General features: G+C 37.9%; 1 protein-coding gene, 1 long non-coding RNA gene and 1 pseudogene across 2 annotated transcripts; all 3 read right to left on the bottom strand.

Moving 5' to 3' along the window:
• Positions 1-23,100: 23,100 nt before the first annotated feature.
• LOC121318356 (semaphorin-3C-like) lies at positions 23,101-81,830 on the bottom strand. Its single transcript, XM_041254919.1, has 18 exons — positions 81,564-81,830; positions 78,900-79,043; positions 52,483-52,643; positions 52,119-52,181; positions 44,450-44,569; positions 42,250-42,340; positions 41,482-41,601; positions 40,897-41,039; positions 38,217-38,331; positions 37,839-37,908; positions 36,073-36,217; positions 35,533-35,755; positions 31,412-31,500; positions 30,325-30,366; positions 29,557-29,714; positions 26,673-26,740; positions 25,562-25,692; positions 23,101-25,294 (listed from the first exon to the last, which is right to left on the bottom strand). Exons 2-18 carry the CDS (start codon positions 79,003-79,005, stop codon positions 24,899-24,901), a joined length of 2,241 nt encoding a protein of 746 aa, XP_041110853.1. The 5' UTR covers positions 79,006-79,043; positions 81,564-81,830; the 3' UTR covers positions 23,101-24,898.
• Positions 81,831-113,945: 32,115 nt separating this feature from the next.
• LOC121318353 lies at positions 113,946-120,032 on the bottom strand (annotated as a pseudogene).
• Positions 120,033-121,429: 1,397 nt separating this feature from the next.
• Positions 121,430-134,173, bottom strand: LOC121318355. The gene is made up of 4 exons (XR_005950601.1): positions 134,132-134,173; positions 127,225-127,332; positions 122,868-123,042; positions 121,430-121,888 (listed from the first exon to the last, which is right to left on the bottom strand). It is a non-coding gene; the product is annotated as an uncharacterized LOC121318355 (long non-coding RNA).
• Between the last annotated feature and the right edge of the window lie 10,006 nt (positions 134,174-144,179).

The following is a 144,179-nucleotide window of genomic DNA, read 5'->3' as shown; positions in this document are numbered from 1 at the left end:
TACACAGTATGTTTACTGTATGCTGTTCTGTATCCTTTTAGAGAAATGTAAAATTTTAAATAAATACACACAGCACAAAGTATCATGTGACAGCAACTAAGGATGGAGTTGTGATAAACATTCCATTGAGCAAGCATTAATCATTCTTTGTTGAATATGGCAGATTTTGCAGTTTTGCACAGTACAATCGTTCGTATGTTATCAAACACTGGGACATTTCTGTAACCTAGAATATATGGTTATTTAGCCTATAATTTTATTATTATTGACTTCACTACTTGTGAAGACAAAAAGGATGATTTTTTATTTCATTAATATCATCTTTGGAACCAAACCTATTGTTATCTGTGAACATGTTACAAAGAAGAACGGAGAGGTTTGAAATGTTTTTCTTTTATTGGAAGTGTTTACACTCAAGTAAGGGGTGTCAGCATGGGAACTAGAATAGGACCATCATATGCCTGCCTTTTTTGTGGGATGTTGAAAACAGAATTTTACAACACTATAATGGAAACACACCTAAGCTATATCTCAGGTACATTGGCAACATCTTTGGAATTTCAACTAACTTGTGAATAATTATAAAGGTGAATTAAGTCAGTAGCAAATTTCCATTTCCAAATTTCCACCCAACTCTTAAATACACATGAAACATCTTAGAAATGGGTACCTGTATATCATTTTTAGACATTTCCATCACAGTTTTGAATTACACTATTAACACCACTATCTACTACAAACCAACCTATTCTCATTTATATCTGCAGTAATACTCTTTACACCCAAATTCATCACAACTCAATTCTCCATTCCGAACGTTTAAGATTTTAAAGTATTTGCAGTGACTTTTCACCAAAAGTGAGGAAATGTGTGGTTTTGTTTGGAACATTTCCAGACAAGATTATCACTGAAGCTAATATAAACAGAAAAATATGCTTTATATAATAACAGTAAACAACATGCAGGTGACAGAATTCCTCTGGTCCTCATCATCCTGCAAAAGAAAGAAACAGAAAATCATCCAAAGGAACTTCACAATTTTACAGCAAGACACATCTACAGTGCCTATTTTCAATAGTCCCCCACTGTTATCATAGAAGAGACAATAAGAGAATGTAGTTCACAGCGAGATCGTTCACAGCGTCCTTCTGAGGAACTTTTAAAGGGCACATTTCCATGCAGTAGACCACACTGTACTACCTGTAATACATTAACATCCGAACATATCAACTATAGCCTCTGTTTCACATTAACTTCTGTTATTTTGTGCACCTAACCTGAATCAACAGTGAGAAGGTCACTCTTAAAATCGGGACTCAAAGGATGTGTTGCAGTAAGAATACCTCTATTAAGAAAGGGGAAATAAAAGGCTAAAATGTGCACAAAGACTAAAATAAGCACAAGAACATGGAAATAGGACTATGGAACAATGGTCAGAGGTGCTTTAGACCTGGGCCTTCTGCCAGTTCTGTTGTCAATTCAATGCTTGTCTTCTTTCTATTCTTTAAGGATATTATCTTCAAGTATTGCTCATCCTTGTTAGACAGCTTTTTCTCTCTTCCGGTCCTGGGTTTGTCAATTACAAATTATGTTTCTCTGTACTTGTAATGGATACCACACCTTGAAAATCAAGTGATATAAGCTATTTCACTCAATGTTTTTCCTTCTTTATGCAAGTCAAGGTTGGTATAATAGTAGAAAACACTAGTGGAGGCTAGAAAAATGTAACGTCTTTTTGCACAGTAGTGTATATACAGTGCCTATAGAAAGTCTACACACTCTTGAACTTTTTTTACATTTTGTTGTGTCAGTGTCTCATGCCTTTAAATGATGATTTTTTTCCACTTATCTACACACCATACTCCACACTAGTAAAGGGAAAAAAGTTTTTTATTGAGAAAAAAAAAAAAAAAAAAAAAAAATATATATATATATATATATATATTATAAAAATACAAAACTGAAAGTTCATAATTGGATAAGTCTCCACCCCCCTGAGTTAATACTTGGTGGAAGCACCTTTGGCAGCAATTACAGCTGTGAGTATGTTGGGATAGGTCTGTACCAACTTTGCACACCTAGATTTGGCAATATTTGACCATTCTTCTTTACAATACTGTTCTAGCTCTGTCAAGTTCCTTGGGGAGCGTGGCTGCAGGTTTTCCTCAAGGACTTCTCTGTACTTTGCTCCATTTATTTTCCCTTCTATCCTGACAAGTGCTCCAGTCCCTGCTGATGAGAAACATCCCCATGACATGATGCTGCCACCACCATGCTTCACAGTAGGGATGATGTTCTTCGGGTGATGCACTGTGTTGGGTTTGCGCCAAACATAACGCTTTGCATTTAGGCCAAAATGTTCCATTTTAGTTTCGTCAAACCACAAAACTTTTTGCCACATGGCTACAAAATCTCCTGGGTGTTTTTTGCATACTTCAAATGGGGTTCAAGGTTGGCTTTCTTGAGTAATGGCTTCCTTCTTGCCACCCTACCCTACAGGCCAGATTTGCTCTTGCAAAGTTGCCATTGGCTTCTTGGTAGCCTCTCTGAATAAGTCTCCATATTGCTTGGTCATCTACGGCCTGATCTAGGCAGGGTCTTGGTGGTGCCACACACCTTCCACTTCTTAATAATCATCTTGACCATGCTCCAAGGGATATTCAAGGTCTTTGATGTTTTTTTAATTCATCCCCTGATCTGTTCCTTTCAACAACTTTGTCCCAGAGTTCTTTTGAAAGAACCATGATTGAGTCTTTGCTTTGAAATGCATTACCCAGCAGAGGGAACCTACAGGAACTGCTGAATTTATCCTGAAATCATGTGAATACTACAATTTAACACAGGTGGCGGCCACTTGGTGTGTGATTTTGAACGTGACTAGTTGCACCTCAGCTAATTTATGATTGCTATTACAAGGGAGGTGGACACTTAACCAACCAAGCTATTTCAGTTTTTATTTAATTTTCTACAAATTTTTAGAATATTTTTTTTCACTTGGAAGCAGTGGGATAGGATTTGTAGATACAGGAATTAAAAAAAAAAAAACAATTTAATGCATTTTAATTCCAGGCTATAAGTCAACAAAAGGTGAAAATGCTGAAAGGGGGTGTAGACTTTCTATAGGCACTATATATATATATATATATATATATATATATATATATATATATATATATATATATATATATATAATTTCAACTCAATAGATGTTGCCACCAAACCTTGCATATAGTATCTATAGCTGTTCTGCAATATAATACATCTCACCTGAGGAACGTTATAACCATTTTTCCAACACATCCATTTTTTCTGTGTTTACAAGTCTCCACTATTGTCTGCAAGAGAAATCAGTTGAAAGAGGTTTTTTTTTAGAGTAGCCAGAGGTGATATTACAGCACAAGCAGACCCTGCATTCCTCCAGCCTTTTCACATTAGCCATGAAAATAAAAGCCTCCTGAGTGGAGAGCATTTGTTTTCCTTGGGGTTGCAGTCATTTACAGTCAGAGATTAACTGTGATGCTCCCATGTCTTTCACGTTACACTATATGCTGCCCCCTACAGGATTTATAGTTAGGTCTGGAGTAAAAATTAGCAGCAGCATGTTCCTTCACACCGAAAGAGCATTCACAACATGAACATGTAGCATCCTTTACTGGAGCAATAATCTCTTCTTTAAACTGGGTTACTGAGCATCTTCCATCTTAAGTGCAATATAACTGATATGGAGATCGTCAGGTAAGTGCTTATTTGCAGAGGCAAAAAAGGTTGAATGATTTATAAACACTTGTCTGTCTCATTGAAGTACATGCTTATGGCGTGGTGGTTAGCGCTCCTTCCTCACAGTGCCAGGGTCCTAGGTTTGATTCCGGTCTAGGGGTCTGTCTGTGTGGATTTTGCATGGTCTCCCCGTGTCTGCGTGGGTTTTCTCCCACAGTCCAAAGACATGCTGTTCAGGTTGATTGGTCATTCTAAATTGATCTCTGTGTGAGTATTTGTGTGTGTGTGTGGTGCCCTGCGATGGACAGGCATCCCTTACAGGGTGTAGTCTTGCCCGTCTTGCCCGTCTTGCGCCCTGTGTCTGCTGGGTTAGGCTCCGGCTCACCAGGACCTTGTAAAGAATTAAGCAGTTGATGATAATGGATGTATTCAGTCAGGACAACTATTTTTATTGGAGAATAAAAACAGCTGATATTAGCATGTACCATTTTGACTTGGGTGGTTTTTGCACTCAGCTTCTCCTTTAAGGGCACTTGGTGCTGCCTCACAATTTTGACTGTCACATCTTAACCAGTGTTGAGAGTTAGGCAGGGAGGCAGTTCAGCTGAGGTAAACTCAAAGCAAGTCGCACAGAGGAGAGACAGGTTTAAATGTAATACCTGCAAAGAGAGGTAGGTTTAAAAGTACCTGGATTGAATACTATTGATAGCTGCCACTGATTGAACATTGATATGTTGGGAGTTTGGGAGTTAACTCCTTAGTTCAATGTCTTCTTGCATTTGTTGCAAGGATTTTCCTGTCAATCAAATAATCATATTGGCAGGTGTATTTAGAGATTCTTCATCTAGCTTTACATGATAACCCCCACTCTATTTCAATTGGAATTGGTCAGAAAAATAAAATAATATCATCACGTATGGTGGTCCTTGTTCATAAAGCTTTGCTCAGAGCTCATTATGATTACGTTTTGTGTACTATTAGTACTATAGTATAGATTGTCTGCATACTGAAAGGGGAAGAGTGGTCTGACATGGTGAACTTGTTTTTACAATGGTGGCTAGGGTGCGAAGGTAACATTTTATGCAGTTGTTTATACCACTATAATTTGTTTTCTATTCCATTGTTTTACATAGGTTTTCACTTAAAATGGAGAGCATTGGAAGAGAATGCAAAGCAGATGTCATTTTTCAATGTGAACACAAATTCATCACATATCTTTATTAACAATGCTTGGAAAAAAAAGTTTTGCACTGGCCACTGGGTAGGTGAATTTAGAACACTGAACACAGACAGAATCTCTGGTATGATTAGGTTTTGTTGTTTGCTTGATTACGTCATGTATGTATGCATGTAGGAGCATTCTTTTAAATTTGAAACCAAAACCTATATTAAACAAAAAACAAAAATAAACCAAAAAAAAGTTTCCCACCCCATATCTATCTGCCATTAGCTGTTGTTGTGGAACATATGTAAAACAAATGCTAATGTGCTAGAACACCAGTTGTTACTATATTTATGACATAGTTTCCTCCAAGAAGCAATTACATTTAAAGTTACTTATACATGGCTTATGGTGTTACTGAGCAGGCTGTATGGTTAAAAACACCACACATTACTTTCCCTGGCTTTCTGTTTTGTTGTATGTATTCCGGCAATATATATTTTTTCTACATAATCATGGTTGTTTTTATCAACATATTGTAATAATTCTGCAGTAGCTGGATATGGCCTCTTTAAAAGTTTTTATGTGTTTCAGCCCAGATTTTTGAATGACTTTATGCAGTCTGGCAATTAGCACAAGCAGAAAGAGAGAGCACTTCAACCTTTAGGGGAGTAACGGAAGAGATGAGCTCTAGAAGTGTGAACCTTTTTCTGATATGTGAATTAAGTACTGATATAATATTCACATAGTATTCTAACAGGAACCTGATTTACCTTGTAAAAATATAATTATACTTCCCCATGTGTTGCTACAACTGTTTAAATAAAGTTCCTATCATTTTTGTTTTTATTGTTAACATCCTGATTTTACACTTAGTGCTGAGAAAAAGTTTGTGAACCCCTTAGGATTTTCACATATTTCATATATTTCAAACCTAAAATATTATTAGATCTTAATCTAGTCCTAATAACAGATAAAGATAACTTGATTAAACAAATAACATAAAAACATGACACTTTTTCAACATTTATTTATCCACAAATGATTCAGCATTCAATATCCACGTGTGAAAAAGTATGTGAACCTTTAGATTCAGTAACTGGTGGCACCCCCTTGAGCAGCAATGACTTCAGCTAAGCATTTCCTGTAACTGCTGGTCAGTCTCTCACACATAGGTTTTGAGGAATTTTGGCCCATTCCCCCTCACAGAACTGCTTCAACTCTATGACATTTGAGGGCTTCCTTACATGGACAGCTCACATCAGGTCCTGCCATGATGGGGTTTAGGTCTGGACTTTGACTAGGCCATTCCTTCTTCTGCAACCATTCTTTTGTAGATCTGCTTGTATGTTTGGGATCATTGTCTTGCTGCATGACTCACTTTTGGTTCAGCTTCAGCTCATGGATGGATGGCCTGACATTCTCCTCTAGAGTCTTCTGATACAATGCAGAATTCATGGTTGTGTCAATGATGACAAGCTGTCCAGGTCCTGAGGAAGCAAAGCAGCCCCAAACCATCACACTCCCACCACTATTTCTCATTGAGGCCAAAAAGTTCTACCTTTGACTCGTCTGTCCAGAGAACATTGTTCCAGAAGTCTTGTGGATCATCTATGTGCTTTTTAGTGAACTTCAGACAGGCAGCAATGTTCTTTTTAGAGAGCAGTGGTTTCCTCCTGGCTATCCTTCCATGAACACCACTCTTTTTCTGATAGTTGAGTCATGAACACTCACATTAAGCAAGGCGAGAGTGGCTTGCAGATCCTTGGATGTTACTCTGGGGTTCTTTGTGACTTACTTGATGATTTTCTGGTTTGTTCTTGGAGAGATTTTGGTAGGACGGCTGCTCCTGGGTAGAGTGACTGTGGTGTTGAACTTTCTCCATTTGGTGGAGCCCCAAATCCTTAGAAATGGTTTTATAACCCTTTTTAGACTGATGAGCATCAAGAACTGTTTTTCTGAAGTCCTCAGAGATTTCTTTTGATCATGGCATGACGTGTTTCCACACACCTGTATGGTGAAGACCAAACTCACAAAGTTTCTGATCTTTATATAGGGTGGGGCCTCCCAAACTCTTTCCTAAAGATCTGCCTAATTATTTAAACATCTGATTATTGTCTAATTCATACATCATTTTGTTTCAAAAGGCATGGAATTGGTTAATATAAACCGAGATATAAAATATAAAAATTGAGACTCAGGACATAATAACTCAGGCCCTGATTTTCTATGGCATCTTGATTCCTTTGATAAATGGAAACCTTATTGAATCTGCATTAACAGTGCAACTGATGGATATTTTAGATATATTATTTGATTAGAAGCATACACAACTAACAGTGATCCGGCAGAAAAAGCATGTTATTTGATGGAGGCTGTGAAATCAAGAATGGGTTGTCCCAAGCCAGTATGTGGATATTTGGGACTGACAAAACACTGGCAGTGGTTTTGTTTCCCTTTTGAAAAGATAATTATTAATGCATAATTATAAATCTGTTTCATGCTCTGAACGAGCTGGTAGGATTGTGGCAAAGAGGCGGATAGATGAGTGTTGAACTTCAGGAGGAGGAATTGGAAACCAATGGAATATTTATGATTGAACAGGCTGGACTGACGAAACCAATGCTGTGACTTCAGAAGACATTTTGATGAGAAGACCTGTTTAAAACAAAAATAAGTAGACAAAACTGATTTATGACCAGGGATATGTATTAAAAATATTAAAACAATCGTGGTTATGTTGAAAAAGATATTACAGGGATATGTACAAAAAAAAGAGAAAGCTGGGGAAAGCAATGTGTTGTGTTTTAAACCTTACAGCCTATTTAGTAACACTTTAAAAACACATCTCTTTTTTCCTCAAAGTTTCCAATGACTTAATTCAATTTGTTAAAGAAAAATAAAATATTGGGTTGGATCAGCAAGGGCTTTTGATAGAGCCGAAATACAATATGTGTAATCTACGCAATCCTCAAGCTTTCAAGGTTACCACCTTCATTAAATACATACCCAGTTCATGCACATCATTCAGAAAACAATGTTCAGTAATAAACAAATAAAGGGGATTTATAGTACCCCAAATGTATTGTGAAACATCCTAACCTAGTAAAGGTCCAATTGCTTATCTCTGAGTAAACCATCTCAAAGGGACAGCTTTCTCATTTGCACTTTTCATGTCACATTTTGCTTTCATCACATCATGGTTACTTTGTAAAACTCCCTGTGGTCTCAAAAGATCTCTCAGAATCATATCTAATCACCAAGTAAGTCAGTTACACCAGCGTGTAACCTTTAATCGCTCCCCCTGCAACACCCTTCCCCAAGTGACTGTACACATACTGGTATCACATTTGTGCTATGTGGTAATTCTAACTGATTACCTCATTAATTAATTTTTACCTCCACAAGAGTATTTCAAGGGAACAGGCTAATGTTTATACTCTGGTGTACTAGATGTATATAGGTTAACAAGATACTGAGAGCCCAAGCCTTTTGAGTTATAAAATAAGTGAATTTAAAAAGAAGAATACATTAGTTAAGACAGCTCTGATGTTTTCCACTCACCCCAAATAGGTCTTTCATATGAAGTCATTTTAAGAGGCCCAAAATGTGCCTTAGTTCTTTGTAATGTACTGTATTTGCTTTATTGCCATTTTGGTTTATACCATAAAGTAAAATACAAAGGCACTGCTTTAGAACTAATTATCTGTGATAGTCATTTATTATGACATTGATTAAAGAGGAGTACATAAGTTAGATACCTAATAAGTGGATTGATTTACATTGATAGTGACATATTTATTTTAATGGACATTTCTGTTTAATTCAAACCAACAGCCATGGGTTAGAGCTGACAGTTTGCTGCCATAAACAATCATGATTGAGTTGAAACAGGAATTAACATACTGAAGTGACAGTGATGGAAAACACAAATCCATTTGAGTATTTTGGTATGCTCATGTTCTTTTCCTTTTTTCCCTTTGTATTATTATTATTATTATTATTATTATTATTATTATTATTATTATTATTATTATTATAATAATAATAATTTATTATTATTTATTTCTCAGACGTATTTATCTAAGATGACTTACCGGTGTTACAGGGTTACAATGCAAGATTAATATTTAAATACAGTATAGTTTACAGTAAGTGAAATAATACTACTAGTATACAATATGAACTAGGATGCAACAAGTTAGGATGACAAGAAGTTATATTTACAATGACATAGTCGTGCAATTAGCTATTAGCTGAAATGTGGTGCTTAGGTCATGCAAGTCCAGTGCATAGTAGGAGGGGTAGATCATGAGATCTACAAGTGCAGTCTAAACAGGCTGAGGAGGCCGCAGAAGGCAGTTTGAGGCGAAGCAGTTCTGAAGTTCTCAAGTAGCTGGTGAAATCAGCTGGACATCCCGTAAAAAGGCTGTGTGGTCCAGTGGTTAAAGAAAAGGGCTTGTAACCAGGAGGCCACTGTTCAAATCCCTGCACTCACTGTGTGACCTCCTTGTGCTCCGTCTTTCAGGTAAGACGTTGTTGTAAGTGAATCTGCCTCTGATGCATAGTTCACACACCCTAGTCTCTAAGTCACCTTGGATAAAGGTGTCTGCTAAATAAACAAATAATAATACAGTATTCCTTTGAATTTAAGACACATTTTTTTTAAACAATTTTTTGCTTCTCAAAAATAACCTACGTCTTAAATTTGAATACAGTAGCGAATATTAAAAACGGCAACAAAAGACTACCCAAGTGCATAAGCAGCAACTTGACTTACTGCCGAGAAAAGATGAACCATCGAATCATCCATGATGTATAGACAGCCCTTTTCAAAGAAGCTTTATTAGCTTCCTGAGGAATTCAAAGAGGAGCTTTTATCATTTCAGTGATTCTAACAAACAGTACCAGCTTAGACAGATCCCTGCATTTTTCAACATGCCAAGCAATATCACAGTTCACAAATTGGGAGAAAAACAGGTGTGAGTATTCATGACTGAAAATGAGATGCTGCACGTAACTGTAATGTTGTGTGATAACAAACAGCTACAAACTGCCTCCATATGTGTAATTGAGGTTGTATCTTTGTAAGTGCTTATTTATTTGATGTTTTTTTTTTTTTTTTCTCAAATTGAGGATGGGAAATTTGGGCTGCATTTTAAATTCGGTGGAATAATGTAATAATAAATGAGACAAAACAAGCAGCACTGAAACTGGAAAGAATATCAATTTACTCATCTTTTCGTTATCTCACATAATTGCTCTTCCCAGGATATTCCTCAGAAGACAGAGAGCAGAATAAATGACTGTTTTATCTCTGGGGACAATTTCAACTTAAACCTCTTTACAAAATAGATGGTTTGCCTGGAAACCACTGGGAATGAGAACGACAGGTTGAACACGTAGGATAATTTTCTTTATTGAGGCAGGCAGAGACAGTGGCACTTTAAGTCCCCATGGGCTGTAACCATTGAGAGCTGTGTTTAATTGAAAAGCCCAGAGTAGAGCTATGTTGTTCTTGGTGGTAATTGGAAAGGTGTTTGCTGAATAAGTCCTCTACATCTATCTTAACAAATATTTGTACAAAAATAGTTTTTTAAAATAAATCTCCATAGTTAACTAATTAAACAATCCTTAGAGAGCAATTCTGTAAACGTGTCACACTGCAGTAAACATAGACCTGTAACTTTCAAACCTGGTGTTTAGGATAGTACAGATAAAGCATTTGATCAATATTTGAAGCTAAAAAAATTAACACCAATAGCACTTTGTTTTATTGAAAAAGTTCAATTCCATGGGAAAAAATCCACTTGAGGCAAATTGAAGACTTTTACAGAGTGCCTATAAAAACCACTGAAGACTACAAGATTGTGAAGGCATATATCTGTTAGGGTGCTTGTGTAATGTTACTTTCTTGTTCAGATGCATAACTCTAACATTCGCAACATTTTGTTTTGCAACACAAACAAGGTTCAGTGAGCTGCCAACTGGCTCATTTAGTAAAGCCACACATAAATAAATAAAGATCATTTCACAGTTAAAATTATGTGCATATAGAGGGATGAACTATACTTAAGGTTTTTTTCTATTCAGCATGTTTTTCACACTTTCTGGATGTTGTTAAATCACTGGTCTAATTATGTCAGATGTTAGGTGGAGACTGTGTGTGAACAGACATCCACACACACACATCTATCTACTGTACAAAACTGGCTAGTTCTAGTGGCAAACAATGTTAGGTACAGGTTCTAATAAAGTGGCCAGCTATTGTATTTTTACCATAATATATGATTTCACATTGTTAAGGCAAACATATTTTTGTGATCTCAGTCATCTAAGTTATTGCTCTTTGATCTGTAACCCATCGGTACTCTGTGTAGCCCCACTGCTCTGTGTCATAATGATTTCTTAAGACAGTTAAAAAACTCCACACAGTGCCTTCTGAGGCAGGCCTTTTATTTATACTGTAGAGAGTGGCAGGTCAGTTTAATTATTAAAGTCCTGTATCATAGGAATAAAGACGACACAGAAAAGATGAAAGGTGACACATTTAGCCACATATTTCCTTGTAAAGTTTTGCAGTGCCTTCTAAAATCCAAACACTGTTTCAATACTTATTATTGAAAAAAAAATACAGAAAGTTATATAAAACAAAAGCCACATAGTGCTGTTGTTTGCTGACATGTCCCTCTAGAGTAGAGATGTTTGCAGATCTGTGTTGCCTGAACATGGAAAATTGATGTTGTAGATCACAGGAGAAATGAATTAGCAGCCTAGGAGAGGCCTACTGGGGAGTTCATTTTGAGATTGTTAATCCCAACAGCCGCAGCCTCTGTTCACAACCTCACAGCAGAGATGCAAATGAATAAAACCTCAGCATGTGACAGCTCTGCATTCACAAAAGAGTGATGGTATTGAATAATACTTAACCCTTTATAGTACTGCCAGAGATGCAGAGATTGAAACAGCCTCCAATGACAGTCAACATACATATATTTGTGGTTTTTGGGGTGAAAAACAAGCCAATAGCTTTCACCTGCACCTAGTTGTGTAAAAATAGCAGGATATAGCTCAGCTATTCCACATGTCCAGTTGTTTTGCATGTCTGATCTGCAAAACCCAGAACAAATGATTAAATGTAATACAAGGTTAAAAGGTGGAAATCCATTAGGAATTAAAATACAGAACTGCTAACAGATTTTACTTTTTACCTTAGAGATAAAATACCATTTCCCATAGCATGAACATTGCACCACCCAATGCAAAGATGAAATAATATCAGTAAATGACCATGATATAATATTTGATTATCTGCCTTTGTCCTAGCAATCAATCAATCAATCTTTATTTTAAATAGTGCCTTTCATAGTGGACCACCATCACAAAGAAAATCCATAATACTTAAAATACAAAACATAGAGATACATGATATACAGTTATAAAAAATAAAATAAAAAAAAAACCAATACATTATACATTAAACACAGTGGAAAGTGCATAATAAATACATGATAGTAGCATAATACATGAAATAGTACATTAAATACAGTTAACACTAAAGACAAACACAACTCACACAAACAAATGATGGGATATCATTATTATACATTGTTGATTGTTTGTATACAATAAAGCCAGCCTCAATCAGACAAAAGGTTCATGGCTTTTTTTTATTAATAAATCCTGTCAGGATTGCTTTCAGGTCCTACTTTTTAACAAGATTCTCTACTAATCTTCGTGATCTGAAACGCCTCTAAGTGATCTTTACAGTACTGTTAACAAAATAAACAGATATATTCATTAGCATGCTTTTTTTCGTACATATATTCCTTTTGCATTTCGCTTTTACTTCAATGTACAGGTTTTGTACAAAAAAATAATTTAAAATATGATCACTAAAGTTTGTACGAATATGATTCTGTTTTCTTTCTGTGGTGTTCATGCTATTTTCCTGGGGGATCCAAGGCTGTTATATGTTCTGCTGTGAGCCAGTTTCCTCCAGGGAGCCTTACAGAGCAACACACCCTGGGTTCAGAAGAGGCCACAGTCTTTTAGGTTTTCTTTGATAATGATGTCTGTCACAGCGTCAGACACAATGAGTGTCTGTAGCACAGCTGATGTGGGAATAGATTTCTTTCACATCTTTCTTCCTAGTTCCGAGTTCTAGATGTAGTTGCAGCATCTTGAAATGAGTTTGGCCCTAATAGGAGGGAGGAAGATGAAAAGTGTTAAGGACATATACTGTGTCCTGCTCATGATTAAAAATAGAGTAAGCCATGAACAGCCCTGTAAAACATTTCCCAGTACCTGTTCATGTTTTTGTCCCAATGTGTATTAAACCATAAACAAATATAATTTTAAATACATTAGGAGCTACTTATGTTTTCAAGTTATACCATATTTAGCAAAATAAAGAGAAAACAATTTCCCATTTCAGAGCAACAGTATATAATAATGTGTATGTCATTCCATTTCTGTACAACTCCCCTGCAGATATAAAGCATGTATATAAAATGTATATTCTTCCATTCCAAAACAAGCTCATTTCATTGCCCTGCATTGCCCTGCAAACATCAGCAATTTGTTGCTTATTGTTCCTTCAACCTTCTAGAAATGGAAGCAGTTGGGTTGTACTTTATGTCCTTGTATGTTACATATAGAATGAAATGAGCTTCTGTGTATTGGGGGTGGAGACTATGATGGAGCGTGTTTTGCTCCACAACACATAACTGCACCCCTTTTCAAAAAGGAAACACCAACTTGTTTCTTTTCAAATAAAGACATAAATAAATACAAATAACATGATTTTTTAGGTTTTCGTTTTGCACAAAAATATTAATAGAAATAAAAGATGATTGTAAATAGGCTTGGGACTATGTGTTCGGCAGCTGGCAAAGACACATAGCAACAAATAGAGATGAATGCTGGATGGAGAGACCCTGTTATGAAAACCATGTGTGGTTCCCTTTAACGTAGACTATACTAACCATCATATTCTGTAAAGCATATACTCAGATGGACTCTGGTCACTCACTTTATCCTCAAAGAGGTCTTGCGTATAAGGAACAGAACACATACTTCAGTTCAAACAAACAGAAGTGATTAATACATTTTTTTTCTGTATATGCCAGTGAAGAGTCCTGTTTTAGATCAACTGACAGTTAAGGTGTCATGTTTGTCTCAAGTATGCTTTCCATGAGCACTAGGTGGCACTGTTGGGCACTGTACATTCACAGATATGCTTTTGAAAATTGAACAATCTGCTTGACATATGTTGCCCTCTTTACAGCAGTGGTTTTCCCCAGTCTCCACAAAGACGATTGTTACTGTGCATAAGACAGCTAAGCATAAATGGTCAGATTCCTATAACACACTGTGCCCACAATGTCCACAAAGTTATAACACCTGAAAGGTCAGCTTTCAGTACAAAATATGATATATACATTATTCATTAATGAGTGTTTAATGTGAGCAGGACAAAGAAAAGCAGAACTTACTGCATAACTATGCATGGCCACATCACTGACAAAAAGCTTTTACGTTTTTACCCACCACTTCTTCATCTTTGACTAGGAGCATGTCACAGACTCTAAGGGCTGCACAGACGACGATGCAGATCACTCCTTCAAAACAATGGCTCCACTTCCGTTCTGTCCTCCTAAATCAAACATCCTAAATCAGAGGACCATGCAGTAATAGCTGGTTAAGGAGTACCACAATGATTTTCTGCATCACAGCCCCAGGCACATGCTCAAACAGTCATTGCAAAGCCCCCTTGCTAGGGGATCGTCCAAAATGATCATCTAATTCAACAAGTGTACACAGTGTGCTCCTTTTATTTCTCCTCCCATTGTTTTCAGATGTTTTTTTTTTAAATATATTTTATTGTATATTATATTATTGTATAGTATATTTATTTGTAATGCTTTGGGATGCCTTGGCATGAAAGGCACTATACAAAATAAATTTGATTGATTGATTGATTGATTGAGTGGTAATTTTGTATTAGCCACATTATCAAATCTTGGTCAGGCTTACTCAGAGACTGCTCTACTCTTATGGTGCTTTTATTAAACATGCCAAATATCCATGAGTGCTGCAACATTAATACACCATAATTAAGAACACATGTTGTCACGGGATCATAAACCGATACAAATGGTGCAAAAATACCTGAAGCACAAGTCCTTGAAAGAAAATTGAGTTTCTATGATTCCTGTTGTTTTCACTCTCGACTGAAGGATATCTTGTTCATTGGGAACATACCCAGGGGCAGCGAGTCTTATAAAACAGAAATTAAAAAGTGGTATAGTCCAACATTAAACCTGTATTTTTTAAAAATGTTTTTAGCTTATTGCTGCAGGGTGAGTTTCCATTGTCACATTATTAGTTAATGTTTTGTGTAATTTGGCAGGGATACAGCAGGGTTAAAATTCCCTATCTGTACAGGGAAAATGGTCTCTGGTTTCCTCTATTCCAGCCATGCAAAATTACTAATCAATTGAGGATTAATCAATCCACCAGGTGGATATAAGGGTAGACTGCAGAAAGTATTTCAATGCATGTGGTTTTATAAATGCTTTAAGTTTATCCTAATCAACACCTATACATTTTTTTCCATATTGAATTGAGGAAAATAAGGATAATACATTCCAGCCAACACTCACTTACTATGAAGCAAAGTCACAGAGTTGTATGTATATATATATTGGAAGTTGTATATAAGACAGACTAAACAATGCAATAAATTCAAAACAATGTCCACTGCTTAGTCCCTCTGCTATTGAATAAACAAATATTCTGGGGCAAAATATAAGACCTAGAAAATAATAAAACATATATCTTTGGTGGCATAACAATCACAACTTCCATTGTGGTCAAAAGGGATAATACTGTATACAGTTCAGTACGGAAAATCCACAACGTGGATGATTTAAATTGCAGTTGAACAGACAATTTAATGATAATGAATCTGGCCAGAGACCTTGTCTGTGGGTGTTGACAGTTATCCACAATGTTGGCTGGCTAGTGAAAACACGATGACATCATGTAGTCTAGTGCAATGGATAGGAGGTGGCTCACAGGGCCACCTCCCCACAAAAGACAAGGCTGGCAAAACATGACTGGAAAAAAAAAAAGAGTAATGGTTAATTCAACAACTGTAGTGGAGCAATGCTGCCCACCCCCAAAAAGAGAAAAAGGATGAATGGAAAGTAAGCAGCTGAAACACGGACCCGCCCCCTGCACATGAAATACACTGAGGGAGACCTTGGCCTCTCTGGCCTGCAGCGCACCCTGCAGAAACTAATACGAACCGCTTAACAATTACATGTAAATCTTTTGAATAATATCAATACATTAATAGTGTGTATCAAAAATGTATATAAATATTCATGCAAGCTCAAGGTTTAGAACAACTGATTCAGAGACATGTGGCTCGCATTTGATATGTAAAACTCTTCTTAACTTCTTATAGTCTTAGACCTCTCAAAAATGCCACATCAAGGCAGTTATCATATAAAAAGTGTCACTTGTGCCATCTCTTTTCAGTTTGAGTTGAACTTTTCACCTGCTATTGCACTTAACAACAGCTTACTGCTAATGCAGCAGTCTCCACCTGGGATTCTGCCCAGAACAGATTGCTATGATACAAAGTAGACTTATAACTTAGTACTTATATTTATATTTACCATCTGTTTAACTATGGTACATATTCCCGATTCACCAACACCTGCAAACCACAAGAGAGAGGGATATTAAAAGCAAAATGAATAGAAAGAACTGCATACAATCCTCCCCTTAAATCATTATAAACAATTTTTATTTTATTGTCTGAAACTGACTGATACAAACCCCATGAAAGGCCAGAAGAGCATTTGCAGCACAAGATCATGCATTGGGTCTGATTCTTCAGCATCAGTGACACTATCAGTGGCTTTGATCCATTACCATGGTCACAGACTGTTTAGAGATACAATTCAAGCTTAGTTGATCCCCTTATGTCTGTCAAACATGTTTATTTCATAACCTTTCTGTTGTACAATACATGTGTAACCTTATGGATCTCTGTGTACCGTAACTGTCTATCATCTACCGTGTCTATGCGACAATGATCAAAAGCTACTTCAGAATGGTTAAAGAAGAATAAAATATAGCGCTTGTTTCTATACAGCACTAGCAGTTATACAATTTGAAAAATAAAGCCGCAAGCTTGTGGAAGTTTAATCAATATAAATGTATTGGCTTTATTTTCCAAAGTGTGTCCTCATAAGTGCTGTGAGGTGAATACATGTACACTTCAGTTCAGGGGTCAAAGTCAGTTTAGGTCTGTGCTCAAATGTAAACAGGTGGCTCAGATGAATCTTTTAATATGATTGACCCTAAGCCAGCTCAGGTCTGAGTGTAAACTTTGAAAGACCTTACATAATATTACCTGCTTTAATTATTGTGTCAAATACATGCATAGATACATTGGCCCTGCTTGACAGTCCCAAAGTGAGATTGCAGCTCAGGAAACCCAACACATCCAGTAAATGCAAAGACAAAAAGTCCCTGAGTAATCTATTGGTGGTCGATTGCTTTGTAAAGATATATGAGAAGATAAAAGAAGATCCTGCTGAATGCTATGTAGTGAGGGCAGGGTAAGGGGATTGGCTGTTTATATGAGCATATGATGATACACTAGCACACATATAACACTGGTATGAATCTGTTGTGAGTTTCCTTAGCCAATCGCTGGTATCAACATAATATGAATCAGTCATGCACCTCTTTGACTGGTGGTTTCATCATTTGGAAATCTGTTAACTATTTAAAAAAAAAAAAAAACTGATATTGATTGCCAATTCTATATAATTAAAATATTAAGGCTTAATTCCATTATATATAATTAAGTAAAATAATTTTTTATTTAAGCAATAAACAGCAGATGTGGAGAAATTTCAATATTTTCTGAATTTGAGAAATTTTGTTTGTATCACATGGATTGCTGTCTGCTGGTAGCACTTCTAAACAATAAAAAGCTGATACAATAAATATTGATATTTATTCAGAGATGTAAATACATATAGAAGATAAAGGTAAGCAAACATGACAAGTAATTACAGTACCTACATCATTATTTGAGATATCTTGTAATACAGTAGGAACAAGAGCTTAGTCTCGAATCAGTAAATTAACCATATATATATATATATATATATATATATATCTATATATATTATATTATATATATATATATATAACCCCGCCGCGCGGCACTGAGTGTACCCCAGTACAGCAGCTCCAGGAGTATGCAAGATCCAGGACACAGAAATTGAATTTTATAAGCGCTGATGCACTATTTTTAATATTTACACAAAAAACAAACAAAGCAAAACAAAGACCTAGGTCCCATTCGAAACACTAACTAAACACTTCCCTGACTAACACAGGACAGCTAAGCTGTTTCCCCTCTCCACAACAGACAGTTTTACACAATACATGCAAGTACACACACACACCTTCCTGTTTCCTTCTACTGAGCATCCCCGTGAAGACTGGCTGCACACTTTTTCAACCTTGCACCTGGCACTAATTTACAATAATTCCCAGGTGCAGGTGGTAATTAAACAATAAATTAAATAAAATATTTAAAACGTGCATTTACACATGTTTTTAGCAGGGAAGAATCTGACCCTCTCCCTGCTATCATTTATATATACATTTGGGCATATTTACACAAATGTAACTGAGCAAAACAGCGTTAATTTTAAGTTTAAAGAGAAAAACAATTGTTAAAAGTGAGTAAAAATTCACAGTCTGAGTTTGATTCTAGTCCACTTTTTTTGGGATAATTTGGTCCACCCTCTGTAAAGTCCTGCACCCTTCAGAAAACTGATTTTAATAATTCCTGTTTTCATAACAATTATAATTGTATTTATAAAGTAACAATTAAGAAAAAGCAATAAATATCAGGAAAAGCTTTATTAAAATTGTATGAGTTAAAAAAATAAGTTGATCAATGAAAATTCCAGTATTGCTTTTTAGGGTGTTGTCAAACAATAGGGGGCGTATTATTTTTCCACTTGTTTCGCTTAATGAGGTAAGCAGACTCCATATGTTCACAAAAAAACCCCGAAAAAAAACCCCGAAAAAACCCCCATAATAACACGTTTTTTTTTGTCCTCAGATCCAAAGAGTCAATCAAAATGTTTTCCACATTTAAGGAGCTACATTGTAACTCATGATAATATAACTCAACTTGGAAGCTTTTTTTAAAACTACATTTTCTGTTAAATCAACAGACAGTCACTGTTGACGATGCTACTGCAGAGGAACACAAAGGGGCCTTGACTTTTAGCTTGAAGCTTCTAGAAACAATAAAGCTGCTCTTGATCGGCTGTGGATGAGTGATTTGTCTGGCATGCATAATCTCACTTTGTGTACTGAAAAAAAGAAAACAAGTTAAAAAAAACAAAACACACTAATCTTTTTTTTTTTTTACTGTGGGGGAACACCAGTATATAACGAAACTGAAAAGAGACAAGTGTTTTCCTTAAATGAACCTTATTTTATTGAAATAATCTTTTACTCGGATAACATATGTTTCTGTAAGTATGGAAGAAAGCTAACATGGAACAGGATTAGTAGATTTAAAATGAGGATTGCCATATCGTTTCAACCTTAACATCCAAAGATGGTTTGTGATGAGCAACAGAAGTTTAAAAGTGACCAAAATCACTACAACATGTGCACAGGGAGCATTCTCTAATATTTTGGCCTGTTTGTGTACAGCTCCTGCATCTTGGCCAGTAAAGGGACTACCTGTCCAATGAATTATACAGTGTAGTCTTAATATAAAAGCCCTTAGATTGCAACAGATGCAAGTCCTCAATCCAAAAAGCAAGAACTCTCTTTAAGGCACATTATAGCAAATGCTCTATTAGAACTTCATATCAGTAGCAACACATTAAAGCCAATATAACTCATAGTTACTCAATTTCTATAAATATAGCATTGTGCACAATAAAGTACAGTTTACAATGCATGAACCACCTTAATGTAACATCCCCGGGATTACTGACGATTTATTGGCTCAATAATTTATATTTATTTCTTTTGCAGAAAAATATGACCAATCTAAGGAGATGACAGATAAAGGAGCTTCTTGGCAGAACAAATGAAGTATTTTCCTTCAGCAGTTTCTCTCACTCATTATGTTTTCTTTATTAATGTCAGTATTTCCCCATTATTTGTACTGTGGAAGTCCTAGAACGTGTTGAAATAAGGTTCCATTCACCTCTTGAAATGTTGCAATAAAATGAGTATAAATCTGAAATGTAACCAATACAGACTAAAGTCAGATAATTAAAATAAGATTTTCTAAAAATTAACATCAGTTCATTGGTGATTCTATTTTCAGATTTTGGTGCTGAAAAGGTCAAATAATCTTAGTTGGTATTCATTTCCAGCAACTGTATTGGGAGAATAATCCACTCCAAAACTTCTGTTACCCATCTATATTTTTGCAAAATTAGGTACAGTACCAATCAAGGGTTAAATATGTCTACACATGTCTGCAGTTGATTACAATTGCTGTTAATGTGAAGGAAGCCAATACTTTTACACTGCACAGTTTTCATCTAACTCAGCCTTGTAGGCCATCAAACGTTGAGGGTACATTGGTGGAATAGCACTGTGATCCCTGTTACCAGAAAGCCCTGTATAACCTTTTAAATGTCATTCAAATTCCCAATCACGCTTCGAGTTACAGTCAAAGGAAACCCAAAATACCAGTATTACCTTGAAACAAATTTTAGATTTTACAATATTTTTGGTATTCAGTAAAATGAGAATGCATGCTGCCTGTGACCAATAGAATATTAATATTAAGAGTAAACATGTTTTTCATTTTCAGGTAACTAATAATATTATTTTCTTAATAATCGGTTTAAATTCAGTTTTTAATGAGAAAAACATGAATACAAATATAATATAAACGTAATCATAAGAAACTTAAACATGCAACTATGTCACAGAATACCATGTGACATGAACAAAATGGCATTTCCCAAAAGGCTGAGAAAATCACAATGCAGATTTTTTATTTATTCTCTAGACAGAGGCTTATTAACTAGCCAGGATTCTTTTTAGCAAACAAATAAACTTCGAGACAGGGCAGTGAATAAGCAGGATTTATTTCACACAGCAGAATCTCCTATCTTTTTCTACTCTAGCTTTCTATGGAGTGGTGCAGTTGTCCATCTAGGCTTATCTAGTATTTATACAAAGCCTGACCTACCCTTAATGTCAATGACGGACACGTCTCCTACCCAATCCTATCCGTCATTTCACTAAACAACCCAGACGCTCAGCCTAAGTGACAGCACAACAACCCATTAAAAGAAATTTGTACACTAACCAAGCCTTAAAAAAAAACAGTCCCCAGTTGAGAACTAGCCTCAGCTGCACTTTTCATGTGCCTAACTATAAACACCAAAACCATTGGTTTTTATTTTGTTTCTATATATATATATATATATATATATATATATATATATATGCAATTTTATGGTCACTAACTCTGAGTTGTTTTTTTGTGTTCCTTTTTCCTTTCTCACCAAAAAACTGTAATGTTATGTGTGGCAAGAAAACATTGAAAAACATTTCCTAGTGACTAAAAAAAATAGAACTCTAATCTCAGATGATCTGACTCTACTTTCCAAAATACATATTTTTCAGGATTTAGAACAGGATCTTACAGTATGTGGTATTTTGGTCAGCATTTTTGGAGACATGATTTGACCTAATAACAGATACTCTTTCATTGAGAGAAATATATTTTTGCTGAAACCCACACTTCTACTATAATATATCTGTTCATAGTTTCTCTATGATATACACTATATTATGAACTGCATAAACCACAAGGTAAAGGTACTTAGAACATGTACTCTTAATGGCAACTAGATGGTGAGAAAACTTCCATAGTAGAGTGGATGAAGTATATGACAGCAGGAGGCGACATACTCCATATAGTATATCTACAAATGCCATTTTCATAGTATTCTTAACCCATCCCTTCATTTTATGATGTTTGTGTTTCTCTATGGCAATCTAGCTTGCTATCTTGTGCCTTAAGTTCCTGGTTTTTGAGAAATCATTTGATATTTTTCTTTTTACTGGGAGACCAACCTCAGTTTTTTCTTGATTCAGTAAAATTTAAATAGAAATAAGCAACTCATTTATAATAATAATTTAATAAACCAGACTAGTCCAAAATGAGTGATCTGTAATTTTAAGTGGTAATAATGTGTTGTACCTTCTTAACATCCTCAGTTCTGATATTATGTTCAGTATCATTTGCTTGATCTTGATGCATTTCACAGTATAAAAGTCTCAGTTACAGCATGAAGAAACATTGTTGACTGTATGTGGGAGTGTGCCCCACCCATGTGTGTGTTAACGTTAGTGTATAGATATTGGGCACAGGATATAAATGGGTCTGTGTAGCACAAGTGTTTTAAGATGTAGAATTGTAAAGCTTTAAAAGAATAATGAGTTACAATTTCTATTTCATGCTGGAAGGACCAGCACAATACTTGTGTGTTTGTTCTGACTCACCGTGTTTGTTTGTCTGTTCATCCACGGTTTGTTTAGTGTTAGTCCATTTTGTTTGTCTATTTATTTTGGCCTCAAGTGCCATGTGCAGTTTTTGTTTAAGTCTTTTAATTGTTTGTTTAATAAAAACACTGAGTGTAGCCACTGCATCTCAGTTTTAACCTCAGTACGCAATGCTTACAAAAGTACCACGAAATGTTTGAAATGGGAGAGGATTATTAATTGTTTTATTAACAATAATATGAGAGTGCGATGTCCTCACAGGAACATCTGGTGGTAACTGTGTGAGGACAGCCCCCAGTACTGCCTGTCTGTGTTGTTTCCTGATCCTGACGTCACCACCCACACGCAACACTCAAGCCATCTGTGACACTGTATTATATATATATATACTATATATATATATATATATATATATATATATATATATATATATATATATATATATATATACAAATACACGTACAATATTAAACATGCATATATATATATATATATATATATATATATATATATATATATATATATATATATATATACTTATCACTTTTTAAAAAAATGTTGTTTCTTTGGGAAATTGATTAACTATAAATTTGTAAAAATTATTTTGAAAAAAAAAAAACATGCTAGGATGCGTTTAATTGCAAAAGACTACAACAAGTATGAAGATTCACTGTGAAGGCAGTTTCATCAGATTAAAAAAAAAAATCCAAAGTACAATTTGATTTGTTTAAGTACATTTTAACAGGTCTTCAATTGCAAGCACATGTATTTGATAAACTACTAATCATGGGAAACAAACCATACAACCTACACAATAATGAAAAATAAAACAGGCAATTTCTTGACAAATTTCAAAATGGTATTTTGCTGCCTTTTGGCAGTTAAGTCTAGCAACGTATAATAACATGTACTGAAATTATATACAGTATCGTCATTACCTTTAAAACAGGAATACTTTAAATAACCTACAAACAACACGTACAGTACACTAATACAACTGCTTGCACTAAAACAGAATTATTAAAAAATAGCCACTGGAGCAAATTAAATCAATACACTTATTTTAGGCAGTTTTCTCAATACATTCACATGATCAGGTACATTATAAGGCCAAACTGAATTTACATGCATTTACAAAACAGTGATATATTGTAATTTACACCTGTATAAATGATTGTTTATCTGTCAGTACAATAATTTCTGTGTGTATACCAGAAAAGTGACATCTATTTGAATGATCTTCATGCAGTAGACCTAATTACCAATCATCTTTAAAACTGTTTTAATCCTGCTGGGGTATTAAAATCATTGAATACAATAAAATACTGATAGAGAGGAAAGCCAGAGCTTTGTTTAGATCATTGAAGTAGAGGTGTCACCTCAAACAAATGCTTGTCATTGTGTATCTTATAAGTAGAATGGATTATCAGGTTATCCTGCACACATGGAGAGCATATGCCATATGGGTATTTAAAAAAAAAAAAAAACTATATATATATATAATGGTCATTTGTTCTTGGCTAGAAGTTTTTATAAACCATGGAGGCAGATATTGTATGTACAGTACATATGGGTATATACTGATGTTGATCTCCTGTAGTTACATCTATGCTTGTTTCAAAGTAGTAATGTCATGTTCAATTCTCACACTTAAAAGCTGAAAATCAAAATAATAAAAAAAAAAGGATAAAACAAATATATTCTCAAATGAATGCCACTATGTTTAAACAGGACAGCATAATGCCTACTTAAAATGCTGTAAAAACATATTACAGCACATATGTAAACAATTCAAATGCAGCACTATAAATGTTGTTCATTTGCTTCTGAAAGTTTCTAGTTTATTTTATTTTACAAGACAGTTATACATACATACTGTAATACATACTTGTAACTGAAATACAACCGTCACTTCTGACACACAAAGAGGAATCATTCTAGCTACCTCTTATTTCACTAACAGTTTTTTAATTTGAAATCTACGTGCTGCAGCCTCACTTTTGGTTAAATAAACCTGTCTGTTTCTTTTACATAATCTATCCCCCATGTACATGTATTTTTAAAACTAGATTTTGTTGGGGCAGGTAAGGGCCCTGTTCATTCCAACTCTTCCGGTTGAATTCTAGTATAAAAATATTAACCTAAAAGAAACCCATTTCCTGCCATCTACCAGTTACACTGGACAGATGTCTGTAGTAAATGCATTGGATGCAGTTATGGGAGAAAAAAAACTAAAAAAACACTGACTCTTTCAATTGACATGTGTACATTTTTGGGTCTTAATTTACTGTAATCTGGACACTGTATGCCACATAAGACTACTTTAGTTATAAATGCTTACTTCTAGATTTCTTTTTTTCAAAATTGGTCTCCTTATGCCCAAGGCACACAACTATGGCACCCAAAGTTCCCAGACTACTGATTTCTTCTGTTTCTACTTTTCCTGATATCAATGAGAGGCTTGAGTTTCGTGAGGTCATTCCCCAGCTTCTGATTGCTGGGCTGGCCCCGTTGACTGTTCACCTTGCAGTAGTGGTTGATTGCCTGCATTTCGGTATGGCTGAACATTCCCATAAAGTCCTTGGGGTTGAGTTGCAAGCCAGTCACAGAACTGGCCCAGGACCACGGAGACCTTTTGTCAGTCAAGGAGGACACCAGCTCACTGCTTAATACCTTGAAGTTTATTTTGGCTACAGTTTGTTTGAAACTATTCTCAGTAGCCAGGCAATAGTAAAGGCCTTGGTCTGTATCCTGGACTGATCTAAAAAGGAGCCCATGTTCTGTTGATAGGATTCTCTCATTTAACTTCACCTTGGGAGAGAGAAGATATACATAGATTAAAACATGGAAACCACTGTGAAAGCTGATGAAAAAAAAAGACCAAACATGTTATGTGTAAAAACTGTAGGTATGGACAGAAAAATATAAAATGTAATTTGCTCCATGTGTTTTATCAGCTACTGTATAATAGGGGCATGATGCTATTCTCATTACTCAAATTAAACTTAAAATAGGATTGCATTTTAATAAGGGCACTCCTGCTCTTCTTCCTGTTTTTAAAAAGTACCAAAAATTCACCTCTTTTCTCCTGTCATTTTTTCTCTGTATCAGCCACTTAACCATTGCTTGTGGAGACTTTGGTGAGCACTCCAGAAAAGCAGTATTGTTCCTCACTCCATACTGCTCCGTCTCTGCTGCATTTCTGTATGCTAAAACACAGGGCAATATGTTAATGAACTAACCACCCATTACAGTATTGGTCAGTTTATACAGATTGGTAGTAGACACGTACTGTTATCCAATTTTTAGTTCACGTTCCCTCACATGTATGAATTACCATCCTAATAGAGACTATCCTTTATTTGACAGTCAAAGGCAGTCCCATTGGACATTAAAGCAGTGACCTCATGACAGGACTCCATATCTTCCAAAACACACACTAGTACTGAACTATAAACAACAATAAACAAAACCATGTATCTGAAAGACGCCTACATGGCAGGCTATAAGCCTATGGTGAACTTAAAATCAAACAGGAAACTACTGAAGGCTATTCCTCTTTTGACGTATTAACCTTAACATTAAATCGTCCATTATCTGCTCCTATTGTAATTATTTATCGACCACATTAGTCAAACTCACTATTTCTGACCGAATTTGGGGATCTCCTGTCTATATTGACAGTCAAATATGATGGGACTCTTTTATTTGGTGATTTTAACCTTCATGTTGACATTGATTTGGATTCTCCTTGAATTTTTTTAGGCTACTGGATTCCTTAGATTATATCCTGCATGTCAGAGGTCCTACGCATAATTGTGGTCATACTTGATCTTGTAATTTAGCTGTCATAACCCTAGATCTTACTATTTCTGATCATTCTTTTTGAGGTGAATCTGTCAATATCTACAAAGACTGTGGAAAGTACATTTAAATCCCGGGTAATTAATTCTTCAACTGCTGTTAAGCTTTCTGGTGTACTGACCTAATTACCACTCTCCGAGTCCTTATCAGTAGATGAGCTGGTTAATAAGTTCAACACAACCTTGACTGGTATTTTAGTTACTGTAGCACCAATCAAAATTGTACATAGCACTGAGATGGTCTGTATGAATTATTTTTTTAAAAAGTCTTAAGTAAATAACATTACAGAACATTTGAAGTTTCCTCCAACACACAATGTTCTTACCTTTGAGATTAAATCCCCTACATTGAGTCAAGGGGTTGCCATGTCTTATATCCTGTCTTCGGCTTCTCCTAATCAAAAAATATTTGAATTTAATTTTGTACAAGATTCTTTAAATTCTTGAACCAACCCTTACCTTCTCTTTCACTGAGTAATGGTAGCAGAAATATAACATATAACACAATACAATAAGAAACCTTAGTTCATTTTTTAGATGTAAATAATTACTGTATAATGTGTACATTATAAAATTAGTAAATATTTAATTACTTACAGTAGTTTGACTGTTGTTATTTTTTCAGAAATGAAAAGCAGACAGTAAATAAAGAAATGAAATAGCACTTTATCCTGTACAACATGCACTACATTTAAAATATTTTTTTCTGGTGTTATTTCACAGTTAGAAACAATGACGTTAGTAAGCCAAAAACTACAAAATGCTGAAAGAAAAATTTCAAGAAAGCAACATGTGGCACCCCCACATTTTGGTTCAGCTCAGAAAAGTCCAAAGAAAAACTAAATACATTCCTGCAAATGTGTGCATTTGATACACTTCATTAGAAGAACAAGAAGAAATAGGAAAATGAGTGCACCTTAACTATAAGAATATTACATACAGCATTTTACAAAGTTTAGAAGCACTGCAGCATCCTATACACAGGATGCATGTTATATACGAGTGGAGCTCACATGTGTACGATAAATCACAGCTTGAATACTGACCTGTTTTTGTTGAAGCTGTCAGCAAAAGCTGATGTTACTGTCAAATCATTATTGTAACTTTAAGTGTGGTTCAGCGGGCAGGAGCTAGGGCTCCTGCCCCGTTCTCTCCCGCCAAAATATCTGTCAATCTCCCTATTTAAACTCTAAGCCATGGTCATATCTCTGTCTTGTTTTTCGTTTGGTTTTGGCTTTTCATTTGTCTCTGTGTATAGACCAATGCTTTAAACTTTAATACAACTTATGACAATAAATCAAACAAAACCATTGGGCTGTAAGTATTTGCTATTTCTGGTTTATAGACTAAAACATCTCACTATCTAAAACCACATTATTTAAATTACCAAACTAAACTGCATGAAAAATGTATGGATTCCAGCATTCCCCTCTCACACGGATCTGAACTCTCTGATGCTGATATCATCTCTCTAACTAAGCATCCCAGCAAAAGCTTCTGTATAATAATCCACTCAAAACAACCTTCTCTCTCTTACATCTGATGCTGGGCTGAGCCTGCCATCACTGAACTGCTGTTGCAGCCCTTAAGGTCTCAGTCTCTCCAGCTTTTATCCCCTATAATACTGACCAACTATGGCCCACCAACAATCTCGAGAAAGCATTTCCAATCAGGCATTCAAATCATTCCCCTCCCCTTCCAGCACAATGCAGAAACCAGCCACCAGGAGTCCCATCTTCAAAGTACACACGTGCTCCATCCGACATTCCTCCACACAAGCTGTCTGTTGTCTGATTCTACTCACTCTGGCTCTCTTGCAGCTGCCCAGGATATACAGTAAATCCAACACAGAATATGTATCTTTTCTATCGGTGCCTTCATATTATTATTAGTTAAATAAGTCAGCCAATTCTTCCTCTCTTCACCATGGGATGAGAAAGGTTAAATACATCCTGCTGAACCATCATCGCATCCCCTTCCTCCTATTTCTCCTTAAAGACTTACTTCCCACCACCTCCCACCACCCGAGCAGAATCCCTCATCAAGCTCCGCTCCCTCTTCTCCAGTCAGCTTCTCCTTCTCGGTTTCTCCCTTGACATGCTCGGCTTCGGGCCCTCCACCCACACTCCTTCGACAAGCTGGAGTGCATCTGCTCGATCATCTCTTCATTTCAGTTCAGACCCACCATTGCTAAATGCGATTTGCTTCCCTCCTCAGACACTTAAATTTTGTCATCTGAATCCTCCCTTTGGGCTAGAAACATCTACTGTTTCATCACAATTTTTCTGTACAGTATGAATCCTTAACTCTCACTTCAACATGTCCGCCAAAGCCTGCAAGGACAAAGGAATCGGAAGGGCAAGGCATCGGAATGGTCTATTCATGTTCTGTGATGTCTTCTTTTCCGTCTCTCAAGACCTCTCCCTTCATACTGATGCCTCCTCCATCGACTTTAGCAGACTCATACATCTAATTGTTCTCCAGTATCTCTTTGCATGTTTATTTATTTTTCTCTTTTCCAGCATTATACTCTCCCCTGCAAGGGAACTGAAGCTCACTTCTCACCTTGGAATAACGACTTGGAAGTCCGGCCGTGGTAACCTCCCTCAGCATAAGTGACCCTTGCAAGCCGGGGAGATCTCTGGGATTCTCAATCCTATTTTAATTTCTCCTTGAGGGAAATATTGGTTGCTTCCCGCAAGGGCAGCTCTCCGCGAGCCAAGGGGAAACCCTGTCCCCTTTCTATAGTCACAAGCATTTATCTACTGTTTCAATTCCCAAGGTTCTTTCTCCACACAGTTCCTGCTCCTGTCCCTTGAATTTATGTTTAGAACAAGTTGCAATTTATGCTTAATTAATACATTGATAATATATAATCATTATAATATTATTAGGAATATGATCTATTCAACTAGTTATTCTTTGCTTTACCCCACCGCATATTCTTCAAGGGGTGAAAGATCTCCAGGGGGTGGATGCTATACAAGAGATGTTAAATGAAACTGCTCTGTAATGCACACAATGCACAAGGTGCATGCAATACACAAGGTATGCAAAAGGTTTAAAAACTACATAATTCTACTATTTCTTTATTTGTTTACAATTAATACACAAGACATTTTTTTCATAATTCCTGATTTTACTGCTGAAGATACTGGGATGACAACTGGATAGAAATTTTGTGGCCAAGAAATTTTTTAACAACTATACCTTTTTCCAGTGGGGTAAAATCTGGAGCAGGATCTGCCGTCCCATGCACAGTAAGGGTCTCTGGCCAAGCAGCAGTCAGCACAAGCTGAACCGTATATATGACATCGGTGCAAAGATACCTGAGTAATACCTTCTTCTGAGCTTACATAAAGCTGTTGCTGTAAGACAGAATCAACTATTGCTGTCATTTGGCATGACACATGCCACTGATGTACTTCAGAGGCAAATGTGAATTTGAGTTTACAGTGCTTTCCAGGACTAAGAAGAATGCTGTTAATAACAATGCAATAAAAGATTAGCAGGAATACAAGGGGCTTAAAAGTAAACATTTGTATATGCTGGTTGATGCAATGTTATACCTCTGTTACTGAAGTCACCAGGAAATAGACAACAGAAACAATGATATACAAAGCACATTTAAAAGAAGAAGAAGAAAACATTCCTTCAGGTAAATATGTATCTTTTTTTTGTCTTTTACAGCCTCTGTTTTTTCTCTAAAAACCTTTTATTTACTTTAGGGTGTTCAATCTAATCACTGTTTTGCGACGAGTAAAACATACATGTTTTGAACTGAGATCAGGGGAGTGTTTCCCTTTGTTAACCTGACTAACATTAAGAGTGCAGTAACGTGTTTCTCCTGACATTCTTGAATGTCTATTAGAGTTCAAGAGTGGTCAGGGTTAGTGGTGAGATGTTCATGGAGGTCTACAGCACTCCTAAAATCCAGTTACAGTTATTTTAATTAAAAACAGACAGAAAATCCAGTACCTTTTTGGAAGAAATCTTCATTGAGGTTATTGGAGCATGATTCTGAAAAAAAAGCAGAGCAAAAAAAAAAAAAAGGCCATCCATAATTTAAAAACAAAGAAATAAAAACATGTAAATATCATATCTGTCAGCATGTACTTTTGTTGTTTGTATTACATTCTGTATTCATAAAATAGGCGTACCGTAATAAATAAATAAAAACTAATAAAATGTATAGAAAATTAAATTATTTTAAAAAAATCTGTCAGAATAAGATGCTGACTCAGGAGTGGCGAAAACGAACACACGTTGTCCTCCAAAGCTCGTGCCGTCAGCCGACCACTTATTTTCAAACTGTAGACTCACCATGCAGCCACCCAGAGCTGCAGCATGGGAGGACAACGCAGCCCTGGGGAGCTTACAGGCAAGTCCGCAGACGCCTGGCCAGACTACAGGGGTCGCTGGTGCGTGGTGAGCCGAGGACACCCTGGCCAACCTAAGCCCCCCCCCCAGACGGCGCTCGGTCAACTGTGCACCGCCCCCTGGGAGCTCCCGTCTACGGTTGGCAATGGAATAGCCTTGACTCGAATTGGCGATGTCCAGGCTGTAGGGCGCATCCTGCACTCCACGTGGAGCGCCTTTACCGGGTGAGTCACTCGGGAGCCCCATGTTTTTTCATTTTAAGAAGTGCTACTTTTACAAAGCAGTCCCATGTGAAATGAATACTTTTCAATAAAAATGATTGTAGTCTCTATTAAAATATGTTTTCCAGAAGCCCTGGAAACGTTGCCGCAATGGGACTTGATGAGGTCATCACCAGGGGCCTCCAGGGGTTAAGGTCATGGGAAATGGCCTTAACCTCTGGAGACCATACTAATGAGTATCCTTAAAAGGCAATATAGTCATAAACCTGTATTTCACTCAATAATTCTTTCCACATAGCGCAACATGATTTGTCTTGATTTGACTCTTCACTTGGCTGGCATTTACATAACCTGGGCCCAAAGATAGGCTACCTGCATTTATTCCTTGAACCATTGCTAAATTCTGACAAATAAAAGCTTTGATCAGTATAGTAAGATGGTGAATTCAGATGAACAACCCAAACCTTAAACACTTCCAGCTCCTCCAAGATAAGCGCCTCATCTTTTGATCTGTTACTCGGCAGGACAATTACTTTTTGGACAGTTCCTTGATCTGAAATGTAACAGAACTTTGGTTAATAAGCTGTTTGTAAAAAAAAAAAAAAAAAAAAAAAAAAAAAAAATGTATGGGTCTTATAAAGCAAGTGCAAAGGCAAAGGATTTTTTTCAGAGTAGAATACAATTATTTTGAATGGAAAAAGCTACTTAATAATTGAAGTGTTTCATCCTGACAGTACAATTGATTTATTTCCTTCACACAAAAATGCCTACGCACCTCAAAATAGGGCCCTATACAATGTTAATGAATTGTCATATTGAAGGCACTTGAATACAGTGCTACTACTATTACCCAAACAAATAAGCAGAATAAATTACCACTATCCTTAAAAAAGAGAAAGGGAATTAATGTTAAGCATTTAAAAATGTTATAGTAATATACCCTGAAATAAAAATAATGATTCCTCATTTTTTAAAAAGACTAGTAACAGGCCAAATAAATCTATATTTTCAGGGATTCCAGAGCAACTGAGATCCATAACATCAACTGTACAGTCCCTGAAATGAATAGTTGCAAGTCCTATTCTTGGTTTACCTAAAGAAACCGTTGTACATTCAGGTACTATCTCCTGTTGACAGAGGTGGGAAGGACAGGATGCCACCCCTCGAGGAGGTGAAGGAGCACAGCAGCACAGACAAAATGAGTGAGGCATATCCCAGGGTTATCCTATTTATTGTATATATAGGGCAGCCTTCATTTGACATATTAATCAAAATAGAGTTACATGAAGTGATATGCTTCCTTTCTATCAAAGTGGACAAAACTGAGTTCAACGCTCAGTTACTACTATTCCTCAATTCCTATGGTCTTATATTTAAAAAAAAAAAGATCAGTATGTAGTACTGGTATATATTACTGTGAAAACAATAACGATGTGAAACTAATCTAAATTTAAAATTTGAAACTATTCTAATTAAATCTATTCAAATTCCAGAGATATGTTGGTTAAGAGTACCAAGGAAACAAAATCCCAGAAATGCACGTGGCAGCCCACAGACAGACTGTACTGGCATCGAGACAACAATGTAGAACACGCAAGAGCAATAATATTCACCAGATGTGAATTACCACCCCATTTGCTTAACTCTTGTCTAGAGTGTTTAATTCACTTTTCATTTTGTAAGGTCTTGAAATAATTGAACCAGCAGTTACGAGTTACTAATTGAAATGACCCATAACTCATTTTGATCCCAATTAATAGAGTATTGTTTTTGCTATCCATATAACTTTACCAACATATGGAAAAATAACAAGACAAAGGGTTAGCTTGTTATTGACCTGTTCCTGGAACTCGATGGAGGCAGTGGAAAAAGTAAAACATTTTGCACTTTGTAACTGGCAAGCTATAAAAATGCGCATATTGCTGTCTTGGGTTGATGTTACTGACATTCATGTTGGATGAACTCAACAGCAATGTGTCCATATGCATTGTCTGCCAGATGTTCATGTTCACTCCTTTATGGTGTTGCTGAACAGAAAATGTGTGGAATCATGTGGAAAAGAATTATAACTAATGTGTTTAATTTGGCTCATTGGATAAACAATCATTGTGCATCCATCATAGATAGTAGTTACTATACCTCTTAAACTATATATATATATATATATATATATATATATATATATATATATATATATATATATATATAATTTCAGCAAATGCTTTTGCGTTTTCAGAAAATGAGTATTCACTTGAGTGTTTTGCAAAAAAAAAACGACTGCTGATTCAAAAAACTCTTTACAGATATTCGCCGTAAAAGGTAACCCCATACACTTGAAAACTGAACTATGTTGACACTGATGTTGTTCCTACTTCTTCCTACTATTATATTATATTCCCTTATCTTTCTTCTGTCACGACTAAACTGTTGTCTTGAACGCTGCTTCCGGACAGTGCATATAGGAAGTATTCACCCCCCTCTCCGGACATTTTCACAGTTTGTTGTGTTACAACCTGAAATCTTGATGCATTTAAATGGTATTTTTTTTTCCCTTTGATTTACACAACATACTCAACCCTTTCAATGTGTGAAAAAATGTGGGTGGGGGGGGGGGGGGTGAAAAAACAAATCAATTAAAAATAAAAACCTGAAAAGTCTTCATTAGATAAGTATCACCCCCGTTGCTATGACACTCCTAAATAAGCTCAGGTGCAACCAACTGCCTTCAAAATTCTAACAATAACTTAAATGGAGTCCATCTGTGTGCAATACAAGTGGTTCACATGATTTTAGATTAAATACACCTGTCTCTGTAAGGTCCCGCAGTTGGGTAGTGCATTCAAAGCATAGATACTACGAGGAAGACCAAGGGCTTTCAAAACAACTTCAGGATAAAGTTGTGGAAAGGCACAGATCAGGGAAGGGGTATAAAAAGATTTCAAAGGCATTAAATATCCCTTGGAACACAGTCAAGTCGATCATTAAGAAGTGGAAGGTATACGGCACCACCCAGAATCTGCTTAGAGCAGACCGTCCTCCCAAACTGAGCAGTCGGGTAAGAAGGGCATTGGTCAGAGATTTCACCAAGAGGCCAATGACAACTCTGAAATACCTACAGTGTTCCATGGCTGAGGTGGAAGAAACTGTCCATGTGTCAACAATAACTCAGGTACTCAACAAATCTGGCCTGTATGGAAGAGTGGCAAGAAGGAAGCCATTTCTGAAAAAAAAGCCCATGTAAAATGCTGCCTGGAATTTGCAAAAAGACATGTGGCAGAAAAGATGTGGCAAAAGATTCTGCGGTCCGATGAAACAAAAATTGAACTATTTGGCCTAAATGCAAAGCGTTATGTCTGGCTCAAACCCAACACAGCACATCACCCAGGTAACACCATCCCTACGAAGGCAGCATCATGCTATGGGGATGCTTTTCTTCAGCAGGGGCTGGGAAGCTGGTCAGGGTAAGGGGCAAAAATATAGACCTAAATACAGGCATATCCTTGAGGAAAACCTGCTTCAGTCTGCAAAAGACCTAAGACTGGGACAATGACCCAAACACACAGCCAAAGCAACACTGGAGTGGCTTAAAAACAAGAAAGTGAATGTCCTAGTGGCCCAGTTAAAGGCAGAACTTGAATCCGATTGAGAATCTGTGGCAAGACTTGAAGATTGCTGTCCACCAACAATCCCCATCCAACTTGAAAAATGTTGCCAAGGTGAATATTGCATGATTCAGATGTAATTGCTGCCAATGGTGGTTCTACCAAATATTGACTCATGGGTGTGAATACTTATCTAACCAAGACATTTCAGTTTTTTAAAATTTTTCATTAACTGTCATTTAACAATAATAATTATCTTGTCTCTTCAAAGTGTTGAGTAGGTTATGTAAATCAAAGGAAAAAAAAATCCCATTTAAATGCATCAAGATTTCAGTTTGTAACACAACAAATTGTGAAAAAGTCCAATGGGGGGGGGGGGGGGTGAATACTTCCTATAGGCACTATACAGGTGTCATTGTCCATCAAATCAACAGTACAAAGGTCACTCTTGAAATTAGGACTTAAAGGATGTGTTGCAGTAAGAATATCTCTGTTACCATAGAAATTGAACTATGGAACAATGGTCAAAGGTGCTTTGGACTGTGATGAATGGATGAAAATTAGCGCTTTATGTGCACTTTTAATAATACAAAAATAAACAAAAACAAAATAAACACTTTCAGAGCACTTACTAAACGTAAACAGGTCCCTGACTAAATCGCAGGATGGCGAAACCATTTACTTGACATCAAAGCAAAACACTTTCACACAATTTTTAACAAAAACACTATGATTCACACAATACATTTTTCTCTCATACCAGCTCCTGGTGATCTCTCTAATGGAGCTGCAAGCTCTCTTTTTATAGTATGCGGCTGTTCCCAATTGACACCAATTATCTCGTTTGGGAACAGCCACATTCTCATATGTTTTTGGCAGGGAGGATTTTGAACTCCCTCCCTGTTTTGCCACAAATATATATATATATATATATACACACACACACACACACACACACACAAAATATTATACACATTTACTACCTGTCCCAAGAAACAATATATGGTATCTTCCATCTGCAGCATTTACTTGGTCCACAGCTATCTTTGTATATTTGTAATCTGCGTGAGTCCTCAAAACAATTGGTCTTTTGTACATGGGATAGATTGGATTGTACATCATGGGGTGATTCCTAATAAAGGTAACTACATCATCTGGGAAGTCCTTCGTTGTCAATATGTTTGGTGTGAAAGCTCCTCCAGGACACTAAAGTATTAATAGTAAATAAAGACATTGATTATATATGGACTTCATTATTACAGAAATACTCATTTTATATATCTTCATTATTCTACACATTTGGAAAGTTAACAACACTTTAATTTCATGTTACTGTGCTACAAAGAAAGAAATGTGATCAGAGGTAACCACCAAACACTTATAAAAACATTATAAGTCATTGAATCTAAAAACAAATCATAACACAGTTAATAAACACATTTAATCTGTTTATATGGAATGTAAATTATACCATTATACATTCTAATAGGACATCATTCATAAAACAGCATACAGTTACTTACTGTACCAGGTCTTGGGTAAGGGATTCTTTCTTGAAATGGAATCCACTGGTGGTTAGGGCCATCTTTGTGGGCAAACGGTCCATTAAACACAGTCAGAATGTCAGCCATATTGTAAACACACACAGCTGAGCCCTTGAACACTGAACTAGGTACATAGAAAGTAAGAAATATAATAGAAACAGCCCTATTCATATAGTACAGATCTTCAGAACTTAGATCCTTTTCTCTCCATTTTTGTATGAATCTAATCCCTTTCCAATATATGGACTTCTATAGAACTGCACACATGTCGTTTGGTGTTTACTTAGTGTTGTGCTTACATGCAATGATAACTTTGAATGCTAAGCTGGACAGAAGCACAAAGCATTGAGTCAATTCATTTTAAGGTCACTGAATAAGCCAATGGACGCCAGCAGAAGATTCAAACTAGGCCTTTCTGTTTTACCAAACCTCAGCCATTAGGATAAATAAACTGCATATGTTATATTGTTTGTATTTAAATAAATTAATATTAATGATCTGGAAACATAATTATAATGTCACCCTTGTATCAGTAACCAATGTATGTATCATGGCCTAACTACTAAAGACTGTAAGGATTAATTACACTCATAATAAGCCTGCCAACAAATAGCTGAACTCAGTCATTTTTACTTTTGGTTGACCCAAGTTACCCATTGCTGTTGAGTTTACTATTTTAGTATGCCACAGGATTCGAATAGAGAAGTATGTGGTTTGACCAATTGCATATAAGAAAATAACATTTTGTACGTATAAGATTGTGTGGAACTGGGAAGCTCCATGTGTTTAGTTTGGCAGAACCCTGCATATCATATAGAACCAAACCCTAATTGTATTTCATGGATATTATGAATGGAGAGTATTTGCTGGGTCAAGTTGTGCTAGCTCACATTATAAACGGAAAACATCAATTGATTTAGTTCTGCTTTAGGATTGTGCTGACATCAGTATGAGCAGCATTCTGCTCCAAATTTCCTTACATGGGCCGTTTATATGCACAAAGCTTTAGCTTGTGAGATATTCTTTTTTTTTTGTAAATGTTATGATGTCTGCATTTTGTATGCATGTAACTTTTATATACTGTTGTAAAGTAACTTTCAAATGATGTGTGTGACTTTTTTTTAAAATACAGATGCTCATTATTTGTATCCTGCTAGACAATGATGAATGGCAAAATAACACACAATACATTTCAGTGTAGTTCTCGAATGTAATGGACTGATAGTAAAAAAAATAAAATAAAATGGCACAGTACAGCGTTGAAAGGACTGGCTCAGCGAGAATGGAAATACTAAAACGGCAATGAACAGTAATTAAGCAAGATTCGCAAGAATTTGACTTTTGCTGTCTGGTCAGTGGTTCTGACAAGACATTGTAAAAATTCCCTTAAAACCAGATGCCAGGTCCAAAATCAAATAGTTTGCAACCCTACTGAAAAAGCCAATGCTAGAAAAACAAAGCTTTATTGCTGCTCATAATAATATGCATATATGGGCTTCAACAGTAACAGTTCCAGTACCAACATTCAACATGCTAGCTAGATAAGCCACAGTATGTGTGAATAAACCCTAAGCTAAGCAACTTTATGCCAGCACTATATATATAACAATATAATTAAACCTACAAAGTAAAATATTTCTTTGCTATTTTGAAGAGGTGCCAAGGTTGGGTAGAGATTGTGCTGTCTTGGTGAATTCTTTCTGTCAAATTAATTCACCAGCTGCTGTTTTCCAACTAAAGCTTACCTTGAGGATGTGAAAATTCCATAAACCAAGAGGTTTTTAGGTTTTTCTGTTTCCATTAAAAATATATCCTCTGGAAGGCAAAAAAATAAAACTGTGTTACTAATGAAACAAATCAAAACATTTTAATTAAATGTCATTGAGTGAACTTTTACCTTTTACAGACCAACACAACAAATATACATTTCATGTGCACATGTACTGTGTTGTGTTTTCTTACATATCACATGAAATTAGTTATCTGCTGCAGGTGGATTTACATTTCGTCATACCTTTGACCTTTTTTGAAGTATAAAGACATACCATCTAAAATGTGATTTTTAAGTGGGAAAGCAGTACTATAACTTGAACTGTAAGGGCTTCATTTTGCAGTTTACATACCTAGCTCATCAAAGTATGTCTCTGTACCATCATCATCCATGACTGAACACACCAGCCTTGCCTTTAAAAAAGTTGTCCATTTGTTCACTAGGCTACGCTGACCACCAATATCATTCTACAACCAAAAGAGCAAAATATATATATATATTGAGGAACTGAAAAAAAAGTGTGATAAGTATAGTATTTATTAATATATATTTTATAAACATCATCAGTAGGTCTGTTGTTTAAAGCTTTTTTTAAATTTAAAATTAGGTATACAGTACAACCTCAGAGTTACAAACACCTAACTTAAGAACTGACCAGTCTACCGAACACCCCACTTTCAACTGAAAGTATGCAATCACTCAACCATGTGTACAATGCAACACGTAAACACACTTGCATAACCAGTGTGTTGGTCATGAAGAAGGCAACATTACTTTACCAACAAATGTTTCCAGACAAAGGTGAGGCAGATTTAAAAGCAAGTACGGGCCATTTTACTTGCAAATTTTTGTTTTTAAACAAAGCAGGTTTTTTTTTTTTTCAAGCCAAAGTAGGCTGAATGACTTAACAAGCTGCACGAAAGCATTTTGTTTCAAATAAAATACAAGCAAGCACTGGTTTTCCTAGAAGTTTGATCTGTGTTTTTGCCACTTAAATGGATCCTTTTAAAGATTTTAGAACCATAACAATATGAGCATTGCATTACTGAGCTGTATCCTGGCATTATTTGCCAGATTCAGGATGTGGAGATAGCAGATGTACAGTGGCTTGCGAAAGTATTGACCCCCCTTGGCATTTTTCCTATTTTGTTGCATTACAACCTGGAATTAAAATGGATTTTTATTTGGATTTCATGTAATGGACATACAAAAATAGTCCAAATTGGTGAAGTGAAATGAAAAAAATAACTTGTTTAAAAAAATTCTAAAAAATAAATAACGGAAAAGTGGTGCGTGCATATGTATTCACCCGCTTTGCTATTAAGCCTCTAAATAAGATCTGGTGCAACCAATTACCTTCAGAAGTCACATAATTAGTTAAATAAAAACCACCTGTGTGCAATCTAAGTGTCACATGATCTGTCACATGATCTCAGTATATATACACCTGTTCTGAAAGGCCCCAGAGTCTGCAACACCACTAAGCAAGGGGCACCACCAAGCAAGCGGCACCATGAAGACCAAGGAGCTCTCCAAACAGGTCAGGGACAAAGTTGTGGAGAAGTACAGATCAGGGTTGGGTTATAAAAAAAATATCCGAAACTTTGAACATCCCATGGAGCACCATTAAAGCCATTATTAAAAAATGGAAAGAATATGGCACCACAACAAACCTGGCAAGAGAGGGCCGCTCACCAAAACTCACGGATCAGGCAAGGAGGGCATTAATCAGAGAGGCAACAAAGAGAGCAAAGATAACCCTGAAGCAGCTGCAAAGCTCCACAGCGGAGATTGGAGTATCTGTCCATAGGACCACTTTAAGCTGTACACTCCACAGAGCTGGGCTTTACAGAAGAGTGGCCAGAAAAAAAAGCCATTGCTTAAAGAAAAAAATAAGCAAACACGTTTGGTGTTCGCCAAAAGGCATGTGGGAGACTCCCCAAACATATGGAAGAAGGTACTCTGGTCAGATGAGGCTAAAATTTAGCTTTTTGGCCATCAAGAAAAAAGCTATGTCTGGCACAAACCCAACACCTCTCATCACCCCGAGAACACCATCCCCACAGTGAATCATGGTGGTGGCAGCATCATGCTGTGGGGATGTTTTTCATCGGCAGGGACTGGGAAACTGGTCAGAATTGAAGGAATGATGGATGGCGCTAAATACAGGGAAATTCTTGAGGGAAACCTGTTTCAGTCTTCCAGAGATTTGAGACTGGGACGGAGGTTCACCTTCCAGCAGGACAATGACCCTAAGCATACTGCTAAAGCAACACTCGAGTGGTTTAAGGGGAAACATGTAAATGTCTTGGAATGGCCTAGTCAAAGCCCAGACCTCAATCCAATTGAGAATCTGTGGTATGACTTAAAGATTGCTGTACACCAGCGGAACCCATCCAACTTGAAGGAGCTGGAGCAGTTTTGCCTTGAAGAATGGGCAAAAATGCCAGTGGCTAGATGTGCCAAGCTTATAGATACATACCCCAAGAGACTTGCAGCTGTAATTGCTGCAAAAGGTAGCTCTACAAAGTATTGACTTTGGGGGGGTGAATACTTATGCACGCTCAAGTTTTCTGTTTTTTTGTCTTATTTCTTGTTTGTTTCACAATAAAAAATATTTTGCATCTTCAAAGTGGTAGGCATGTTGTGTAAATCAAATGATACAAACCCCCCAAAAAATCTATTTTAATTCCAGGTTGTAAGGCAACAAAATAGGAAAAATGCCAAGGGGGGGTCAATACTTTCGCAAGCCACTGTACATATTTATTAAAATCATTGAAAACTGATTTTCAGAGTTATCGACATTTCAGACTTACGAACAACCTCCATTCCCAATGTGTTCAGAAATCTGAGGTTCTACTGTACATTCTACATTGGTCATTTCATAAAGATGAAAACATGAATACTGGTCATTTTACAATAAATCGTTGGACTTGGTGGCATTACATCCTAGTTTCGTGAGCTTTTTTAAAATATGTATTTTACGTTTATTTAAACAAAGTGTGGACTACTGAACAGTACAGAATCCTTACTGGACATATTCTAGCAACCATGGCATGGATGTGCTTGGTATTTCCATTGTTGTCTGTCAGCCTCTCTCTGAAGAAGAAGTAGAGTTTTGCATCGTTGGGGTCTGATCCATCTGGGATAAGCTGTGCATCAATAAAAACAGGCTCTAGAAAACAATAAGATAAAATAGTTGGGTTGTGGAAATTCAATTATTCTTTAAAAGCAATGGGTTGTGAGCTACAAATGTTCTCAAGTGACTTCTAATTTCCTTCAACAAAATGCATTATTTACAGTTTAATAGAAATCAAATAATACAAATATAGAAAAGGAAGATGGTGTAAAGTATTTCTTACATCTAAGAACTCCCACTTTCTACCTACACAGTAGTCCTGCAATGTTAGCAGTTTGTTAATTTTATAAATGCCTTAATCACGTGATGTAAGCATAAGCTTCTTTATATCATTAGTTGTGAAAAGTTTAACTCGATAAGGAGATTTCATTTAAAGCATATGACTGATTTTAAGTGTTAACTCAGATACCAGCTGTAATGGAAAGCAAAACCTAATACATTTTTATTTTACAGTATTTTTTATATTTTACATTCATACCGCTTAGCCACTTTGAGTTATGTTGGTCTGTCCTCACTGCATTTCTCTTGGTAAGGCTTCTAAAAATGGCAGCATCAGTACCCATGAAGTCTATGAAAATTCCTGAAAACAGTTCTTCATCTAGGCAGAAGCACATCAATGTTAATACAGTAACATGTATTTAATAGCACTATGCTATCTCAGGGCACCTTTGATAGATATTGCAAAGACATCAACAAAGAAAACAAACTTAAATACATTCCTGTATCAACACTTTAAAGCTTCCAGTTTGCTGATCTGCTGAGTTAAAAGAAGTTAATATTGCACATAAAAAACAGGCCAGCCAGATGGATATTTCCTATAACACAGTGCTGCATTACACTTTGCAGCTGAGCCAAATCTTGTTTTATAGCCCTGGTGCTTTTGGTTTGTAAAAGCGTATTTGGTTTATATTGTTTAAAAAATAATTAAACACTCTTATTCATTTATTTTTTTCTTTAACAACATGGAACTTGATTCTAGTCAGCCTAGTAGCAGCTGGAGAAACTGATGGAAGTCTTTTGAAATTTGGCTGGGTTACCTGAAAAATGAACCCTGCGTGTGACACCAAGCACTGAGTGTGTCAACATGAATTTGATACTGCTGAACCCATGACACTTCAAAGCTCAGCGGTGACTGACAGGACATGGGGCAAGACAAATGGTGTTAAGGAAAGACTCTTTGCAAATAATAATATGTCTAGTGTTGGTACAGGAAAAACTGAAACAAGGAAATCAATGCTTCACTTACTGATCATGACTGAAACTGTATTAACTTTAGGGTTGAAAGAACAGCGTCCCTTTCCGGATTCAGTCTTAGAGTCAATAAAAAAAACTTTTTCCTGCAGAGAAACAAATAAGTAAATTGTATCCCACTGTGTGAAAGGTTTTGGTATTTTAGGAATTACATTTTAGGTCCTCCACCCATGTTACGAGCAGGAATTCACATTTTACGATCCCAACAGAATGTGATCCAAAAGGAATGAACGCCTGGACATTTTCCATAGACATTTTTTTTTTTATCTTTAAAAGTAACAAAGTTAAATTATTCAGTTTTATTGTTCTTTCATGGGCCATTAAATCTAGATTTTAAGTATATTGAGAACAGCAGTTCTAGGCTACTGTCTTTATAAAGGTATAAAATACCTACCATACCATTTTTAGGGCCTTCCATACATATGAACTGCAACTGCAACAGTATTTATTTATTGTTATTAAATGTATTAGTCTGAAAATGAATTGCAATATGACTTCCAAATCTACATTTGTTGTACAGAGAACAAAGTTCTACTTCAGATCTGTATGCAAACTATTTCCATGCATATTGCAAATTCACTATGTAAAACTGAATATGTTAACAGTAATGCACGTCCTAATTGCAGTGTCTGGGGGCTTCTATTACGGTACCGATACAGGACAAACTGAACTGCCCTGCCAGTCTTTTGTATCCTTTTTCTCATGGGCAGGAAAACAGTTGAGGGCTTTTACAGTATATGTTTTCAATCACGCTACGCACTCAACAGTCATATACAATTTAAGTCACGTCAAAATGTTTAAATGTCAGAGAAAACAACTTCATTTTTGGTGGGTGAAGCTGTTATTCTCCTGTTGACAGCCCCCTCAAAACAAAAGCTTCTGGAAACATGTTAGGGTAAGTGATTCGTTTTTCCCAATAGCTACTAAGCCCCTAATGCATTTATCTGGTCTACAAATACGGCAATAAAATGTAACTGTTCTCACCGAAGTGTTGAAAGAGTTCAGAATTAAACATAAATACAAGTAGCTGTTGAAACAAAATCAGATGTAATCAGAACAAACTTCTATTCATTTCCTAACATAAAACCAGATTGGCACAAAATCTCAATGGATTTATTTTTCAGCTGAAGAAATTATTTAAATTTGGCAGCATATATTATGGTCAATAAACCACACTCTTTTTTCTGTTACTTTTTTATTCTCAATACTCCCATGTCTATTAATATAGACTTTGAGTAGAGGAAACGCCTACACCCCCCCCCCCTTCTGTTAACCATGGTAGTGCATTTTTCCTTGTACAAAAAATACCCTGTTGGCACCTGGACTGAATGCTCCACTGCCACAGATAAACAAGTGCGATTGTGTGGTTGGATAACACGAACAAACTTGTCACAGCAGTATTAAAAAAAAAAATTATTTTGCCCGAAGGATGCTTCAAGTTGGTCTAACCCAAAACTTGCTATGCATCGTGACACATGGATCTTTATAGTGTTGGAGCTTGCAAATTTTACAATACTAAAAATACAGAAACAGTACTGCAGGTTTTTCTGTAGAACTATTTTCAACTTTTATATCCATCCAGGTCTAAAACATTATTGTTTCCCTGAACCGTTAAGGCCCTGCCTTTATAAAATAAAATAGAAAGGCTTTTTAAGCAGTTATCATTATATTAAAAAATAATGATGACAAGCCAACAAATGGTTCTCAGATGATTATTCAGAGCAAGTCCTTCTTACAATATATACTTTATATAATTTAGTTTGTTGGGTTACAATTCATGTTTGTGTAGTGCTGTGTTGTGTGTATGCTGAAAAAAGAAGTAAAGTTTAAAAATATTGTGTTAGGTTCTGTTCCAGTAGGAGGTAATTCCATTTAGTAATGCCAGATCTATCCGATATATTTTCCATTCTAAAGGGAGTTCCCAATCCTCACATCTGCAATACACAGCTAGTAATATAAAATTAATTATTTTGGCTCAGGAATACTCTCTTTCAGGCAAAACAGAAACACATTTCAACAATAATCTAATTGTGACCTTTATGAATTATGCATTTAGGTAAAAAGTTGTTTCTGTGAAGTTTCTGCAAAATCTACACTAATTATGTAGGAATTATGGAAAGTATTGCACTTGGATGTAAAAGAACTGGTATCAGCTTGTAAATCCATAGCTAGCCAATCAGCTCATAAATACTTACTTCTGAGCGGCGACCTCTGTTGATGTAAGTGCACACAGGACTGAATGCTCCACTGCCACAGATATACAGGTGAGTGCGATTGTATGGTTGGATAACACGTACAAAGTTGCCACAGCCGTACTAAAAAACAGAAAAAACAATTACTTAGGTTGCATTATAAATAAATTAAATACTTGCAATACCACTAATTCTGACCCAAATTAATTTCTGACATATTTCTTACACTAGCAATAACTTTCATTTTTGTCATCATCTACTGCCCAATTTCTACCTAAATAGAATGTCCAATGTACAGATAAGGGGGTAACAACGGGCTACAGTAATGTTGTCTTTGATCACTTCCATTACTTAAAGATTAGTAACAGTATGCAGAGATCTATTCACTTTGACCGTGCTCTCATTTGTTTCTTTTTTTTTAATTTATGCATCAATTACACAGCTTAATATATATACAAAAGAAGACATTGTAAGAGGGGAGAAATTGGACACAGTACTTTCCACTGTGTTATGGAGCAATACAGTTTAAAGTGCAACAGCTTGAAAATTGAATTCTGAATTAATCGCATTACAGCAACATATCAAATTCAAGGAAAGACAATAAAATAATCAGGGCCGAGTCAAATTGGGAATTGCTAGTGGGCTAGAATGAGGTACATAAAAACAACAGCTGCCTCACCCATCCTCAGGACACATTCAAAGATGTTTGTGACACCATCAGTGGATGGTGATTTACTGCCTTGGGAAATTATACATGTGCAAATATACTGAAGCCAGATGAGAATCTCAGGATTCAGTTTGGACAATATCTGTCTAATGTCACTGTGATGAGTCAAAGGGGTTTCGGTCTGTGATTCAGCCTCCCGACAGTAGGTGGCATCAAACCAACTCGGGACTTCCCTTACCAAGATCTCGTGACCATGGCAAAAGTCATCTTTTGAGGGGCGGCACCTTGGTGAGGGGCGGAAGTACGAGTATGTAACTTCCAGCCACTGGAGTCAAGTGAAGGAGAAGGACACGTGTCGGTTGGGGATTGGTGTTCCACTGACTACAGAGGCGGGACATTGCATACTAAAGGGAACGTACTACTGTGTTCGGGGTTGGTCCGAAAGAAAAAGTAGGAGGAGTAACGGGTGAAGGGAGAGACTGGTTTTGTGCAGCGGGTTTTTTTGAAATACTAACATTTCTTTTGTCTTTTTTTTGTTTATGGTCACCACGAAGACAAATTAAAGACGAGTCATCAGTTTGTTTTGGATTTCACCCCTGCACTCCTTCCCTCACACCATTTTGTTTTTCGTTTGTTATTTAATCCTTTTTGTTGTGTATAGAAAATAAAAATAAATTATTTTATTTCTGTACACATAAATTACTGTCTGGACATTCCATTTAATACACTCTCGCCTCACACGTGGTGTCAGAAGTGAAAATGGATCCAGCTACAGTTTTGACAATGTTTAGGGAGCAGGAGGAGAAGCGAGAGGAGAGAAAGACACGGCACCTGGAACAGCTCGCCCAGTTCTTGGGACAGCTGGTAGAAAAACTATCAATATCAACATCAGAGAGAGCGGTTGCCCGGATGTTTGCAGCTCAGCCTAATCTTCAGAAGATGACCTCGGAAGATGATCCCGAGGCTTTCTTGATTACGTTTGAGAGAGTGGCAGAGGCTGCAGAGTGGCCTAGGGAACACTGGGCCATGAAATTGGCACCCTGCCTGACAGGGGAAGCTCAGGCAGCGTATCGAGCCCTGACGGCCACGAATGCAGGGGACTATGTTAAAGTTAAAGAAGCCATTCTCTCACGCCTCGGGATCACGGAGGAAACATACCGGCGCCGTTTTCGGGAATACCAGCTGTCCAAGGGGATGCGGCCCCGGGTTGCGGGACAATATCTTTTAGATCAGTGCACCCGGTGGCTGCGGCCAGAAGAACATACACCCCAAGAACTGGTGCAGAAAATAGTTATAGAACAGTTTGCGTCTATACTACCGCCAGGGAATCGAGAGTGGATTAAGAGGAATAGACCTACCACTCTCGAGGATGCCCTCCTCCTGGCGGAGGCCTACGAAGACGCAAACGAAGGTGCCGGGTCAGACCCCACTCCTGCCCCTAAACTAACTCGGACCAACCAACCAATGAAGCCCAGAGGGGGTAACCGGACCTTCAGACCATGGAGGTCGAGGTTAGCCCCATCCTGGGCGAGAGAGAATCCCCCTAACCTGCCGGTCGCGGACTCGCAGGACAGATTAACTCCGTTGATGCCTCCTAACCAAGTGTGCTACCAATGTAATGAGCCTGGACACATTGCCAGGAATTGTCCAGTAATAAAGGTGGACCTGGCGACAAGATCCTGGTCAGCAGTAACAGGTAGGAACACTGGGGAATGTCGGGAGGGCCCTTATCAGTTAAGAGTACAGGTCGGGGGAAAGAGTACTTACGCATTTGCGGACTCTGGGTGTGCACAAACATTGATTCGGCAAGCTCTCTTGGATGGGGTAGCCTGGGAGCCACAGGGTAAAGTGGCTATCTCCTGTATTCATGGAGAAACTCGGGTTTATCCCACCACTAAAGTTAGACTTATTGTAGGTGATTATTCAGCTTGCGTTAAAGTGGCTGTAGCGCAATGTTTACCATACCCTGTTCTCCTGGGAAGAGACTGGCCGTTTTTTGATCGTATTTTAGGTCGGGAAATGGTCTTAGTTTCTACCAGGGGACAATTAAAGCAACAGGAGAAAACAATTGGCGAGATTTTTCCGTTGCAATCCGACCTGTTTAACCCTAAAATCCGCCCAAGAAAAACAAAAAGAGAGCGTCGGGTGGAAAAATATGAGGGAACTCTGAGACGACAAGGGGAGGGGTCTGACACAAAAGTAAACCAATCGCTGAAACGGCAAGGAAAGGGAGTAGGTATTCAGTGTAACCGGGGCTGCGAGGTTACTGAGGTGGAAGGTCATGTAATAAAAGACACTCCTCTCTGTGTACCTAACCATTGGGACCGAGATATTGACTTGGGATATGAACAACAAAATGATCCCACGTTACAGTATGCTTGGAAACGGGTTAGATATATCGAGGGGAAGGATATGCAGGAAGGACAACCGGTGGTATTTCCGCATTTTTCTGTATCTGGGCACTTATTATATAGAATAACCCGGGCTCCCGGGACGGGACAGCTCGTAAAACAGTTATTGGTTCCTAGGCCTTTTCAGTCAGAAGTCATGAGATTGGCGCATGACATTCCATTTTCAGGTCATTTGGGAACTGAAAAGACTCAGGAACGAATTCTGGCCCGGTTTTTTTGGCCTGGGGTTTATGGTCTGGTGCGGAAGTATGTATCGGAGTGTCCTGAATGTCAATTAGCTGCCCCTAAGTCAGTTCGCCCCGCACCTCTGGTTCCACTTCCAATTATTGGGGTACCGTTTGAAAGGATTGGTGTAGATTTAGTAGGCCCTCTGGAGGGAACAGAGTCAGGATATCGGTATATTTTAGTAGTAGTGGACTACGCAACGAGATATCCAGAAGCTGTTCCCTTACGCTCTATGAATGCAATAGCTGTAGCGAATGAATTGGTAAAAATATTCTCTAGGGTGGGAATCCCGAAAGAAATTCTCACTGATCAGGGCACTAATTTTATGTCAGACTGTATTCAGCAACTATATAAATTATTGAAAATTCGTTCAATTAGAACCTCAGTTTTTCATCCACAAACGGATGGGCTTGTTGAACGATTTAATCAGACTTTGAAAAATATGTTGCGCCGCTTTGTAGATCAAGAAAAACGCAATTGGGCTAAACTGCTTCCCTACTTGCTCTTTGCAGTTCGCGAGGTACCACAATCCTCAACGGGGTTTTCCCCGTTTGAGCTCTTGTACGGTCGGCAGCCGCGGGGTATCTTGGATCTCATAAGAGAAGGCTGGGAAGAACAGTCAAAGGAGTCTAAAAATGTAGTAAAATACGTGTTGCAGTTACGCGATCGCTTAGAATTAGTCGGTCGATTGGCACATGACAATCTCAAAGCGGCACAGCAGAAGCAGCAACAAAGCTACAATAAAAATGCAAGAATTCGGAACTTTCGACCTGGAGATAAAGTGTTGTTATTGTTGCCCTCATCGGAATCTAAGTTGTTTGCTAAATGGCAGGGTCCCTTTCAGGTTATTCGAGCAATTGGTAAAGTCAATTATGAGATCCGACAGCCTGGGCGTCGGAAAGAAAGTCAAATTTATCATGTTAATCTCCTGAAACCGTGGAAAGAACGGGAAGTCCATTTTATATCTCCTGTACAGGAGGGAGAGGATTTTGGACCCTCAATTGAGTCAGAGTCAGCAATTGAGGTCCCGATGGGGGAACAATTAACTCCTGATCAGCGTGAAGAGGTAAGCAATCTAATTAAAATGTTCAGTGATGTGTTTTCTAACGTGCCTGGAAGAACGCATTTGATCGAACATGCTATTATCACTCCGCCAGGTCTAAGAGTTAGACAGAGACCGTATCGCATTCCAGAGAGTCGGAGAGATTCTGTTCGAAGGGAGGTGGAGTGTATGTTGAAACTTGGGGTAATTGAACCTTCCCGAAGTGAGTGGTGTAGCCCAATAGTACCAATAGACAAGCCAGATGGGTCACTACGATTATGTATCGATTTTAGGAGGGTGAATGCTATCTCCAAGTTTGATGCATATCCCATGCCTCGAGTAGATGAACTCTTAGACAAACTGGGGCAAGCTCGGTTTATTTCAACTCTGGATCTGACGAAAGGATATTGGCAAATTCCATTAACGAAAGCCTCTCGTGAGAAAACGGCATTTTCAACCCCAGAGGGTCTTTTTCAATTTTGTACTATGCCGTTCGGACTTCATGGAGCGCCTGCTACTTTTCAGAGACTAATGGACAGGGTTTTACAACCTCATCGAGAGTATGCAGCTGCGTATATCGATGATGTAGTCATTTATAGTTCTTCCTGGAGAGAACATTTGACTAGATTAGAAGCCGTCTTACAGTCTCTGAGGAGGGCGGGGCTCACAGCGAACATGGCAAAGTGCGCTATTGGAAAAGAAGAAACTAAATATTTAGGTTTCATAATGGGTAAGGGTAGAGTGAAACCGTTGGTTTCAAAAGTCCAGGCTTTGTTGGATTCACCGGTACCTACCACGAAAACCCAGGTGAGATCACTGTTAGGGTTGGCTGGTTATTACCGCCGCTTTATTCCACACTTTTCCACTATAGCCGCCCCTCTCACTGATCTCACTAAAAAGAACGCTCCAAATAAAGTTAAGTGGAGTGCAGAGTGTCAGACAGCCTTTGAATCTATTAAAACTAATTTGAGTCAGGCCCCAGCATTAATAAGCCCGGATTTCAGCCGAGAGTTCGTCCTGCAGACAGATGCATCGCAGACTGGTCTGGGGGCGGTTCTGTCCCAGGAGAGAGATGGTGTAGAACACCCGATACTATACATCAGTCGGAAGTTACTGCCCAGAGAACAGAGGTATTCGGTAGTGGAGAAAGAATGCCTGGCAGTGAAATGGGCAGTGGAATCTTTAAAATACTATCTTCTGGGACGACCCTTTGTACTCATCACAGATCACGCTTCTTTAAAGTGGTTAGACACGATGAAGGATTCAAACGCTAGGATTACGCGGTGGTACCTGGCGCTCCAACCCTTCGCCTTTCAAATAAGGTATCGTGCGGGTAAGTTACATCAAAATGCTGATTTTTTTTCCCGGGAGGGAGGTAAAAGGGAAGGGTTAGAGGTTTCCGAGTGTTCCTTCGGCTCCACTCTGAGGGGTGGGATATGTGATGAGTCAAAGGGGTTTCGGTCTGTGATTCAGCCTCCCGACAGTAGGTGGCATCAAACCAACTCGGGACTTCCCTTACCAAGATCTCGTGACCATGGCAAAAGTCATCTTTTGAGGGGCGGCACCTTGGTGAGGGGCGGAAGTACGAGTATGTAACTTCCAGCCACTGGAGTCAAGTGAAGGAGAAGGACACGTGTCGGTTGGGGATTGGTGTTCCACTGACTACAGAGGCGGGACATTGCATACTAAAGGGAACGTACTACTGTGTTCGGGGTTGGTCCGAAAGAAAAAGTAGGAGGAGTAACGGGTGAAGGGAGAGACTGGTTTTGTGCAGCGGGTTTTTTTGAAATACTAACATTTCTTTTGTCTTTTTTTTGTTTATGGTCACCACGAAGACAAATTAAAGACGAGTCATCAGTTTGTTTTGGATTTCACCCCTGCACTCCTTCCCTCACACCATTTTGTTTTTCGTTTGTTATTTAATCCTTTTTGTTGTGTATAGAAAATAAAAATAAATTATTTTATTTCTGTACACATAAATTACTGTCTGGACATTCCATTTAATACACTCTCGCCTCACAGTCACACTATCTTTTAACCTGACTGCATGATAAATACAAATGGACAGATTGTCCAGTTGACGGCAGAAAGCTATAGAAACGTTTCTGGAAACTAAGTTTCCACTGATTTATCTTCCAAGCAACACAGAAACCATACAGTAAATTGATTTGAATATGCATATTACCTGTTTACATATTACCTTATTGCTTATTTAGACATGTTACTTACAGGTCTATATTAAAGAGTAGGTAGCGGGGTTCCAAAAAATATAACGTTACATGCCCCCATGTGTTGTTACAACTGTTTAGATAATGTACCTGTAATTGTTCTTTTCATTGTTAACATCCTGACAACTTTTTACACTTATAACTTTAAAGTATGTTTCAAAGCTCTTTTCAAAATGTCTGCTCTAGTGCACTGATAGTTTGTAAGGATTATTGCCCACATTGTTAAACAGAACAGAAAAACCAGAGCACTTGTTGCTATGCTTTTTTCTTTTTTTATCGCTCTTCCTGCAGTGATTTAGAGGACAAATCTCAAACCCCAGTGCACTAGAACAGACATTTTGAAAAGTGCTTGAAACAGACTTTAAAGTTATAAGTGTAAACCGTTGTCAGGATGTTAACAATGAAAAGAAATTACAGGTACATTATTAAAACAGCTGTAGCAACATGTGGGGACATATGCTACATTTTTTGGAACCCTGCTACTTACTCTTTAAGTGTTTATAGAAAGGGCCTTACATTAGCAGCCCTGGGGTTTACATTTCATTGTTAAACACGACAGCTCTCTTAATAGACTGCTCACTGAACGACAGTACTATTGAAATGACTGCCATCTAATAAGCAAAATGATAGGGATATTAGACTTGTGATTTAAGTTATAAGTAGCTTAATTTCATACAACTCTGCTTTTGACCTCCCTGTATTAAAATGGTAAAGTGGTAACTGTGGATTGCAACTGTCTTAAAGACACACATTTCAACCTCTTGGTACCTTGTTCAAATATTGCCTATACTAAAGTGACCAAAATAACTTTGGGTTGTGTCAGCTGAGCATTAGGACAGTTAGATAAGACATGGAGAAATGACTTGTCCCACACAATACAGAAGTGTTGTAGAAAGAATAAGAAACTGTACTTGATCCATTAAAACAGTATTTTATTATTTAAGGTGTTGGTAAAAGCTTGCCTTTGTTGTCCTTCATTATATTACAGTCACAATGTTCAATGTTAATTTAGGAGTATGCTAACAAGTATGATATTCCACTGCTGGCAACACAATAGAGTAAGTCGACTCAGAGGTGAAGCATTTTATTTCCTTCTTACCGTAGGATCTTTGCCAGCCATTTTGCATTCTTCGATTTTGCTACTCGATGCTGGCCAAAATACCTGATAAGGGGAAATGAATGACAGAACACACAACCAAAGGAGTAAATAGCTGCAAATGTCAAGTTGAATGGTCACAATTTCCTAGGATTCTCCAGACAATCTCAAAGCAAAACCAGGTAACAGCAGATACAAAGCAAAAATATAACTCCCCATTGGAACAACAAAACCTACTGCCACTCTGAATGATAACAATTCGGGATCAGTATGTTCATGTTATTTAAAAGTGTGAGAATCAAATTGAGTTTTTCTATATAACAATATTTATGCAATTTTACCTAAAGCGGCTTTTATGTGAACTTACAGTTAGAGGCTCTTCGGTAATGTTATTAATATTCAATGACAGGATGTGGTCTTTGCTGCCCACATAAATACGGTCCTGGTCTTCGTCCATTTGCAGAATCCTATAGTCCATGGGATACTGAGACACGCTATGGTGCTGGGACGTTTGTGTAGCTTGTAGCTCTGAAATGGAAACAATTGAAACATTATAAAACTACATAGCCATTAGTGATTGTGGCAGGACTGAGTGTTTTTTTCTGTTTTTTTTTTTGTTGTATAATTTAGTAAATAAAGTTGGTTTCAAGTGTGTTAAATATGGCAAGGATGGGGTTAGACTTCTCCCAGATAAAACCGGGGTGGAATGTGGCCAGGTCTTAATCGATTTATAGATTATCCAATAGCTCTGACCTCATGCTATAAAAGAGGAGCTGGAACACCAATTCCTTTGTTCTCTGCAAGCTCGAGATGGATTGGCCAGTCTAACCATGGTGAGTGGAACCAGGGTGGTAAGTGCAACCTTTAGAATGAGTTTAGGGGATTTTAAATCCCACCCAGTTTGTTTTAGTGTGTGCTGGGGAGAATGTTCCTGCAGCAGGACCTCCCCTTTAGTGGGAGCACTGCTGAGCTGCTTTTTGGCAAACTTGTTTTTTTCACTGTTTTTACCCACTGTGTTTTGTTTTGACATCTTTTGTATTTCTTTTGTTTACACTTGCATGTATGTCCTCCCTCACTAGGTAATATCATTAATGCAACAACACATGCAAAATATTGTAAATAAACCTGAGCACTTGTGTCTCTCACAATCTCTCACAGCAGATTCCCACACCCCTTTTACAATGATCTAAAAATATTTATGACTATAATGCATATAAAACAATAGTTGTTTTGTGAATAACATAACAGGGTTGAAGGCTTATATTAGGTCTGAGGCCTGCCCCTATAAATAATGGTGGGGTTTTGCAAAGGATATGTGTTTTGCATGATTTCTAAATAATAATTTTCACGAATAGCAGCACATGGTCCAAGCTTGGCCACATTTTGTTTTGTAGCTGTTTTTCCCACTGTGTTTGTATATATCCTTCCGCACTAGGGCTACCATTGCTGGTGCCCTAATGGCGGCCACCAACCACTGCAACTGCCTGTGTAAATCATAAAACCTGGATGCCTGAGCGGTGCTACAGTGTCAAAACCTCTGCGTCTCTCTCATCTCTCAGCCGATACCCACACCCCTGTTATACATGCATATACAAACACCAGCAATAAGAATGAGACAAAGTGAGACAAAAAGTAAAATAAAAGCTTGCAGGGAATTCAATACAAACCTAAACAAATCCAAAGAATAGACTGAAGACCACAGAGGGATGAGGTCAAGAGTTGGTTATGTTTTATTTAATTTTCCAATTGAAACAGCGGTTGCAGTCCACAGTGTTGGCTTGTCTTTGTGGCATATTTTTTCACCTCACTAGCTGCCAACAAATGGAAACTAATTTTGATTTGAAATAATCGTACACATTGATTAAAGCTATACAATAGTATACACTTATACATTTTACAGACATTCACAATGGCAGGAGAGAGGAGTGTAGACTTGAAGTCATGCTGTGTGCCCATGACAAAGATAAAATGCTTTTCTTGGCATGATTTTGCGTAAATAATATAAATAACAGGTTTGTAAATGTAAATGATTGTCAACAATTTCAGAATCTAGATTAGTTTTCCCAAAAGAAAGACCACACACACACACAAGTTCTAATAAGTCAATGTATTCAATTTAACATCACCTTCACCTTACACCTCCTTTGCTGGTGTAAACAAAGCCATTTGCATGTCCCCTTTCTCTCAACTTGTTTGCGCGCAGATTGCCAGAAAATAAAAAAAATACCTTCCTCACAGCGAGTCAAATGATAGCATTCAAAGAGGAGCTCTGTTCACCCAGCCAATGCAGTTCTCATGGCATCAGGATTGGCACAAAAGCAAGTTAAGACCATTGGGGAATTTTAATAGAGTTTCAAACGACACAAAACAAATGTAGTTCAGTACTGTTTTGCAAGGGATCCCCTCTCATTAGAATGTAAGGTCAACCCATCTATAAACTAATGTTGTGTAGGACAAAAGCAATGAAAATGACTGCTGTGTTTTTGTGGTACCAAACTCCCCTCCAATGCATTAGTTTCATACTCACTTCTTCTGAAAAAAGTACAACAAAGGACTAGTTTTTCTTCATGATAGCATTGTGGACCAGCACAGTTTATCCTACTAAAGACAAAAAGACAAAGACTCTTGCATGACAGATTACCCATACTTTAATAAAACACTTGAATCCAAGCCTTTTCTGTGGAGAGTCATGCCATTCTCTGCTGAACAGTCTAAACAGATAGGGAATATATTTTACCATAGGACTTTTTTCCCTGTGATTCTTTAGAGGGTGTTTACAAGCCAAGCAGGGCTTGTAAGTTTTATTCTGTCAAATAAATGGACATGTCAGCAGTTTTATGGTCTATTTAAAAGCAAAGCTTTGGTTTATATACAATGTGTGACCCATCAATTTGCTAGAAAATAAAGTTGTAATTATGTAAAACTATATGTAATTTCAAAAGCCATCTCAAAGGCCTATTTTCCGAGAGGAAGAAAACAACTGTAACATTATAAAACTAGAAAGAGACAAAGAGGAGTTAGTTGTCTGGAAGTAGCAGTTAAAATATTGTTATGCATAGTTTTCATAATAGCTCATTCGAAAACGATTCAGTATCATCAGCCAATCAACTTCCAGCTATAGTGGGCATTAATACACAGTAGATATATTCCCACCGGAATATCTCAGCATCACCTGTGAATCAAATTTAAAAACAGTCCGTGCAAGTACTGTTTTTTTCTTTTTGACTTTCTGTAATGTAATTCACATGTATTGGACATTACATACAAAACAAAGACACAATTGGTCCAAATTCAATTTATTATCCACCAAAACCAGCCAATCAATACTTTGCATCGATGAAAGCAACCAATCCTATACCTGTCAGTTTGACTGGAGCGCAGACATAGCATCTTTCAACAACAACAAAGCGAGACACAGACAGTTTAGTAATATTGCTCAATTCAGATATCTGGCACTGTTCAGATAAACTAAAAACAGTCCAGACCAGTTCTAATTATGTGTGATCTTTTATGAAAATAGTTTTCCTAAAACTTCTCAGTGGTAGGGCATCCAACAAATCATTACAAGTTCAAGGTAAATATAAGTTCTAAAGTGCTTTTTTTAAAGAAAATGATAAGAAAAAATTGTTTTCTAATCGACAAAGGCTCTACCATGTGTTAGTTGACTTTGACTTTCAACTAACAGATGGTAGAACCTTCATCGATGGACATTATTGCTCAAATAGTTTATACTTTATACTGAAAAAATATAATTCAGTAACAAATCAGACATAACATACACTACAGTACCAGTTGTGTTAGACTGATTCATTGGTAGGTAACCCTTAAAAAAGTAATGCAAGAGGGATTTACTTATAAAGTAATGAGGCAAATTTTGTCTTCTGATCCATAAAAAAAATAAACAAACAAACAAAAACAATTTCTATCTGGCCAATTGGGAGCAAAGATGAAACCAAATAAGACTAAGATAAATTTATTGAAATAAAACTTGAGCAGGGTGTAAATGTAGGCAGGTGTTGTGCTAAAATCTGATACAGCTTTTTATTGAAAAATTACAGCTATCAAGTTGTGCGTGGTGATACGCTGTAACAAGGCTTGTGGTGGATGTCTATCACTGTAAAGGTGTCCCACAGAGGTGGAGTTGCTCTGTACTGGCTGACGCAGTGGTGGGGTTGCTCTGTACTGGGTGACGCGGTGGTGGGGTTGCTCTGTACTGGCTGACGCGGTGGTGGGGTTGCTCTGTATTGGGTGACGCGGTGGTGGGGTTGCTCTGTACTGGGTGACTCAGTGGTGGGGTTGCTCTGTACTGGGTGATGCAGTGGTGGGGTTGCTCTGTACTGGGTCACACGGTGGCGGGGTTGCGCTGTACTGGGTCAAGCAGTGGTGGGTTCACTGTAATAGACGTGCTGTAGGGTCTGGATACGCTCACAGCCAGTGAATTCAAAGTTACTGTGTATTGAACCTCAGCATTAAATGTGTGTTCAAGCAGAAGATTCTGTAATCTAGGATACTGCCAACTGCAAAGTTGCAGAGTTAAAGTCTTTGAAGTGCAGTTTATTATTCCTCGTGAATAAAAGATCTTTAAGTCTAAGGATGTTTCACAGTAGCTTTCTGAATAAGCTGTGACGTGTACCTCCAAGGGCGAGCATGTAATGAAAAACATACAATGTATGGAGTTGGGACAACACAATAGAATCAGACAATAAATAGCTCTCTAGAGCCAAAGAATTTGCTTGGCACCAGTATTCCCCATTCCCATCAAAACAGCTACCGTTTTCATTTCTGCAGTTAATGCATTAAGATACATACTACCAGTAATTTTTTTATATATTGAGAGAATACTGTTTCCCAGCTGGTGATTACGATAGAGAATCTCTTCAATTAAATGTATAAACATCAGGATTCCATATCACTTTGTTTTAAAATAAAACACGCAAAACTTATTATTTTGCACAGTTTGTGGCTTTTAATGTTATATACAACAAATACCACCTTTCACCAGAGCAGTAGGAAGTCATCGCCAGCACTACAGGTACTTATACAAAAGACTTCACTACACAGCACCAGAAATACTAACCTCAATATAGTATATCCACTCAGCGAGGTTGGGAATGCGAGACATTAATCATTTTGACTACAAACTGTATGTCAGAGAGAGGATGACTGCCAGTAGCTAGGATTGACCCCAGGACCACCTGCACATGTCTGCTTTACCAAGTCAAGACTGATAGCCCTGTGTAACTGGAATGGGCAATGCGAGCACCAGGCACAGTCCTAAACTTATTAGCTGGCAGCAATACCATAACATCTTATCCCTCTGTTAACCCATAAAGCAATTCTAACTGACATGGTGGAAGATTTTTTAGATTTTTAAAATAGTTTTTAAAGAGTTACAGTTGATACTGGGTATATATCAGTGCTCCTTTGACAGGGTACAACTGTTTAGAAAGTATCTTTATATAGCTCTATGTCACAAAAATGGCTGGAGTGGGTGACTTCAGACCAGAAACAGGAACCAGGAAATAAACAACAGAGAGGTGGAGTTGGGTGGAGCTGAGCGATTGGTATCGTTCAGCATTTAATAAATGAACAGACAGAAAATAAAAGCTTGCAAGACAAACAGAAACACAGGACACGGCACTTTCACCAAAACAAACAGACAAACAAAAATGGACTACACAGACACGGTGAGCTGAATTTATGATTTATTTCATGTTATTATTTTATTATTACCTCCACTCACCGAACACACATCCCCAAGTGAGTGAAAATATGCAGCTTTTATGCAGCTGTACTGAGACTCGATTGCTAATCAATCATTCAATTGGAGTCGCGGTACAACTGCCCGTGCTCATATATTATTACTTTGTACTTGCACGTGAAGTGCTGTGCAATCCTCGTGCCTAAATACAAATATACATTTTAAACACTCATGTTACAGAGACACGTTTATATCCTGTGTACCAATGACTATACATCAACATTAACACACAACATACAACACAAAATATACACAGGGGTGGGCACTTTGCCTCACTAACAAAATCGGATGCTTCTGGATGCACACCACTGTCAAGTGTGTACCCCCTTTTCTGAACCATTCATTAAAACTATAACTACATCAGCATGTTCAACAGAACAATTCAATGCCACTGCAACAAACCATACAAATACAGACAGTATTGTGAAAATACAGTTTGTTTATTTATTTATTTATTTTTTAAACTTTGTAAAATTGAACCTTGAATATAAAGTGGCCATTTTTAGGAAATATTTGACCAGGATTTATTATTATTTTTTTTTTACATATTTAAATACATTTGTAGTCTTTGGGATAACCTTGACTTAAGACTAATGGTTATTAGTACACTATTTTAAGAAAGGAAAATTGCACCCAGTAAAGTTACCAAACCAGGGCTAAAAATCTGACTTAAGACTTAATTTGTTTCTTATTTGACTTACAACTGCAATGGTGTTTCACTCAGAATTTTAATTTAAATCTCTATATGTATAGAAATAATCTTCACCTTCAGGTGTCCTGACTTTAGTCGATAAAATACATCTTTACTTGCACACAAGAAACTATTTCAGACTTATTTGAGTAGTTCAGGGGTCAAGTGCCTGTTTCAGTGGTACTAACTCATACTTCAAACCACACACATCTGCATTATACAAAGTTATTACGTTTAGGAACTGTCAGTAATAAAGCAATGCTAAGTCTGTTTTCAAAGAATAAACAGCACTGCCTGGATAAATTGTTCAGTACATGAATGTGAAACAAAAAAATATATACAGTCATACATAACAGACTGGAGGTGGAGCTATCCCATTAACAGTTTTTCACTTTGATAGCATTCTTAATATGTATGTCCAAGTTGTGGTTTATGTTTTTTTTTTTTAATATATACAAATAAAAATCATGTGTTGTTTGTACAGGTAGATGTAGATTCTACCTAAACATGTGGAAAAGGCAATATTATGAATCCAAATAATAATAATGATAATAAAAAAAAAAAAAAAAAAAAGGTTGGGTTCAGTATAATTAATAAAACATGTAATTAATATAGACTGAATGCAATATAGATAAATAGGAATTTTCACAAGAATTAGAAAAAAGCAACAAAAAAAGCTTTAAGCATTCATATATGATATCTCATTTTATTTTCCACTTGTTTTGATAAAATGTTATTACTGTAAAATGTCTAGATAAAATAGATTCTTGTTATAATATGATTTGATCCTTGTGAAAAATGAAATATGGTGGTTGTTCCCTCTTGTTTAGCTCTTTTTGAATTTCTATACTCTCAATAACTTTTTTCTAGCTTTGTTTCCTTAGTCATTATTAATTGCTCACCTTTAGAATTAAATAAATATTTCAGATGCATCTCTCTAATTAATATGCCTGATTCAGGTGTTTAAAACATGTCTTACTTTGACATTTTAACAAACAGTCTGCTTATTCTTAAGGATAGTTGTTTAATCCTGGACTGCAACCATTGTTATAAACAAGCTACAGTACTAACTGTAAAAAGTTTTTTTTTACTGTTGCAGACACAAGATGATATAAAACAGCTTCAGTCTATACAAGACCCCACAATAAATCAAGCACAGCTTTATAATATAAAGTATCAGTATTGTAAACTGAAAAGGGAATAGAGATTAAAATAGTAGAGTTAGGACTTTCTGTGACTTAATCCCTGATTTCATTTTTGTGCATATGAAAAAGGCTGAGCAACTGATGAGATTTGTATATAAGAACATAAGAAGATAAGAAAGTTTACAAACGAGAGGAGGCCATTCGGCCCATCTTGCTCGTTTGGTTGTTAGCAGCTTATTGATCCCAAAATCTCACCAAGCAGCTTCTTGAAGGATCCCAGGGTGTCAGCTTCAACAACATTACTGGGGAGTTGATTCCAGACCCTCACAATTCTCTGTGTAAAAAAGTGTCTCCTATTTTCTGTTCTGAATGCCCCTTTTTCTAAACTCCATTTGTGACCCCTGGTCCTTGTTTCTTTTTTCAGGCTGAAAAAGTCCCTTGGGTCGACACTGTCAATACCTTTTAGCATTTTGAATGCTTGAATTAGGTCGCCACATAGTCTTCTTTGTTCAAGACTGAACAGATTCAATTATTTTAGCCTGTCTGCATATGACATGCCTTTTTAGCCCAGAATAATTCTGGTCGCTCTTCTTTGCACTCTTTCTAGAGCAGCAATATCTTTTTTATAGCGAGGTGACCAGAACTGAACACAATATTCAAGATGAGGTCTTACTAGTGCATTGTACAGTTTTAACATTACTTCCCTTGATTTAAATTCAACACTTTTCACAATGTATCCGAGCATCTTGTTAGCCTTTTTTATAGCTTCCCCACATTGTCTAGATGAAGACATTTCTGAGTCAACAAAAACTCCTAGGTCTTTTTCATAGATTCCTTCTCCAATTTCAATATCTCCCATATGATATTTATAATGTACATTTTTATTTCCTGCGTGCAGTACCTTACACTTTTCTCTATTAAATGTCATTTGCCGTGTGTCTGCCCAGTTCTGAATCTTGTCTAGATCATTTTGAATGACCTTTGCTGCTGCAACAGTGTTTGCCACTCCTCCTACTTTTGTGTCGTCTGTAAATTTAACAAGTTTGCTTACTATACCAGAATCTAAATCATTAATGTAGATTAGGAATAGCAGAGGACCTAATACTGATCCCTGTGGTACACCGCTGGTTACCACACTCCATTCTGAGGTTTTTCCTCTAATCAGTACTTTCTGTTTTCTACATGTTAACCACTCCCTAATCCATGTACATGTGTTTCCTTGAATCCCAACTGCGTTCAGTTTGAGAATTAATCTTTTGTGCGGGACTTTGTCAAAAGCTTTCTGGAAATCTAAATAAACCATGTCATATGCTTTGCAATTATCCATTATGGATGTTGCATCCTCAAAAAAATCAAGCAAGTTAGTTAGGCACGATCTCCCTTTCCTAAAACCATGTTGACTGTCTCCCAGTACCCTGTTACCATATAGGTAATTTTCCATTTTGGATCTTATTATAGTTTCCATAAGTTTGCATATAATAGAAGTCAGGCTTACTGGTCTGTAGTTACCTGGTTCAGTTTTGTTTCCCTTTTTGTGGATCGGTATTACGTTTGCAATTTTCCAGTCTGTCGGTACCACCCCTGTGTCAAGAGACTGCTGCATGATCTTGGTTAGCGGTTTGTAAATTACTTCTTTCATTTCTTTGAGTACTACTGGGAGGATCTCATCCGGCCCAGGGGATTTGTTTATTTTAAGAGCTCCTAGTCCCTTTAACACTTCTGCCTCAGTTATGCTAAAGTTATTTAAAACTGGATAGGAACTGGGTGACATGTGGGGCATGTTGTCAGTATCTTCCTTTGTAAAAACTTGTGAAAAGTAATCATTTAACATATTTGCTATTTTTCTTTCTTCCTCTACGATTTTGCCATTTGTATCTCTTAAATATTTAATCTCCTCTTTGAATGTTCTCTTGCTGTTGTAATATTGGAAAAACATTTTGGAATTGGTTTTAGCTCCCTTAGCAATGTTTATTTCTATTTCTCTCTTGGCCTTTCTAACTTCCTTTTTGACTTGCGTTTGCAGTTCTGTGTACTCTTTCTGCGTACTTTCTTTTTGGTCCTTTTTTAATGCTCTGTAAAGTGCCTTTTTTTGCTGAATATTTTTTTTAATTGATCTATTAAACCATTTTGGCAATTTAGTTTTACATTTAGATTTGTCTACTTTAGGGATATAATTGTTTTGCGCCTCTAGTACTACATTTTTGAAGAACAACCATCCTTCTTCTGTGGGTGTTTTCTCTATTTTACTCAAATCAACTTCATCCTTCGCGCTACCCATCAGGTTTTCCCATTTTATTTGGGGGAAGTTGAAATCCCCCATTAGTATGGCTTCTCCTTTGCTACACACATTTCTAATGTTAGTGGTAAAGAACAAATCCTGCAGCTCCAAAGTTTTTATTTTGATTTCTTTACACTTTACAATTTTTAAATACTTTTAGACAAAAAACAGTGTGAACCTGAAACAGCATGAGGCTCCTACATTATTAATTTTGCAAGCCTGACACTGAATTTCACAGCATGCACTCCTACATTGACTTTAATTGTGACTAGTCATCCATGGCTGAGAGCTCCACATGGTCCAGGCTCGCTCTTGTTAGTGGCCACAGGTGACTGCCTAAAAAGTCTAGAAAGACTGAATGCTTTGAAGTAGTCTGCATTTTGTGCTTAACCAGCTGAAAAGCAAACCCTGCGCAAACATTAATTCACACCCTGATCCAAAGCTGTTGTAAAACAAACAACGTTCTCTCTCTCTCTCTCTCTCTCTCTCTCTCTCTCTCTCTCTCTATATATATATATATATATATATATATATATATATATATATATATATATATATAATGAGGAAACATTTCTATACATGCAAAAGTCACCTTTCAAGGGATCAGATTCATTGACATGGTGCCAGGCATCTTGGCAGCATGTAGAGCTGAAGGCCAGTCTTTAGAATGACATCATGGAGGGGTGTTGACACCTAGCCCTCTCTACGAGCAGCTGCTGAGGGGATGACACCATGTGCGTACTGTATGTCATGCAATGATAAGCACCAGATGCTTTCTGAGATGCGGATGTAATGAAGCTCAGTTGGAAAAACAGCAAGACCTTGTAGGGGTATAGTTGTGAATAGTCTAAAGTCTCCTCTGGGTGCCTCAGTTAAAACAGTCAAGATTTCAAGCACAGTTAGATCATTTTACTTTCTGCAGCTTCAGTTGCTAAACTAAGGCAAACAAAACAAAAAAAAAAACCCTTAGGGCCAAATTTTTAATGGGTTCCAAAAAAGTGCTAAGGAAGACGCACTGTACAAAAGTGTATCCACTTTGTGGTTTTTAATTCTCTGACAGTTTTCAATTGAGCGCATAAGGAAACGGCAGCATGAATAAATTAAAATGTAGTAAAAAACTAAATGTAAGAGAGACACACAGCTGCCCATCTGGATATACACATTGTCAGAATATTTAAAAAAATTAATCCCTACATGGAGTTATACAAAGGTTAATGTATTTGGCTCACATTAATATTACATGTTAAGGCTCATGTTGCGTTCATAGTTTAACTGCCTTTAATGTTTATTTTTATTTTATTTATCAGATGCTGCTAAAAAAAAAAGTATTATGAGTGGCACAGTATTACAGTATAATGACCCCAAATAATAGATTTTGTGTGTCTACTGTATAGCAGGGGACTGCAGACCTGATTAGGAATTTGGTTGTTTTCAAGTCAGGCATTTTACAGTTACAATCTATTATGAATTGCTCTGATTTCTGTCTAAACCATCATGCTGACAAACTATTAATCATGCACTTACAGTATGATATTGCAATCTTGTTGTTATTCAGATGCATGGGGAATTAAAAAAAAAAAAAAAAAAAAAATGTGTAGCCCAAATAAATTTGAACTTAAATTTTAAAATGACTTGAACCAATTCTGGGGTGCATCAAGTATAACTTTTTATCACCACACTTTTAACTTTTGAGTCAAATTATCGGTGAAAGCAGATACAGGCAAAACATGGCCAAGGATTCCATGAAGCAAAAAGAAAAGTCTTCAGTTACTATGATCTTTAATGGTTTCCTGCTGGAATTTTCTGTATACTGCACTGCTCTGATTATTATTATTTATTTCAATCAATCAATTTTTATTTTATGTAGTGTCTTTCATAGTGGACCACCATCACAAAGAGCTTTACAAGATGCAGATCTTTATTTAGTAGATGCCTTTATCCAAGGCGACTTACAGAGACTAGGGTGTGTGCACTATGCATCAGCTGCAGAGTCTCTTACAACAATGTCTCACCCAAAAGATAGAGCACAAGGAGGTTAAGTGATTTGCTCAGGGTCACACAATGAGTCAGTGAGGAAGCTGGGATTTGAACCGGGGACCTCCTGGTTACAGGCCCTTTCTTTAACCACTGGACCACACAAAAACACATTAATAAACAAATCAGACAATTACAATTTGCAGTATGTAACTCTTATTTCTTAAATAAATGCATGAGTCAAGGAACCTTGTTTATAGGTTTTCATTTCATTAGTACCTTCTTGCTGGTTTGCTTTTGGCCATGCAAGCCAGAGCTTGCCTTGTTTTAACACCCTGTCTATTGCACTGTGAAACAGAAATATAAGTATTTCCAATGCAAGTGTAGTATTTGGATGTTCTTTTGACATTTAAATGGAAAACAGACATTTTCCAAAATACATATCTGCACCCTCATGATTAGATTGATAGATTTATAGACAGATAATAATGTTCCAGGGGTTAGGGGAAGAGCTGTAACTGTAATTGCTGATGGGGCAATATTGTATGTATCACTGTCATTGAGGTACATCGCTTAAAATGATATTTCTACAAAACGACAACATTGTTTTTATTGCAGTCATTTACTATTCAAACTGTAAACAATACAACAGTGGTCAGGTTGTATAAGCATGTACAAACCAGGAAAAACAGGAATACAGGGAACACATGCACCACAGTTAAGATAAATTGGGCCCTTGCCAAATATTTCTCAGCACCTTTGACATTTATGTGTGCAAAGCATGCTTAGCGGTGGAAATATTTTACTAAGCCATTATCAAAAAAGAGAATCTAAGCAAAGAAAATGGATGAGCTCAGTCAGTATACCTAAAATATGTGCACTAGAGCAAAGTAAGTCCACTGATCCACAGTGTAACATCCCTCAGAACCAAATCCAAAATGGTTTGCAATGTCAATTGTATGTGTACCTGTTATGGTGTAAAATGGTAAACTAGCAGGATGCTTTATGGTGTGTCTTATACATTTCAAGCATGGCACCTCACTGCCGCAACACAAATCTTCGGGAGGTGGAAGTGTGCCAGAATGCGTTGGATCGTAACCCACATTAGACTGCAATGGGGAGATGCTGTGTGTTGACAACCGGAGCCCCACAAAGATGCACTTCTCCTCGTTGAGCATGAGGTTGTGCTTGGCCAGCATGCAGAACATCTGGCAGAGATGCTCGTCATGGATGGAGGCGTTGGGGCCGTGCACCACGATGTCGTCAAGATAGAGAGCCACACCTGGGGCACTGGCGAAGACAGAGGACATGATCTTTTGAAAGCAGCTGGGCACCAAGCTCAGACTGAAGAACATGCGGGTATAGAGGGAAATGCCAGGGTGTGTAACAAAATCAGTGAGATCCCTGCTGTTAGGGTGTAAGGAACCTGGAGGTAGCCTTGTCGTAAGTCCAGTTTACTGAAAACTGTGGAACCGTAAAAGTGGGTGGTGAGCTCCTCCACTGTCAGAAGAGGGTATTTATCTGGGATAATGGCTGTGTTCACAGCTCTCAGATCCACACAGATGTGAAGCCCCCTGACTTCTTTGCTGCACCAGGTTTGAGATCCAGGGTGAGGAGCTGAAAAATCCAATAGGGCCTTGAGCTCAGCTGACACTTGATCCCGCAGGGTGAGGGGAATGTGACATGGCGGCTGGATCACTGGGGTCACCACAGGCTCAACCTTGGTTTGGTGAATGAATCAAACAGCAATGGCCTGGGGCTGCTGAGTGGCGCATCCAGCAAAGGCTCTCCACGCGGATGTGCCCTATAGCCTGAGGATCGCAGGTTCAAGTCCAGGCTATGTCACAGCCGACCGTGACCTGGAGCTCCCAGGGGGTGGCATACAATTGGCTGAGCATTGCCCGGGTAGGGAGAGCTTAGGTCGGCAGGGGAATCCATTGCTCACCACGCATCAGCGACCCCTATGGCCAATAGGGCGCCATTGGTTCTGCAGTGGAGCCTCCAGATTTGTGTTGTCCTCCGGCTCTATTGGTCTGGTGGCCTGACTGTGGATCCGCAGTGCGAAAAAAGATTGATTGGCAGGAGCACGTTTTGGAGGACGCATGCTCCAGCCTCCTTTACCCGAGTCGGCGGGAGGGGGGGTTGCTAGCGGTGGGCCGAGGATACAGATAACAATTGGGCACACTAAATTGGGGAGAAAACCGGGGTAAAAAAAAAATTGGAAGGCAAACATCCCTGAGGTACACAGCACAAGTCTTAAAGCCAGTAGGGTTGGAGAACACAATGTGGAATGTGACTGGTGCTGGTGCTGCTGCTGGGGCGGAGCAACACCACCTGACAAAGTGGTTAAATTTATTACAGTTTCTGCAGGTTTGCCTCCATCCTGTGCAGTCAAAAGCTCTGGACTCATGCCTGGTCGACCCACAGTTTCCACAAACGCTGCTTAAAACGAGCAGAAGTTGCTGGGCTTGCTGGACAGGGAGACCAGGTTCTGTGTCCTGTTACAGTAATGTAGGCTGGACTTTCTGCACTGCAATTTGAGTAGTTGTAGCAACAGATTGAGCCCCAGTAATTTTAGCAGCACAGGCAACAGCAGACTCTACTTGGCAAGCTAATTGAATGGCTTTGGCCACTGTTAAATCATCAGATTCGAGCAACAGTCTCTCACTGCACACTGGAGGTTTTCTCAATAAGTAAGTCCTGAATCATTTTGTCATACAGTGCTCCGAATTGACATGGCAGCGCCAGTTCCTGCAATGCAGCTGAATATTGGAGAATGGACTCACTCGGCCGCTGGCCCCGCTGTCTGAAGTTGAAATGCAAGAGGAGTCCAGGGAACAGGCCAGGTAGTGCCAGGAAGCAGACGGGTGAAAGCGAAACTTCAGCCATCCTTGTTGCCAATATTATGGTTTAAAAACAGACTCCAACAACTTCTTATGGTAAACTAGCAGGACGCTTTATTGTGTGTCTTATACATTTCAAGCATGGCACCTCACTGTCGTAAAGCAAGCACACACGCTCACCTACGGCAACACAAACAATCCACACATCACGATACACCCACACACACACACGCCCTGAAAAGTAACAAACACAGAACAACCAAACACAACAGTACCATTAAATCGTATATAGATTTAAAATAGTTTTGGTCTTTATGCTAGTGTTTAACTAGTGTGTATCATTACAATTTGGGTTCCTCATCAAATTGTGGATCCTTCTGCATGTCTGTCACACTCTACGTGGTTAACATGATTGACTTGAATTCAAATTGACTTGAATTCTTATCCAAACTTTTATCACAGACACTTTGCCTCCTATAGACTTTCTGAGTTGCATTTGGGTATAATTCTCTAAAAAAAAAATTGAAAGAACAGCATAAAAATCAGTGACACATTTTTGACCACTGTACCAGTCTTTATCAATGTCTTTGAAGATTGAAGATGTTGAAATGTTTTTGTATTACCACATATACCACCATTGAGCGTTTTATAGATTTATACAAATTAAAAAAATATTTCCCAGATTATGGTTGTATGCTGGTTGGATTCAAACTGCATGGTAATCTATTGCCAACCACAAAATAAAACACACATGCAGATGCAACCATGGATGTGTTGAAAGATAAATACAATGATATTCTTTCAGCTTAACTTTCTTTAGGTAGACAGGAGTTTTAATATTTTAGCATAGATATATTGAAACGATAGTGTAATTTACACATGATTAAAAATCATATTCTCACAATAACAATATATACCAAAGACATAAGCAGAGGCATTTCTGCCTGTTAACTTCACACTCTGGAATAAAATGTAAAGAGTTGGTACTGCAACATTTGCTTTTCTGTTCGCAGCAAGACATCACTGCTTCATTGGCTTATGTTTGAAGGAAGCTCATACATGGTGTTGATTCAATGCCCATAGCAAGGAAGCCCTCCAAAATAAGTCATGGTCAATCTGATTTGAACTGTTTATCAAGTTTAAGGTTGCGTTCGAAATTTTACAGGTCACCTGAATTGCACAATGTACTGTTATATAGGCTTTATGCAGTCTAGCTCGAGAATGAAATCCCTTTGATGAAAACTGTGAACGTGTGTTTGGTAATGTTAAGACGTGCAAGGATTCATATACATTTGTTTTCGATTTCCTTTGATGCAGGCTTTAAGTATTGCAGTAAAATGACAAACAGTTACTTAGCATAAAATAAATAAATAAAAAAAATTAAATAAAAAAACTTAGTTTGATTTATGGTGTTTAGAAAATTAGGTACAATAGTACATGTAAGCGTTTATTTGTACCACACTCTTTAGCCATAGCTGCATAAACTGTCTTGCACTTGTAGCCTTTGATGCAGGCATATTTCACATCTCTTTCCATTGGTATACTTTACCAGTCTGTAATTCACAGTGTCTAGTATACTGTAGGTGCTATGAACAGGGTTTAACTATTACTCCTATTTAAATAGCCCCCGCACAGATATAGTACTATACCAGTGTAATCTGTGTTTCCTGTGATCCTAATTAAGAATGCTGTCTGAAGGGTAATTTTTCTGTCAGTAAAATGCAGTGCAGTTATTTCCACAATGTTGTAGGACTGGAGCTGTTCCCTCCTCCTGTTAGATGCGGAGTGCCATCCAAGTAATGTTGACTTTAATGTGTTTTTCAGTTATGATACTTATTCACAGGATTCACATTAAATGAAGACTGTTGCAGCAAAAGTAACGTCATGCTATATTTGTAATGTCACACTCCTGGTTATCCTAAGAAAGGAAAAATGACCTAAAAGAGGCCTGCACTATTTTAATATGTGCTTGATTTAAAACTGCACATATCAGATCTGCATAGCAAATACAATGGCAGAACAGACCAGAACAAAATAAAGATATTCAAGTGATTATAATCTGAAGGTATGTGGTTTAAGTCTCAAGGGGGTAATACAGACTTATCCAATTTTATACATACCATGTTGTCTGAGAAAAATTGGCAGCGGTCTTTAAACACATAACTTCATTGAAAGTTTTGATTGGCTTTAGCAGGATTCAACAATGTAATGTGTCTCTGTTGACTAAACATTTGTCTCCGGTCGTAGAGAAGTCAGTATGCAGTTCTTTTATCCTAGTTTATTTCTACAATACACAATGCCGTAAGCTTATTTAAACCTGCTGCTGTGAACATGCATTGAGTAAAAACTGTTGGTGATATAATGGCCTGCAGGCTAACATTCTTCCCCTTACAAATGCATACATGTAAGACTGTCAAAACCAATAATACCAGGCTGTGGTATTAAGACGAACATTCCACTGTCACTGATATTGAGAATAACAAATAAAATGATTTGCATTGCTAGCTGATTACTAGCTGGCGTAATAGTAACACCTGCTCTCGTAATAAATTTCGTAATATATATATATAATATAAGCATATATATATATATATTATATATATATATATATATATATATAATATATTATATATATATATGTATCACCCTATAAACGTGTACATCATCATTATTTTATAAAAAAAAAAAAAAAAAAAAAAAAAAATTAAATCTGAGAATAAATATTAAAGATAGGTCTTGAAAAACCAGGACATGGTATTTGCCTTTGGGTGAGTTTGTTATCCTTCTATCTCTCACTGCTCATGACATGAATACTGTGGGCTAGTCCTCAAAGCTATTTAATCCAAATCGTCATTAGGGCAATTGATATTTGAAAGAAAAACCAATTCTAATTTGAATAAGAAACAACTTAAAGGTCTAATTTGGAGTAAATAAGTTTGAGAATTTAAGTTTTTCATGACATATCTTGTTTATGCCATAAATATTTTATATTTTCAGTAACAACACTCTAGCTACCCAAACTCATTTGAAGGTTCTGTATGGTATTGTATTACCTTTTTTAATTCCTCAAATAAAATATCCCCATCAAAGTTTACTTCCTTCTTAAAATATTTGTTAATATCAATGTTTTGTAAACAGTGTTTTAAATGATAAGCATAGCATTAGCATGTATTTGTGTTGCAGTACAGTATGTCACAAAAAAAAACTGTGTATATATATATATATATATATATATATATATATATTATATATATATATATATATATATATAACATACATGGACTACTAACATACATGGACTAACATAGAAATGTAGCCACATGAATGGTATTTCATGGGACAGGAGCAAGGGCTGCATAGAGGAAGAACCTCAAGGATTGTATTAGGAGAGAAGTGTTTTGTGATTTAGAAAAGAGGACATGGTTTCCCCTTGGCTCGAGGAGAGATGCCACTGCAGAGATAAGACGGAACCGATTGGCCTCCAAGGCTGGGAAGCAAGCGTTACTTCCCACAAGGGAAACCGAAATATGACAGCGTACGTATTGAAGAGATGAAATGAAATCCAAAGATCCCCCCAGCTTACAAGGGTTGCCTATGCTGATGGAGGTCAATGTGGTCAGACTTTCAACTGGAATGCTGGCAGAGAGAAAATAAATAATATGCAAATAGGGCCAGGGGTCTTCCCCCGACTCTCAAAGAGCCATCTCCAAGGAATCGAGGCTGAATGGCTGGTTCTCCAAGGCTGGGAACAAGCTTTGCTGTCCAGGGGGAAAGACTTGCATGGTGAAAACAGATACAGGGGGCAGAAAACGGAAAATGAAAGAGAGGACCCCTCTGGCGCATGGAGAACCTTTCTGACGGAGTACAAGGCCAGCATGGCTGGTCCTCTAAAGGTGAGCTTCACTTGCCCCCAAAAGAGGACCCCCGGCTCGCTGCAACTTACTTAATCTGATAAGGAATTAAAGATTTATCACTCGGTGGAGAAGAAAAACCCACCCTGTGGGAGGAAACCTCTGGTCCTGCTGATTCGGGCATGTTAGCAATACTCTGTTGGGCTGAAGAGATATCAGGGAGTGAAGAACAAATGTAAGACTCCACTGCAGTGGAATACACCTTTTTTGATTAAATGCTGGTGACATTAACTTTGACTGCTGAGGTTGCTGCACATGGACAATATTGGTATTGAATGCCAGCTAGGTACGTTGTGAGTAAAACAGTCAAATTGACAGGGAAGGGAGAGCTGCTGGTTCTGAGCGAGTAATCCTGTTATGAAACGTATCCAGGCCATCGGAGATTGAAGAAACAGTGGAGTTCAGAGGCTGATGCACTTCAAACCCCCATCAATGCTAACGTCTTTATCTAGCACATATACATCACAAAACTTGCATTGCAAATGTTCAGTCATGTCATATACAGTATCTTCCCCAGTTTCAGGCACGGGTTTATAGCGCTGTTATATGAATTATTATCTGTGAAATGTAGGTACACAGGCATCCATTTTCCACACTCAGCTGTGTATGTACAGGACTGCTGCCATCTGCCAGTAAAAAAAAAAACTTCATATACTTTTACAATACAGTTTTCTTATTTTTTCATTGAAGCACGTTACAAAGATGTGTTAAACTTTGCAGATGCACATGTAAGCACCTGAACGCTATTCTCACGGGAGTGACAAATGGGATGGTTTGCAGTTGGGTGGTTAAAAAGAGCTTTCAGAAGCTTGACAATGGACCAGTCTTTAAAGAAGCATACCATTGGCAAAAGCATTTAGAGGGAGGATTCGTAGCATCAGAAGCCTAGGTGATCAAGACAGCGGGAGCGGGCGTGGCAATATCAGTGGAGTTTGAGGTACCTGGTCAGGCCGTGGATGTCCAAAAGGAGAAATGCAGTCGCCATTTGAGAATTTAGATTCCGAAGGAAAGAAAAGTGTGTCGAGTAGCCATTTTATGTCTAAATTGATAATCTTAGATTGAAATGATTGAGCAGGCGTCTGCATGGCTATGTAGTGATCAACAAACAAAAAAGTAAGACAAAGAATAAGGGCGTGACTTGGGGTTTAACTAAATATTGACAGATATTTTTGGCCAGGATGGAACTATGTTACATAAACAGATTTCCTTTTTAAAACCTTTTAAATGATTAACCTTTTAAATGATTAAGTCTATTTATAATGTAATTTTCACGTGTTAAATTTAAACATGGGTAAACAGTTATTTTACAAACACCCTTGGATTTTATAATTCCTTAGTATTTTATTAAAACCAGTAAGAATTAATTAAGATTCACCAGATGGCTGTTTTATGCTCAAATATTTGATTTCAACATTTGGCAAAAACAACAGGCAGAACTTCAATCCAACTGTTCAACTGTTTTTCTTTTTTTTTTTTTTTTTAAATTCTACACTAATAATTTTACCCGTTGCATCAATTTTGCATAATAATCCAAAATTCTACGAAAATCTTAACTATGTTTGTAAAACATGCATTATATATGTCATGCTACTGTATGAGTTACTGTATATGGAAGGGGCTTTGGTTAGAAACCTAACCAAACTAGTAACTAGTGTTTGCTTTTCAACTGACATGGGAAAACCAGGTCTAAACTGTGAGCAAATCACATGGTAGACTAAAAATCAGGGAAGCAGGCAAAGAAAAGAGAGAAAAAAGAGAAATAAAAGAAATATGGAGTGCACACTGGATTTCTACATGGCAAGACAAAGAGAGGAGGCGGAGGAGACGTCCCCAAATATTTAGAAGTCATCTGTCTTTTCTGAGCCTGTCTGGCACATAGTGTATGCAGCAATTTATCCTCAAACAGATAAACAAACACTGACATATGCCAACTGCTTCAGGCTGACCTGGAAGGAGACCTGTGGAGACCTGCGCTGCACTAACGTTTTATGCCACTGGTTCGTTCTAACGTACTGTGAGTTCTAGTCGGCTGTATCATGTACAGTGCGAGATGTAACTGCAGCTTTAGCAAAGCAGGCTGGATAATTTCCATTTCCCTGTCTCTCACAAGCTGCAACAAAAATACAAAGCAGAGTTTTCTTGTGAGGCATAAGCAGCTACGACTACCACCACCGAATAGGCACCTCTACATAAATCATAAGGGGACCGATCCTGTCAACGTGCAAGTATGTGATGCCAACAATTACATAACAAATGTGATTGACTCTGCTCATGTCTCCTTTATCCTTGCTAATTCACAGATGGCAGCTGCATTTCAGTGGGATGACAATCTGAGAGGCTGGTTGATAGGGGACAACAGGTATCCACTGAAGTGGTCGTTACTGACACCCCTGCTCAACACCTGCCGAAAAAAATTGTAACCATACTATTCAATATTTTGAATCCTCAAAATGTGATTCTGATATTTGGATGTCTCTGGGGAAACACTACAGTACACTCCTCAGAAGATTAGCAATATCATCCTGGTTTTTTGTGTTTTACATAACATAGCTACCATAATGGATGTGTTGAACTTGCAGAGGAAAGATTACAGGGTTTGAGGGAAGCAGATGCTGAACTTGAAGCCCCAGTGTTGGAGGTTGCAGATGCTGCAAGTGCCAGGCAAGGCAGACAAAGCCTTATAGATTACTTTTTTTTCTAGCCTTGCTTGAGGGGCTTAGTCATCCTCCTCACTTGGGTTGCTGGACATTTTAAAATTTTTGTTTGGTTTCAAAATGCCCTACGTTCGCTATTGGAGACGCACAGGTGCTCTTAAAGGGAATGTTGAATCTTTATTGGATGTAACCCCCACCCCCCCACACACACTCTGATTTGATTGGCTGGGTACATGATTTGCTATTTGATGTGAGTTAGCACATGCATGACACCGGACTTCTAAATCATGTTTTCATGCGCTATTGCGGCAGTTCACTAACACTGTCATTTTTGCCCGAGCGGAATCGGCTGTTCATATTTGCTAAATAGAGCCCATGCTCTTTTATGAGTTATGCTCTTCTATTCTTATCAAATCAGTTTAATTATTATTCACAGTTTTAATCAATACCGCTATTAATAATTATATAATAATATATATTATATATTTATATTCTATATATATATATATATATATATATATATATATGAATTATAAACCATATATACTCCAGATAATAATATATACTCCACATAATAATTAGCACAGTAATTTTTTAAAAAAGGAACATTGGAAATAAACAAAACGGGAGGCATTTAACTGAGGATCTTTCAGAAAAAATAATCCTAATATTCATTTGCAGTAAAAAGATTTGCCCTGCATGTTTGTTCCAACAGCACTTGCCAGAAAGTTGCAATCAATCTGTGCACATAGTGGTGTTATTAGTGATCTCATTCTAGGATTTTTGGCTGGCATTTTCATAGTCTGTATTGTAGTCAGTCAAATATGTAATTGTTCTGCCTTTTAAAGAATTTTAGCTGTAACCACATTTCTGAAATTCAAGTTACAGATGGCTTAAAACTAACATTCGTTTCCATATACACAGAAGCATGTGCATCAATGATCAGTTCAAGACCAGAAATGTGAATAATCACACTAAACTTCGGGGGGTTGCAAAAGTTTATGATAATAATGAAAATGAAGGTTATATTTTTTAAGCCATAACATTAGTGTAAAAATAGGCAAAAATGAAAAACACATGAAAACCCAGATATTATACAAAACTGGATTACTGTATGTGGAAGGGGGATTGGTTAAACCCACAAAGCCTTTAATATTTCTGTCATAGTAATTAATATAAAATACATTATTCAGGTAGAATCAATTACACATGATGCTCCCTGTGGAATCCCCAGCCAAGACCAATGACATTGCACAGCAAGGATTTGAACTTGCGCTCCTCTGACTATATGACACCCTGCACACCACACAGCCACGCTTTTACCACTTGGGGGACATGTCTGAAAGGATTTAATATTAGCCTTTACTGAACTGGAAAATTGGTTTTAGACTAGAAATATGGGTTAAAATGGAATGAAGTGCTCTCCCTTTGTTGTAAGTTAATAACTTTGAGCTATATAATTGGCAGATTTGATAGAAATCCCAAAGTACAATTTGTAACTTTTCCATTACCTAACATAGAAAGGAGAAAAAAAAAAAAAAAAAAACGAAAAAAAACAGCCTTTCTGCATATGGTCGGAACTTATAAACAAATCAAGGGTTGTTAAATTCCATTCTTTTACAGGCTAAATAAACACAAAAGAAAAATAATCTGTACAGTGTATTTCATAGGCTCATAAATTATCGTGAGGAAAATGTTAACATATTGCATAATTCTATACAGAGAGAATTAGGCAAAACTGTGTCATTCATCCATGTACTGTACATTGCAATTATCTAATGCTCAAGACAACTCTCCCCAAGGATGTTTGCAATAATGTAGTAGCCCTGGCCTGCTGCTTGGAGTGCTTCTCTTTCTGTTGAAAGGGGTCTGTAAAAGCAAACGTTTAAAAGCCTATAATTCTGATAATTTTTCTAATTTTCTAGCTGGTTTTGGATTCTATGCAATTTAATTAACAGTCAGTAAAATCATATTTTGATATAACATTCAATTCAAAGACTAATAAAAATTAAGCTTTTCACATACAACAGTATTTTTAAAACTAACTGAATTTGCAATGTGGTTAGAGGGGTAATATACTAATATACATGTTTTTTTTGTTTTTTTTTAACTATTTCCACACACAGAAACAGTTAGCTAATTATTTACGCTGAACATGTATTTCTAATAAACATGACATATTTCAGACAGGGTTCCTTTTGGTTCAAACTTCTAATTGTTAAAAGCTGAGAGTCCACTGCCGCTGTTGTCACCCGGGGATGCCTGCATGTCACCGCTCAAGGATGCTACGCCTGCTCTGCTCAGGGATGCCACACCCACTCTGCTCAGGGATGCCACACCCACTCCGCTCAGGGATGCCACGCCCACTATGCTCAAGGTTGCCACGCCTGCTCTGCTCAGGGATGCCACACCCACTCCACTCAGGGATGCCACACCCACTCCGCTCAGGGATGCCACGCCTGCTCTGCTCAGGGATGCCACACCCACTCCGCTCAGGGATGCCACACCCACTCTGCTCAGGGATGCCACATCCTCTCCACTCAGGGATGACACACCCACTCCGCTCAGGGATGCCACACCCACTCCGCTCAGGGATGCCACACCCACTCTGCTCAGGGATGCCATGTCCACTCATGTCCCACTCAGGATCACGGATCAGGAGACCTACGCTGACGATACCAGCTTGCTCAGGGATGCCACTCCTGCGTCTGGATCAGGGATGACACGCCCGCTCTGCTCAGGGATGCCACTCCTGCTCCACTCAGGGATGCCACGTCTGGATCACCTGGGGTTGCCTGCTGCTCTGCATCATCTGAGGCTGCCTGCTCTGCTGCTTCATCTGGGAGAACTGCTTCTTTTGTGTCTCCTAGGGTTGCTGATCCTCCTGCTTCTCCTGCCATTGCTGACAGTCCAGCTTCGCCTGGGGTCGCTGACGGTCCCGCTTTGCCTGGGGTCGCTGCCTGCTCTGCTTCCCCCAGCATCGCTGCTGGCTCAGCTTTGACTGGGGTCGCTACTGGCTCGACTTCATCTGGGGTCACTGCCGACTCTGCTTCGCCTGGGGTCGCTGCCGGCTCTGCTTCCCCCAGCGTCGCTGCCGGCTCTGCTTCGCCTGGGGTCGCTGCTGGCTCTGCTTCATCTGGGGTCGCTGCTGGCTCTGCTTCGCCTGGGGTCGCTGCCGGCTCTGCTTCACCTGGGGTCGCTGTTGTCTCTGCTTCAACATAAATTGCCAGTAGCCTCAGCTATCCAGTCCAAAATATAACCTGAAAACATGTTTTAAAAATGTCCATACGTAACTATTTATTTGGTTACTAATAGCATCAATATACTCTGCAGTGGTCACTACTAGTAGATAATTTGACCTTGTCTTGTAAGGATGGGCCCTCACCAAACTATCATCATAGCCAATTAAAATGTGTGTAAAATGAACGATGAAAACCTCTTAGAATGATGAAAATAACTGCATTTTCCATTAAAAAAATAAAAACAATGCATTATGGGTGGCATTACCATTGAAAAAAAAATATTATGATCACATTGTATTTCTGTTGACTTTTTAACCTTTCTTACTTGTCAAATAGTTTATCAAGACCTTGGCATTGCAGATCATGCACATTTTCTGGCAAAATCTACATTTCTTCATACAGCATGATCTATTATTGCATGAGAGCATACATTATTTGTTAGCTACATGAACTCCCTGACACTGTGCATTAAAATGTATTGCTGAAACAGACTCATAATTTGTTGTGTGAGAGAATGCAGATAAAAACCGTAATGTCATAAAAACATGAACAGCCAATAAAAACACCCTTAACTTTGCAAAAAACTTACCAAAAAAAATGTGATTGAAGCTCAGTAGCATCATACAAGCTCAATGGTGTATGTGCATACCTACAGTGGAAGGCATTTGGAAATATCTCAAAATGAATTAAGGATTGCACAGATGTACATTTGCCGATCGTTAAAACTGGCCACCATACAAATGTATCTTCATCATCTTCAGATCTAATTCCGTGGCACTACATTGGCAATTTGATGACAATGTACTAAGATTCCAAGGCTCAGGGAAACTAAATAATGACCTATTGGTATTTACTAGAATAATACCTACATTTTCGTATTTCATATGCATGATATCACAATGATGTTAGCCAACTGGTAACCCATTGCTGTGCCATTATACCTTAGAAGTGCCAGTGTGCTACTATATTGGAACCAATGTGCAGTATCTATTCCAAATCCATGGTGATCACTGTGTTCTGATAATGAATCTCCCAGGCTAGGGAGATATTTTTACAACTTTTCTGTAAGGATTAAATCAAGGAGCTGGCAATGCGGTCACTGGCTGCAAAACAACAAATTCAAGCAAAACACACTGCTAACAATACTTTGAGCCAGAAGACATACACTCCGTCCAGAAAGATTCAGCATTCCTACTGCATTTATTCCATTCCTGTTTCCAAAAGCTCACATTTACATTAGTTAAAAGTATGTTAACAGTTGTTTCCTGAACACAAGTCTAATGTATGACAAGAAAGACTAATGAGAATACCGTTATGACAGTAATGTTTTACAGCATACCGTGGCAGCCCTCATTCCTAAGCAAAGCCTGTACACCCATGAACAAAACCGCAAAAAACATTCAAATGTGTTAATAGTGGTTGCAAGTAGCAATCCAAGGCAGGAAAACGAAGCAGGTCCCTCAATAGCAATGTCAAAAGGATACAGATTGTATCATACATCCTTACCACACTAGTACACGGTCAAACAATCACACATAAACAAGGACAACATTATCTTGATTGACTGTATCACCCCTCCAATACATTAGTATTAAAAAACTGTATGTTGTTATTTTCACAGGGAATCTGCTGGACAATAAAGGTTTACAACACTTTCTAATGCTTTTTCTGAACCTCTGTTTCTTCCTCTTGTTTTGTTGTCAGAAACATTTTCTGCTTACTTTATTAGTTATTCTCACAGGTTTTCAAGAGTAATACAGGCTGTATAGTATAGGTACTACAGTCTTATAAATAATTCCTATTTTTCATATAAATATTACACTTTTAAAATGCACCAGAGTGAAGTAAATCATTTTTCTATCCCAAATAGTGCTGGGAAATACTTGTTTCCTTATAGGTTGTATGGAAATTAGCATCAAAGTAATTGTATAAGAGAAAAGAAAATAATATGCAAGAAAAATAATTGATTTTACACACACATTCATCCTGTATGGTATTAGGCAGCTGTGCAGACGGCATGGCATTAAGAAGGGTGTCCAGGTGTTATAATTGCAGTGATTGTATCAGATCTCCTATGATTGACTGATTATTCCCTTTTTTATTCAATCTGCTTATTTTGTCCTGTCATTTTTCTCCACTTTGTCCCACAGCAGTGTTTTATATTCTTGGTCAAAAAGTTTAGCAGCAAATCTGGACAGACATTTAGCTTAAAAAAAAAAAAAAAACATTTTTAAATAATGCCTTTGAAAATAAGAAGTGTAAAAAAGACTTGAACTTTAGCTTACCTTCATATGCTAAATAGACTCTTGGAATTGGCTGAGAAGACCCTAAGACACAGCTGGACTGAAAAAGCATTCCAATAATCACTTGAAGCACTGCAGATTTTGCCATGTCATCTGGTTTAGTAAGTAACACCCAGCTCCCAGATCCTTCATAAATTAAAAAAATAATAATAATAATTACAATCCAGAAGTGTACATTTACATTAATGAGCATCTTAGCCTATCCAGGGTCACACAGATTTGTATTATTATGATGGCCTCCAATCTGCTTCTCCATCCCCCTCCAATCACACTCTGTATTATAACTGCAGATCTTACTGAAAGCTGCAACACACAAGGGTGCACCGTTTCAAAGCCTTTTCTCTTTAATTTACTCCTGTACATTTCACTTAACTAGCACAAAACAACCGAGTGCTATAACTCATTTCCTCTTAAGCACACTCAGATTGTTTATTTCCCATGTTGTATAATTAGCATGGAATGTAAAGAAAGACTGGATTAAATAAAATAAAAAAAACATATATACTACATCCTGGCCAAAGACGGAAGAAGATTTAGAAGATTTAAACATATTCTAAGAAATACTGAGCAGATATTATCATTATCAACTGTACTTACCATGTGCCAGTAAATGTAAAGTATGATTGCATAAGGCAATCACCAGCTGAGATTTGCACACATTACCATGACATAAGGGTTTTCAATGCATTTTCTCCAGATGTTACTATATTGATATTTTCTGACAGCTAACCAACTACTAACGGAAACAGGGATTGTATAACGGTGTGTATATCCAAAGGCACATGGTAAACCAGATGTGGTTTTAACAGGGTAAACCAAGGTTAGAAATGGATGAACAGGAGAGAAAGATACTTACAAGAAATACAAGCAAAGAACAGGCCAGCTGAGAACATGGGAGGTATAACACCACAATGTGATGGAATCCAGGTTCAAATTATCAGAGGTGTTTTAATATTTAGGAGTAGGCTACAGTACTGTCAAACCAAACACAGACTAGAGTGGTAAAGAAAATGAAGATATGCCAAAGAATTTAATAAAAGGAGAATAGTAATTTTATCAGATGCTGAGAACAATCTGTGAGGTCGTAAAGATTGAATACCTTATATTAATGGATGGTAACCCAGATTCCCAATAAATATAATAATTGATACAGACTTTCAGTTAAACAGTGGTATATGATTTCTACAACCAGCTAAAATGGTACAGCCAAGAGGAGACAGCTGGCTCCCTCCTTTCTGTCCTGTCAGTATAATCCATTGCAGTTGCTTTGCAAATTTTTGGCTGCTTATGATGTAAGAAACAAACAGAGCCAATATGCAATGGCAGTAATAGCCTTTAAAGTATATGGAAAGTCATCGTGAATGTGGGACTGTGACAGTCAACAAAAAGTGGTACTAGGCAAAAAAATAGACTAGGAAATAAAAAAAAAAAAAAGTAATTAAAACCAGACCCGTTTACAAGAGCACAACTGTAATTAGCAATCAGTATTATTCCTACTTTCGGTTATTTTTCTAAAGCGCTCCCAAATTAATGTTTTCTGTTGTTGATTTTGTTTTATACTTTAATTTGTTTCAAACCACAAAAACTAAAAAAAAATAAAATAAAAAAAAAATGCAGTATGTTAAGCATTTAGTATGAATTGGTTGCTTGCTAAAGTTTGGCTCCTAATATGGAAATGTGTTTTATGAAAGCAGTTTGGCATCTTATAGTTTACTGGAATGAAATTTTGAACTGCAGGAGCCCATAGGCAACATACACACATATGGCATATGGTCTCCTGCAGTTCAAAATACATTGTAATTGTTAAACACCCTCCTTCCCCTCAGTGTGTTCATGTCTATAGTTTTCTCCTCCTAAACTAATTTCCTCAAAAATAAATTGATATGTAAATATATGTTAAGACACAGTTAACTCTACCCTTATTCTTTTATGAGCATTGAGAAGAAAGCCGAAGTGTCATGCAGTTGAACAATTCTACCACCCACATTATATACACTTGACCTTGCTGAGAATGCATCCTAACACATTCATAATGCTCTTTAGAAACAAAAGGATTTTAAACATTGTAAATCTTCTCACATAAAAATCTTTTAAAAAGTACCAGTATATATATATATATATATATATATATATATATATATATATATATATATATATAGATAGATAGATAGATAGATAGAAGAAAGTATACTGTACAGTAGTTATGCCTAATAAATAATTCCCAATACATCGACCTATTTTATAAGCAAACACATATGTATGTTGTGCAAAAAATGTTATAACAGATTGTCTTTGTTTTACATCAGAAGTTGCTGAGTGACTGTAGTCACAGTTTATTAGCATATTTAAATAAGCACCTGTATTGCAATTAAACTGTCTGACCTAGAATGAATACAACATAGCTAGACTATGACATATTATTTCTGTCATGTTGTGAAGAAATTAAAATGACCCCGTCATACTATGAAATTGCACTCATTTTCCAAAGATTTTACGAAGTTACTGCCTTTCAGAGTCTTACATATACACCATAATAGCATTATTAAATCCTGAAATCCCAAAACACCAATATACTGTATGCATAAGAAAGAAACCACACCTGCTAAGCAGAATAAACCTCACTATTAGCTCAGTTAGTTCACTTACCTTGACAGTTAGATCAAACTGAAAATACCCCAATCGTCCGTGTACCCAGCTTCCAAATTAACAGGTTGTGTTTGATTTCATGTCAAATTCTGAAACGATAACTGTCTTTCACAAAAGTTCCTTAGATAGATTGCCTTTAAAAAGAGGAAAACAGCTCCCATCAGCTCTCAGCCTTTCCCTTCCAGAACGAATAGCGAGAGTGAATACAATTCAATTGGGGGAGGTCTAGGTTTCCTATTACACTGCTTACTGCACAGCTTTGCATACCCTCCCAGTTAACCAGACACCAGACAGATAACCCAACCCTAAAATCTAACATGGACCAAACAAACACTGTGCTTCCTCAGTTATGAATATCCCACTATACGAAAAAAGACCAAAGGTCTTTTAAAATAAGACAAGAACAGGAGGTTTGTCCTATAGTGTAGTCTGTTCTTCCAGCTCATTTCTCTTGAGAAACCTGACTGTACATCAATAAGCAATGACTCTTTTAAAATGAACTTGAACAATCATGTTTAAAATATTGACCTGAGTCAATCCAAGGAAATATGCAAAAAGTATTATAATAATATTGTAACTTGATAAATTCCTTAATTGACTGAACATTGAAAAAAAAGGATTTTAATAATTTGCTTCAATTTTTGTGCTGTTTTGTAGCAAACTTTTTTCAGATGCTGTAACATATTTTAAGATAAGGTATGATTTACATTTAGCTAGCCATATAAATGCATGATTAAATGTGGACATCATTATCCTGTAAAATTGCTGATTTACAAATACAGTATATCAGTTATTAAATGCATCAGTCATTGTATAGTGACACCAGTTTCAATAGTAGCTAACTAAAATTTGAAAACAACAAAAAATTCGCTTTCAGCATGACATTGCTTTTGGCTTTATAATGCCTTTTCACAATACTCACAATGAGGTCATTGATCTGACTAAAAGGGATACCTCAGTTCAGGATGGCTGTCTTGAGTGTGTCTCATAGGTTTGTCCTACTTGTGTTCGATTGGAGTCATGTCTGAATACCAGACTGGCCATTACAGGACATTTGTATTGTTTAGAAGTAAGATGTGTTTTGTGTTTTTTGCAGACATATCAATTATTGCCATAGCAGTTCATTGGTATCACTTGAGCATTTAAAGTGTCATCCCCACCATCTGTATCCTTCCACCTCTTCATTCACAGGCAGTTCCACAATAGATTTGCTTGTCTATTGACCAGCCTGCTAGTTGTCTTGTCAGGACTGTTTTGAGGAACAGATCTGTGCCTGGAAGTGATCAGCTGGTACAGGCTGCAGTGAACTAATGCTATAACATGGGTGTGAGGAAGTCCAAACAGCACCGTTAGATAGCTTGCTACACTCACTCATGGACAAGCTTCTCATTCATGACATACAAAATAAACATGATATAATCTGGAGCAATAGAAGGATCTAGACAAATAACCTTATTTTTTTAACTGCTCACAAGAAATAAAATCAAATAAATTAAATACAGTAAATTGCCTTTTTTTTCGTCATTATTAAATGTTAGGAAAGCTGTACAAAATATTTTTATGATTATATCTGGTTTGGTGACACTCTCATTTCTAAGCATTGACGACCTGTTACGAGTCACAAGTTATGAGTTATTCCAGCTCAAGATGACCCAGTTCTACGGAGGTGTTCATTGTGTGCCCCATATGGAGAGAAAGTGCCTGAAGGTGGTACAAACATGCCCATTTTGATGGGGGGGGGGGGTCATGTGGGAGATAACGTACAAAGATGCCTTAAGGGCTTTCCAAGAAAACAATTCATTCATGTTCTATAAGAGGTCTAGGAGCCAATGTTGGTCTGCTTGAGCTGGAATGACCATTACGTCAGGAGATACCGCAGACAGCCCTGTTAAGTACACTGAGTATTGAAGCTCATTCCATAGCTGATGAGCCAGCATACTACAGCGTATTCTAAGTCATATGTTTATGTGCACAAGCAGCTTCTAGAGATTTAATATGAAATGATACATTTAAAGAATGTCTGATAAGCAAAAACAGATTAAACTATGGGCATATGATGGAAGAATGTATATGTAAACTATCCACTGAGCTCGAATGGGTTCAGTTCATACCGTGAGCGACAAATCTAAACTTACAGTTTGCAATGACATGTTTTTTTTTATTTACATATAAGTGAATGCAATAACATTTAAATGAAAAAAAAAATATCCCTAATAAAAACATTTTATTGTGTTTTGTGTTACTCGAGCAGCTGCACTTATTTTGCATATCTTTTCATTTCATTTTAAGTTAAGCATTCAAACACTTGTGGCTGTTATGCTGTTTACTGCCATAGAAAGCCTCAAAGAAAAAGTGAACAAAAGTGAAAGCAAATAACAGAAAATGCAAATGAACAAGAAACATGTGTATTATTCTTTACAACAAAGCAGACAGTTTAGAAACATAATTATGAGCTGTGACAGGGAGTTGGTTTGTGTGATCTTTAGCATCTAAATTGTTTTAAGGCTACCTTTTTTATTCTGTTAATAAATATACAGCATAGCACAATTTAAAAATTTGCTATGAACTGTGGAATTTAAAATATGAAGAGGGCTTTGAGAACAGTGATTAATCTTGTAGATACATGTTTTTTTTTATAGTTATTCTTTTCTGGCAGCTATGCATTATGTTCTAATCTTTAATTTTAGGTCCCCACAGGCAGGAACATTTTCACATAGAAATTAAATAATCTACAAGGCCTTAATTGAAACGATGCTAAAAATCTATGGTTTTCCTTCAACGGTTAGAAAATTCATTACACACCAGGCTGTATTTCACAGCTCAGTACAGCTGTTAGCTGCTAATCCATTTAGACTCATTACTGAGAGACTGAGTCTAAAAGCCTGGTGTGTTGGCCCATAGCCATTACGTGATTCCTTAGGGAAAAAGACACCTACTCTTGTGTAAAGTATTTAAAACCACTCTTGAGGCATAAACTGCAAACCAGATCCATATCATGGGTAATAAAGTTAGAGCAAAACATTTACAAGTCATTGGACCCTGCTTGAGACTGTATTTCTACAATTGGGGAATCTTGCTGATAACACACATATCTTACAATACAAATATTCCTCTTAAGGGAAGGGTAATAATATCCTTAATAATAACAAGGATAATGACTGCCTGAACTCCCAAACTCTCCTCCTCCTCCTCCTCATTATTGTTATTATTATTATTATTTTTAGTAGTATTTACTGATGGGGCTAGTTGCATATCAGAAAAAAGAGGAGGGGTTTTGTAACAACCCTTGGTAGTTGAACAGTTTACTACCCAGAAGACTCTTGCCCTCCCACCTAATGACAATGAAAATGTGCACACACACACACACAGACATTATATATATATATATATATATATATATATATATATATATATATATATATATATATATATATATATATATATATATATATATATATATATAAATATTTACTCCATATTTTGTATCAAACTGCGGTTATGAGGAAATACATATTTTGTAATTTGAGCTTTGTTTTATTCTAGGCAGGCTGTGCGCCAGGTCAAGTAATTGCAAGTCATTCCAAAACTACTTATTTGCGGAATGGAACCAGTGTTGAAATTAACATGACTTAATATTTCATTGGAACAAACTGAAAATGATGTCATTACATTTTATTCTTCACACTTATCGTACAGCACTGTCATGCATTCCTTAATCAGTACAGTAGTGCAGAAACTGCTGAAACAAACAAATACAACTCAGTAAAATCTTGGACAAACTCATTTTATCAATGTCTTGTCTCCATGTGTGAACAAATAATGTATGCACAAAATTGTGAAAACCAAGCTAAAATACTACTTTTATCTTTAGGTTCCAAAAGATTGTGCAGGGAGATGAGTACCTCTGAAAAAGTAGCCACTGTTTCCAGCCTCATTTTATGGCTCTTATTCAACGGGTGTGTCATATATAATGTCAAAGTAAATGTTTAAAGAACTGTATTGTAAAACAGATTGGAATATTTCATTTCTTTACAATGCACAATCAAAGTGGTTGTGAAATTGCTAGTTAATTTACTGGCCAAGGAATATTCCTGAAATAGAAACCTTGTTGGGGAAAAAAAGGACATCTTTAGGCCTTCGGATGCATCTCATTCCAGGTGTGGAATTGTGACAGCATAATAAACTGCTTGCACAATTAATACTTGTATGAACTAACAAAACGTTTGCTGTACGGTACACATTGCATTACTTTGTTGAGATACTGTTAACGGATGTCAGTGGAATATTATCACTCAAACAGATTGAAGGATTGATATCCACATTTGAAGAACAGCGACATGATGTAAACATGCGCACACTGTGGATATTACTGAAGGACATGCCAGAGGTGCTTGAATGTTTTACTGCTGAACGTCTGAATATAAATATAGCTCTCGTCGCATGTGAAATAATGCTTTTAATTCAGTGGATGTCAATACATGTCATAAAACAAAACAAAACTATGCACTGCCATCACGTCCCTAAATATCACAAACGAAATATAATGAAAGGGTCTCACAAGGTCATGGTTTAGGCAAATTTCCAAAAGCATATAAAATATGGCCTTGAAGTGCCTGTATCAATGTTATACTGTGGCTTTTCTTGTTGATATACTTTACAGGGAGTTTCAGCTGCAGTTGTGTTAATCCCTACATTAACATTTAACACTGTAACTACTCTAAGTTTTCAAAGAAAAGACAACATATTAATAAAAAATAGCAGTTAAATAAGCAGCCATGGATACAGGGGATGAACAGGAAAAAATAACAGTGGAGCAAAACAGTTACTGTAGAAGTCTTTTAATAAGAGGATAATTTGTTCATTGTCTATTAAGAGACTAAATCATCCAAGTCTAATGTTAGCCAAACATCAGCACTTTTTATTAAGCATAATGAACCACACCCCGGATAACTAACATGATTAAAATACTCATATTATCAGAAGTTATTTTTGTTTACATTCCCTTGGTACAGTATTAATTCAAACTTAAAGCAATGATAACTGATAAATTAAATTACAGTACTGTATTACACAGTTGGAAGCTACTCTTATCTCACGTCACGATTCTTATATCAAAATCAGATTTTTAGAAGCTACGAAATGTTTTATAACCAAAAGTCCTTATTGTCTTTTTCCCCTTGCTGTACTCAGATACCCCACCTCATGATGCATTGCCAGGCTAGCACGATTCAGCTGCAGAAATGAATGTTTCTTTTCCCAGTTGTTGCTAAGGAGTGTGTGCTGTACAGGCCAGTTACTGTAGTGCCAATGTTTCTTTGTGTGGCAAGGCTGTGAGTGCATACCAATACAATAAATGCCAGTACTATCGTACTGTAGTCTAGACATTCCAAAATCTTTTAATTATTAAACTTCCAGGGAAAACCAGCAGAAATTAACTATTAATTTACCATTATACCCTTTTAAATACATATAATGGATTCTGCCAAGTCAACGCCCCGGTTTGAACGATTTCATGTTATATTTTCACACGGGACACTCCAATTTCTTACTTACGAGATTATGTAAAGCCATTTCTTTTATTGGACCGAAAATGTCACATGTTTATATACTTTTTAAATGTAAAGACTTTTATTCTTGCATTTTTCATTCACAAATGTGGTTTCTCATGATCTGCTTTTTCACTGCACACTGTAGCTTTGAAGTTTAATGTTTGTTTTGTAAATATATTTGAAATGACAAAACAGTGGACATACTGCAGCAGCTTTGCATTGTATTTCACCAGTCAATAAATATGTTAACTGCACTTGATTCTTTAGTGTGACAGTGTGCTGTGCTCTATCTTTCAATTTTAAGCATACCTACACACCCACACACGCTTGTGCCTTAACAACAACTTTAAGCAATATCAGTTTTTGGGTTTAATCATTGTATAATTACACTATGTATGCATTAGTAATTGATTCTAAAACAATGTTCAATTTATTGGTGAAAACTGTCGTTGTTAAGTTTGAATAATGTCTATGGCTGTTTTTCAATTAATGATCAATTACTGGATTGATTGGTGTCCTTTAAAGCTGTTTGTTTATTTTGGTTTGTTTTTAATATAGTCATCACTGGTGGTTTTTACGCCAGTTTTCTCCCTAATTTGTTAAGCCCAATTGTTATTTTTATCTCGGTTCACCCCAGCAACCCCCCGGCGACTCGGGAAATGCAAGCTGAAACATGCGTCTTCCCAAACGCGTTCCTGCCAATCCGGCATTTTCACACTGCGGATCCACAGCGAAGCCACCATACCTATAGTACCGGAGGACAACACAGATCTGAATGGCTCCACTGCAGACCCGCAGGCGTCCTATCAGCCACAGGGGTCGCTGGTGCGCGGTGAACTGTGGATTGCTCTGACGACCTAATCCCTCCCTACCCGGGCGGCGCTCGGCCAATTATGCGCCGCCCCCTAGGAACCCCCGGTCACGGTTGTCAATGACGTAGCCTGGATTCAAACCTGAGCTCTCCAGGCTATAGGGCGCATCCTGCACTCCACGTGGACCACCTTTACTGGATGCGCATAAAGCTGTTTTTAATTGACAATCGCTGCAGCACCTAATGAAGACACACTGTGTGTCGAAACGCACCTTGTTTTGTTTTAATAAATAATAAAATGTTTTTAAACAAAATGTTAGAAGATTCCGACACATATATAATGGTCAAGTAAGAAGAGCTTTTTGAGTGTGTGACCAACCAAAATAATCAAGCAAAATATAAAGGAGGCTCCATAGCTATTCAGAATAGTGAGGATTATGTAGCTGAAGTTTTAAGACAACTTAATAATAAAGATTTTTATGAGCCTCTGGCTAGTGATCTAATACACGATTAAAACAAGAGAGGGATGTGATTTTGGATAGGGCTACAGGAAGTAATTTGATCACACAGTCAATATGATTTTTAGAAAACTGCATTCCCTATAACACATGTTTTGTATACACTACCGAAAATACGTAAGAATCCTATGAAGCCACCCGGAAGGCCTATAATTATCAATTTTTTCATTAAAGATATAAAGATATTGCAAAAGATCTGCCATCTCATTTATCTGATACTCATGATGTGATCAAATTGCTCTTCCAGCATACATTTCCTCCAGATGCATTTTATATTTATTTGGATGTGGAGAGTCTGTATATTAACATACCACATGAGGGTAGTTTAGAGATACCCATGGATTTCCTCTTGGAATTAACCACATTTGTATTGGAATCAAACTATTTTTTATTTAAAGATACATTTTATTTACAAATTCAAGGCACAGCCATGGGCTCTGCTTTTGCTCCAAACTGTGCAAATGTATATATGGGATATTGGGAAGAACTATCTATTAACGGAAAAGATGATGTGTTATTAATATGGACGGGCTCTGAGACTGATCTATTTTTGTTTAGAGATTATATAAACAATACCAATCCGAACTTAAAGTTTACTATGTAATATAGCCAAACTAAGATGCTTTTTTTTAGATTTGTTAATTTCAGTAAATGATGTGGGTTCTCTTAATATATCTATACTGATAGGAACGCAATTTTGAGTGCAGATAGTGATCATCCACTAATCAACAATATACCTATGGCCAATTTGTATGGCTAAAAATATGTAGTGATTTTAAAATGAAAGCTGAAGGCATGCAGGCTCGCTTTCAATCTGAATTATAATAAAAACTTAATTGATACCACTTTCCATAGAACTGAAATGAATGAACGTAGTGAGCTTGTAGAAACTGTAAAGATTCAAGAAAGACTGACTTTTGTTACAGAGTATAACTATGTCTCTAATGATATTAAAAGAATAATCTTGAAACATGGGAGGATATTGGAATGCGATCCTCAACTTTGGCCTTTCATGACCTCTCCACCTAGATTTTGTTTTAAACGTGGTAGGAATATTAAGGCTACATTAGTCATTAAAAAACTTACCTACGATCATCCGTGACTGAACAGGGGTTAAAACGTCTCTTCCTCCGTATTCAGAAATAGCTGACTGATTCTATAGATCCTAAAAATGTTTTGTGCAACTTTTGCATTGCCAGTGACAGTATTTTTTGGAAAGATCTGAAAACATACAACCTAATGTTAATGTTAAGCTGTATATAAAGACTACGTACAAGTGGCATTTTCAAAGCCTGAATGCTGCAGTATGCTTAAGGCTATGCTTCTGTCTGTAACAACCGGTTGTGTCTGTGTCTGAACAGCAGAGCAAATTGTCTCAAGAGCAAAGCAACACTCCAAGGACTCTTTAGGTTTCCTCAAAACATTTCAATGCTGATAAAAGATATTGTGAAAAGTCACTTATCTGTTTCTGAACTACAGTGCCAATAAGTTCTGGTTTGCGGTTTAGTCATTTTTTGTTTTTTATATATATCTATCTAATATGTCATGGCTTCATTTTGTAATCTGGTTGTTTATTTTACCATTTTACTTCATGAGATGTTTATTAGAAATAAATGTGCATTCTCAAAATATTATTTTCATTCAGTCCCCCCACACACACTTTTAGGAAGGCTCCTGCACCGTTGTTGTCAACACCCAATTGCAAGTCAACCTTTCAGTTATTCTCATGTAGTTTGACAGCTGAAGAAAATTAATTGAAATTATATTTTCAACATCACCTTTTTAAAGAGATTATTTACTTATTTGTATTTCTGGCACTGGCAGCATCTTTTGTAGAGGTGTAGGTCCCCAATGGCTTGTGTTCACAGGCAGTTGTCCATCTCCATTTTTTTTTTTTTAGTAAGGCTAAATAAAGGTGAAAAATGTGTAATGATTTGTGCTTCGTAAAACCAGCAGACGTGGTATTTCATTTAACAACTGTAAATATTTCATGAAAACAAATAAGGCTTTCCTCAAAGGCAGTCCATGGGTTCATTATGACTGCTGAGCCAACAATAAATACGACAATAATAATAGTGAGAGAAGATAGAATACCTTCATGTAAATATAATGCCCTTGTATATCAATCATAGTTGTCAAGCATTTATAGTAACTGTAAGGCTTTAAAGGTTGTAATGTTTAAACAGTAAACAAAAATAACTATATTTACTGAACGTTTAAACGTTGCATTGATGTTATCAAAAAGTTTAATCATTTGTTGTATCTGGATACATTGTAAAGTAAGTGAATAGTGCATGTGAAATTAATTTTAGAAATTGAAAAAACAATTCTACTTTTTCATAGACAATAATTACTATAGTTTAAACGGTTAACAACCATTTATACAGAAGATTGACAATCTTAATAATAATAATGTAAAAATTTTAATCCAGTATGAAAGCGTACTATTTTGACATGCAAACCGTCAAGCTTGTTGTTTGAAAAGAGCTTTGAAACAGACTTAAAGTTATAAGTGTAAAAAGTGGACAGGCTGTTAACAATGAAAAGAGAAATCACAGGTACGTTATTTACAGTTGTAGCAGCACGTGGGGATGTGTAACGCTATATTTTTCGGAACCCTGTTCCTTACTCTTTAAGTTCTGCTAAAAAAATAAATAAATAAAGTGGGTTAAATAAAACATCTCACACAACCTACAATAGTACTAGAAGAGAGCCATATGGTGTTACCCTAACAGGATTAAATCTCTTTCAGATACAACATGTTCATGATGTCATTTTACTTTTGAATGCCAATACTGTGGCAGATGATCTGATAATGTGACAACAGTCAACATGGAACTTGGCACAATGGTGACGAATTCCATTAAATAACAGAGAGGATTGTGTTACTAATAAAACAACAATGACAGCAGAATGTCACTCTTAGAAAAAAACTAGAGATTGGACATGCTGAACTTTCTGTATTAATACAAATTTGCTATCACTGCTTGGTGCTGGGCTCTTTGTGTATTTAGACGGCAGTACTGTAAAGCTGGTACGAATAGTATGTGGTGCAGTACCTGGTACTGTGGAACATTAATAAAATGTTTCTTCATATGCAAAAGGATGTTGTGTACATCTAGGTGTAAGTATGAGTGTGCCACACCTTATCAAGCTTATTACTCCAAATGTTACACATTTACATTAACCACTGACCAAAGATAAAATGAAAGATCAGACTACAGCCAAAAATAATGTGCTCCCAAATAATGCACGTAGGCCATGTTGACAGACTTCTTAGGTCATGTACTTACCTTATTTCACCAATTTCATACCCTCAATATTTCACTTTTGTTTATGCGTGAAATTGAAATGTAATGAGGAAGCACTGTGTAGAGTACATCATCTCTTTTTGTTGGATAATGCAAATGAAAGCGTGAATATACAAGATTAGTGGCACCTGATCAGAATTCATAGCTGATAGGTGGATTGGGGACCTGAAAAACCTACTTCTCTTCTCTATGAAGCATTCTCCCTCATGGAAAATGAGAACAGGTCAGTTTACATTTTACTGTAGCAAAGATCATAATCTGCATCCAAATAGAATGTGCCAGAATGCAACATGAACTGCAGTTAGGATTCAGTAACTCTTTTACAAATCAGTATGAAGCTGTAGACCCTGGACTGTGAAATTTATGCTCGCTAGAACATAATGTACAACACCAGCTAATATAGTTTCTGTATTCCTGTGGCAAAGTGGCTTGCAGTGCACAGGTGTAGAGGAGGTGATGCAGTACTCAAACAACAACAAGCAAAGGAGTTCATGGTCCAAACAATTCTTTATTTTGTTGCACGGTTTGGCACTGTTAAATAATAATGCTGTGTTTGCACAGCTAAGCAATACAGGGTTTCAGTCCCAAAATAATAATAATACATGCTACCTCTAAGTGTAATTTCATTGAGGCTGTTCAATGCATGCTTTACTGTTTTGAACAAATGTATTGCCATGTGCACAACGTATTTGGGCTTTATTAATACAGTCTTCTTATTCTTGTTATGTCTCAGTTGTACACACACTTCCCTATTTAATTGTATGAAACATTTCCTTTCCTATAATGTTTAGATATTAAATTAGAGATTATTGCATCGCAAATGGCACAATCTTATAATCAGTTCTTTAATAATGCAAACACTATTTCTTGGCAAGCTTTTATATTTAACTAAACTGTAGCTGTGTCCCTTACTTTTTTTTCTCTCAAAATATCAACATTGGTAATAATAATCATTGGTTTAAATAATGCTTAACAGTTTTATTTATTAGATTAGAGGCGCATGGCAATGTTGAACAATGTAAGTAAGAATAAAAAAACACCGGTTGCAAAAAACGGCTTCTAAAAATATTGATAATTCATAAAGGGATGCCAAAGGAATCTTGAAAACTGTATGTAGGCCTATACAGGTAAAAGACAAATCTAAACACAGATAAAACAATTAAATCACTTTCTATAAATAATTTCAGTGAAGGTGTTTTCAATTAAATTGGGGTGCATGTTCTTTACACTCAATTGTAAAGAAATACTTATATATATATATTTAAAAAGATATTTTAGCTGCCCAGCAGCAGCACAGAGCTACATTTTGCAAGTGACCGAAAATGGAGAATCTTTGGTCTAGGCGTGGCGTGCTGCTACGGCTTTTGAAAACAGAGATGCCCCGGTGACTTCAATGTGCTCATTCAAATGTTAAAACACAGTCTTGTGGGGGGTTATCCAAACATAACTGTGAAGCCTGCTCATTCCGTTAGCAGTATTTTCTTATTTTACAGTAACTGATTGGCGGGTTGGTAGACTATATCCAGCCAATAAGAATAGCCACCTGGCAAAATAATAAAAAATTGCATGACCTAATTCTGATGGAGCGACCGGGGCAACGGCCACACCTTGGCTACACTAGTGTGGATATATGCTGCAGTCAGTTGGGTCTATTATTAATCACAACAGGGACACAAAACAGGGACAGTTTAGACAAAAATAGGCATGAGTACAAATCCTTGCTTACACTAGACCATTTCAAATCTCATTTGGGCAATTAAATCAAACTCAATGTGTCCTCTAAATTTACTGTATATACCATTGTATATATCAAAATTCATTTTTATGTTATGCTTTCATTAGAATGTCCACAGCATAACTGTAGTGTATGGTCACTACAGACAGTATACTCTGTAATACATCCAACCTACAGTTTCTGTTTCTGAGACAGCTACATTGAGTACAGTTTTACAGCAGAATACCAGTCCAGCCAATCAGAATGCAAACATTGTCAATAACATTACACCTTGGAATCAACCAATGCTTTGAAAGTCTGTATACGGGCAAGGTTAGGGAGTAATATGACTCTGTTAAAAGAACACAGAAATATATATTTTAGAAAAATTAGTCATGTGCATACCTGAACTAATTTTCTTCATCCTTGCGAGCTGGGAAATAATGCTTGAGAGATACTTGAAAAATGTGCCATTTATTTTGGTTGCAAATTCTGTTTTTCATTTTTGTCTTATTATCTGCTTTACCTTGCTGTAAATCAAAGTTGCTTTAATTATCTTTGCTACCAGAAATATAATGTGGACTGATGTAGTGCTTAGTCCAGAAAGTGACAGTGAGCATCTTAGAGGATAACCTTAACACAAGGGTGGATAAATACATGTCTGGAGGTCAGGCACTTTAATGATGAACTAAATATGACCTAAAAGACGGGTATATTGGTCATTTAGGGTATAGGTAGAACAAAGACCAGGAGACTGCCAGATCTCAAAATCCAGATTTGTGCAACCATTCCCTAACACAACAAACTCCAGAAATGAGATCCTACAGGACCAACAATTCTGTGCATCAATCTCCCAGAGCTCCACATATGCACCATGTGTTTCTACCATATGAACACCACGTATGCACCCCTAATAACTGAACAAAAGCAATCACAATAAGTAGCTAAAACATAGGTCATTCCATTTAGCAAAGGCCCACCTCAGATTATTTCAATGCAGAAAGCATTTCCACCTTACCTTTATTGTTAAAGGATACAGCTGGAAAACTAGTACCCAAATAGGGTAACTTGCATAGCCAAACCATCCTAAAATCACAACACCCCTAAAATCACAAAAATCCTCCTAAAATCACAACAATCCCCTTAAAATCACAACAATCCCCTGACTACCTTATTGTGACAAGAACAGATCTTCTTTTAGTTGTCTTTGCTACCTTCTTCTCTTAGTTGTTTCTCATTCTTTAGCTTTGATTGTTTCTCCCTGCAAGTCTGGCAACCAATTGCAGCCATCACTACCGTCACTGTCATTTGAATCTGATGGAAGATGATCCACAATCTGGAAACCACGTTATATTGTTAATAATAAAAATAATAATAATAATAATAATAATAATAATATATGTAACTGAATACGTGCTCTTATTTGAGTACATCAATAGACACATCAAATATATCTATTCAACCAGGTTAATTATCAAATATAAGTTAAAAATCAATATTCTGCTCCAATGTTGAAATATAACATATTTGCAATAATATCACAGATACAACTGTAATATGTATGTTTTGCTATTACTAACATTTTTGGCAGGATCAGTAAAAACAGAACGTTACTAATGTGTAAGTGCATGATGTCCACTTAAGTAGAGGTTTGGTTTTATGACTTGCATAAAAAAAATGGAGTCTCCAAACATTCTTTATACCAAATTATTCCCTGAACATCACTTTTATTGATATATATATATATATATATATATATATATATATATATATATATATATATATATATATATATATATATATATATATATATATAGCAGTGGTCTATTCTTGTATAATGTATTAATAAACCTAATAAATCTCCACCTTACTGTTGTTTATACACTGGAATGCATGTATCAGAATATATCAAAGTAAATTGCTTTGCAATACATCTTCTCATTGTTTACCGTTTTTCCTTATTGCCTTTTTATGGTTGTCTCATTTTTCTGAGGGATCCTTATTGCAGTTACTGAAATTCTGCCTTTAACCCATGTGTTAAAGTACTTTGACCTCAGGTCAAGGCTAGCTATTCAGCTCCAGTTGTTAGATTCTTGTTCATAATGGACATACAGTATGTCGATAGACTAGGATAAACCTTGCTGGTCGACATGTAAGGCTAGCAACTAAGCTTAATGTTTTGGAGATACCTTTTACTAGTACAGGCTGAATATGTATGTAAAATACACTAGCTTTTGTGACCACGGTGGTCTCTTCATCAGATGAGAAGTCTTAAAGAAAGTTCCTCTTAGTCCAGTTCCAATTTAAAAAATCTAAAACTTCTGGCTGTCAGATACTCTTTTACCAATGGTAGACATCTCTGAATAGAGCCATGTATTACAGCTACTGTGTATAGGCGGCAATGAAATGTTTACTAGATAGTCCTGGCTGTACAAGATAGAGAATACCTGCACTTTGCTGGTCTTGTTTTATTTACATAAAGTATGTCTAAGATGATAGAGAATCTGGCAACTACAACAGAAGGGCCAGCTCTTTAATCAGGTTAAAGCAACCTTAATAAATTCTAAAAAGTGATTAAAACAGTACTTGAGTAATTGCAATAAGAACCCCTCAGACTGATTGCAAACAGCATACAATAGGACTAGGATGTTTTTTTTTTAACGCTACAGTACATAATAATCTTTAAAAATATTCCCTGCACACTTTAATAAAATCTTTTTTTCACATGTATATATATTCTGCTAGAGTAACTGTTCACATGGATTGTTACTTAGCAGCATTAGCAATTAAATGTGTGCCCCCTAAGAAAGATTACAAAGTGCACAAAATTGAAATGAAACAGAACTGATTGATGTTTCACAGGAAATATTCAATCGATCTAGATGCAAAAAAAAAAAAAAAAAAAAAAAGCTGTTAGCAGATTAAAAGTAAATACAAAATACCATTTGTCTTGCAATAATCAGGCACATGATATGGTTATGCCACACATTATTGATTTTGCTCATCCAGCCATGTCACAAACTTCATCTCAGAGTAAATATTGTCTAACTTCAGTTTGATAAACTCTTACATTAAAGAGCCAGTATAACAATACCTGTAAGATATATTGGACTTTACTGTGATGTTTTCAATCTTCCTCAATCACTTGAAGAAACTTTCAGCACTTTTTCAGCAAATCCGACCTATCCTGAAGGTTGTTGGTATTACATTGTTGGCTGGAGTCTCGGAATTACCGTCTTTATTTCTTCTGGTCATGTAGTATCAGTCAATCTCATGTAGCAGGGACTCACATTTCTCTCGACAGCCTGGCTCTGGCTGTGAGATGAGGTCATGTCACTGTTGAGTTGTCATCTCATGCCGTGTTCCTAACTAAACTAGTCATTCTGAACTGTCATTCTGGCATTTCGTGGGGGCTATTTAGTCATTCACTCGCAAGAACAATTTCCCTTCAATTTAACAATGTGTTTTGCTTCTATTAAAATGACTTTATTTGCTGTTGTTGGTTTCTATTTGGTTTTATACCTACATGCTGATTACACTTCACCAAATAACAAGAGTGCCAATATGTTTTCTAGCTAAGAAAAATGTCACAGACATCTCTTCTGTTTAGAAAGCTTCATCAAGTAGACACCAGCCTTTCTGAAAGAGGAAATATAAACTAACAAGGTACTCTAGTTAAGTGGTCAGGTCAAACTGTCCAGCCTGTCAGTCATTGACAGCCAAGTATAAATGGTCTTGGCCTTCTTATTGAGGTAATGGATGAGTTCACTAATAGAAAAGGGTAATGTTTACCATGAGTCTGAAATCAATTTAATACTGCATATATCTGACAACATGACTTTATGGTGAGGAATTTCAAACACTGGTTTATAATGTTTTTGTATCAAACTAGCGGTATAGTAATGAGAGCTTCAGTAGCAAGTGATTTTCAAACAAAATTTGTTAATTAAATCCATCTGCTAATGCTTTGAAATTGAGTCGATTAGGTCATTAATAAACACATTAAAAAGCTAATTGAATAAAATCTACAGTAGTGGTCAGTTGTCATATAATGTACGTATGCAGAATTCAGATAGACTACAGTCGCATTGATAATTTCTTGGTTGTAACATTACACTGGGTGCAAATAACGAGATATAATTTTAGCAATAAAATAAATGTTCCGTAAGGTTACAAATGGTTAAGTATAGAAAAGGCTAAAATCAGGGTTTAAATTCAGAGCTGTCCAGAGCTGAGCTAATCATTAATTAAAACCTTCCTTTTCCAAGTGCAAATTAACTCCTCGTAAATGATGACAATTAACACAGATTTGCTTTTAAATTCCCATGCAAACAAAAGAAACAAGCACTGCTTGTTAACTGCTTGTTAAGATTTTAACATTATTTCGGAGATTACCATAATTTTATAAATCACATAAAGACAATTATTTAATAATGAAATAGGCTTAATGACCATTTGAAAATACTAAAATCAGCGCTACATACCGATTTATTGATAACATTTGAGTTGTCATTTACTACCTTTTGAAAATCCTGCCCAATGTGGCTTAATATTAAAATAAATCAAAGTCAGCTTTCTCATAGCAACAACATAATAAACACTATTAGTCTTTTGATTCATGCATGGAATAATTTCTTTTTTTTTTTTTTTTTTTTAATTAGCTTTAGTAAAATATTCAAACCTAATTTAAAGCAGATATTTTTTTCCATATTTCCAAAGCCAGGAAAGTGCTCCATACTGTTGGAAATTCTGATTCCAAATTACAGTATATGAATATCTGTAACCAGATTAATATTGTAGTTAAAAAGATTATCCGAGAAGCAGGGCCGATTGTATTAAACCCACAATCCCTGACTTGACTTTACTGCATCATATTAACATATGGGAAACATATGCCTTGTTTTTGGCATAAATGTAATGCTATCTTTCAACAGCTGTGTGACCCTGATTTATATGCCAAGAAAACTTGAACATATCCTGTTTTGAATTTAGTAATACAGTCATATTTTTATTAGATTTGTGTATATATTGATTGATACCCAGATGTCACCATACATTCAGTGTCTTTCCCTGTTAGTTAATATGAATCACGGATTAATACAGTGTTCTGGAACATTTCTCATTCAATGACGCAATCATCTGTGTAACTTTCCATGGTGGTTTAATTGCTTTGTATATCATTGCCTCATAATGGGCCTAATGTATTGAATGATATAGTTACTGACAGAGTGACTACACCTGGAATCCAATCAGTGAAAACTAAATATGTACAAAAATTGTCATAATACAAAAAACTGTAAGGCACAACACCTTTCCAATTATCTACATAGCAGGTTGAAGCAGCAGCGGCTGCACTTATCAAATTAACAGGTTCTTAATGTACACATTTTCCCTTGAGGGGTTTGTATTAGAATTGTTAGGTTACTTACCGTAATCCTGGTTCCCTGAAAGAGAAGACAACCAACAACATACTTATGGGATATGCCTGCCTATTGGTAGGTATTTACTGAGCTCTTTATATCAGAGCTACTGATAGGCCCCTTTCTGGGGTGACTTCCTCGGTCCCGTCTACCGAGGGATCAAAATAGTCAGCCCACAGAAAGCCATTTCTCTTTTTGCACCGAGCCCGTGAGGGCAACCAATGAGACTTTGCAAGGTTTGTTGGTCGTCTTCTCTTTCAGGAAACCAGGGTTACAGTAAGTAACCTAACATTCCCTTTCAATTCGAAGATGACCAACAACATGCTTATGTGAAAGTATACCAGAGCAGTCGTGAGAGAGACAGAACGGCAGCATACAAGGAACGCATCAGAATCGCATAACCCAAGGTTAGCAGTGCAAGCGTGCAACCTCAAGGACCCTTATGCATACTGAAAGCAAGGAAGGATCCATCACATTGAGGCGATAGAACCTAGAGAAAGTATGCAGCGTAGCTCTGCTGCCGCAATACAGATATCGGACAGCGTCTGAAGACGGACCAAGATGCAGCCAACCTTCTAGGAGAGTGCATAGCTACTCTCCCAGGTGGGAGGTCGAGACTGTGTCCACAATCCAGTGCAACAGTCGCTGCATTGAGAGGGGCTGTCCTAGGGTCTGTATACTGTGACAGACAAAGAGCTGGTCAGAATGACGCAGAGCTCTTGTCCTATCCACGTAACACCTCAATGCCCGCACTGAGCAGAGGAAGTTCAATCTCCTATCCTCCTACTAGAAAACAGAGGTGGATGGAAAGACTCCAGTTCCACAGACTGATTCACGTGGAATGCTGTGATCACCTTAGAGAGGAAAAAAGGATTTGTATGTAGTGACATCCAGCAGCCATCTTCCCAAAGCCCATTCTGCAGTGTACTGACAGTGTGCATCTGAGAGCCCTAAGGCGGACAGATGGTCCCATTCAGGGAAGCTTCCAGCAACGACATTACTGCACGCACCAAGCACCACGTGCACTGAGGCACTACGCGCACCAAGGCCCCGAAGCACCAGGGGCTTAGCGTGCACCGAAGCACCAGGGGGCAGCAGTGCGTACCCTAACGGTGTGCAGTCACACACCTGGTCAGCGTGCAGCATATACCAGTGAGACACACAGAATGAAGCCGTGGTGGGCGAAGAAACACAACAGAGAAAAACAACGGGAAAAAACACACTATTTTTATATAGGCCTATTGTCAAAAGCAACTAGCTACAAATCTAGCGATTTCAGAGATATAAAAATCGGTAAAAAAAACTTTGATTATCCTGTATTATCAATGTCCTTTTATAAGAATCATTGTCAGGGTAATTAATTGAAATCCAATAATGCCCGACGCCATTTGAATACGCAAGGAACTTCAATACGTCCTTTGCTTAGCAATGGGCTCAACTATCAGGGGAGCCTGGTCCCAGGGGAGAGCAGATTGTGTGACACCTCACCGGCAAGATCACCCTGCCCCCTCAGAGTTCCCATACTTCCAGATTTAGGACTACACCACTGCTCATGATATGGTTCCGTAACATCAGCAATAAGTTTTGCAGAACAAGAAACAGTGATCTAAGATGTTGAACATTTTGCGACTAAAGAAATGTGAAGTATAAAATGTATTTATGTACCTTTTGTGCTGCCCCCTTCAATTTGCCGTCCTAGGTGGCCGCCTGTTTTGCCTATATGGTTACGCCAGCCCTGGTGGACAGTAAGCCAGGCTGAAACACAGTGGCACTACAAAACCTGGCTGTTCCTGATTAAAATCGGTGCTCATACCAAGGAACATTTTTTTATTAACTTCAAGGGAGCTTCTAAAGAACATAAAATAAGTTGCCAATGTTTCTACTCTAGTGTACCCAGTTGTTTTTTTATAAGAATAATTGCAAAGATATGCAGAAGTGTACAGTCACATATGCAAATGTTTAAGACATTACAATAACAAAATACAAAATATAAAAGTAATTTCAAATCAAGTGAGACTTAAGTAAAATATGCAAAACTATATAACTTAACTTTGTGTTATGTTGTGAGGAAGCCTTTCTTTGTGGTGTTCCAGCTTTTGGGTTGTAACAGGAGAGATTTATTTGTAACACTTATCTGTAACTATGTCGACAACTATGTCTTTTTGAGATAAGTGATTTTCAGATGATTTCCCCATAAACAACTGACCGCATACAATGAAGTCAGTTGTTTTTAATTAAATCTTAAAATTACAGATTTCATTACCTATTCAATGTTGTTTCATTTTTTATTCAATTTCGTTTTTTGTTTTTTTTAAACTTTCTATCTGAAAGTTCTTCAGTCACCTAGCATGTGATAGTGCTCTCTAAAGCAACTACCTGATTGGTGGATAAAAGTTCTGAGTAGAAGCAATGCTTTACATTACAGCATCAGTTAGTTATTTGTTGGATGGTGCAACAATGGTCTTATTTTGTGGGAATCAAAGTGCATTACCGCAGCCAAGAAACATGCTTTCTGTGGGTTCCTTAGCTTCTGCACCAGCGCATAAGAGTACAGTCTCAATTGGAAATTCTTCCATGTTCAAACATGAAATTCTGAATAACAGTCTATTGCTGTAAGTCTCTATAATTACTTGCAAAACTGCCAGTTCAGTACTATGCATTGCACATCCCCCTGAAAGATCCCAAACAACTTAATGCTTCCTGATTATCTGCTGTGTTTGACATTTCTTGATTAGATTCAATTTGTCAATATTGTATACTTTCTCATCCAGTTATTGATTATGATTGATGCTTGAGGATTAAATGGTAAACTGTTGGAGGAAGCAAGACTTCTTAGTTCTGATTTATAAGTTTCATTTGTGCCTGTTTAATATGGGTCATGTTTGCATGACTAGAATGAATTTACGTGGGTGAGATTCTCAGCTGAGTGGTTCCCATTTAAAAGATGACGGCTATGCAACTAAGGTAAAACAGTATTTAATTATAAAAAATGTACATTCTACAAATGAATTAGAAGTAGTGTATAACACAGAATGTTGATAATTATGGTTATACATTATTTAAAAGATATTCAGTCTTAGGAAGTTATTATTTCAAGCTGAATAAAATATCAACAGTACGATAATACTGCTTGGCAAATCTCATTCATTTTCTGTGCAGTTTGTTACATTTTATTTTTATTAAATAATTTGTATTTGTTATAAATGTAGATGTTAGACATGGTATATATATATATACACACACACACACACACACACACACACACACACACACACACACACAGAGCTCTGGAAAAAACTAAGAGACCACTGCAAAATTATCAGTTTCTCTGGTTTTACTATTTATACATATGTGTTTGGGTAAAATGAACATTTTTGTTTTATTCTATAAACTACTGACAACATTTCTCCAAAATTCCAAATAAAAATATTGTCATTTAGAGCATTTATTTGCAGAAAATGACAACTGGTCAAAATAACAAAAAAGATGCAGTGTTGTCAGACCTCGAATAATGCAAAGAAAATAAGTTCATATTCATTTTTAAACAACACTATACTAATGTTTTTACTTAGGAAGAGTTCAGAAATCAATATTTGTTGGAATAACCCTGATTTTCAATCACAGCTTTCATGCATCTTGGCATGCTCTCCACCAATCTTTCACATTGATGTTGGGTGACTTTATGCCACTCCTGGCGCAAAAATTCAAGCAGCTCGGCTTTGTTTGATGGCTTGTGACCATCCATCTTCCTCTTGATCACATTCCAGAGGTTTTTAATGGGGTTCAGGTCTGGAGATTGGGCTGGCCATGACAGGGTCTTGATCTGGTGGTCCTCCATCCACACCTTGATTGACCTGGCTGTGTGGCACGGAGCATTGTCCTGCTAGAAAAAACAATCCTCAGAGTTGGTGAACATTGTCAAAGCAGAAGGAAACAAGTTTTCTTCCAGGACAACCTTGTACTTGGCTTGCAATGCTCCATGCCACACAGCCAGGTCAATCAAGGTGTGGATGGAGGACCACCAGATCAAGACCCTGTCATGGCCAGCCCAATCTCCAGACCTGAACCCCATTGAAAACCTCTGGAATGTGATCAAGAGGAAGATGGATGGTCACAAGCCATCAAACAAAGCCGAGCTGCTTGAATTTTTGCGCCAGGAGTGGCATAAAGTCACCCAACATCAATGTGAAAGACTGGTGGAGAGCATGCCAAGATGCATGAAAGCTGTGATTGAAAATCAGGGTTATTCCACCAAATATTGATTTCTGAACTCTTCCTAAGTTAAAACATTAATATTGTGTTGTTTAAATGAATATGAACTTATTTTCTTTGCCTTATTCGAGGTCTAACAACACTGCATCTTTTTTGTTATTTTGACCAGTTGTCATTTTTTGCAAATAAATGCTCTAAATGACAATATTTTTATTTGGAATTTGGGAGAAATGTTGTCAGTAGTTTATAGAATAAAACAAAAATGTTCATTTTACCCAAGCCCATACCTATAAATAGTAAAACACTTTCCAAAAGAAAATGGCATGGTGGTCAAAACAGACAGACAAAGCTTTAAAGGTTTAAAGCCAGCACAAGTAGGAATTATTTATATTTAGTTCTTACTGTCTCGCTCGTTCCACCTCTGAACACCCAACCCAGAGTGAGTGATTTGTGCCTCTCTATATACAGCTGTGCTGGGACTCAATTGCTAATTAATCACTCACTTGAATTCCGGCATGTGAGCTCATTTGTGCAATCCCTGTGGCAACATACTAATATATATATATATATATATATATATATATATATATATATATATATATATATATATATATATATATATATATAACAACACACACACATACAACATAAAACACAAAATACACACAGGGGAGGGGCACCCCACCACAATGCTGTAAAAAACAAGCAGATATCCACGCTATGAGAGATCAAAGCGCAGGCACACTCATAGCTCAAAAATCTGACACTGAGTAAAACCAGGTGGCTGTATCACATCAATATCTACATAACCACTTCAAAGATGAAGTTTGGCCTCCCGACAGTTGGAGGTGCTGTTGAGCTAGCTTTCTTGCCTTGTTAGATGTCTGACATTAGGTCTAGAGCCAGGTTGTGGCAGACACCCTGATGAGGACAGCTGCACAGCTCCTCCATGTAGTAATATATTAATCAACTAAACGGTTGGCTGCTGTGGGGTTGATGGGGTGGAACCTGGGGTATAGAGGGAGTGATGGTAGCCCAGGGAAAGCTAGCTCAGTACCAGCTCAGAGGAGAGCACACTACCCAAACAGGTGATTAACAAAAGTGTGTTTCTCTACCCGTCTCTGTGTTCAGGGCCGTAACCTTTTGAATGGTCTCCCTAATGACCAGAGTGTTATCTGAAGGACTTGTTGGACAGAGCAGCTTGTGTTGCGTCTGGCACCATTAAACCTGTACCTGGGTCAGGGTCATGCATGCCTCCTCGCTTGCCTAAAGTTTATTCATTGTTTTGTAAAACCACTAAATATTTGTAAATAAACACTTTCCTGGCATTTGAGCTCTCAGACATTTTTATTTTTGAGTACCTGAGGGTTCCCTACCACCACACTGGTCACAGGGATTAATACCAATACGGGCTGGAATCTAATCTACTCCCTGGAAACTCACTTTGTGTCCACTAGAAAGTAACTTGTCCAATGGCTCCATCTAATAAGGCTACTACATGGATCACTGATGAAAAAAATAAAAATTGCACACCAGGTGCTACTCAGACTTTATAGTTTGGCGACTTTTTGTTCAATTATTTACATGTGTAAAGACAAATCAGAGAACATATTGCTTACCTCCTGAAAAACTATCAGTATATAGACCTGTGGCAAAGTGGTGAGTGGATACAGGTGAGTTCAGTGCCGCGCAGGTTTAAAACACACAGACAGTTACTTTCAGGTGCAGGGGTGTTTATTGATAATAATAATATCAATGACTAGAGACCTATGGCAAACCCCTGTAAATAATAAATTCAGTGATACAGATACAGATACAGTGGCGTGTATCACTCGTAACTGTAATCCCTGGGTTTGACCCACAACCAAAAGTCCAGGTTTTACAAACACCCACACTAAACATGAAACAAAACACAAGACAGTGAGTGAAATTAAGTGCTAGTGGTGATTACAGTACTGCGTGAAATGCTGGGGTGAAAAGTGATGTCCTGGCTTGTACAATAGTTACAGTCGATACTTTACAAACACAAAACAAACACACACGATTCTCAGCAATACATGTACTCCTTTTAGGTCAAAACCAACCATTTACAAAAGAAACAGATTACATTGCTACGCCCCTATTTTATACCCTCGCTCATGACCCCTTGGCTAACAAGCGCATCCGCTTCTCCAATCCGCGGATGCCACGTCGTTTCCCGTTTGGGTCATTGAGTTCAGGTACCGTAGCTCAGTCCCTTTTCTAGCCGGCCGACTTCCACCTACCCATGGGAATAAAGTGTCATGCCTTTTAGTCAAAGGTACTCCCTTTATCTAGTACCATGTCGGGAGGGAGATCTAACACCAAGCGTCATTCAATCTCTGTCACAAGACCATATTTTAATGAGTAGCCTATGGTAATATGTACAACACCTGGTTTTAAACTTTTTTTTGTCTCACTATAAAAAGCAAAAATCAGTGAAATTCCAGATGCACAAATTGAAATAGCTGCTGTCACAATGCCAGGGATGTGAAGGTCGTTTCATTTAAACAGTAAACTACAAAGTATTTTTTTGATGAAAATATTATGATTCTCAGCTGGCTTTATTTTTTCTCATGGCTTTCCCATCATTTTGATGCATCTGCCAGTTGACTATAATCACAATTTGGCTATTTTAAACACCTGCAAACCTATTTGTGAAGTTTGTAAACACCTGTTCTACACAAAAAGGGGTGCATACATAAACACCGTTACAATATATTCCAGGTGAGGAATTAAAGACATATTTTTTTTTATAAGCCAGTCCTTTATTAAAAACTCTGCTGGATATTACAAATACAACTTAATTGATCAAACAAAGTTCCATTAGACAGCTATTGAACTACACATTTACTGATTTTTATTGACGCATTTAAAACACAGCTTTAGTCAGATATCCAAATGAGGGGTTATTACAAATAGTATAATATTATTGCTGCTCTCCTGAAGCTTAGCCAGTTTTTATCATCAATTTCATGCTACAAAAACATAACCATGTTGCCGGAGCTGACCCAAAGGTTTAGAACAACATGTCTTCCAAAAACAGTCACGTCTTAGGAGGTTAAAACTTTGTTGTCATACAGTTCCCTAAGTAACCGTTAACCAACCACACAAACACCACTTCAGCCATGTCCCAGTGGGGCGTAGCAATTCTAAATCACTAGAAACTGAACACAACATGTTTCTGTAAAAGAGAAACAAAGATATTATTGGGGTTTTGAATGTCAAAAAATTAACTTTATTATTCCCATGCATCAATTTCATAAATTCCATTAATATAATAGTTATGACAGCAATGAATCTCAAGATGATTACCTACTGAGAAGCAAGTTTGTTATTTAACCATTTATCAAATAAAGTCATTAAAAAATCCTTGTCATGCATTTTGTATTGCATTTTCTTCTTGTGATTCTTTGAGCTATTTTATGCATTAAATATTGGAATGTTTTTTTTGTGTGTGTTTTTTTATGAATTCAGTAGCTCAAGTACAGATTCATAATAAAATAAAATAAATAAATAAAATATATTGACACTTCCTATAGTTGAGTGTGGCTGTGGCCTATTTGAAAATGTGGACACTAAAACCAAAGAATCGTTAATTGGCAATCAAGACAAAATGAAACACAACAAAGTACACTGTCTTTGACATAAACCTTGTGATGACATCCAGATACCTAAAACTGGGAAGAGAGACTACAGACTCGCTATTTTATCTTCAAATGCAAAATAGGAATTTTTAAGACATGTCATTCCATATACAAATAAATAAATAAATAAAGGGTTTTTTATGTTGTGCTCTGTATACATTCGTAGGCATACACATTTTAGCATCGAAGCGTTGTAGATGAGTTCAGAAATCCTATATAGATACACAGCTGGACAGCAGTGAAAAAAAAAATACAGGTTGTCAAACTTTTATTACATATTTTATTAAATATTGTGAATGGGTGTTTAAGTACTTTTGCTGTTAAAAAATAAGAAAAAAACCTTAACAAGTTGTTCTCAATGACTTCCACTGCAGCGTCAGCTACTTTGAAACATTAAAGCTCTTAATGCTGTTAAACCACAGTCAAAGAAATATGATTTATTTCTCTTGTGCAGTCTGACATAACTGAGTGATCACTTGAGTACAACCCAGTGTATGCAAATATGTCCTAGTCCCTCAAAGTGCCTGTTTCTTTCCTACTGTTTAATCTATAAGCCACGAGTTCATCACAACAATCATTACATTGAATCAACAAAGCCACAACAGGGAGCAGTGCTAAATTAAACACTCCACCACTAGGGGATTGTCCCTCATTCTTGCATGCTGTTGTTACATCTGGAATGAATTAAAAAGTAAACGGCTTTTCTTCAAAAGCTTGCTGCAGGAATCTAAGTGTATCTGTATTATATTGTAAGTGAGCAACAACCTGTCATTTGCTGCTTTGAAGATTAAAACATACCAGTTACATTGCTTTCAAGTTTATGAGCAATGTCTTACATATACCCCAGAGCAGTCTAACCTTTTTGACGGAAAGAGCCATATCCATGACCAAAGGGCTGTATGAAACTAAACAATGTAACAAAAACTACAGAATGTCCAGTCTAAATCAGGAGAGCCATGTTGTAAACACCATTTGTAGACTGCACATTGTATTTCAAATAGTAATGTTCAGATATGCTTCATTGATTGTATTCATTCTTTTACACTAGACACGTATGAAAAGTCATTCAAGGTGGTGCAGCGATGTACTGGTATTTAAATAAAAGTATTTTGGTACCGTAGCACACCACATAATCCTAGCAACACCTATCTAATTTCACTTACCTGTACACATCTTGATGAGGATGACTCTGATCTTATGTTTTTCTCTGTGTGTCTTATTATCCTGCACCAGAGAATTCTGTGCAACACATTCACATAATTATTATTATTATTTATTTATCAACTCACATTCTTTGGTTATCATCTGGTGAAGGCCAATATGCAAACTGTTGAATAAATCTATTTTTTGTTGATGTAAAGCACGTCAATTATCCCACGGTGTTTTAAAGACATGGTTGCCCTAATTTTGACTAAACTATTCTTAAGCTGTCCGTAATTGCAATACAAGATCCAGGAAACTGCTGTTGGGAGTTGTGCATCTAAAACCAAGTCTATACCTTTGGAAGTGCAACGTGTTGCTTTTGGCATTTGGGAATAATTTCAAAAAAGAAATTCAATTCTGGTTTTGCTTTAAAAATGTATTTATACTTTACTGTATTCTTTATCTTATTTGAATTTGATCTTATTGTACTTTCATAACTGTTCTGTATTATGATATTCTGTAATGTGATATTTTATACTGTGGTAACTTATAATGTGATATCTTATATTGTGATACTTTGTATTGTGATATTTTGTAACAACTGTAAGTCACCCTGGATAAGGGTGCATGTTAAGAAAATAATAATACTAAAAATACTGATAGCTCTAATTTTCAATGTACAGGTGTTGCAGGGGGTGACTGTCACTGACATGCTTGTTGCTTAAGAGGTATCTTTACGCTCAAGGTTAATTATTTTGGGAGATGGTAAATTATTCCTTAAGAGTCCAGAAATTGTCAGACACCATCATGTGTTGTATGACTGCTTGTGATGGAGAAATAATGAATCTTAGTTATAAATTTCCCTCCTGACCTGTGAGGGCGCTATGTAAAGGGAAGTGTGCCCCAGACTGGATGGTTTGGCAATTCATTCCAGGGAAAGGTGGAAGTCGGGCATCTAGATAGGGGGCGGAGCCACAGTACACCAAGTCATCGGCCCAGACAGGAGGTGATGTGGCAATTGCGGATTGGAGCAAAAACAATTATACTCGCTAACCAAGGGGGAGTAGCTGAAGGTACAAAAGGGGATGTAGCAAAGTGAACTGTTCCTTTATTATGGTTGCAAGAGAACCGCTGAAGGACTGTAAAGTAACTGCGAATGTTTCGTGTTTGTTTGTTTGTCGTTCTAATTGTATTCGCTTGTCATTGTTAGACGGCTAACACTAAGCCAGCACTAACCCAGAAAGCACTGCACTACTGTTCACTAATAAATTGTATTTCACCACTTGCACCAAGCACTCTCTGGACTTGTGATTATGTTTGTGTTGCATGTGCGTTTATACCATATTTATCATGTCTACTACCAGGGATTATTATTTATGCCAAACGACCTGGATTATAAAAACAAATACAGAATTGTTGTTTGTCATCTGTTTACGTATTGCTTCACCTCTACACCTGCGCACTGCAAATCACTTTGCCATACTGCTCTTGGTTTTTTCATCAACAAATCAGTAACATCACATTTCCACAAACAGAAAGCTCATAAACTGTTGGCTCAAACCTCTCTGTGCCGGTTCAGGAAAGTTTCAATATGTTCACTTTTTTTAGAAGAATGAATGGTTCCATTCGTTCCTTTTAAGAACTATTATAGGAATGTTTTTAATGGCCAGTACTGGTGTTTGACGGATGAGACATACACACTTAGTTCTTCATGAAAGAAGAAAGCCAAATCATGCCGTGAGGTATGTAGTTAAATGAAAAGTTTTTGCAGGTATGTGGCTTGTCTCTGGAATGGAAAAATGGTCAAGCTGGCAGCAGATTTCTTGGCCAATTGGTAACTTTCGAGAAACCCTGCAATTCTTATGTTATCATAGCTTCTATGATAAGTTCCCAAAACTTTGCAAAATAAAGAAGACAAATGTTTATGAAAACATTTTTTTTTCTGCAAATGTTTTAAGACAAAACTTTAATGCATTCAGAACATGAAAGAAGACATTGAAATATTTCATGAAAAAGCACATTCAAACTAATCTACTTGAACAAAGTCACCACAAACAAACATAGACTGCCCCCCCTCCCCCCCAATGCAAACCAGTTTAATGGTCATCAAGTCTACAAGGTTTCTGAGCTTAGCCATCTATTTTATAGACATCAGTTCTGATTCTGTGAAATATCCAAAACCCAGTTTATTTATTATGGGGCTATCCCATACATAGGTAGCTCTACTTTTGCACAACACGGGTCACCATTCAGGAACACCAAGGTTTCATCAAACATCACTGGAAGCATCATAATATCTGGCACCAAGATCACTAAAGGTTATGAAGTGAGCACTTGTTGTGCCAACTAGCATTACTGGGACTCCTGTGTTGATCCAGTAAGTGACCTGCCCCTGATTGAAGTGCTGCTGTGTATACGGATGGTGGTATGTAGACAACAACGCCAGTTATGTGATGATTTGTAATAACTCCACAAAATCCACAGAATAGTAAGAAGCTAATGAACACTTGTTTCCTGTTGAGGAGGAAATCCAGTGTTCCCTTTCAATTCGAAGACGATCACCAACGACATTATGTATGGGACATGCCTGCCCATTGGGTAGGTATTGCTGAGCTCTGTATATCAGAGCTGCCGGTAGGCCCCTTCCTGCGGTGATGCACTCGGTCCTTAGCAGCAGTACGGTTGTTTACAACAGCCATCCAGCCATGTATTCCTCCACCACGCTGACCAGGTGTGTGACCATGCGGTTAGGGGAGGCACCATTGCATAGCTGCCACCCCTTGATGCTTCGGTACCTCGGTACGTGTATAGCCCTTGGTACTTCGGTACTTAGGTGGAAACTGTGCTAATTGCACATGGCACACAGAGCCCAGCGCTACAGCATCAGTGCACGGACACTGTGCCGCATGGTACTTGGTGCATGGTGCACATGGTGCATACAGTGCACACAGTACTCAGTGACCACCGCTACAGCGCTAGTGCATGAACGCACGGTGCCGCACGCCACACGCTGCACATAGTGCTCACTGTACTAGGTGCACACGGTGCTCAATGCGAACGGTGCTCCATCACTACAGTGCTAGTGCATGGACGCATGGTACTCGGTGCACACGCTACACACAGGGTTCGGTGCATATGCTATTTGAACGCACAGTGTTGTATAAACTACAGTGCACGTGATCTAATGCACATAAGCAGTGTTCGGTGCACACTGCACTCAGTTAGTGCAGAACACTATGATGTCGGCCAAGACTGGGTTCCACACCTGTACGTTCTGCTGGGCCAAGATCCCTCGGGAGGACATGCATACCCTCTGTGCACAGTGCTTGGGCGTCCAGCATGCCACCTTGGCCCTCGAGAGAGAGAGGTAGCCTGCAGTATCTGTGCAGCTTTTCAGCCCCGGGTGAAGGAGAGCTGGTTGAAGAGGGCGATGAGGGTGAGTTCCGGACCGTCAGTGGCTCTCGGAGCCCCAGAGCCCCTCCTCCATGAAATGTCCCAGGACTCCCTGCTAGACATCCCTGACGCACAAACCTCCCATAGTCGCTCCCCATCCCTGCAGACGAGAAGGGTGAAACGCTCTAAACAGGCAAAGGACATTATGGACATGAAGACTCAGATGGCCCAGGTCCTGGAGCTCCTGTCTCGACAGGCACCTGCGGCTCCAGCCGCAGTCCCAGCTACAATACCGCCGCAACTACCGTACCCTTCCTCCCCAGTGGAGATCGGGGTAAACAGAAAGAGGCGTAAACAGAAAGACAAAGGAGGACACACTCTCTAAAGCGCCCTCCTGGGATGTAGCCCGAACCCCCTACCGCTAGCGCTCCTCCGCTGTCGGACTTGATGTCAGCACTGATGGGGAGAACTGAAGCATTCCTGCAGGTCCCCTGGACGCCAAAGGCAGAACCACGCCGGTCCGTATTCCCGAGCCCTATATAGTTCCTAGCCTTCCCGATCTTCATGGAGGAGGAGGAGGAGGGATAGTCCGGCCTCGGCTCCAAGCGTACTGAAGTAGGACGCTCAAGAGGGCGTGGCGCAGGTAACCCGCATGGCAAATACGGCGAGTGTACTGACATGACTGACTATATGGACGGCGTACTGCGAAAGGCCCTGCTCCCTGAGCCAGTGGCCACTGAACTACGTCTCCTATCCAGTATGCTGCTACAAATGTCCAGTCTCCAAGTGTAAGCTCTTGACCAGAGCCTGGCTAACTTGATTGTGGCTCGCAGACAACTGTGGTTTCTGATGAAAATAAGGCTGCGCTGCAAGACGTGCCAATATCCCCTGAACATACCTTTGGGCCAGCCGAGGAGGAGATCCTGCAAAGATCCCACCGGGAACGCAAGATGTTCCAGCAGGTGGCTGCGTTGCTCCCTCCCTGTGTCCCCGGGATACTCCTCGAGATACTTACACCGGTGCAGTGCACAACGTACTTGGGGCTCCAGCTGGACTCCAGGATGTGAGAATACCTGTTGGTCGACAGAGTAGCAGCTATCCAAGGTCAGCTCTCCCTGTTTCGACAGTCTGATATTGTGCCAAAAACTGTTGGGTCTGATGGCTGAAGCCATATCGACCATTCAAGTGGGTCTACTCTGCATGCGCCCGCTACAAGTGTGGCTCAATACATTCCACCTACATCCCTAGCGCGACAGACACTGTTGGCCGATGGTGTCTCATACGTACACAGCAGACCTACGCTGGTGGACGACCTCTCACCTGTGTGAGGGTGTGCAGATGGGAGTAGTGTTGAATTGCCAAGTGACAGACGCCTCCATCTTGGGTTGGGGAACAGTCTGGGAAGGCAAAGGGGTCCACAGATCCTGGCCGGACCGCTTGATGTCCCTGCAAATAAACATGCTGGAGTTGCAGGCTGGAGTCTCCCTTGCTCTCCAACATTTCCTCCCAGTGCTGCGATTGATCCAGACAGATAACACAACAGTGGTGGCATATGTCAACGACCAGGGTGGCCTACGGCACCCGGGGTTGCATCACATTGCCTTCAGGCTCTTGATGCGAACTCTGAGGAACTTGCTGTACTTGCGGGCGACGCACATTCCCAGAGCGGTGAACTGGGCAGAGCACCTTCTCTCGAGGGAGGGTCCTCTTCCGAAAGAGTGGTGACTCCACCCTCACGTGGTGGAGAGTATTTGGGAAAGATTCGGGAGGACGCAGGTCGATTTCTTCGTCTCGGCAGAGATGACACACTGCCCCCTGTGGTACTCCCTCCACCGCTTAGGCGGTCAACTCAGCGTGCACATGAATGGCCCTAAGCAATTTTGTACGCTTTCCTGCCTATACTGCTGCTTCTGGACTTTTTCAAAGGATCGATTAGAGAAGGTGTTAGTTCTCCTAGTGTACATAAGTACATAATAAATTCAGTTTGTCTGAAAAAAGCAGAAATACAAATGTTTTCAGTCTGAATCTCTGAAAAAGTAATGGCTAATAAAATCTATGACAACACTCTCATGTACATTTTTCAACAAAGAATGGACTATTTGCCTTTGGGTAACAAAGGTAGCCTGTGGACAATAATGCTTCAGCATTCAATTCTGTTATCTTTAAAATAACAAAGTGAAAGTAAATTCTCAAGTCAACAACTGTGTTTCCTGCAAATTTACTTTGAATTTGTGTTGCACAGCCATTCTGTTCAGAAACGCTGGTAAATATATAACAATACTGGATAAATACGAACACCACAAGACAAAGCAGCTGCATTGCCAGTGCTTGCCAAATCAAAAACTGTACCATAGCACCATCTTGTGGCACCACACGTTGTATGCTTGACTTGTGAGGGTTGCTATTGTATTCAAAATTGTATGACACATATATTTACCTGGAGGAAGCAAGAGTGTTCCTTGAACTTCACTGGGTCTGATATCTATCCTATGAACTCCATAATACTGCATGCCAGTACAGAGTTCTCCTTGAAACCACTGCTAACATGCAAATCAAATACAGAAATGTTAACTACACAAAGGAGTATGGACTTCCTTTTTTTAAAACTTAAGTGATAGGATTAATCAGATTTGAAAATATTCAGAATTATTTTCATGCTCTTTATTTGGGTTAACTATCCGCTATCCCCACATTAGATCATAGAACTGAACTCTGGTAAAGGTGACGTTCCAGAAACTTCAAGATCCTTCTCCACGAGTCCTCCTGTGCATAAGCGTGGGATTTTGTCTCCCCTCCCCATAAAACCATCACTAAACACAAAATGAACATATTTTAGTAACTGGATGAAAATACAATCACTCTTGGTAAAACAAAATCTCTTACTTATTTGGCTCATGAGTTATAACTTTGAAGAATCAATCATACTGAAAACTGCCCACACAAGAAATGGCAGAATATCATTTATGTCATAATACATGTCAAGCAATATAAAATACAAACGCAAACACTTTTAAATAATTGATATCGACTGACATAATATAACCAACCATCTTACCTTTCTCCTTACTGTCTGCTAGTATAAAATTGCTAAATCGAGTATGAGGGCTGTATGGAGTTTCAATAAGATGACCTGCACCAGGATATGACAGTTTAGTGAGCAGATGATCATTTCCTGCCTTTCTCATCATGTTCTCAATCTGAAATTGTAAGAAAATATTAAATGAAAGATTTAGTTTTTATTTTGAATTTACATTTTACTCTATCTTATTTAAAGCAAGGGCCTATACTAATATGTTTTAATGTATGCATATTAAAATTACAATAACAATAACTCTTTGTTAAACAAGTAGCAGTGTTGTACTGTAAAACTAGGAGATTGAAAAACTCTAAATCGACACTATAGTCTCTTGACCAAGTGCTGCATTTTGCGCCATAAATAGACTATACATTTACACTTTGTTTAGAATCTAGTTTATGCTCGTCATTGGCATGTTTGTAGTCTTAACAGCAGAAATACTAAAAGAAACTTGACTTTCTCAATGTCTTCAGGACATGAGGAAACACATCATGACAATTATTTTTATACTAACTACAGTTAAAAGTACTATAACTGGGCTGGCCAGCTTTGATCATCTTCGCCCACAATAAGTAATAGAGGACATCGTATGTTCCCAACCTAAATACAAATCAAAGCATTACAATGGATAACCATTACAAATATTTATTTATGATACATAAAATAAATGTATGATAAAAGTACAAACAAATTCTGTTTTAAAACAGTAAACAGAGACAGAGACAGAGACAAAACATAATTTCTTCAGATATTAATTGCATTTTTTGGAATTTTATAAAAACATGGGGATAAAATCCATTAAAATTAGTAAGCCTTGACAAACACTTTGACTTTACTTACATTGACTTTCTTGTCTGGATCTGTAGGAATAGGCAGAATGAGGTTTCTCCAGATGAGGTGATTATTCTCATCAACCTTCACCTTACTCAGATTTCTAAAAGTAAATTACAAATGAAGAAATACACCACTAACAATGGATGAAGGCACTTATAAAAGCACGTTCTTATTTGTCAGATATATTAGACTTCCTGTGAAGTGCCCTTTAATTATTAACATTTAAAACTTCTAGATAGCCATCACATATTAAGAATGGATTTTAACATTATAAACATGATCTTAGTGCTTAAATGTAAATCACAAAAAATATGTACTATGACCAGCTCCAGTAGACACAGTTATAAATGTTTAACCAAAGCAAGTACTGTGAGAAGTGATCAGATTAGGAGCAACTCACACTTTCATTTCTGCAAAGACAACAGAAAGGGATTCATTTACAGGAAAAACATGGCTTCCACTGACACAAACCACACACTTAGGCTTAAAGAAAACAACACAAACGTAGGGTCAGATGTCCCAAAGGATAACCCAAACAGACCCACTCGCTCACTGGCTACCCTGGGGTGGCTCTTCATGATGTTAAAGGCTGCCTGATCGAGGTAAAAAGAAGCATACAAAGATGGATTTCAGGGTTGCTATTGTAAATGACCACTAAATATGTCAAAGTCAAGCCTTATCCTTTATCTAATACATCATTATTTTTGACAGCTGTCACATAACAACGCATAACAGCTGACTGGCTGTTTGTTTTGTTCAGATCCAATGAAGAAAATACACCGTTAACGGAACACAACTCAATACTTTCTAGTCCATCTGTGATAAAATCTCATATTTTGTACGTTTTTCTACATGTCAGCTTGCTTGTTATTGTGTTGTGCATTTTCTACTCACTCTTCTATGCTTCAAATACCATTGCATAATCACACATTTTAGTTTGAGTAAAAAATTTACAGACACTTTGAGTAATGTGTAGAGGGAAGCAGCATGGGTACTAACTCTTACACACACACACACACACACACACACATATTTTATTATGCACTTAATACATAATAAATAAATAAAGTTTAAGTGGGACTTCTGGATACTCAATTCTGTATTGCATATTTAAATATATTTATACCTCAAAGTACTGTTCTCCAATCACAGCAGATTTCTCACTTGTGTTTTTCTGAAACAAATACTCCAAAGCCAGGGAGGCATAACCATGAGATGCAAGAATTGCAGAACGGTACTCAACTAAACCTCCTCCACCTCCCCACAGGTCTAAAATCCCAGGAAATGGTCCAGGACCTACAATAAAGAAAATATACATATTTACTAGTACAAACGAACATTGGTACACGTATGGCAGAAAGTACAAGAAACACATGAGCAAATCTGCTCACTTGTTTTGGGAAATTATATACATATATACACATATATATATATATATATATATATACATATATATATATATTTTTTAAATGCATTCAATCAGCTCATGTTTCCAAGAGGGCAGAGACGACTGTCAATCTCAAGTCAAGCGATAAAAAGCCAATCCAGAGAGAAAGGAGGAGGGACCAGCACTGCGGTCTTTGAGCTAAACAAGTCCTTCATTATTTTTTTTAGAGCATACATCCATTACTTCCCAAGGTTATACTTTCTAAAAATACAATTATGTAAAAGATATCTTTTTTTTTTAATATTAAGCTTATTTGAGGACTTTTGCCTTTTTAAAGGTTATTCCTTATGTCAGTGTGCAAAATATTTAGGTTTTACTGCGTTTGTTTTTCTCCACGAGTTAAGTGCGCCGTTTTGGTTCCGGCAAACAGGGGCTTCTCACAGACGGAGGTCGGACGTGAACCCGGGACCTCCCGCTTTAAAACTAAAGAGCCAGGCTCCCTTCCAGGAGCAGATATCATGTTTACATTGCATCACTTACCAGCCCTGACCCCTACCCCCGTGCACGCAACGCTCTCTCCTGCCAGCCTCAAGTCCACCCTCGGACTTGCTCACCAGGCTAGGCTTCTAAGTGCAGGCCGGGGTACCTGCGTCCACTTCTGACAAAGTTGTTTTTTATTCAGAGAGTTATTGAATGTCATTTTACAAAATAAGTATTTGGACAATGGGTGCTTGTGCATTTTGTCAGGTTGCTGATTAATAAACAGACAATAGCCTAACATTGACAAATAACCCCCAAATAACACTCACATAATAAATAATATATGTGGCAGATATGTTGTCTCTGATTAATCTCATTTTACTAAAATTATATCATCACAATGTAGTTTGCTATGTACTGTACACAAGCACCAGCACCACAATAATCCCCCCAAAAAATAACAATAAATAAACACATTTTGTAGATTAGCAATCTGCTCTAGTGGTCTCCACTTCAACTGTGCATTAATCAATCACCAGCATCACAGACATCCTATATAATCTGGCAATACATCATCATAAATCTTACTCAACAAGAATTAAAATGACACATTATGACTGAATCAAAATGATAACAAAACATTAAAACACGGTATGGCCACTTTGAGTGGAAATCAGAGCCAGATGTCACCTTCACAGTACTTCTGGTGTCAGACCCACACACTTCAAGTGATGCCACGAGAAAGATTATCCGAGTATGATTATGACTATGATTATAATCTCTCTCTCTCTCTCTCTCTCTCTCTCTCTCTCTCTCTCTCGTTACCTGGTGGGAGGAACAGTGTTCCTTGAACTCCATCCTGTCTGATATCAATCCTACAGACTCCTGGTGCCATGTACCAGCGCTCCACAACAGTGCATGCCAATGCAGACTTCTCTTTGAAACCACTGCTAATATGCCCATCAAACACAGAGATATGAACTACATATGGAGTTTGGACATCTCTTTTTCGAAACCTGAAATATGAGGGAGAGATCGAATGAGATATGGTATTCTGAAAAAAATGTGTTTGACTAAATGCCAAAGTCCTCCCAATAACTATTAACTAGGGTTATAGGATGGAAAACATATGTACATGTGGGACTATCGATATGCCAGTATTACCCTTACACAGAAGCTTGCTGCCCTACAACTCTTATGTATTAAGAAAACAATATTTTTGTTCTCTTCATACAAAAGATACGGTATTTTGCAGTCTATAATTGAAATTCTATGAATTAGGTTGGAACAACCCAAAGTCAGCAAGAAGTACTGTACAGGTGCCGTACTTTAATCTGTTTTTTTTTTTTTTTTATTAATGAAGCCTTACAGTACTTGCGCAGCTAAGTGTATAGACATGTATAGGTCAGACCAGGTATAATATGCTGCTCTTTTATACTTATTACATTTTAGGTTAAAGCAGGGCATCAGTGAAATTGTTTATTTTTAATGAACACCACTGATAATGGCACTTAAGTAAGAAAATCAAAGAATACAGCTGTGTACCAAACTCCATGTATACTGTCTCTTAAGTTGCATGACCTCATATAAGAGCCATATTAGGTGAGAGATCAATGTCATGGTCACCAACGCATTGCACATGCTGGGTTTATATAACCATGACAACATGAAGTCACTACAGCTACTGGTTTCTGAGATTAGAGGTTTCACACTGATGACACTAGCTTCGCAAATAAATAAATAAAATCGGTCAAGAATCATCAAATACATATGTATTTCTGAACACATGACATCTTTCTCAAATTTTAAGTGTTTTGCCTCAGCCCAGTTCTGCTTCCAGGTACTGGCTTCATACTCCAGATCAGTCCCATTGGATCTCTGCCTGTAAATGAGCCACCACGGGACTGGGTTTCATCAGCTTAAATAAACAAACAAATGTAAAGAATTAAAACAAAAATGTATGCTCCTCTTTCAATCAATTGTTTTCATCTCAGTGTGGTGTTATTTTGTATTAAGCCTTAGTCATTATGCAGGACATTGATTTTTCTAGCCTTAACTTGATTCTCATGGTTTTGAATATTTACTGTGTAATTAAAATTTGAACATGATGGATATTTGGCATAAAATAATTAATTTTACCAGTTTAATATGTAAAATACTCATAACAAATATTAACATTCATAATGATTTTATAGCTAGGAAAACACAACTTAAAAAAAAAGACAAACCTTTTACCATTCCTTTAGAGTCAATGTAATTGGTTGATGAGGAAGAAGGTTTAAAACATCTACGTGAAACTTTTCATCTACGAGTCCCCTGGTTGGATTTGCAATGATCATCTGACTTGCGTCGTTTATGTCCATTTCACCCAGTTTACCTGCCATACCTATATTCAAATAAAATGATAATACGTTCAATTATTAAAGCATATATCTGACTAAATACTCTGACATCGCCACTAAATTCTGAACTGTGTCCTCTGTTCCCATTTTCTGTGCTACGCTTATAAAATTGGTTAATTAGAATCTCCCCAAATTAAATATATTACATTCCCTCGATCTTCATTGCCTGGGATTATTCGGGTTGTTATTTACTGGTCTCTCGAACTTTTTTGGATTGCTATCCGAGCCTACAATAAAATCCTGTGATTTACTAACCGTGTAATGTCATGTTGTTCCTCTCGGGGAAGTGTGTGGGTATCTCAGCTACTTTTACAGTTTTTTTTTTTTTTTTTTTTTTTTTTTTTAAATCACGTGACTGTTGTATTCCGCGACCAGATGACGTTAGGTTATTACCATAGCGCTGGTTCCATGAAAGAGAATGACAACCATTACCGAATGGGAAGACCCTCTCTGACCGTCAATCTCTCAGCAAATATACAAAATCTGCCCATTCAGTGCCCTGCTGTGAGGGGGAAGTCCCGGCCACCTCCTGCTGAGGAGGGACGTCCTCACAGGAGCACATTTCCATTTTCTTTCGAAATCAGAGGTCAGTTGGAGACACGACCTTGATGGGTAATGGTTGTCATTCTCTTTCAGGGAACCAGGGTTATGGTAATAACCTAATGTTCCCTTTCATATCTGAGGACAACAGTAGGATAGCGAGTTGTGTGCTGAACAGACTTCCACTGATGAACTGTGAGTAGAATAGGGTGACCAGATACAAATAGTGAAAAATCGGGACACTTTCAGTTGGTGAGGGGAGGAAAGAAACCCTGTGCACTACTGCACAATGAAAGCGATGCAAACTACGTATCATTCTTCTGTAGATAGGCCTTTTTCATTCCTTTGCCTTCATGTGTGCATTGCACTTAGACAAAACCAAAACTTTAGAGAATTATGATTTAAAAAAAAAATACTCCAAAGCGATTAACTTTCTTGTTTACTGTTCAGATGACAAGAATGTTTTAATCAGTGTGTCTGTACTGGCTTTTCTGTGACCTGCTGTACATAACAGATTTAGGTTGCTAAAATCTAGTTTTCAGCATTAGATGTAAAATACCAAAATGAACGACAAAGCAAAACAAGCAAAGTATATTTCGGCTGAGGATGGTGTCAAGACATTTCCCAAAGAAACTGTACATGTAGATGGAGGTAATTGTTTTGCACATCTTTTGTAATTGTTTTGCATATTTATTTTGACAAATAAAATACTATCGATTGCTATAACTTCAGAATCACGCATTAAACAAAAGGTTACTACAGAGGCTACTGAACAGAATGTAAAAGAAACAACAGCTTTCAGAAAACAAACTGGAAAGTCAGCGTAGACCCTAAAAGTATTCCTGTGTCGCTTTTACCCAAGTTAAATCAGCACTACAGGTACAATCAAGCACAGCTACCTCGGTTCAAACAACCTGCTGCTTACTTTTTTAAAAGCAGTTGGAATTTTAGACACAAATAGGTGTAACGACTATTAATATTCATTTGTATGTATTTCACCCAAATCCTTCCGTTAGTTTTTATTTTTACATATCCGTGGAGAGTATTGATTGCTCTGTGGTGTATTGCTCTGGCCTGTGGGACAATCCAGTCAGCAGCGCGCCGTTTTTACTCCTCAGTCTGTCTTTGGCTCTACTGAGGAGATGTATGTGTTTGCGTATGCGCCAATGTACATATAATATAAACGTTTAGAACAAGCGAAACTTTATGTAAATATGTTAGAATGTATTCCAGTATATTTAGAATGTATTTAATGTAATGTGTTTGACACAAAAAAGGTATTTATTTTTATAATCTAGAGCTTTTATCTGAACGATATATTTTATTTATAAATATATTATTATTTCTTATTGATTTATTAGGGACAATTCCTTTTGTCATAGTTCCCTTTTAAAATATGAAATCTTTGCAGCAGGAATATATCTTTTTCTAAACACTGTAAGAATGTTATTAGTTTTGAGTAATGGTCAATGAAGTAGCTGTATTATTGTATTATCAATTGAATGCAGCTCAGTCTGTCTTTGGCTCTACTGAGGAGAGGTGTGCTCTGCGTGCAACATAGAGAAGCTCATCACCATTCATTCTTTGGCTCTACTGAGGAGAGGTGTGCTCTGCGTGCAACATAGAGAAGCTCATCACCATTCATTCCATTGTATTCACTGCATTTATTTAATCTAATTTAGAATAAAAGACCAGAAACCGGCAACCAGTGTCCAGAGTCCTGTTCATTATCCATACACCAGAACACAATGCAGAATCGTAGTCAGACGGGCCACATTGGTGCCGTGACCCGGATCCCTTCGTCGTCGACCAGATCAACATCAGCCATCGTCATCGATTGGATCAACACCAGTTTGGTCACCGGGGGTTGCTACAGTATTTACAGAATGGTATCTTAGTTTTTTTTGAGTGAAGGACATTGAGACATTGTGTTTCATGTTTTTATTCATTCTCATTCTGAGAAGTTTACACATTTCCATTGTTTTTTATATATTTCATTAGAGTATTTCATTATCAGTAAGAATGACTTCCGTCATTAGAGAAGGGGATAATGTTTCTGCAGATACTGATAAGCTAGAATTTGGTTCTGGGAGGGGGAGGTTTTTCAGAGAATTACCTCAATCTCCAGCTAGAGCTGTAGGTTTTGCAAACTTACCTCAACCTCCAGCTAATGCTACAGGTTTTGCAGGCTCACCTGCATTGTGCTCCACACGCATACTTAGAGACACACTCTCACCCAGTCAGGACATGACCAATCCAGAGATATGTGATCTCATCACACAAATAGCTCAACAAATAGGCCAGTCCATCTCTGCTCAGTTACAGAGGGATAGTAAGGGAAGGGAGGGTAGAAGCACACAGGCTCAGAGCATAGGTGCAGACCAGCCACTCACTGACTCACCCTTACTCAACCTGACTGGTGTAAAACTAGTTATGCAGTCAGATGTGAAAGAGCCCCCCCTGTTTCAGAGGAGATGGGTCTGATAAACACTCAGTTCACAAGTGGGAAGAGCTCATGGAAGTATACTTAAGGAAGAGAGGTGTTCCAGTGCAAGAGCAGTCACAAGAGATAATATCCAGACTAATGGGGAAGGCCAAAGATATAATAAAGCCATGTACTATTGGATCCGTTTGAACAAGGCGGTTGATGTGGCAGACGAGGGCTTGAAGAAGCAGGGTGAGAGTATTGGGGACCCCAGCCGCACGGTGACAAGGATGTTTGTCAAGCATTGCCCGGACCCCGCACTCGCTGCAGTGATGAAGTTTAAAACAGCTGACAAGTGGATGGCAAGTGAGATACAGGAGCATTTAGATGAGTACCAGACGGAAATGAAAGCACAGCTACTGACCTGACCGAGACGTTCTGCCACCGTGAAGCATGTGACAGCCCATGTCCAGACGTCTGAAGATGTGATGACTTCTACCTGTCCAGTGGTGCCCCCTGTCCAGACTGAGGTAATGGTCTCTTCTCCTGCTCAGGCTGATAGCTGCATGCAAACTCTGGTCAGTCTTCTCGATCGTGTGCTGGCGCAAAACAAGCAAACAGACAGAGCACAGCGGTCAACCCACCTGAAGCATTGCAAGGTTTGTAAAGCTACAAATCATACCACTCTCTCACACTGTACAACGGGCCCGCATTTCGAGAGGGGATGTGTGGGCGAAGAAAAGAAACAAACCCTCGAGTGGGAGGATGAAGATCTGGAACGGCGGTATGTGAACGCATGCACTGCAGTACCGGCAGGCGTTCAGGTAGTGGTGCAGAATACACAGAAAGTACAGCTGTTCAGTGAATTATTTTATGCTCCAGTCATTGTAAATAGTTTGTTCCAGTTGAAGGGAATGCTGGATTCAAGTTCCATGGCCTGTACCCTTAGTGAGGCCGCAGAGCAGAAAATGTTACAAGAGAAAGTTCTTTCCGAAGAGAAACCGTTGACAGAACCAGTCATTCTAGTTGGTTGTGGAGGACAAAAAGTACAACCAAAGTGCACGTACAAGGTCGAGTTGAAAGTGTATGGAGTGAGCTGCATCGTTCCTGTTCTTGTGGTATCAGGCCAACACCACGACTTCATTCTTGGCACGAATGTTATAAAGCACATCATGCACCAGATGAAGAGCAGAGATGATTATTGGAGGCTCATATCGCACGGCAGCCCTCAGTCATCTCCAGAATGTGAACGTTTCCTTGATATGATGAGAAGTCTCACTCGTTGGAGGGGTGGAGAGATGTCCAGCAAAATCGGCACAGTGAAGCTTACTCAGGCGGTCACTCTACTGTCTGAGCAGGAACATTTAGTATGGGGAAGACTACCCAGCAATGTTCCTATGTCGCCTGGAAGCACCATCGTGATTGAACCTACCACATCAAAGTCCATGCCACGGAACATCGTGGTGGGCAGAGTAGTCACACCCATGTGGGGCGACCGATGGGTCCCCATGAAGATAACCAATCTATCAGACAAACCTATCACATTGAAGAGGAACTGCAAGCTGGCGGATGTGTCTCCCTGTCTAGCTGTGGAGGATTTTACAGTTTTTCAAGATTCCAGCCAAAGGGAGGTCACCCCAGAGAAACAGTCCACCGTGACCGACTCCACAAACCTGAAACGAAGGCTGACAGATGTAGGGTTGGGTGGTGTTGACGTTGAGTCCTGTGAGGCTAGTCAGTTAGCAAAGCAAGAGCTAGTCCAGTTACTAGTAAATTGCAATGATGTGTTCTCTAAGCATGCCTTGGATTGTGGTGAGACTAAAGGTTTTGTGCATCATGTCCAGCTTACTGACGAACGTCCGTTCCACCTCCCATACAGACAAGTACCACCAGCCCACTACCTGAAGCTACGGCAAGTTCTGACAGATGGAGGAACAGGAGATAATCAGAAAATCTATGAGTGAATATGCCTCCCCTCTAGTGATGGTGTGGAAAAAGGACGGGGGTCTTCGGGTATGTACAGACTTCAGATGGCTCAATGCGAGAACGCTCAAAGACGCACATCCGCTGCCACATCAGTCCGATTGCTTGGCTGCTTTAGGGGGCAACATGTATTTCAGCACCATTGACCTGACGTCCGGTATCTACAATGTGCCCATGAGAGAAGAGGACAAAAAATATACCGCTTTCACGACGCCAATGGGCTTATATGAATATAATCGCATGCCACAGGAATTATGCAACAGTCCAGCTTCATTCATGCGAATGATGTTGAGCATATTCGGAGACTTAAACTTCAGCAGCTTGTTAGTGCTATCTCGACGACCTTCTAGTGTTCGCTCCAACAGAAAGGGAAGCCTTGGATAGGCTGGAAGTTGTGTTCCAGAGGCTGCGGCATCACAATCTCAAATTAAGTCCGAAAAAATTTCATCTACTGCGGGCATCTGTGAAATTCCTGGATCACACTATTGATGGCAATGGAGTAGCTGTGGACCCAGCAAAAGTGGATGTGATCTCCAACATGTCAAAGTCAGCCTTAATGGAAGAAGATGGCTGCACTTCCTCAGTGCGAAGTGTCAAGTCCTTCTTAGGGATGATATTTTATTATCAACACTTCATCCCCAACTGCTGTTCCATTGCCAAGCCACTCTTTGCTCTCACTGCGGGTCAGAAGAGGAGGGGAAAAGAGAAGGCGATAAAACACTCAGGAGCCTTCAGACTGGACCACAGAATGTGACTCTGCCTTACTTAGCCTGAAAGAGAAGCTGTTGCACTGTGTGGTGCTTGCACATCCTGATTTCTCAAGACCACTGATCCTGTCAACCGATGCCTTGCTGGACGGGCTTGGCGCTGTTTTATCGCAGATACCAGCTGGCGAAGACAAAGCACGCCCCATCGCTTTTGCAAGCAAAACTCTGAGTGGTTCACAGAAACGATACCCAGCTCACAGACTTGAATTTTTAGCCTTAAAATTGAGTGTTTGTGAAAAGTTCAGCCATTAGCTCAAGGGGCATTCTTTCACAGTGCGGACAGACAACAATCCACTTACCTACATAATGACAAAACCAAAACTTGATGCTTGTGAGCAGCGCTGGGTGGCTAAACTCGCTCCCTACTCATTCGACCTGAAACACATTGCAGGAAGCAAGAACATTGTAGCTGATGCGTTCAGTCGGGATCCATTTGCCAAATCAGTCAGTCACAGATTCCTCAATGAGCAATACCACAGCCTACTTGCTGCAGCTGATGCAGTGAGAGAAGACACAGTTCAGGACGCCTTCTTCCTGAAGATCCAGTGTCACCGGGCCAAAAAGCAAGCTCCAGCAGCAACAGTGAATCTGTCAGACTATCCTTCACGCTCCTGCAATGCTGCAGCTGTTAAAGCAGTCCTCGAGTCTCAAGACAAATGGGATATGGCGAAAGAATCTAGAGCAGCACAGCTTGTCCAGTCCCTCCAGCAGCTCGCACCGCCAGGACAAGATCCTCTTCCTGTGTTCTGTCTGGAGGAGCTCCAACGGAGTCAGGAACTTGACCCTACCATTTCCAACGTCATTACCTTTGTGAAACGCAAAAGACGTCCTTCAAGGCGAGAGAGGAATGGATTTGATTCAGGAGCCTTAGTACTCAACAATCAGTGGGAGAGACTGAAAGTCCAAAATGGAGTACTTTACAGAGTGACTAAGGACCCCTTGAGCAAACAGAAAAGACACCAGTATGTACTGCCCCAAAGTATGAAGGAAAAAGCATTGAATGGCATACATGATCTCGCTGGCCATCAAGGACAGGGAAGAACACTTCACTTGGCCAGACAGCGCTTCTTCTGGCCCAAGATGGAGCAAGATGTCAAAAAATATGTCAATGTTGTCAGCGATGTATCCTGGCAAAGACTCTGGAACCTTCTGCTAGAGCCCCGCTTGAAAATATTAGGACTTCCGCTCCTATGGAGTTGGTGTGTATTGACTTTTGGTGTGCTGAAGATAGCAAGCAGCGTTCAGTGGATGTACTGGTTTTAACGGATCACTTCACGAAATTGGCCCACGCCTTTCCTTGTTCAAACCAAACAGCAAAGCAAGTTGCCAGGAAGTTATGGGACAATGTATTTTGTGTATATGGATTTGCTGAATGGGTTCACGCAGATCAAGGCGCCAACTTCGAAAGTGAGCTCATCGTGGAATTGCTCAAGCTTTCGGGAGTCACCAAGTCACACACTACGGCATATCACCCCATGGGGAACGGAGGGACTGAAAGGTTCAACAGAACGCTCGTCAATATGCTCCGTTCACTCCCATTGAGAGCAAAGCAACAGTGGCCTCAACAGATACAAACCTTGACGTTCGCATACAATGCAACAGTACATGAGACGACAGGTTATGCTCTATTCCACCTCATGTTCGGTCGTGTTCCAAGACTTCCGGTAGATGTGATGTTTAAGCAAGTTTTGAGAGATCCCGTGGTTGTTGACCACAGTAGCTATGTAAAGACCTTAATGTCCCATCTCCATGAAGCTGCGAACATTGCTCAGCAGCATACTGTGAAAGAACAACAAAAACAAGCCAGAAGTTACAACAGAAAAGTCAAAGGTACTTACTTGAACAAGGGGGACCAGGTTCTTCTTGCAAACAAGTGAGAACGAGGAAAAAGAAAACTTGCAGACAAGTGGGAAGGAACTGTGTACACAGTTATCGACAGACATCCACAGACACACATATACAAACTGACGAATGGACAAGGGAACACCAAGATGGTCCATAGGAACCTCATCGTGGACATCAGTTTCCTACCTGTCAAGTTGCCTGAGGACGGTGATTCTTGCGAATCTCAGTTGGCCGATGTCAGAGATTCAGAGTGCGAGTCTGTGGATCCCATTGACTCTCTGGAAGAGGGAAACTCTGAGGAAAGAACCAGTTCGTGGATACTGAATGGACCAACTGACACTGTAAGCCAGGAGTGTTTGGATGAAGAGGAGTTGTTTGGAATGCTGACAGAGCCAGACCAGTCAAGTCAGAGCACTGTACAGCCCAGTCGCAGAGACAATTTAGACGAAGATTGTCAAGCTCAGGGCCCTAGTGCAAACGAGACTAACGTTGACCCACTCGCTGACTGTGACAGTCAAGCTGTTGCCCTTGACCCAGACCCGTCAGACATTCCTGACACAGATCTACCAGTTATTGTAGCTAATGACCAAGATGTACTTAGACAAGAGTCAGGGAAGACACCAGGTGCAGTCAGAACCCGTGTAGGCAGAGTAGTGAAGTCAGTTAACTGCCTTATAGAGACGATGGGTCAGAGACCATTCACTATGTAGGGTTTTGCAAACACACTAAGTAAGAAATCCCAGTCACTGCTTACATTATTTTGAGGGGTTTCCTTTTTATTTTGTTTTAATGAGCACTAACCGATGTGTTTTGGTATATTTTATTTGGTTACATGTTATGGAACTAAGTAATGGTAGGCCAAATGGTCTTGTGATGTACTTGGCATCATATTATTCTAGGAGAACCTGAGGCTTGATCACCCTTTGAGTTCTCTAAACCTGTTCAGCAGGTAGCTTGTAAAGCTGAGACTAAAGATGAAGATTCTTTATGTGAACTTGCGCCAGTGGAGATTAAGTAGTCAGTCGTCCCTAAGGTGTATGCTATGTTTTTGGTTACTGTATATCCTGTCGGGTATATGAACAGGATTTTTGCGAAATTCAGGGGGGGTGAATGTAACGAGTATTAATATTCATTTGTATGTATTTCACCCAAATCCTTCCGTTAGTTTTTATTTTTACATATCCGTGGAGAGTATCGATTGCTCTGTGGTGTATTGATCTGGCCTGTGGGACAATCCAATCAGCAGCGCGCGGTTTTTACTCCTCAGTCTGTCTTTGGCTCTACTGAGAAGATGTATGTGTTTGCGTATGCACCAATGTACATATAATATAAACGTTTAGAACAAGCGAAACTTTATGTAAATATGTTAGAATGTATTCCAGCATTGTTGTGTTGCTAACGAATTGATTGTGATGAAATAGTAATTTGTTAAGAGTTTTTTTTTTTTAGAGTGTTGCAATGTTAGGCTAGCTAGTTTCATTACATGCTAGCAGGGTGTCTGTAGCTTCTCACGTGTAAGCACTCGCTCACTTTACTTTTCCTCATGTCAGGTGTGCTCTGCGTGCAACATAGAGAAGCTCATCACCATTCATTCCATTGTATTCACTGCATTTATTTCCTGTAATTTAGGTATGTTAATCTACAGTTGTATTGTTGTTTATTGCATTTATGTGGCTGAGTTGCCATTATTTACAATGTAGCCGGTGGTCTTTTAATGTAATGTGTTTGACACAAAAAAGGTATTTATTTTTATAATCTAGAGCTTTTATCTGAACGATATATTTTATTTATAAATATATTATTATTTCTTATTGCTTTATTAGGGGCAATTCCTTTTGTCATAGTTCCCTTTTAAAATGTTAAATCTTTGCAGCAGGAATATATATATATTTTTCTATACACTGTAAGAATGTTATTAGTTTTGAGTAATGGTCAATGAAGTAGCTGTATTATTGTATTATCAATTGAATGCAGCTCAGTCTGTCTTTGGCTCTGCTGAGGAGAGGTGTGCTCAGCGTGCAACATAGAGAAGCTTATCACCATTCATTCCATTGTATTCACTGCATTTATTTAATCTAATTTAGAATAAAAGACCAGAAACCGGCAACCAGTGTCCAGAGTCCTGTTTATTATCCATACACCAGAACACAACGCAGAATCGTAGTCAGACGGGCTACATAGGCACATTTTCTTTGTTTTGACTCGGTACTGATAAAATAAATTCTGGGATGGGATAAATAACATGACAACGAATGTGCTGCATATATGGACTTTATTAAAGAATGCCAGATACCTTTGGGTAACTGAGTTTTGGGACTGTTTCTAATTCATATCCACATCTGTATAACTTGGCAAAGCTTTGCCTTACACTTCCTGCCAATTCAGTGGATGCAGGCGTGCCGTCTCAATGTATGGACAAATCCACACCAGTCAGAGAATGTCGGCAGCAACTGCTGGGAGATGTTGCATGATTGCCTTTTATCAAATGACAGCACTTTGTTTTAGTAAGGAAGCAAGTACCACTATTTTTAGGCTTTTTAGTCCTCTGAAATACTAGGTGTATTTAAAGTTTAAACAGTATTACGAGATGTCAGTGAAATCCTAATTATAAAAAAGAACATTGCTGCCCATCTGAAGTTCGCCAAAGAGCACATAAATGATCCACAAGACTTCTGGATCAATGTTTTCTGGACAGACGAGTTAAAGGTAAAACTTTTTGGCCTCAATGAGAAATGTTATGTTTGGCAAAAACCAAACACTGCGTTCAAACAGAAGACCCTCATCCCAACCATCAAGCATGGTGGTGGGAGTGTGATGGTTTGGGGCTGCTTTGGTGCCTCAGGACCTGGGCAGCTTGCCATCATTGACATAACCATGAATTCTGCATTGTATCAGAAGATTCTAGAGGAGAATGTCAGACCGAAAGCTGAAGCTGAACCGAAAGCGAGTCATACACAGCAAGACAATGATCCTAAACATACAAGCAGATCTACAAAAGAATGGCTACAGAAGAAGAAATTCTGCATTTTCGAATGGCCTAGTCAAAGTCCATACCTAAACCCCATCGTGGCAGGACCTGATGCGAGCTGTCCATGCAAGGAAGCCCTCAAATGTCAGAGTTGAATCAGTTCTGTAAGGAAGAATGGGCCAAAATTCCTCAAAACCTATGTGAGAGACTGACCAGCAGTTACAGGAAATGCTTAGTTGAAGTCACTGCTGCTTAAGGAGGTGCCACCAGTTACTGAATCTAATGGTTTACATACTTTTTCACACATGGATATTGAATGTTGAGTAATTTGTAGATAAAATAAACGTTGAAAAAGTATCATGTTTTTGTGTCATTTATTTAATCAGGTTAGCTTTATTATTAGGACTTAGATTAAGATCTAATAACATTTTAGGTTTAAAATATTTGCTATGTGAAAATCCTAAGGGGTTCACAAACTTTTTCTCGGCACTGTATATAGGTTTTTACAAATTTACCAGTTTCATGTGTATGAGTGCACTTGTCAAGTTCCTTCCTGATGTCGCCATCGATGTTGTCATGTGACCCCTCCTTGCTCACTGATTGAATACTTGACCAGGGTGATTGCATGAAAATAGAGCACGGTGCAATCTGATTGCATTCGGATTACATCCGATCGCATTGCACCGAAATTGCATAGTGTATCGTGGTATTAATATATATTTTTTCTAAAGAAGTATTTTACTAGTAGAAATGCAAAGTGTTATTTTTGTGTGACTATGTCGTAAAACAAATGTATAAATTGCTGACAAGCACACAATATAATACCCAATTACTGGGTGTTCCAGTCAAACCCAGGCAGGTGGCAACCCTAAGTCAGGGAGACTTTGTTGAATTCACAGAATGCTCTGCAACCCCTGTAAACAACACCACACCTTCTCCCCACTCATTCACTCACTCCCCGTTCCCCTGCTAACAGCGTGACCCATTCCCCTTACAATACATGTAACATATATAAAAGACAGACGAGACAAACTGAACAGACAACAAGCCCTTCAACAAAGCAATTGTCCGGGTTGTTACAATATATATATATTTTATTTGAAAGTAAAAATATATGAAAGCATGATGACCTTTATTTACAAAAATATTCACTAATATGCAATTGACCAAGAACTGTTGAATATTGATTTTCATTTTATATAGTATTAAGTGTCAGTGTTTATGATACTGACAAATAAATATCAAGATAAATAAATAGTCTATGTATTCGTTTATTTCAATATTTATATTAATGTATTTATTAATGTATTAATTTATTTATGTTTTACTTTTACCAAATATGCAGGCTATCCTTCAGCACAGAAAATTTTCAGAAATTAATGTTCCTTTTTGTGCAGTGGGGCCCATGTAGCGTTACTCTCATCAGCCAGGATCGAGAGAGAAAACTACTTCCTTGCACCAATAGGGACCTGTAACAGGGCGAGCAGCCCTGTACAATGTTTATTTTAGAACGGGGCTTCTCCTCCGCCGCTGTACTTTGTTTTGTGTTTATTTATTATTTACTTTTGTTTATAGGTGATGGCGAACTGTCATGTGTTTTGTTTGTTTATTATTTTGTATGACAGCGTAGCTGTGCTTTTAGTTTTGTTATTGTTTTGCAGCGTGGATGGGAAGCTCCATCCACATTATAAAACTCGTGCAGAAGGTGGCCATCTCCCGAATTAGTTAAGTGATTCATTTGTTGCTAATCGGGAGATGGTCACCTGTATAAATACCTGCAGCTCTCTGTCTTTTCTGTCCCTGTAACTTTTTATGATGTATGCAATTTTTCAAATATTGTGTGCTTTATTTTACTTTTTTTAATATAATCTATAATAAAGTACTTTCAGGTGAGACCAGGAGCTGCTCTTCAGTTATCGTTGCCAGCCTTTAAATTAGTAAACTCCAAAAAAAAATATTATTATAGATTAATTGACAGCTGTTGAATTCTACTAATTACATTGCACAATCATACGACCATGACACATCTTCCTGTTTTTGAAATGACACAATAAAAAGTTTCTCTTCCCAGTTTATTTTCACATATTTGTGTATTGCTAAATAAGATTCTGGGAAGTCAAGCCATCTTCCTGAGAACTGATAAGGATTATGTGCTTGTTTATTCCACCCATGCAAACACAAACGTCTCTGAGAATAAAGCCACTGAGGTACTGAACACAAAATATGAAGCAACAGTAAATAAGTAGATTTTATTACATTATAGGAAAGCTCCTTGGTTATTACATTTGTCCTTAGCTGCATATATTTTCTCTCAACAAAACTGTATGACATGCTTATACTGAGACACATTTACTGTTTGATGTTTATGGCTACATTTACTTTGGTGTCATGGAACAGAGTCTGATATCAATAATATTGTATTTATTTAACAAGAATAAAATACTAACTGTAAAAGCATGGTTAACTATTCTATCCAATTACTTAATTTACTCACAGAATTTAACATCCAATCCAGATATCTTCCTAATACTAAAAGGTCTTACCTGCTTAACATCACATTATGTGAGAGCTGTATGTATCTATTGTGGTTTCTGCTTAGATTAGTATTTGCCATGCTTACTAACAATTTGCAAGCATGTGTAGGAATACTAAATTAAACTAAAAGTCTTACTCACTGTCTTCCATTGCTTCCAAAAAGACTTAGACTTAAAGACTGATTGAGGTGGAAAACCATATTAGAGTTGCACAGGGTTCAGGAAAGAATCTTCACCTTTGGGTTTCAGTGCACAATGCAATGCTAGCCCTTTGGCAACTCAAAACACGAACCTGCCAGTTCCTCTGTTATAGTTACAGACTAAAACGACTTTTATACATCAATGACCATATCTGGGTCACACCATCTCCAGTATGCAGCAGGCAGTGTACACAAAATTAACATACTTGATTTTGAATGTGAGTTTAATTTGCCTGAGTTTAGATCTGAGATCAGTTTGATGACTTTAGTTTAAACTGGTGTATATATTTTTTTGTCCAGCCCCTATGTATCACAATAATAGTTTAACAGGAACATTTATCACAATAATAGTTTAGCAGGGACAAGCTACAGGTTACAATAGGGCTGCAACGAAGGATACATTTTGACCTTCGAAGGTTTTGAATTCATTACCGAAGGAAGGTTCAAACCTTCGATGTTACTTATTTGCATAATTTATTGATGACGTCACAATAACTACTTGTTTATATTTGATTGAAAATCCTATTTTACAGGTAAGCCATATAAATGGAATAAAACATTCACATGTAGTTTAAAAATACGTTATATAGAACAGTAATCATGTTTTTATAATTTAAATAAAAATAAAATACACATAATTGAACCTGCTTGCGATGTGTACAGTAAAGGGCTGTTCACACTGCATGTGGCGCGCATGCCACCTCCTTGCGCGTCGCTCTGCAATCACCGCAGACCACTGTTCACACCGAACACGGCAGGGGAAAGTCAGTGGGCGGTCTGTTTCGCCACGGCTGCATTGTCACGTCTGCTGCGTTCACAGATTTTTACGTACTCTCTTTATTCACTCTGCACACACTCTTAACTCAGGGGGGACGTTAGGAGGACAGAGGTGATATAAACTCCTAGTGGTTTATGTTCGAGCACTGGACGAGCTTGTATGTATGTCCATATAACCCCTATTTAATCAAGAAAAACACTCAAGACTCATTCATTTGAAGTTTTACGAGTCAGAGCAATGCTCCTTCGCTTTATTAAAATGCTTTTAATATTGGAAAGGCAGTTTGCGCACACCACAAAAATCCATAAACATGCAATAACAATTAACGTTTCTAAGTTAGTTGCAAATTCAGCATTAACACTTCAATTGGCATGATGCATCTCCATGTATCAGTGTAGCAGCCGGGTCAGCTGTACACACGCCAATGACCTAATACACTTAGATGTATTTGTGTAGCCACAGGGCAACTGTACATGCGGTCTAAAAAAGCACCCACTTCTATATTTCAGTTCATTCAATATAACACTCTCTCAAAAACTAAAACATAGTTTCAATACCTTATAGCAATGCAACCAATACATGTGAGATATAATACTGTAGATAATATGCTTACCTCCTATTATAAGGAAAAGTAGCGTGAACAAAGGAATCAGAATTGTCTTGTGGAGATCTACAAATGATGGACCACTTCACTCTGCCAAGCTGAGTCTTGATTGTGGTACCTCACTGTAAAAGACATGAGGTTTTATAGGTTTTGGTCTCCATTGAAATACATGGAGAGACTTTATCAAATCCAGTCATTAATTTGGTTAGACACTTCTTATCTTTCTTTGGCACGCAACAACATAAAATTTTAGGGCCATATGCCAATAACTTTCCAAGATATGACACCTGTTCCAAACACTTGACCATGATCTCATCCACTCATTTCTCGACCCCTCCTCTATCTAAAAAGTTAGGTGAAACATAGTTCACTAGACCCTTGCTATTCCTTTATTTTATATGTGTATACAAAAAGAATAATGTTATTTTGAATATATGAGTGTTGTTTAAAATATATACAACACTATCAGTTATAATTATATTGATTATATACCTGGTTTCTAAGTATATATTCCCTCATATCATCCTATTTTTCAAATTAGTTTCCTTCTCTCCTTACAGGTATGTATTTAACAGATATTATAGGGAACTTCCATCTTATGTTTTTCTAATATAAAGTTTCTCTTCATGAATAATCTATTTGTTTTTTATTTAAGTGCAAGACTATAATGTCTCTGTCCTATGAGGTTCTTAACAGCATGAACTCAGCTGAACTGCGGACGAACTCTTATTCTTTTAGCGGCACACAAGCCAGCTAAAACCGGTTCGCTAGTGGCACACCAATCTTCCTAATTTCCAGCGTTGTCTTTTAGCAATGTTCCCCCTTCTTCTAGGGTGAGAAGATAATTTCCCTCGTTAAATTTTAACCTTGACGCTATAATCTTTTTGATAAAAGAATTCTCGCTCTGCGTGCCAACTATGCCTCCCTTTACCAGGCACGGCTTTCTCTAAAAAACAGGCTCACAGAAAATTCGGGACGAAAGTTCACATAAAGTTTACCTTTTTTCAAAACCTATCCTCTACTTTTAAAATTACTTTTTATTATTTGTTTAAGCTTCTTATTTTATATTTCAAACAACATCTCTTTATGTTGCATCATCATTTAACTCAGAGTCAAACTAAACAGTTTATTCCCTATGGCACACGATTACTAACTATTTTAAATGTAAACTTATCTTGATGAGAAACAATTTCATGTATATTATTATAACAGGCAGTGTTAAGCATATGGTCTTACACACACAAATAGTTTTTAGTAAAAAGCAAGCATATTAAATCTTATTTCAACATTTAACAACATTTTCTTAGGCTAAAAAGGGTGCTGTAGAAACTTAGCATTCAATTCTGGGAACCAAACACATCTTGATAAGAAACTACCCAAAACTAGCCACTTGTATCAAACTATACCAGTTTCTACTGCATGATTTTTATATAAAAAGAATACATAATTTTCACAATTACTGATTAAAACAGCATTAAGCGTTACTTTTGATTACACGCTTACATAATTTTCCAAACTAAAGATTATTCAAACACTGCAAAGGGTTATAACACATATTATTGCATTAATACATTTCATTTTTAGGATCATCCAGTCCATTTCCAGGGTTTCAGCTCGCTCCCAGCAGAACTCCACTTTGGTCTCAGGTTCAGCTCGGGTTGGCTCAGCGAACACGACAATAGGCCCTTGAATCCATCGTCTCGCATCACAGGTGTGAGTCTCCATGGCCTTGACTTTGTACCTACAAGACACTTGTACACGCTTAGCAGGGACACCTTCCTCACATTCTAATTTTCTCAGATGTGCCCATTTTACTAAGTGACCCTTTCACAACTCATGTATTCAATCCTCTTAATATCTTTTTGGGTTTACATTTAAATGAGAGAAAGAAACTCCTACAGAATCATTGCATTCAAACAAGATTCTACAGTGTTTAGCCAAAGGACTGCATGCCGGACAAAGTCTGGGCCCAGTCACTGATGACTTGCTTTGGCACATATTACATGCACAATTAACAAGAGGATTATGTTTTAATTTATGTGTCAGGGTTACTTCTGCACCATGTACAATAGTTCTGGATCTGTACACATTGTTACTGTACATTTCATTCTTCTCACACAAGGTCACTTTGCAAGATATGCCTTCCTTCCAGAATACTGAAGAAGGCCAAAACTCACTGTTATTCATATTTCCTGGTATCCAATTACTGTTCTGCTTCACATCATCAGTTGGCAGACACAATACAACTGAATCTGAATCAGTTGATGAACCATGAGCCTTAGTTACTGAGATTATCCATACAAAGGATTCAGTGTTTTATTGACCAGCCTAGCTGATTCAGCGTTACTTGTGACAGCATGTACAAGCAACAAACAGTAAATGCCAACAGGAAGGGAAGACTGTTTTTATACAGAAGACACAAAGCTTAGTAAAAAATCAAGTAATGAGCTAAACAGTACTGTAACAGGGAGCGATCTGTGCTGACTCTGCTGGCGTGTTCACGGGCTGCAGGAAGAGGGCGACGGTCGTCCAACAACCGCCTGTGAGTCATGGCAGTGACACGGGGAGGTGGGAATGTGGGTGTGTGGACTTCCCCCCTCTCTGAATGGCTGAGAGGCGAGTCTTGGTAGATTGCTAGCCCTATAAAGAAGTGCTCTGCTGTTTCCTCAGGTCTGCCCACTTAGACGCAACGAGAGTGCGGAAGCTCTGATCCAGGACCGGAAATCAGGCGAAACAAAGAGTTTCATAGCGAGACAGAGAGAGCGGGGAACCCTTGGGCAGACCCCGGCGTATTGTGAAAGAGCAGGCTAGTTAGTCTACAGAGTAGGATGGTGATCCGGGTCGTGCGGATAGCGACGACCGGGATAACGCTGCCGAGTGCAGCGTTATTTATTTGTAGTTTTATTACTGTTTTATTTTCCATTGTTGTTTTCGCCTTCTGTTTTCATTATTATTTCTTTGAGCACCTGCGAGTGCACTTGCTGTTCACGTACCAGCTGTGGTATTTCCGTGGTGCTGTCTATCATCGTTGATAGGCAGCCCACGGTCAACAGTGCCCTCTGCCGGAAAAAAAGCAAGAACTGTTTGCAAATAAAACTGGGCACCTGTGTGGTGTTTTCAAGTACACCTGTCTGTCTCCTAGTCAGTGAATTACCCACACCCCTTCCACAAGTACATACATATATATATATATATATATATATATATATATATATATATATATATATATATATATATATATATATATATATATATATATAAAAAATCTAATTTTAACCTCCCACACACACCATCATAATCTCTCCACAATTACCCAAAATATCAGGCAATTGTGTTGTTTAAAATAAAGTAAAAGCATGTTGCTTTTAAAAATTGAGATATTTTACTGATTTCTTTGTCTGGTTTAACAGATTTGCTTAATTAAAGTTTTGCTTCTGGATAGCACTAGCTGGAGTGAGGAGGGGAGGGCAATGATCAGTTTTCAAAATTAAAATTATTAGTGTTAGCGTATATTTTTTGTATGTTTCAAATATAATCTACCATAGCACTTCTCTTACACTGTCTTGTACATTAGGTATTCAGTACATATTTTACTGAAGCAATAGAGCCACTAGAGGTAAAAAAAAAAAAAAAAAAAAAAAACCTAAAAAAAATAATAATACAAAAATAAACACTTGCTCAGAGAGCACACAAATAAATAATTAAACAAAAATAATCACTAACACAAATAATAAGTCAAGGTTCGGCTGGACAGTAGCCTTCACAGATCCTTTATCTCTTGTTTTAAATATCTCTCTCTCCTCTCGCTCTCCAGTTCCTCCTCCGAACACCCATAGAACGTAGAACATATAAATGTCAACTGTAAAATGAGGAGATTCTGTTTATTAAAAAATAATTTCAAAACATTAAAATGTGGCTGCATTAGTCCTGTTGGCTCTCTGACAGCATTCATGACCACTGCTTATTGTAAGCATGACAGAAGAGTTTGGATGGGAAACGATATGTTTGTAGCTTCTTTACCTTCCAGTGCTCTTTGGTGAATGCCCATGTTGTTAATAAAGGGATTTATCGCAGTGAGATTTCAAAGAATGAAATTATCATTTTAGACGCCATCGGTGTTCAACTGACTTAGCTGATAACATGTTCAAATGCTGTTTATTATTGTTAGTATATATCAGTGTTTTTTCAATCTTTTTTAAAACCGCATCACCTCTGTCTGAAGGTTTCAGCTCAAGTAACCCTTTACAATTTTCACTCTACTGAATGGTACCACAGTTGCAATAAAAGGCAAAATAACCCTGATTAACACATTTTATTTTTTTCTCATTTATTTAATATATACTTTGTGTCACAACAATTTGGGACTGACAAACTGCTGGTTTAGGATAGAATACCAACCAGTAATTCTTAAAACTGTTCACTTGCAGGACTTTGGGTGCACAGAATAAAGAGAGCTCTTCAGAAACACATGTATTCGCTTTCTATTCAGCAAAGTTATTATAAATAATCCAAAATAGCCTGCACTGTAAGTGTTTATCACAATATACAGCAAAAACAAATTCAGCTACCGCTATTACTGGTACTAAAATGCAGCTGCATCAATTAATTAAACACAAACTGTCAAAGTCTGAGTATTGTGATTATTATTTATGTTTACCGGAGCATGGAAAAAATCAGAAAGATTGTACTTCACTGATTAGTATTCAATTATATGATGGTAGAAAACTGCAAAGTTTATGTGCAAATAAATCTCCATAGGCAGCATCACCAGATGTTTGCTTCACCCACCCTAATATCAGAGTGGAAATCTGCTTCAAGTGGATCGAGGACCTTTTTCAAATCCCTCCCAATGGCTACTAGAGGCCTCATTTCTACTGTGACAGCTAACTTCTACCTCCCTTGGACAAAGCGTGCTCACTCATTCTCTACTCCCAGAATGAACACTGGTAAGTATCTGCTCACATTCCCTTCTAGCTCCTTTTCCCCCTACGCTGCCTGCTACAAACTTGAAAATCTCCTTTTTCAATTGTCACTCTCTGACTAACAAATCTCTCCTTCTCAGGGAACTTATAACCATACCAATCTTGATCTTCTCTGTCTAGCTGAAACCTGGCACCCTGTAAATGACATGCACTTGCTGCATCTAGCCACCCCAAAGGGCTATTCCCTCTTTGGCTCACTGGCTGAGGCAGGGGCACTACAGCTAATGCAGATTTTGTGCTCGCTTCCTCAGTTCTTTCTTTGTCTGCCTTTTCTTCATTTCCCTCTCCCTTGTCCCTCACCCTTGCTATCATCTACCGTCCACCTAAAAGCAACTCTGCTTTTATTGCCAAGTTTCCAGAATTGATCAACAGATAGAAGGTCAGAACAGTTGGGTTCAGGTAGGCAGAAGCAGGGAAAAAAAGAAACTTCGTCAAACACAACCACCAGAAATCAAAACAACCAACAAATTTGAGTCACTTCAGAATTTTGATGAGCAGAACCAACAACAAGAGAATGAAAGGAACAACATCCAGGACCCTATTAACAGTGGTGACCAGACAGCAAAAAGAAGGGAGGTCATGATTGTTGAGGACTCCATATTGAGAAACACAACAAGTTCAATTCGCACTTTGGACCCCCTTACTACAACAGTGTGCTGCCTTCCGGGAGCCTCGGTCAAGCACATCACTGAGAACGTGGACAGGCTCCTAGAACGAACAGGAGACGACCCGGTAGTAGTCGTCCACATCGGTACAAACAACATTGGAAGAGACAGACCAAAATCCCTGCAAAACAAATTCAGAGAGCTAGGAAGGAAATTAAAAGAGAAAACCAAAACTGTGGTATTTTCTGGTATACTACCGGCACCTTGCAAAGGACCATATGGACAGCTAGAAATAATTAATCAAAACGCATAGCTGAAGATGTGGTGCACACGGGAAGGCTTCACCTGTCTTGATCATTGGACCACATTCTACAACGAGGACTATCTGTATAGACGGGATGGACTGCACTTAAATAACAAGGGAACCAGTCTACTTGGAGAAAAGATCCTCGAGCAGGTTCAGAAGCATTTAAACTAGAAAGGAAGGGGGGAGAAATCAACAAAAAAACAGAAGGGAGACCGCATCAAAACAAGAACAACAACTCAGGTAAGACAACAATTACATGTATTTATCTAAATGCTAGAAGTATCAGAAACAAAATTCTAGAACTTGAAGCTACTGCACTAACAAGTAACGATGATGTGATAGGTGTTACAGAAACTTGGTTGTCTGAGAGTGATGGGGACAAATATAATATTTGTCGGTATACACTGTATAGGAAAGACAGGCAGGACAGAAGAGGAGGAGGGGTAGCGCTATACATAAGAAACAGTCTTGAAGCCCAGGTGTTAAACCTGGACAAAGAAAATAAAGCCGAATCAATATGGGTCAGAATAACGGACAAAAATTCAAAGGGCATAATAATAGGAGCATGCTATAGACCGCCAGATTCAGATGGTGAGCAAAATAATCTGTTATACAATGACATTAGAAATGCGTGTAGCAAAGGAGAAGCCATACTAATGGGGGATTTCAACTTCCCCCATATAAAATGGGAAAACCTGGTGGGTAGCACGAAGGATGAAATTGAAATGGTGGAAATGACAAATGACTGCTTCCTAACACAATTTGTCAAGGCACCGACTAGAGGGGAGGCATGCCTTGATTTAGTCTTTTCAAATAACGAAGACAGAATAACTAAAACAGGTCAGAGAACCACTGGCAAACTCAAACCACAGCATGGTCTCATTTGAAGTGTTTTTTAAATCCCCAAAAGTAAAGACTAAAGCTAAGGTTTACAATTTTAGAAAAGCAAACTATGAAGGCATGAAACAGAGACTAACAGAAGTAGATTGGAGTAAAATAGAGAAAACACCCACAGAAGAAGGATGGTTGTTCTTCAAAAATGCAGTACTAGAGGCGCAAAACAATTACATCCCTAAAGTAGACAAATCTAAATGTAAAACTAAATTGCCAAAATGGTTTAATAGATCAATTAAAAAAAATATTCAGTGAAAAAAGGCACTTTATAGAGCATTAAAAAAGGACCAAAAAGAAAGTACGCAGAAAGAGTACACGGAACTGCAAACGCAAGTCAAAAAGGAAGTTAGAAAGGCCAAGAGAGAAATAGAAATGAACATTGCTAAGGGAGCTAAAACCAATTCCAAAATGTTTTTCCAATATTACAACAGCAAGAGAACATTCAAAGAGGAGATTAAATGTTTAAGAGACACAAATGGCAAAATCGTAGATGAAGAAAAAAAAAATAGCAAATATATTAAATGATTACATTTCACAAGTTTTTACAAAGGAAGATACTGACAACATGCCCCACATGTCATCCAGTTCCTATCCAGTTTTAAATAACTTTAGCATAACTGAGGCAGAAGTGTTAAAGGGACTAGGAGCTCTTAAAATAAACAAATCCCCTGGGCCGGATGAGATCTTCCCAGTAGTACTCAAAGAAATGAAAGAAGTAATTTACAAACCGCTAACCAAGATCATGCAGCAGTCTCTTGACACAGGGGTGGTACCGACAGACTGGAAAATTGCAAACGTAATACCGATCCACAAAAAGGGAAACAAAACTGAACCAGGTAACTACAGACCAGTAAGCCTGACTTCTATTATATGCAAACTTATGGAAACTATAATAAGATCCAAAATGGAAAATTACCTATATGGTAACAGGGTCCTGGGAGACAGTCAACATGGTTTTAGGAAAGGGAGATCGTGTCTAACTAACTTGTTTGATTTTTTTGAGGATGCAACATCGATAATGGATAATTGCAAAGCATATGACATGGTTTATTTAGATTTCCAGAAAGCTTTTGACAAAGTCCCGCACAAAAGATTAATTCTCAAACTGAATGCAGTTGGGATTCAAGGAAACACATGTACATGAATTAGGGAGTGGTTAACATGTAGAAAACAGAAAGTACTTATTAGAGGAAAAACCTCAGAATGGAGTGTGGTAACCAGCGGTGTACCACAGGGATCAGTATTAGGTCCTCTGCTATTCCTAATCTACATTAATGATTTAGATTCTGGTATAGTAAGCAAACTTGTTAAATTTGCAGACGACACAAAAGTAGGAGGAGTGGCAAACACTGTTGTAGCAGCAAAGGTCATTCAAAATGATCTAGACAAGATTCAGAACTGGGCAGACACATGGCAAATGACATTTAATAGAGAAAAGTGTAAGGTACTGCACGCAGGAAATAAAAATGTACATTATAAATATCATATGGGAGATACTGAAATTGAAGAAGGAATCTATGAAAAAGACCTAGGAGTTTTTGTTGACTCAGAAATGTCTTCATCTAGACAATGTGGGGAAGCTATAAAAAAGGCTAACAAGATGCTCGGATACATTGTGAAAAGTGTTGAATTTAAATCAAGGGAAGTAATGTTAAAACTGTACAATGCACTAGTAAGACCTCATCTTGAATATTGTGTTCAGTTCTGGTCACCTCGCTATAAAAAAGATATTGCTGCTCTAGAAAGAGTGCAAAGAAGAGCGACCAGAATTATTCCAGGCTTAAAAGGCATGTCATATGCAGACAGGCTAAAAGAATTGAATCTGTTCAGTCTTGAACAAAGAAGACTATGTGGTGACCTAATTCAAGCATTCAAAATTCTAAAAGGTATTGACAGTGTCGACCCAAGGGACTTTTTCAGCCTGAAAAAAGAAACAAGGACCAGGGGTCACAAATGGAGATTAGACAAAGGGGCATTCAGAACAGAAAATAGGAGGCACTTTTATACACAGAGAATTGTGAAGGTCTGGAATCAACTCCCCAGTAATGTTGTTGAAGCTGACACCCTGGGATCCTTCAAGAAGCTGCTTGATGAGATTCTGGGATCAATAAGCTACTAACAACCAAACGAGCAAGATGGGCCGAATGGCCTCCTCTCGTTTGTAAACTTTCTTATGTTCTTATGTTCTTATTCCTCTCCCTCGTCTGCACTTCTGCTGACAAAAACCTACTCCTAGGTGACTTTAACATTCATATTGACTTGCCTTCCTCTCCCCTAGTGACCGACATCAACATGCTTCTGGACTGTCTTGGACTCTCTCCATCTGTCAATGTCCCCACTCACACCCTAGCACACACCCTGGATCTGCTCATCACCAGGGGCCTTGATATCTCCAATCTCTCCAACTCAGATATCTCTCTCTCTCTCTCTCTCTCTCTGACCATTTCTTAATCACTGCTAATATTAATCTCCCTGTTCCTTTCTCCGCTACTGATACTATTATCTCCTTCTGTCCCAAGAATCTGCTGAATTCTATGAAACTCTCGGAACGTTCTCTGCATCCCCTCTAACTGGTACTCTGCCGTCCTCAGTTGATGATGCAGTGACCCTCTACAACGCCACCCTTACTGATAGAACGGTCAAGAAAGATTGAAACTGCCCATGGTACACCCTCAAACTTCGAGTGCTTAAGTCTGCCTGTCGCAAGCTTGAGCGCAAGTTGAGGTCGTCTGGACTAATGATTCACAGAGAGATCTAAACCGACCCTTTCAGGAGTTACAGGCATGTGCTTGCCGCCGCCAGGGTGAAGTACTTCTCTGAAATCCTAACTATGGGACTGTCACAAAGACGGCTGGAGTGGGGGACGTCAGACCAGAAACAGGAACCAGGAACTAAACGACAGAGAGGTGGAGTTGGGTGGAGCTGAGCGGTTGGTACCGCTCAACATTTAATAATTTAGGACACGGCACTCGTCGCCAAAATAAAAAGACAAACAAAACGGACTATACAGACAAAACTAGGTGAGCTTCTATTTTTAACTATTATTATTACAATTACCTCCGTCTCCAATCTCATTCAACACTCACCGAACACACAAAACCGAGTGAGTGAAAACATGCTGCTTTCATGCAGCTGTACTGAGACTCGATTGCTAATCAATCATTCAATTGGAGTCGCGGTACAACTGCACGTGAATTAATAAAGTTCAATTCCCTGTGCTCACATATTATTACTTTTTACTTGCACGTGACGTGCTGTGCAATCCTCGT

The sequence above is a fragment of the Polyodon spathula genome, chromosome 7 (genome assembly GCF_017654505.1).
Source record: "Polyodon spathula isolate WHYD16114869_AA chromosome 7, ASM1765450v1, whole genome shotgun sequence".
NCBI classification, from domain to species: Eukaryota; Metazoa; Chordata; class Actinopteri; order Acipenseriformes; family Polyodontidae; genus Polyodon; species Polyodon spathula.
Note: the sequence above shows the minus strand (reverse complement) of the source record. Positions and strands in the feature narration are given on the sequence as shown.

Bases quoted from the DNA above. Each gene is read 5' to 3' on its own strand.
- LOC121318356 (XM_041254919.1), bottom strand. From the start codon at position 79,005: ATGGCAAAATCTGCAGTGCTTCAAGTGATTATTGGAATGCTTTTTCAG. The intron at 52,182-52,482 runs GTAAGTTCACAT...TCCCCTTATCAG, and splicing joins TTACCGAAGAGCCTCTAACT to GTATTTTGGCCAGCATCGAG. The intron at 29,715-30,324 runs GTACTGGATTTT...TCTGTCTTACAG, and splicing joins TGAAGATTTCTTCCAAAAAG to CAACAGCTTTATGTAAGCTC.